Here is a 125,938-nt window from a genome sequence, read left to right as displayed (position 1 = left end):
TACTGCGTTAAAACATTAAAATTATATAATAAGTATACCTTATATATATAAAACAGTCATACAGTATGTAAAATATCAAAAGCCATTAGGTCTCGCACTCTACCTATGTAATATGGCTATATGAGAGGAAATTGTTTTACTTTTAACTATATATAATATTTTACTCTGAAATAACGAGCTTTCCCGTTCTCGGTATATACATTAGCAAAAAATCAGAAAAAAAAAACCGCTTAAAAGCGGGCTGTTTATAGTCATTATGAGTCAAGTCGTGAAAGTTAGGAGCGGAAATGGCGCGGGAGGGTATGTACAGGCAGCATTACTGTCGCACCTTTATTGCGTACTTCCATCTTGACGAGGGCTAAAAAATGTTTGGATTGACTACATATATTATAAGAATATCGCCATTGTAAATTTTAATTTTAAATTATAATTAATATTTATGACAATGCGTATTTTACCATTTAAATATATATTTTTGCGGTTACCTTTATGACGTTGTTCTGTTTTAATGAAAGCTCGAAAAGCACCAGGAGTACCACTGTAAATAAAAAGCACTTGAACTCCTGGCCGCGGCTCCATCATAAATGATGCTTTGTGCCATTCGACGCCTAAATCTGGATGTACAGCATCTACGACAGCTTGAAATCTTTTAAGTCTCTGTAAAAAAATATTTTATAAGTAATTTATTTTAAATATTTTTTAATAATATTGTAATAATTAATTAACCTTTTTCTCAACTAAAGAAAATATAATAGGTTTGACTTCTGTTGTATCAGACCAAAAATAAATAATTTTCCACATTGAGTCCACTATTCCCTGAGGGTTGAAGTAAGCGTCGCGTTCGAATTCCTCACAGGTAGTGGTAGTTTGCGAGCCTGTGCCCGTAGCTAGCGTAGACCCTGCCAGCGCGGTATATAAAACAATTACAAATGTCCAGAGCCGCGTAAACATGGTCTTCTTTGCGTTATTCATTTGTTCATTTCATTGATATGTTTGTAAATTGTTGATATATATAAAATTGCATAGCAAAGATTAAGTGTAGTGTAGATACTTCTTTTTTTTTATTTCATAAGCACTGCCATATCTTGCAGATAGTTCGTGTGCAGATTAAATTTAGGAGAACCATTCAATTTATACTATTTTTCGCTATTTTGTATCCCTAATGTGATTGTAGCACAATTGAGGAATATTTAATTGACGCGTTGTGGTAATGTGCCTAAACCCGTATAAGATGACTGACAAGATGCTAGAACGACAAATTAGTCGACACCTTACAGAAAATTACTTTAAATGGGTGTAAAATAGGGCGAGAATGGGAAGGTTCATTATGTCTAACCAGCAAAATAAAAAAAAAATACAGTCGAATTGATAACCTCCTTCTTTTTGAAGTCGGTTAAAAATATATAAGTAAAGGATAAAAATTTAAGTTATACTTAACTCATTAGTTAAGACTCAATATTTAACAGTATTTGGACTATTCTTTTTTAAATTTTAATTTTCTTTAATTAATTAATACCTTACAATTGTCACACTCTAATAAACAGATAATCATATTCAGAAATAATCATACTAAATACAAGATTAAATTAATAAATAAAATAGTTTGGTTGAGATACTTAAAAATATTAATTGCAAATGTTTTCAAAAGAATATTTTAATTACTTTCCAAAGAAAAAAAAGGTAATAAAATATTATAAAAGTACCTTTATAGCTTTGAAACATCTTACATTCTTGTTGACAAATACGTTAATAGTTTGTCATTATTTAACTTTATGGACACTGTGTTGTAAATTCTTCATAATATCAAACAAATATTTTATGACAAAATATTTTTAATAATATAAGTATCAGTATGTGTGCCGTCTTGTTCATTTTCGTGTCAATGATAGGAATTCAGATTGAATTTCGTCGATGTTCAGCTCCGTTGACTACATTGTCCATTGACTTATTAAAAGTGTCATACGAGCAGGTAAACGGACATTTCGGGCAGGCGAGTTAGTGTGCCAGCCATGGTTTGTGAGTTGGCAAGGTAGCTTCTAAGCTCAATTTTGTCCAATTCGCAATTCACATATGATGTGAAGACGTACCTATAATTAGTTTATTAAATAGTGGCTAGTTCGTAAAATATCAAATCAAAAATGAAAAAAGTTACTTTATTAGTACTTTAGTAAGACTCTACTAAAAATCTTAGAGCCATTGCGGACCATACGGACCATTGTCACTGACAATTATGCTTTATGAAAATAATTAAAAAAACATGAAAAATGTTGCAAAATACCTAATTTATATTTAGTTTCTTTTATAAACAGGTACAAAGGAATAGTTTACTTTTATAATTTAGCTTAAAGAAAAGTATGATTCTTTCAGTTGCAATTGCAGATTAGCACAAATAAACTTAGTCTTTTTTAAAAAGTTATTATACGAAATTATATGAAACACATAATATATGCCTATAAAATTGGAAGGCTCGATTTTCATCATCAGGTCCTAACTTGGTGGCAATGGGAAGTACGTACATTCAAATGAACGAAGAAAAATATTGGCTTACAATATCGAGGTAAATCTACATATAAAAAATGTAGTTGTTGAATATAATATAATCTTCTCTTTTTTGAAAAACGAAGTCGATTAAAATGTATTTTTATTTCGTCGATTTGGTTAACCATACACAGATTGATGGAGTACGTCTGAAATAGAAAGTCCATCATATACATATAGGTGAGTCAGAGTTAGAGAGAAAGTCATGAGAAGATTTATTTATTTAAAAAAAACGCATGGAATAAATACAATAATAAACGAGTAATATTTATAAATACTTCTAAAATTTGAAATAATGTTTATTTTAAATTGTTAAGGTAATATATTTTCAATATCCTCCTTATTATAATTATGTGGTTTTGATTTAAAGCGATCGCTGTGCAAAAATTCCTTTACGTAAGAAGTACGGTACGTACGGTAGTCGAAAAAATTTGTCCTTAAATAATAGCGCAGATAAACTGTGGAACTGAAACGTGTCGTCTAAAATGCACAAGCCGGCCGGAATAATAAAATGGATATCATAAGATTTCTCACTGTAATGTTTGATTTAGTATTAAATTTTTTTACTTAAATGTTGTAATTTTTAAGTAAAATATATATATTAAGTTAAATAATTAATTATGTGGATAATTATAATTGATTAATTGTCACAATTAGATTTTTTTAAAAAACATATCTCCTAATTAAAAAGCTTAAGAATACACTTTGGGAACTTTCATCTCTTAAGTTTATAATAATTTTAACATAACGACCTTTCCAAGACATAATAAAAAAATAGAGAACAATAATTATAAAAATATAAGAAATTTTATATGTTACTTCTATTTGAATAACAATAATTAAGCCGCCTATAATGTTAAACAATTTTGGCTTGTTTATTATTTGATTAGCTGGCCTTTTACGACGACATGAGGTGATAGTGTTCAAATATTTAATGGATAGATATAAATATATAGATATAGATAGTTATATAGCATTACAAAAGTCTGCAATAAAGCAAAGTACATTCTCAATAGATTATATTATCTCATAAACAAGAATAGTAAAATGTCACTTAGAAATAAGCTGACACTATACAAAGCTTGTATTGGACCTGTCCTTACTTACGCTTGCGTTGCGTTCGCGCACACCAAGCTTGCTCCCTTGCAAAAAGTGCAAAATAAATTCCTGCGCATCGCATCAGGTTCCCCCTGGTACGTGCGTAATGTCGACCTACATAGAGATTTTGAACTGGAATCGATTCACGAGCACTGCAAACGCTTAGCGAAGCGCTACTTTGAGCGCGCAGGCTCGCACGCGAACCCCCTCGTCGCTGAGGCGTGTAATTACACGCCTCACGCGATTCGTAGACGCCCGCGTAGCGTCCTCTTAGACCCCGATGACGCCATTACCGTAGCAAACGGCCCGTACGTAGGTAGGAAACACACTACACACGCACGACACACACACCGTCGTCGCCGGAATCGACGACGTAGTCTAGCTTATCTCACGGCCCGGCGGCGCCTCGGCGCCGTCGGGTCCAGCGGTTAGGGACCGTTAGCTCCCTTAGATTAGTCTAATTTTATCCCCCGGTCGCGGCTTCTGTGTCGCGGCCGGCTTTGCTTAGAATAGGGAAACTCCCAGCCCGCTCGACGACCGCAAGCCGAGGTTCGAGCCCCGCAGGGGGCGCCCTTGCGTCGTCGGCACTCCCCACAGGCAGCCACACAGTGCCTGCATATTTTCAGGGACAGAGTACCCTCTTCCCTACCCACCCGGTGTCGCTGTAAAGGCCAGTAAGGCTAACAGCATTAAAGTCAAGTCCGAAAAAAAAAAAAAAAAAAAAAAAAAAAAAAAAAAAAAAAAAAAAATAGTTATATAGATAGTTTTTTCAGCAACGGAAAATTAGAATAAAGAAACTGCCCTGAAATAGGAAAGAAACCATGAGAAAGAATGAATCAAGAAAATTAGAGAAAACATTTTATCCAAAATAATGTTTATTTTATAGATATTTTAATTCATTTGAATGAAACAACAACTATTAATGTAGGATTAGTCTTGTAAGCCAATGTGTATTGCATTCGGTTTGGTAGGTAACCTACCTACTTGGCAACGTAATTCTAACTTCGCTAGTAACAAAGGAAATTTTGCAGATAACAATAACTAACAGGTTTTGTATATAATTGGACGCCATATTTTTTTTACAATCATCCTTTGTTACCGAACATATGACGCGAGATATTTGCAAAAATTGATTTTGCGATCTTTAATCCTGAATTATATTAAATAGATTATGACTGTTTTTAACAAAAGTATTAAAACCATGAAGGTGTCAAAGAATGTTCAGGTAACTAGGGTTCTTTATGTAAATTGAGATGTAAAAATATCTAAAATTACTATCTATACAACACGAAAAGCAAAGTTTTAAAAAATACTAGTAAACAAAGATACACATAATAAGCTAAAAGAATATTTATATAATAATCAAAGAAATGTTCTTTGTTTGAATAAACAAAGTGTTACGAGAGATATATGTAGAAGATAGATATCACAATATATCCATGTTACTAGCGTATGCGATCTGCAGTGTACAGCGCACTGGGATTACATAACCTCAAATCATCATCGTAAATAGCATATATTATTCAATATCTCCGCTATAGAAAACACTAGATGCTCAGTTCGAGAAATGAATTTTTGCAGTGCTTTCTCGATATTCAATTTCGCTGTTTAAACAATGAAATTGAATATTGAAATGTGAATGCTAATAAGACGAGCTGGTGCAATCTATTTCTATCTATTTTAATATTAATATTTACACTATTATAATTATAAAGTTTATAATACTTTTCTTATATATGTTCATATTTGATATATTCAATTATAGAATTAATGATTAGCAGCATGTACTTAGAAATACGTTTAATCATGTTTATTGTAAATTTGAAACAGGCTATTGAGTTTTACTCGCTACAGTAGTAGATATAATCGTGTTAGACAGTTTCGTCCAAACTAACCCGCTCGTATCAAATTTATATTGTATCAGTGAGTGAATTCAAACACAAACTAGGCGGCTGATAGGCGTAATTGACTTGCATCAGACATGAGGCAGCTATTGTGATTTGTAATTTGTACTCAGAACAATTGTTGTAAAAAAATATTCTCAGTTATTTCATAATACAGTTGATGCTAGTGTTTAATATATTACTTTATTAACAATAATAATATATATTATATTTTGTGGAAAGACTATCTCGAATCGTCGTATAAAGTTAATAGCAATCTCATCAAAAACATAAATGTGAAATAAGAGTTCAAGACCAAGTTCAATATTAAATAATGCGTCTTTCATTCGTATATCACGTCTTCTTTTTCGTCATCTTTTTGGATTGCAAGTTCCATTTTCACTTGGGATGTAGTTCAAGCTCAAGATTTAACTTGATATTTTTTTTTCTAATTTAATAGTAACTAATTTTAAGTAGATTTACCATTTACCTCTTATTATTAGATTAAGTTATATATTATAAAAAAATACATCAATGTAAAAATATCTCAATTCTTTTGATCACAAAAGCTTATCATATTTTTTTAAAATTTGTCGGTATACTGGAAACGAATGATGAACTCTACATAAGTAACACTTTAAATATTATTTTTATATAAATGCCACACATTTATAGTTGCTATTTGCACGAAAAAATTTTATGATTGTGTAAATAATATTATTGGACTAAAAACTTTTGAAGAATTTATTATTAGCTGTGTTCATATTATTTGTAATGAACATTATGATGATAATATTTATACCTATGATATTATCATCTTGTTTTTACATACACATATATGCTCTAAGAGATAAATTTTATTTTAACTAAAGTTACCTTGGATTGAGTGCGATCACGCTAAACGTGCATGTGTTATTATTGAATGCGAGCCAAAAGTTGTTATTATAAACACGGCGTGCCTGTGCGTTGCTCTGTGCTAGTTTTTGTAAAACATGTGGATGGCGCGTAACGCCATGTGTGAATGACCGATAGCGGCTAAACTTAGATAGTGTATTTGGTCAGTCATGCAACAACATTTACTGTTGCCAATGCAATAGTAAAATCAATTATAAAACCACAGATTATACTAAATATTTTATAGTGCAATCACTAGATAGTTAATTTACGAGAGATTAATGATAATTTAATATTTTTATTATTTTGTGATTATCAATCTTCGATCTCAATTTGTGTTATTGGATTTAAATTTATATAAGGTTTACTAGATTTAGTAAATGGAATGAAAACTGTCAGTAAATATTTTATTGGTTGATTTTATTTATACTGCTAGCGTTCTGTATTTCGGTGACAGCTCCGAGTCCATTGCTCTAAACTGATAACTCTATTAATATCTATCTAGTCTCTTGAACCGCGAAGTTTTAACCAATCAGCGCCCGTTAACAAACGCACAGAGGCGCTGGCATAAATTATGGAAAAAAAAACTCTTGAAAAAAAAAAAACAGAGTTATGTTAAAACTTTTTAGTATTTATTGAGTTAAGTAACATATTTTATCTGTAAGTTAAGTAAAATATTTACATTTTTCCTTATTGTCATTAGCTGAGTGTTATAGGATGATAATATTGTTATTAAATGTAATTATAGAGCTATTGTCTGGTTCAAATATCTTATAATATGTATTTATATAAGTCGCGCTCTTTGTCACCTACAAATAAATGATTAGGTAACGGCATTAGCATAAAACATATATAACGACGGTCAAGTTTTGTCTGTAAAAACAACGATCGACTTCAGTGTTGATATCGTATAGTTGTAGACACAACGTGCGGTACGCGTGCTTTAGTGCTTGTTTGTGCGTCGATTTAGAATGAGATCTAAATTGGCTATATCATTTTAACGGAATTTAATAGTAAAAATAGTTATATTTAGCAATAATAAGTGAGTAATTCGATTTATTATTAATGAATAAGTTATATTATTTTTAATAAACATACAAACCTGTAGTGAACCATGAGTAACGTTTAGAAAATTAATTATGTATCTCCACGGCATGGCTCAAGGTTAGACGAAATGATTCCGTTACCTACGCTTACTTACACATGTATTATATTTACATGGTATAGTGTGTTTATATCTAATACCTGTTATCTTTTTAATATTTAATATCGTGTGAATCTCAATGTGCTCTATCTCTATGTTGTTTTATCGAGCCTGTTGTTGTTAACAGTAGTAAGTACCTTCTTAAATTAATGGGGATTACAAAATGATTTTCTGTGTTCAAATTACATTTAAAATATTATGTGATATATAATTAAGTTCTAAATCTATTTTGGCAAAATAGACTTCTCGCCGCCGACACTATAAATGAGCGAAAAGTAAGAAATGAGCCGATATAGAATTAGGTCACTAAAAATAAACTTACAATTAAAATTACAGAAATGTTTATTTCCATTAAATAAATTTGTATTTGTCTTATATTAGTGGGTTAGATACGTATAGAAGACGAATGAATTGTCTATCATCACACAATAACCATCAACGCTTTTACGAGCGATTACCCTTACTCATCTTAACAAAAGTGCTCAGGTGGGTGTCACGACACTTAAAATATTGTTGTCACCAAAAAGGATATTTTAGTCGGAGAATTTCCACCTTTTTATAGCGATATTTCGTGGGCTCTTCTCTTGCACTGATTTATGTTTCATTAAGACGTTCTTGTATTTTTTGTTAGGTACTCTAGAAATTCGTAAGAGTGAGGAATGAAAGAAATTAACACAAATTCTGGAATCATTTACAAAACTACGTGTCTTAAAGAAATTACTTCTAAGGGATAAAATATATTGAAAAAAGCCTTGACTCGTTATTTTGTTTGGCGGCGTGCTGAGAAAAATCACCATTTTGTCCCTGACAACGATGTATATTTAGATTGCGAATTAAAACACAAACAGCGTTATACGAATAGCGGATAAGTGTGATAAAAATATTTATATATTCTTTTAGAGCGATATAATTTATTATAGTTTTAAACTTACAACAATTTTAAAGTACTATTTCAGATCCCATATGGATTATAAAAAAAATACATTTTGTATATTAGGAGAGCAAGAACACTTTCATATTTTTATTATTATATCAGTTATAGATCACTATAGTTGGCGCAAAAATATAACATTTTCTATTTTTTCCATTCGTCACTTTCTGCCGAATTCTGGAGACATTGCGTATTGACTGGCGGAATTTAACGCCGCACTTTGCACTCGTTACACACGCTTGTACCTCTGAATCACGAATGGCCTCAAATAGTGTAATAATACTATATTATTCTAAAATTGTATACGCGTTACACCTAAGTAGGTACACATAACGATTTTCTTCAATAAAGCTCACCCTACGCCTTCAATTTCATTTCTGAACCCTTAATGATATTGATCGTATTACTCTGTGAGAAGAAACTCGGGAACATCTTAATATTTCACGCTCCTAATTAACAGTGTTTTAACTGAGAGATGCTGTCGAATTCTAATAGTACTATACTTCAAGTAGGTAGGTATAACACAATATAAGATTAAATTTCTCATTAAAATTATATACATTTCTATTCTTTTTTTAAATTAAAATTATATTTATTCCTCGTAGGTCTTCTTAAAATATAAATAAAACGTCTTACAAATATCAATACTTATTGAATTGTGGAAGATATACTATGAGAAAAAATGTTATACGTAGCATTTAATAGCGTAATAGAAAGAAAACAATTATTTTTATATTTTTTATCTGTTTGATTGTGCGTTTGTAAGCCGATTTATATGCAGTTTTCGTTCTTATATTTTGGCAAGCTTCCCTTAACATTTGCGTTTGTTCTATTTCAGTCGGTCTATAAATAAAAAAGTTATACTATTTTAAAGTTTGGACGAAAAAAATGCTATAAATAATTGTTTTATTAAATTGGTTAGAACTTTACCTTTCAATATAGGTATAGATATTGTCTTTAAAATGATTTTATTATTAGAAAGCGAAAATAATACAGATTAGTAAATTAGTAGATAAACAGGCAGTTCAAGCGGGCGAAGCCACGAGCAATATATAGTATATTAGTATACATGTATTATAGGTTTTAATTTTTAAGTAATACAACAATATATACTTTTACAAAAAGATGAGATGATTTTTCTTTTATTTGACCGTATAAAACCTGGCGAAAAAAATACTTTTATATATATATTACTAGCGGCCCGCCCGCGGCTTCGCTTGCGTGAACTACGTTATTATTAATTTCTGTCTCCATGAGTACCTACGTCCTATAAGTGACGTCGATGCAAAATTTGAAACTTCTAGCATTTGTAGTAACGAAGTTTCATATCAACCCCAAAAACAACCCCTTAAAAGTCGAATATTGCAAATTCCCGTCTTAGCGAGCACTTACGTTCTATAAATAACTCCTATGTAAAATTTGAGATTCCTAGCACTTGTAGTTTCTGAGATTTCGTGATGAGTGAGTGACCTTTCGATTTTATATATATAGATTTACAATCTACTTATTATTTACTTTCTTAACAATTTCAATTTTGTACATACATGTAACATATATGACATAAATTATTAGATAGATGTTTTTCCTTCGTTAGGTACATTTGTTATGTTTATAGATTGTAGAGACGTAGATAAGTGAATCAGCCGACAATGCACGCAGTGCAGCGCAGGGCAAACACGTGTTAGAGACGCACGCGTTTACAACGTATATAATAATTATATAAATTATATATAATTTTAATTATCGGATATTATATATTAAATTAAATATAAGATTATTTAAAAAAATAGCTATTATTGTTATTAGTATTTTTGTAAAATTGTTCATGTATTTTATAACGTGTGTTTTCGTAGATTTGAACCATGACTCCACCTAATGAAGAAGGCTTGGAACCACCTCATATTGTTGTTCTGGACGGTGGATTCTCGACGCAACTTTCTTGTCACGTAGGTCACGTCATTGACGGTGACCCTCTTTGGAGCGCCCGCTTCTTGCATACACACCCCAATGAGGTCGTGAATACTCATCTTGACTTCCTTAGAGGTAAAGTTTACATTTTTATGCATCCTGGTAAACAAGTATGAACTATCACGTTAATTAAAATAGCTTCATACTATATCCCGCATGCAGCCGTGTAGGCAGATGGAACCATGTGTTAAAACACTCCGTTCCCCGCTTTCCGCCGAATTCTGGAGGCATTGCGTGTTGAGTGGCAGAACTCGTTCCCAGGGCGAGAAAATGAAAATATTAAATATATCATAATCTCGAGTGGGAATCGAACCTGTGGTTTGCTTAGTGCCGCTGTCGCGTTTAAATTCCATACTTAGGGCACGACTATCCTCCACGCCACGAATTTTGTAAACAATTTAATACTTCTTAATGTGTATGTGTTATGTACACGTACACACATGGTGTTGGCTTACTGCAAATATTATATAGCCAAGAAATATTACGTACTATATATTAATTGATATAAGAAACGTAGATTATTTTATTACTTGAGCCAATATTGTTTTTCAAATATAAAGGCGTTAAATACAGTGCAAAAAAATCAGATTTTAGCTGTTAAAAACTACTTCAACGTTTCATATCTCTTAAATTATTAAGTAGGGTGGGTTTATTTTAGTATATATTTTTTACTTTTAGATATAGTAACAACTCGCAAATGATAGTACTTTATTAGTTATGAGATAAAGATATTAATAGAAGCTATATCTATTGTGTAGATAATAAAAATCGGAATTCTCATATACCATAACATATTAATTGCTAAATATTGCTTGAATGGTTCAATCAAATTTCAAAATTCAATATATCACTGGTGCCGTGAACGTCTTCTAATTTAGTTAGATACTGCTATTCGTTGAGATGTGAAGTACAAAGTAATTGCGTTGTTCCCAGTTACAAAGGCGCTGTGCGAATGAATATCTAGACACATTACTCGAGCTCGCTGCTGAATACTTACATATGTACGAACAAGTGCTCCGTCACTACGTACCAGGCGCACATACACATACACATACGGGCCGGGTGTTGACGTATTGCACGTTAGGTCGCATTTCGCTTGCCGTTTCCTTGAATCAGGGAGAGAGTGCGACCCCGTCTCGTGTCATCGTCCTATGAAAGCTCTTTTCTTCGCCACAAAACGGTCCGTTTCTTTTCATAAGGAAAAGCTGAAAAGTGTCTACAAGCAAATAACTCCCTGGAGGCAGAAAGCCTACTGCCTTGCTTTATCGCCCGTCTATGTAGAAGAAATGATACGAATAATATAAAAAATGACGCTATTCCTTGTCAGAATATTATTACACCGTATATAATTTTTAGGAATAATTGATGTCAACGATCGTAGAATGCGAAAACGTAGCATAAAAGTCGGTTAATGTAAACTTAAAAATGCAGGATAATTATACGGCAGGGAAGTATTAAACGTTGACGTTTAGTAGGTAGTAATGATGGCTGCTATGTAGGTTACCGAGGAAATATGCCTTCGCTTTGAGTTCGTAAATACCTACTAAATGTCTTACATTTGCATAGAAGAGAGACAATTCGCAATACAAACCGCGTTTTATACAAGGTTATAGTAGCTCGAGCCGAATACTTGACGCTAGCATCGTTAATCACGGAGTCTCTTTAATATGTTTCTATTCGAAGCCCGAGCTAGTGTTTGTTATATAATTAATTTCTTTAAAGTAACAAATATTCTATATTCCCCAAGCTGGTGCTTATCCAACTTGGGAATCCTGTTATAATACTAAGTTTTAATAATATTAAATGTGTACGTCTCCAAGTGCCACCCTTTTCACTGTTAATAATAGTAGCACGCCAGAACTTCGACAATATTTATGGAATTAGTTTTGTAACGACGACCACTGTGCGACTTGTTATTAAATTAATGTTAGATATTAAAATTACATAAAATATACTTACCTACTAAAAAATATTGGCTACTAAAAATATAAAAGTTGACAAATTTATAAAGTATACGCAAAAATGATTGAGAGCCTTTTTTAATTAATGATTTATTATTAATTATTTTAACTGTAATTATTTTTACATCTGGATTTGCAGCTGGTGCGGATTTAATAATTACAAATACCTATCAAGCTTCAGTCGATGGATTCGTTGAACATCTAGATGTCACACCTGAACAAGCCTTGCAACTCATAACCCGCGCCGTAGAACTTGCAAAGCAAGCACGTACCTTATACCTTGAAGAGTATCAAGATTATTTACAAAATGGTAAGTGACTGTATGATTACGAAATTTTATGAAGACTTTAAAATTTTAATTAACAAATAATACCTATATGATGATATTCTTACTATATAAAATATTATCAATAAACAAAATTATTATCATATTATGGCCAGCCGTGGCGCAGGGGCACGAGAGTGGGAGTGTTAACACGACAGGTTGTGGGTTCGATTCCCACTCGAGCAAATAAAATATTTAATATTTTCATTTTTTCATACTGGTGTCGAGACAATGAACTAGCGAGGCATTGTGAGTTTCGAAATTCAACTCACAATGCCTCCAGAATTCCGTGAAAAGTAAAGAGCAGAGTGTATTAACACTAGGTTCTCTCTGCCTACGCACGCGGAATATAGCGTGACACTAAAGAAAACAAATATTAAAAACGTCCGAGTGAATTACGGAGTTTGCATTCCGATGTCAACAAAACTGGAGTTTCTGACCCACAAGGGACGGGTGCACGCATTAATTACTCTTCATGAGAGCTTAATGTGGAATATGGAAACTATTATATAAGGTTTTTTTTTCCTTTTAAAATACAGATGACATCCCATTAGTGGTTGGATCAGTGGGACCATATGGTGCTCATTTGCACGACGGGTCGGAATATGACGGCAGTTACGCGGACACTACATCTGTTCAAGTACGTAGAGCAACAGCTCGAGTTAATCTGTCCTATTTATATAGATAAATATAAATTAAATAGAATTGTTGTTTGCATGTAATATATATTAAACTCATTAGGTACTAATTATCTTTATCTATTTTTATTTAAGTTTCTTAGGTCAACAAATCGAATAATAATTATTGATTTTAAGCAACACAATATTTTTTTTACACTCTTGCTTTATTCCGGGATACAGCATGACGCTAAAAATACTAAATACTAGGTTCCTACTCTACCTACTCTAGCGAGCAGAGGGAACCTTGTGTCAAGATCTAATTAAAAGTAAAATAATTTTAATTGTTTTAATTATTATTTTCGATTAAACGAAATATATACCTACTATTAAATTCCTAGACTAATAAATATAATTAATAAAGCTTAAGTTAATTATCTATTACTTTTATCAGCATCATTCTTATATAGCTATATCATAGGTACTTGTTACATATTAGCTGTAAATACCTAATGTATATGCTGCTTTTATTTTATCGTAATCGCAATGCTATACATATATTACTACATTACATACGAATATAAACATCATTATCATGTTAGGTATATTATTATTTTTATATTCAATAGAGTAAAAAAAAATATTTCAAAGAAATATTTATTATTATTCTGAACCCTCTGGCTAGATGAATTCCAATACAACGAAGTAAAGGTTAAAAGCGTCGGCTAAATCGTAAAGAGGGTCGTAAAGTTGCCGGCAAATTAAAATTTACATTGGCTACATGAAAACTCCCATTTCATTTCCATCGTCTTTTTTCTCAACCGATAAAATTTGACTAGGGATGCTTAATTAATAAAATCCAACACAAACGTAAATTATTTAGCATTAATATATTGGTAAGTATAACATCATTAGAACTGCTGTTTTAAAAAGATTATATCTTTTTTACAAAATGTTTTTACAAAAAGATAATTATATCCATATAGTTACTGATGCTTGAAGTACATTTTCTGAGAAAAAACTTGGAAGTTTTTCTTTTAGAAAAGCGTCTTGTGTGATAACTGTGTTTGAATTTTAATAATAGTAGATCTATTTAAAAACCACCAAGACAAAAGAGCGCACACAATGCGGAAACAAAGAAAACAGAATACAAGAAACTTAAATAATAAAAATGAAACCGCTGAATAGATTTCCATCAACTAGAACCAGGGGTGCTGTCGTATAATACTTGCAAAAACAAACCATTTATTTAATTTACAACATGTCACTACAACAAAAAAAAGGCCGTCGAGGCACAACGGCACAAAGGTGTGACTGAACGCGATGTTTGTGGGTTCGATCCCCACTCGAGGAAGTAAAATATTTATTTACGTTTATATTTATTCCATTTCTTCGCTCTGGTGTCGAGGCAAAGCGCGGCGTTGTGTTCTGCCACTCAACACGCAATGACTCCAGAACTCGGCAAAAATTGAGGAACTTAGTGTCTTAACACTAGGTTCCCTCTGTCTACCCTGCCGTGTGCGGGATATAGCGTGAAGCTGATTTTGATTTTTAATTTAAATCCCAAGGTGGGTAACGACATTACCGAAATTACAATGCTATAACGGCTTAAATTAATACGTATTTTAATCAACGAGGTGACATTGATTAAAGTTATGTAATCTGTAATCGGTGTTAATGTATTAACCGCGTTCGCTTTATATATGTCACCGCCGTAGCATCCACCGAAAAACACCAAAATCTCTAAATGTAAGATATTAAAATAATACAATAAAATATATATATTTTTATATTCTTTTATACATTTTATATAATTATTATGTTACAAAATTACTCGGCGTTTTCAATTTGTTAATCAAACACTGCAAATGGAGCGACTGGATAATGCTTTGACATGCCAGTGTTTATTACAAGAACTGGGTTAAAGCACTGTTATGCCTTATATGAGATTTTTATACGATTTTAAACTTGACTATCAGCCTATTCACGCAGCTCAGTTTTAACTCGAGTTTGAATTAAAATATAATTTATTAGATAGATATTAAAATTATATTTAGGTATAATTTTTTCTTTATGTTTACTTGTTATATCGTTTTATTTATCTACTTCTATTAAAGTTTAGATGCGATAAGGTTGCACGTAAGATCTTTTTTTTATTCTTAAGAAAGTGCTCATATCATTGACTACCTTTTGCGAAAGCGCTTTATTAATATCTCTTATCGATTACACAGACTTGCTAGGGCTTCATAGACCTTAGAAAATAATTAAAACCTATATGTAGGTATGTTGCAAATGACTAATAGATATACTATAACAAAAAAAATATCGTCATAACCAATCCAGTAGTTTTTGCATGAAACGTGAACAACTAACAGATACCAAAATCTTATAAAAAAAATATTTATGGCCTCTATTACTATTTGCACAAATACCCTTGAAAGTGCTTTTTTAGTTTATATTCAATGTAGAACATTAGCTTCACCTATAACTTTAATATTTATTTTAAAAGGCCAGTCGTGACGTAAGGACACAAGCATGTGACTGTAAACGTGACAAGTTGTGGGTTCGATTCCCACTCGAGAAAATTAAATATTTAATATTTTCATTTCTTCGTTCTGGCGTCCAAGTAAAGCGCGGCGTTAAGTTCCGCTAATCAACACGCTATGCTTCCGATATTCAGGGGAAACTGAGGAACGAAGTGTCTTAACACTATGTTTCCTCTCTCTACCATGCTGTTTGCGGGATAAAGCGTGAAGCTGATATGATTTTAATTTTGATCATATACTTTTATTATTTATAGACAATGAGGGAATGGCACAGACCCCGCATACAGGCGCTAGTGGAAGCAGGAGTGGATTTATTGGCATTGGAAACTATTCCATGTCAAGAAGAAGCCGAGATGTTGTGCGACCTGCTACGAGAATTTCCTAACATCAAAGCTTGGTTGGCCTTTAGCTGTAAGGTAAGATATATTTACTCATCTATTAAGGGTTTAAACAAGCTAATTTTTTCATTATTTAGATAGTTGCCACTGAAACTGCATAATGTTTTAAAGTCTATAAAATATTATAAAAATCTTATTAAAAACTTGGAAATATAAAAGGTTTTTGTACATCTTCCTTCTTTTTATTATTGAGGCTATGGTAGCGAATTGAATTAGGGGAACGGAATAAAATATATTTTTTATTTACACGATTTCTTAAGGCAAAGTGCTTTTGAGTCGCGCCACTCAACGCGCAACGTTGAGTTGCAGAGATTCCGACGGAATGTAGAGAACAGAGTGTCTTGACACTAGTTTTTACATATCTAAAATGAAATTAATAAACGTAATTAACTATGTTTTATATATAGGGGGTATTCGCAACTTGAGCCTGCATGTGATATGTAATATCATAAACATTTACCACTCGTTATAATCGGAAATTGGATTTACGCTTATTGCGCTGAACGGCTTTACTATTTTTTAAGGCCCTATTTTCATATTTCATAAAGTTTTCTTGATTTTTCCATTCAGTTCCATATTAGATATTACAGACTTTTATTTTGTTTTCATATAGAAACAATAAATTTTTTAAGGAGATATTATACCTTATATACTATAAAATTAAGTTTGCCCGTTTTCGTAATTAATTACTATATTTTATTACTCAAACAACAAATATTCTGTTTATATATAGTGTACGGTGTACTATATTCAAACGAAATTCAAATTGCTAGCAACGACTACAAGAAAAGTCATTTTGTCTGTATTATCACAAGCAGAACGCCTTATCTATTTTAAACATATTAATCAATTCTTTAATTATATGTACCAACGCAAGTAGTATAAACATATAATTTATAAGATATAACCATTATTTATTATATTATGACGTTGACCTTAGATAAAATACACCTAACATTTACAGTTACTGTAGTTGCATTTTTTTTAAATATCTATAAATCGATTATATAAATTAATATATTAATGAAAAATAGGGTATCTCTGTCTAAAAATATTTCTTCGGCAAATATTAGTTAAGCACTATTTTACAATGATTCTAACGAGATACCGTTTATCGTGAAATATGTACCCTTCTTCAAGTACTTGATTTGTGTAGAATCGATTTTGAGAGAGATGTTTAAATTAAAAATATCTTTCTGGTCTGGTTAGTCTTAAGTTCCTCGCCATAGAACCTAATTCCTAAATGATGTTACGTGCTTTAAATCGATATCTGAATGAAAAGTGATATTTGGCTTCTATCTATATTTATTTTCATTAAAAATATTTTCTTTGCAGGACAACCAAAGCATAGCGCATGGTGAAAGTTTTCAAAAAGTTGCAGAAAAATGTTGGGAGGCTAATCCGGATCAGCTCGTGGCTGTTGGAGTGAACTGTTGCGCGCCATCTTTTGTCTCTCCTCTATTGAAGGGCATTAATGATAATCGGCAGAGCTCGCCTATTCCTCTTATTGTATATCCCAACTCTGGAGAAACTTATAATCCGCAAATTGGGTGTGTTTTTAATATTACCTACTCTAAATATGATCACCTCCAAACTACATATATAACGTGACTGGTTGTAGGTTCGATCTCCACTTGAGACAATGAAATATTTATTTAAATTTATATTTTCATTTTTTCGCGTTGATGTGGAGACCGAGCGTTGAGTTACGGCGGAAAGTGGGGAACGGAGTGTCTTAACACTCTGCTCTTTGAGTGAAGCTGATTTTAATTCATACTGATCTATTTTAACGATTTGAAAGAATAATATAAAAATAATAGATAAATATAATAACTGTTTAATTTTTTAGTAATCATAGTACCTAATAACTTTTTACAGGTGGATAGATCGTGATAAATGTGAGCCCGTTGAAAAATTCATTCAAGAATGGCTGGAATTGGGTGTCCGGTACATCGGTGGTTGTTGCCGTACCTACGCCGCTGACGTCTCCCGTATACGCAATCAAGTCCACTGCTGGCGGGACCGTTGGAGATTTAACAAGCATCTCGAATCTACAAATAATGCCAAATGAACAATAAAGAGGCCTTCATGGATCTCATTATATGACTGAAGAAAATAATATGTTAAAACTATATATTTGTTTTAGAAACTATAAAATACTGTTACTATAATTGTTTCGTTTCAAAATGTATATTAATTCACTAAGAGCCTATTTTAAGAGACATTTATTTAAGAAAGAAATTATTATTCAATAACCTTTTATATTATTGTTTCAGTAAATGCAAGTAACAGATCTATTAATCATTATTTTATTATTGGACATTCGAAAAGGAAATGAAAGTTAATAAAAAAATCTTTCAAATACAATATATTCTTTCTTCCTTAAAAAAATTACATATATTGTTTGTAAATATGCGTAGAGTTAGAGATATATTTTCATAAATTTATTAAAGTTGTTATATACAACACCTGTTTGAAACATATATATTTATATTAATAAAAATAACTTTTTACACAATAATTATAAATGTTTATGAAGTCATTAATAAATATTTACAAATTCGGCTATGGTGTGTATTATTAACCAATTACACAAAGAAGGGCTTTGCATAGCATTCTTCCTTTATCTTAATTGTAGATACAATTACTTATGATAAATTAAATATTCACTAGACAGAATACAAAAAAATATATACATATGTGCTAGAATTAGTCTATTCTACACAAGGAAAAAGAAGCCACGTAAGACGAAGTACTGATGAACATAAAAAATCAGTGACGGTTGGAGATTGAATCCACTAAACCCTCTTTACTAACCAGAACCAGATCCACTGATCATTTAGCCGAAGATGGTCAAGGCATTAATGGAAAGAGTTTCATAATAGAAATTATTTTTTAAAAGGTTATGTTCAGAATAGGCTCGCGATAACATACACAAACGCAGGAGCTGGAGAGGCAGCGCGATGACGGTTGACATTCGGAAGCAGCCTGTTATGTATGTAGTTACTTGTATTTTGGAACTGAGCAAAGCGTAGCTTTTACTGGTCAAAATCAACAAACTATAATATGACTAATATAGAGAGTAGGGGCGCGGAAATTGATTTATACCTACATACGAATTATATATCGTATGTCCATTATAACCTGCAATATTAGATCGTTTTTTTTAAACTTACATTTTACTCCACTTAGCCGGGTTTTCAGAAAAAACGTTCTTGTTTTACGTCGTGTTGAATGGTGGATATTTGCATCACACTGGCCTCGGTGCACAATTGCGCGATCATTATAGTCATTTTCGAATTCTATTGATAGAAAAATAGCATATGATATTCAAAATATTTAAGACCCGTAAGATGTCAACACACACGTTATTGTATTAATGTAAACCGCGACGTTGAGTTACGCCACTTACTTCGCAATGCCTCGAGAGTTCAAAGAAAAGTGGGGAAAGCAAATGTCTAAATGGGAACAGAGTGGCCTAACACTAGGTTCCCAGGTTCCCACAGCCTATCCTACTACTGCGCGATACAGCGTGAAGCTAAAAAATATTTTGCAGTATATTTATTATCAAATGCGAGCAAAAATAAGTAAAATAATCTAATCTGATACACTTACAAAACGTATTGTAACGACAAGTTGACCATTTTATTTTCTTATTACATTATTATTATAATTAACTTTTAATGAAAAAAAAATACAGATCTAAGTAAAATAATCGTTTAAAATAATAGCATTAGCATTGGTGTCCTCGCCTCGATACACCTCGTCCTATCTAGCGAGCGGCGGACGCAACGATTGACCCAAATTTTCATCATTATTGAATCAATAAAACCATTTATCTATTTGGATGTTTTTCAGCAGCAGTTGAAAATGGAAGGCAAGTAATTGGATCGTATTATTTTATCTCGACAGGACAGCCTTATAAGGTAAAAGTGTAGGGCTATGAGAAAAGGTCTCTATTTTTTTAAGTATATAAGATATGTAGCAGAAAGGAGAGAATGCGTATGTTAAATTCTTACAAGAATATTTAATTAAAATCAAATCAAATCAGCTCCACACTGTATCCTGCATACAGCACGGAAGGCAGAGGGAATGTAGTGTTAAGACTCACCGTTCCGCACTTTCTGCCGAATTCTTTAGGCATTGCGTGTTTAGTGGTAGAGCTCAACACCGATTTTTGCCTCGACACCAGAGCGAAGAAATGGAAATATTCTCTGGCTACCCGTCTGTACCTATGCGGGATACAGTGTAAAGCTGATTTTTTTTTTATTAAATATATGTTAATTTTATTGTAAAGAATATTTATAATTTGATTAATTTTGAAAACATTACATTGGTACAACTTGTCTGTCGTTCGAGTTTCCCGAAGGAAATATAAACAGTATTTACTTGTTTTTATAAACTAAATCAAGAAGTAGTAAATTAAAAATGTAAGTCCACAGTTGGTCGTTTCGGCCGTACCTACCTCACAACTTAAATAAACGTTACAACTGCCCCCAGTAGGTTATCCTTTATGGGTGTCTCGGAAACTTAATTTTCTCTATCAATCCAAGGACAATCGCAATCTTTATAGGTTCGATCCCTAATCGGGGGAATAGACTATTTAATTACCCCTACAGTAACAAATAAATGTTCGATCGGTTCGGGACACCGGACTTGACGACAAATTCAATATTTTCACAGCATCAACCAGATGCGCTTTTCATTACAAGAAAATTTTCTAAAGTATCTTTTTTTACGTTAAAGATTATTAATTAGTAGTTTACAGTCTCCGTTTTAACCTTTGTAGTGTATACTTAAAATAGTTATTCTATTAATAATTATAGTATTTACTGTGCTTAGGGTTAATTTAGAAGAAATTACCTATTGTGATGCCGGATTTGGAATATAATAACTATATTTAAAAAAAAGCGCGAGTCCGACTCGCCTACCGAAGATTCTGTACAAAAATTGTAGATCTCGAGTTTTTTCTGATATTCAAGATTAGCTTAGTCAGAGCCCTTTCATCTGATACTTTACTTGAACTAACGGCTTTAATGCTTTCAGAAAACCATGGGACCGTAGATTTGAGTATGTGGTTTTGAATTTCAACTCGATATCTTCAAGCGTTCCTGAGATAAAGGCTATTGACAGACAGACATATGGATGGACAATAAAGTGATCTTATAAGGGTTCCTTTTTCCTTAAAAGGTACGATGAAACCCTAAGAATGTAGATATATACAAATGTATTCAAAATCTTTTTTTTTTCTTTCGTTTATTATTTGAGTAAGCATAATAACTGATATTTTATCAATAAAAAAGATATAGGTATACGAAGCCATTATATCTATATCATTTGTAAAGTTCGACATGTTCACACTGTTTATTTATTATTCACCTTCACCTGCAACAGCAGTCTCTAGCAGTGAACCAAAATGAAGTGTTTTATATCGCCCACAATACTCTGTTACCCTTCGCCTTACACCTACATGTAGTGCACTGGCTATTCGCCTGAATGAGCACCCAGTGAATCGGAGAAGCCGCCAGAACCTACCGTTGAGAGTTGAGACTGGTTCGTGATATATATATTACCAGTTACGATTTAACTTTATGAATGGCGGAAGACGGTGCAATTACATTATATGTGCACTCTGCATTCGGGTGCTGGTGCTACTGGGCAGGAATCGATTAATCTTAACACAATAAACCTTCGCCCAAGTTCTTACTTATATTATGTTCGTATTCATTAACATACAATTTCAAAAATTAGTTAGTCTTTATATGAATCTCAAGAAACAAATACACTTATATTTTATTTAATTTATGCTCGTGCTAGTGCTAAATTTAAAATTTCCAGCATAATTTACATTTTTAATTTACTCGTCTAGTTATTATTGCGTTACTGTATTACTATGAGAGATTAAAAAAAATAAAACGAATTAATGATATATCATTAAATTAATTTATTACAATTTATAAAATAATACTCGTGAATATAAAGTACTTAGTTAACATTTACTTTCTTTCGCATCTCTGAGAATATTGCGAGACTGTAAAGCTGCAATGGCAAGAGTCCGGTCCTGTCTTTCCTCGTTTAATTGGAACTGCAAATTTTTTACATCTAGTTTTAAAGTCTTTATTTCATTCTGCAACCTCATGACTATAGTCCATAAGCTCGGGGAGCCGTGATTGGATGTGGAGTGAATAGGTAGAGATGGCGATCTCACCAATGCTTCCATCGGCGAATCATCGTCGCACTCTGAAAATAAAATCGTGTTGAAAACGAAACAACATTTTAAGAGTTTAATAGTTTTTTGAATGAAATTACCAACCTTGTTGAAAAGTAAAACTTTTGGACGAGTGAGGTGTATAATGTTTAAAGTAGTCTGCAGAAAGTGTTTGTCGTGATGGTTAGTAGGTAGATATCGACGTGCTGTCATGTGTGAGTGGGTATATAAAAACTATTTACAATTCAGTAATGTTTATTTTAAATACATACATTATACAATATATTTCGTTAGAAAAATAAATATACGCAGCATTTTAACACACGTAATATTTAATATATTAATACTTATGTCACTATTTAAATTACTTAACTATAATAAAATAATTCCTCCTCCTTTTTTACGTTTGACTAAAATAAAAAGGCAATAGCCTACTCATATTTTTAATTGCGTATATTAAATAAAATGTGTTTTAATAACATACTTTGAAAGAGTATTCTTTTTGATATTTTTGCCGAATTAATTTAAAAACAAATTGTGACTAGACAAGAAATTTATAAATGTTGTTAGGAATTGTATTAACAAACAAAATAACATATTATAATATGACGTATCTACCGTTATATAATTACTTAAATAAATGTTAAACTCAAGACATTTTCATAAGCACCTTAATTTTACCAATTGGCATTAGAGCTAGCCAAGAATTTAGAATGGTTCTAAGGTTATTCAAATATTTTAGACAAAAAAAACTGTATTACATACGAGACGTACGTACGTATAAACTTTCAGGATTTTTGCGCACAGCCTGAAGTTTGGTAGAAGAAAATGTAAATATAAATACAAAATATTAACCAGAGGTATAGAATATTCAATATTGATAATATTAAATATATACAAGGCCCTATTTGTGGTACCAACAAAGCCGCGTTAGTTTATGCTTGCTTGCAAGTTTTAACCACACTCGAACTTGAAGACCAAATATGTCAAGAGCGTTATGTTAAACAGTTCAACGTAAATTTTGTAGAGTAAGAAAAGTTTAAAAACGAACTTACTGTATTATTTACCTTACAACGAAAATATAATTGAATAAATTATTGACGCATATTTTGAAACTTTAAAGTAAAAAAAATGAATAGTTAATAAGCCTTTTAAAATATACAAAAATAATATTTACCCAAAGATCATTGACAGGAAAGTGGGGCATCACTTGCGTTAAGTATTTTATATTCGAAGATTTTTAAGTATAAATGCTGTGGCTTTGCTACGTACATTAAAAGAGCTCTAGATTTATGAAGACCGTTTCGACACAACGCATTAAATAAGTAACCGAGTGTAAACGCTTGAAGCACAGACGGCTGTTTTTAATTTTTGTATATAAAAAAAATGTTAGTAGTTCACAAGACAAATATATAACATGTGCCTAAAAACAATTAAAATAATATGCACAACTACAAAATATTAACAATATATAATCTCAATTAAGCAATCCCAGAAAAGGCAAAGCAACTCGCACATGTTACTTCATTTAGAGAAGCAAATGGAAATCTTGATATCGAATATGGAAAACTAAGTTTTCTATATGGGACAAGTTATACAGTCTATATGAAAATAGCGTTCATTCAGTTTATGCTGGGTTTATATTTAATGAACCAACACTCAGTCTCAAAAAATATCATCAGGTGTCTTTGCCAAATGGTCTAAATGATATAATATAGGTGCGTCTTTTAACGCTATTTGCATATTAATTGACGGATTTTTAAGAAAAATATTACATAAGACCAAATAAAAGAAAGATTATAAATATGTACGAGAATATGGCAGAAGCTACTTATGCTAATTTTAATATATCCGAAACGTTTTTAATTTTAAAGAAGCAAAGATAAATCTATACAGTTTATTTATGTTTAAATATGGATTTAGGTATAAAGTGCTCCAGTTTTAGTGCACTATATTATTAAATATTTAACGTATGCAAGTAACTGTTCGCCGTCCGTTGTGATTACCTCGCGAGTCTACACAGTCAAATAACTGCCGCTCATTTCTATTAGTTCCAACTTTTGCTCCAACAATATAGGGGCTATAGTAAATTTTAATAATGCATAACAGTTTTGTGCCTGAACATAACAAAAGATATATAATTAACATAAACAAAATTATACGTAGCATTTGGTTTTTGTTAAATTTCGAGTAATGTTTTTTAATGCAATTCTTTATATCGTTTTATATATTTTGTTTTAAAATATAGTTTAAATTGGAAGCCAAAGCCATAATAAGCTACAATTTGAATGGTTTTGTCCGCAAGATCCAAAATATTTTAGTCAATCTTCAGCCAGACAATCGAGAAAGATATATTGTTGAAATGAGACCGGTCCAATCAAGAGCGGAGCGTCAAATTCAATGGAAGACTACTTTTGTACATTCTCTGATTTCTTTGCAGCGAGCGCTGACTTGAATGCACAATATTGTAAAAGTTAGTTACATGGGCGGGCTTCTTAACTAATTTAAGGGAACATTTTTTTAATGGATTTTATAAAGTGAATTCTTAACAAGGAGTTGGCACATCGCTGTCATAGTATCTAATAAACGGATACGGATTCTTCCGCATACCAGCGTGTAGTATCACTGAGTAGTATCTACCATACTACTCAGTGTCAAGACCCTCCACTCTTTCAAAAAAATCGAAACACTCTCTCATCAGAATTCTGTCTTTCGATCCGAATAAATGAAAATAAGCTAAACGCATTCTGTCGTAAATCGGGCAAAATTTAAAATCTTTATCTGAACTCAAGTAAATTTCACAGTAAATTTTGACAAAGCTATCAACTTTTAAAAATAAAATATTGTTTTTGAAATGTAATCACACAGCATTCAACCGCATTCGTGGCATTACCTACTTCAAATCGGTGGCTTTAAACGAAAACGTCAATCAATATTCACGGTTGCTGACAGTCTGTAGGTACATATATTCTTCATATAAGTTCTACAAACGTTACGTTATTTTATATTCTACTAGCGGCCCGCTCGCGGCTTCGCCTGCGTAAACTACGTTATTATTAATTTCTGTCTCTATGAGTACCTACGTCCTATAAGTGACGTCCATGCAAAATTTGAGACTCCTAGCATTTGTAGTAACGAAGTTTCATACAAACTTTCAACCCCAAAAACTGAATTAATACACCTTAGAAGTCGAATATTACAAATTCCCGTCTTAGCGAGCATCTACGTCCTATAAATAACTCCTATGCAAAATTTCCGATTCCTAGCACATGTAGTTTCTGAGATTTCGTGATGAGTGAGTGACCTTTCGATTTTATATATATAGATAGTACCAACTTTCTCATCTTTTTCAGAGTTTGGTTCCACCATCGAACTTAATACATCTCTCTCTCTCTTAGTATAATGTTGAAAACTGAGTGATATATTATTAACTTGTCCATATTTCAAAACGTAGACAGTAAAAATAATAAAGAGAGTAAATATTATGTTTGAATTTCTTTTACTACTCTTTTATTAGGATGACACCTTATATTTAAAAAAGTCCAAATGTAATTAGGAAAGATGGATATACACGGAACATACTAATTTTTAGCAACATATACTTTTGCTCAATTTAATTAATTAATAACATTGATAACATAAGACCTTTCCTATCGAGCTTAATCAAAATATTTATATCAAAGTCTTTCATACCTCTCATCGAGACGGTTAGGTAAAAATGATGAAACACAAAAACATAATTACTCACATTCCATTAAGTATCCTCAAACGTAAGGTTACATAGGGTCATCGCACACTGACCAGTAAAATGTTTAAACAATATCCATCGATAAATAATTAAAATACGGAATAAAAAACGGAGTGTCTTGACACTATGTTCCCTCTAGTGTGGGGGAACATAGCCACTTCTAAAAAGGAGTAGAACAGAGCGAGCAAGAGTTAATTCTCTGTAGCATATTATGTTCCGGTACGCTCCACAGGCTACAGAATACAATACACATGTGAAGCTATACATAGGTTTGCTTTGTAAGGTCGCCTAGTTTTAGCTGATTGTGAGTGAAAGAATATTTTCGAATGTATTTTTACCTAGTGTGCACCGACTTTAAAACAATTATTAACTGTAAATATTTTTAGAATATTGTACAATAACGATTATGTTGGGATTTTGTAACTCCCAATGTATATTTATTATAATGTTGCCTATAAACTGTATAACATCTCTTTTACTTAATTAATAAACCATCAAAGTTGTCTGCACTTTGTTCTCTGAACTTTGAAAGATCTCATATAACGATGTAGCTCAAGTTAAAGTATTGTAATACATATAAAGTAAATAAATCAGCTTCACGCTGTATCTCGCACACAGGAGGGTAGGCAGAGGGAACCTAATGTTAAGACACTCCGACCTAAACTTTCCGCCGAATTCAGGAGGCATTGCGTGTTGAGTGGCGGAACTCAACACCGCGATTTTATTATTTTTTTGTTATAAATGTGATAAGATAACTTTAAGTGTTTCTTACACAAAGATAAAATAAAACCTATTCTTGGCTAGCTCAACAAATTCACAGAAAAAATAATACAATAATATTCTACTTAACATCGTTTTCTATTATTATAAAACTGGATAATTTCTTCTCGTTATACAGATACACAACAATAAGTAAATAATAAAAGGTTAGATACATACATAACGTTTTTAAAACATGTAAGTTCATACATACATTTATATAACAGCGTCTTATACTTATAATATTAAGTGGCACTTATTGAGGAAGTATATAAAATATATTTTAATAAACAGCATGCATATTTATTTATATATACAATAATATAATGCACCATCTTTAAATCTATTAAAAAGCGATAATTTAAATAATATTTTTTTATAATACTGCACACATGCACTACATACACATTATATGTATACAAGAAACAATGTACCTTTATCACGGTTAAACAGTTAACAAGGCATACTAAAAGCCCAATTTCAACGGCACTAAATCAGCATTAGAGTCATGCGTCCCAACGCCACCTTACCTTATTTCAATTTTTACGGAAGTCAACTTGACATTTTGTACACCATTACTGTTGTTTACAGATTAAAAAATATATAAATGGAAAACGTAAACCATCGTGGGCAATCACGCACACCAAATAATGATTTGATAATATCATTGAACATTTAGAGGAGCGGGTAAAATGTTATTATGAGCGTTAAGCTTGTGGAGAAAGTAGGCAAATCAGACATCGACAGTGTGGTCATGGGCCATGACTAGCCTCTTATAGATAAACATCACTCACGTCTTCTTATGGATAAAAATTACGATAAATTCAAGGTAAATAAATAAATGTAAAAATAAAACGAAACTAGTCATGGCTATAGCTAGGCAGCTGCTGTTAGGAAATTTAGTGTCAGTCAAAATGGTGTGATTTAGTGAGCTGTTTGATAAACGTGCCACAGCACCACGTGGAGGAGCGCGCGGAGCGAGACGCGGGCGCGGGCGCGGGCGCCGGTGTCACGACGGCGCGCAGTGGTGTCAATAAGCTGGGGTGTGATCCGCTACGTCTCTCATTGCCACTCAGGATATTGACTCTCCGTCGATCCGAACAGTCCCACAAGTTCGGGTTGGAACGGTTCAGTTGAAACTTTCGCTCAGAAAGTAGTTTTCTACTTTCAGGACAGTACAAGTACGCGTCCGCCGCCGAAGAACTTTTGTTTCGCTTCACTTTGGTGGTCTTGCGCGAGAGCTCCGGTGTTTCGCTCCTTTGACTTAGTTTTGTGTAGTTAAAGTGAGGTATGTTAGTAGCGGGTGCGTGATATTGTACTTTACCGAGAGAATAGTGGCCGCAGTCCACTGCAGGTGCGATAAAAAGGCAGCCGCATGTAACAAAATAGAAACATTCAGACCACCGTTGTAGCGGAGCCGAGGAGGTATTAGTTGACCATAAATAAGATCGTAAAGTTAGTTGTTTGTGCTAACTTAACGGTGGAAAATAAGAGTATTAGTAGAATATTTTATGAACAAAGATCCTGTTATAGTGGTTGATATACTGACTATTTTTAAGAATAAAAACATGTTTAACTAAATTCTGCACGCAATACTCTATATACGAAAGATAAGTATAATATTAATAATATTTAGGCTGATAACCTCACATAACAACAATGACTAGCTACTTTGTACTAAGATATAAATTAAATAATCGTACTTTATGGTAATTATACGAACATATATCAAAAGAGAGCTACCAACAAATAGTGAGTATATAATGCTAATAGGATATACCAAGCATGCTACAACATGCACTTACACCACGTAGCTTCCACATATGTCTACACTTATGCAATATATTATTATACGAGTATGTATGAATATTATAATGAACATCGATTATAACAACATTTATAGTAGCAAGCGCTATTGAAGTGGTTAGTCATATATGTGTACGAACGTAGAACATATCTTTTATTCTAACAACCAACTGATTATACGATTCCTTGTTTTTGCGTGTCTCCTCCTTGTCGACTCGAATATCTCCAGTGGTATATTGGGTACTGTATAATAATTAAAGCTATGTTAGTAGTATAACCTTGGGGCATTTACACAACTACTGCACATTCCAACTACATAATGCAGATTTATATTTATTTGTATAATAATATGATAATAGATAATTAATTGTTTTATAACAGAGCTGATAAAGATTTGAATAATTTAATTTATTGTTGATCTAAAAGTAAAATAAAATGTATTTATTTATTATCGTGTTAGCTTTGGCACAGCACAAGGTACTGTTTGTTTGTTATTATGCTTTTAAAAGATATGGTCATGCGAAATTAAATTTGGTTCTATTTCAAGTTTATAATCTAATATCATTTAAACTCATAATTTTGATGACTCTTGCGTATTATTATTAGAAAATTACATTCTTTTAAGACTTTGAGTTTTTAGCTGATTTGAAACTAAAAAAAATAGTTTAACTCAATTCTCTAATCATAAAATCTAAAAATAACAATATTATCAAAAGCAATCTCAAATATACTAGTGTATGTTAAATTTGTTACGATTTATGATCAACATATTATGTTAAACCAACTTCAATATTTTTGGGCAATTGCGAAGGGATGACGCGGGCACAATGGTTTGGAACGTGTAAGTTACACCAGTGTATATTGCGCACGGTGCTTATAATTTCCGAGAAAAAAATGGTTAAAGTGAAAAAAATAGAATGGTGTATTTGTGCAAATACACTTTTTATATATATTTTTTAAGCTTTACTTTTGAAATGTAAAATGTCTATTATACCATTATGAAATATGAAAAGATCTATAAATTTAAAAAAAGATTCGAGATCTTCGATTATCTCGAGGTTTGAGATTAGTTTTCGTTTAATGTTTAAATTAACGTTATAGGTACATAATTTAGACAATATTTAAAGTAATATGAAAATATGAAAAGTTATTAATTTAATAATCTCTGGTATGATTGAAAAAATACGATTTTGTCATTAATCATTACAACACCATGGATGGCAAAATTTTTAAAATAAGCAATTTTTTTATTTAACTTTTTCTATTTAATTCGATTTGATTATTAAGAAACGCGTGCTATAGTGTCGTATAAAATTGTATTATTTTTCAATTCCGGGTTATTCAAATATGACATTAAGATTTTTCCATGGAATTTCACGTAACACACGACTGCATACGTATTGGTACATACACAATAAACATACATAAAACTTCACATATGATTTCATAGCATAAAAACAACATAAAACGAACACACATTGAGGCATATCAAGATAATATGTTACATTATTTTTAATAGATATAACCTACATACGTGTCTATAAATTATATTGAAATATTTTTTATTATATAATTTAGCCAATACCTACAATTTATAAATATAAAATCTTTTGTAATTAAGTGTAGCAGTAATTTGTTAGTAGTTCCGCTCAAATTAACTCTTAGACACTTACCGGAGCTCACGGCATTTCTACAGCGGGCCGAAGTGCAATAGGCTTCGATGACTTTCAGTATGAGTGCGTCTTCTTCGTACGAGTTTGATTTTCGTTGGTGCGGTGCGTAAGGGTGCGTGGGGCCGATGTTCTCGTCGGAACCCACGGTGAAGGACTGGGGGCGGAGGGGCGGCGCCGGTCGCAAGCATGTTATACTCCAACCTACATAATATAATAAAACAAATTAAATATCTGATGATCTGATCTATCAAAATACTATAATAAAAACTGATAAAGACTATATACTATATTTGGTAAATTTTTACAGAAAATATAGAAATCTTGTATAAATTAAAAATATATAGATATTATTTGGACTGCCAATACAGTGTTTTTGTTTCATCAAACAGTTCAGCCTTCAAACCAGGTCAAATATTTTAAAATATATTAAAAATTCATTCAATTGTTTTAAAATACATATTGGACTTGTAGAACAAAGTATTTTCCGTTTTCCATATTTTTCACGGAAAGAAAATTAGCGATTCATTACACGAGTTCGAGTTTCCGCTTATTTACGAATTAATACTAGTTTAGAGAGGGGATCCATGTGTGCCACACTTGCGACCACCCCAACAAACTGTCAAATTAACTATATCCCTGCATAATATTTATATATTCCATGGAGTATTAACCCATTATAGTGGTCATTATTTACAGCTGCAGAACATCAAACAATTTTTATTATATTATCTGAGTTCCAATTGGCCAGTACATAATAAAAATAATTATATTCCCAATTAAATTAATTTACGTCTTTTACCTAAGAGACAAACATTCCAATTTCCAGAAGTTTATGAATCATAGACATTTATTCGATTTATTTTGAGAGCTTGAACCAAACATCTGGCAAATACCTTGAACTGTCGCTTTTGCATCTATTTATAGACGGTGAGGCAACACATTAAATAAAATCGAATAATAAAGATTAAAATTACCTTTATTACTAAAAGATGAATCGGTCGTGTCGATGAAATCAACAGACGAGAATTTCTTTCCGATCGGGATTTTGGAAGACTTTGCGGGCGATTGATCAAGTGAGTCACACGAGTTTAAAAGCCAACGCGCCGATTGATTCTTTTGTTTGTTTTTGTGTGATTGCTGGGTGTGCTGAGTGTAGCTTTGATGGTTGTTGAATGAATGGGATCGTTTGTGATTACTGAGACCCGATGAAAGTTCGCTATTACTGTCGCTCATGGCCATCTGAAAATATTCAATCCCTTTACCATATTTTCAACATTTGTACACAATAAATATATTATATAAAGCAGTTTAGAAATAAAAATCGTACACCGGAAATAAATAATTGCTGCAATTTGTTTTGTTGTTAAATGTTTTCACACTTTGCCTTTTCATTCTACTCACTGAGGCGGAATCAAATTGGAACAACTAAAAGCCTACGTATTGCGGGCATTTTAGCCTTCCCATACAGTTGGGAGCTTTGATTTCGATGTATCAGCTTACATAACGTACATGGGGAAAAAAGCCTTTCCATGCACAACAATTTCTTAATTTGTTAGTGTGATATCTACTTGCGGTGATTGTTTTTCTGTTAGTAATATGAATAAACACAGGCAAGGATGATCAAGTAAAGCACTGTATTGGGGTAACTCTAATGACAATATTAATATAGTGGTTATAAACTTCAAGGCAATCTTCAAACCAGTGATACACAAACAGTTTTCTTTACAAAAAAATTATCCTTGCCTGAGTCGGTGACCACGGTAATGGGCAATTTTGCTTTCATCCACCAATGGGCATACAAGTCAGAACGGTAGACTACGAAACCCGTCTGAGCCTCCGTTAAGCCCTTTTGTAATTTGCCCATATCCTCGCTTCGTGACCGTATATTCTGGGCCAGGATAGATTTGCTGTCCCTTTGCTTATGTTCCTTATTATAAATATCACAGTTGCGACTTAAATCTTTCCGAGATGGTCTATTATTGTCTTCAGGTTTTTCCCTGTATATACGCATATGATAATGAAGACTGGGCTTCGTTCGCTCGGTAATATTCAGCGTACTCCACTGACAGGGCAGCGGTTGACGGACGTTTTTCGGAATCTCTATATGAGTACTAGGTTTGCGATAGATGCGCGGAGGTACTTCTGGTTTTAGTTTTATCTCTGGGACGTATCGGTCGATATTTCGACGAATTGAAGTACGTTTTATTTGCACCGAGGGGACTGGGGGGCTAGCAGCAAACGTGGACGTAACATTTGTATTTGACAAATCTTTGACATCAAAACTTGTCTCCGATGTGACGCTTGTGACGCTAGAAGTTCTAGCTGTTGAGCCAAACGGCGACGTACACCTGCATTGTTCTTCAAATCGCGCTGCTTCGATTTCAGACAAGGTCAATTTTCGATGTTCGAAAGTGTTTTGGGATAAATTATTAAGAGAGTCCTTCATATTATCGTCAGATGTTTTATCATGACTATCGGAATCGTTTCCGTGCATATTTAAGTCAGGCGATGCCAAGTTGCAGCTTCCAGCAACTCCAGAATCCGACGATCTGGGACTAGGACAAAGAGATCTATTGCAACATTCACATTTTCGACGTACTTTCGACGTTTCAGATTGAGAACTCATCCTTTCTAAATGTGCATTACTATTATTTTTATTGTCTGGTTCCACCATCGATTTAGACATCGATCTACGTATCCTCTTATCTGAATTTAGCGAATGTTTACGAAAAGGCACATTCGCGTTTAAATTTACGTTTAAAATCTTTAGATCTTCTTCCTCGTTACGAAACATGGGAGGCGGTTCAATTATTATGGAGTCAATACGAAAATCTCGACAATATTTTGGAGATGGGGGGTCGAGAACTTGCAACAAGTCTGAGATATTATTATTATATTCATCTTCACGAGAGTAATGTTCTTCAGTGGATTTCCATAATTTTGGAATAGTATCATTACGTGTACTATAATTTGGGAAACTTCTCCTTGTAGTTATAAAATTCGTATCCTCAGAAACCAATTGATTTATTTGCATATTTTGATCCATATTCACTAAGTCTTCGCAGCCCTTGTAATTTCTTACTTCGAAACTGGAATTCTCGGCACTATCGGAATGTTGAATATATGGACGTACATTTAAGTGAGTGTTTCGTGACGACCGTTGCAAATTGTAATCTAACATGTTTTCTTTGTCACTGTCTGACGGTATGGATGCAAACAAATGTTTCGTACAGTCACCCTTAATAGTATTAGACGGAACGTCAAATTGCATGTCGGTAGATGTATCGAAATACCGAACATAACCAAAGTTGCTTCCCCAACTGCTACAAGATGATGAAATTGTTCTCGGGCCAATACTATCTATGGCATTTTGTCTTGCAATTTTAGAAGAGCTAGCTTCAGCATCTGTGCCACTCGAATTTGAATAGCTTTCAGTTGTTTCTACCTCCCGGTCACTATCTGACCCTTCACTATCAGAACAATCTGTTTCGGTCGCAATTGTACCGTCATCTTCGACCTTTAGTTTAACAAGGTTTTTATGCCTCCGCCTAACGGGTAATCCAGTTAACTCTAACGCTTTAGCCCAAGTTTTTTCGTGTAAAAGTTTACGTAACATTTGTCTTGTAATAACTTTTTTTTTGACGAGCCTCGCAAAATATTTCGTTAGAGAATAATACGGCGAGGCGGACGGATAACTAGGCGGTGGTAGTGTCACATGATATAGACTTCGACGACTAGAATTGATACTAGATAGAGCGCCTTCTGAAGGAGATCGGGTCAACTAGATAACAAATAAATTCCATGAAATATCTAAATTTCTATGACAAAAAAACCGCACTCATAATATTTTTTTTCTATACATAATGAAAAAAAAAAATATGCTAAATTAAAAAAAAAGTAAGCAAATAGTTAAAAATAATTTTAAAAAACAACAATAAGTAGGTACTTACATGTGGTAGAGATTGTGGCTGAGCAGCTTCATGTGCTGGACTGCCGTTGTTTGAATGTTTTTGCAACAGACTGACCCAATTATCGGCTTCAGCTTTAGTTTGACAAACAGCCACTATTGTATCTATCATTGGACCACTAATTTCAAATGCGTTTTTTCTGGTGTCTGTATCATCTAATTTACATACTGTAATACCAGTTAGTGGAAGACATCCCTAAAAATTGAAATCTATTTAGTGGTTGATTTATTATTTTCTATAAATAATTTGTTAGCTTAGAACTTCACATTTATAACAAATATTCAAAAATATATATTAAACTCAATTAATTAACATTTTTTTTATTAAAGTAATGGTATATTCAAGGTAAAAATCCGTCATTTTTTTCTTTATTGTTCTTTTTTATCTTAATATATTTTTTTATTATTATTTGCCATACATTAACGATATATGTATAATATTGATCAAAATCGCAAAAACTATAAGTACCCTGCCAACCCTGTAATATGCAAGGGATGAAGCTAAAAATATATATATATCTACATACCTCATAAACAAATGCGGAAACACGTTTGCTAACTGATAGTAAAAGTAAAGCAGAAGGAAACAATACAAGATATCTATCTTGATGGGATGGTCCTACGGCTACACTGCCCATATGCAGTACATCTCCTAGCGAGGTTAGCTCACCGCCCGGCCAACCCCTAACCTCCCCTGTCACCACTTGAAGTTCCAACTCCTTTTGTCTTCTCAAAGCTGCACAACCACTCTATAAATAATGTGTAATTTTAGCGACATTTACACAAATAACTGTTTCTCAAATAAGTAATATCAATGGTTGTCAGTTTGATTCCCATTAAGAGAAATGAATTAATTTCCTCACTGTGGTAAGAAGACAAAGCGCGGCAATTGAGCGCCTTGAGAACAGAGTGTCTTAGAACTAGGTTACTTCTGTCTACCATGCTTTCGCATAGTTGCATCAGCTGATTGCTGCCTCGCATAGAATTTATCAATGTAATAGAAATCAAAAGAATGATTTTTTTTGCTTCCACATTAAAAATGCTTTAATTTCTTGTAATTTATTAAGTATGGCGCAGTGGCATAGCATCTGACTGTAAATATAACTGTTGTGAATAATTATCCCCATACCCAGAGAAATAAAGTATTTTAATTTTTCTTGTAACAAGACAAAGAGTGGCGCAACTCAATTATTGGGCGCCAGGTGGGGAACAAAGTGTCTTTAAACCAGGTTCCCTCTGCTTACCCGGCCATATGCAGGTAGTAGCGTGAAACTTAAAAAGTCCTGGCCAGGAGACCAGTGTTGGCACAGGGCCACAAGTGTGCGATTATAAGCACGACAGGTTGTGAAGATTCCTACTCCTTTCCAATTTCCAAATGCAAATCTTTCCAATCCAATCCCTTCATTTCCTTGCTTTGGTAATGAAGAGAAGCACGGCATTAAGTTACGTTACTCAATATGCTATGCCAGAATTCGGCGGGAAATGGGGAATGGTGTATCTTAATACTAGGTTCGCATACGGTAGGTCTCTCTGCAAACCCTACAGGTTACAGGATGAAACTAAAAAAATTGTAATAAATACTCACAGCTATATCTTTGTATACAACAGAAGCTCTATGTGTGTCACCCCTATCAGGATGGGCCTCATGTACATGTCTTGCAAGTTCTTGCAACATGGCTGGATACTTTCCGAGTCGACGGAACGGTTTTGATAAACCAGCTGTCAAGACTAAAACTCCAGGACATACTGCACCAGCACTTTCCATCCATGTGTTAAGTTCTTCTCTACAAAAAATTATTATAAACTTGTAACTTTTTTATAAATATATTATAATAATTTTTAAATATGAAAGTAAAAATTGTGAAATTTTACAAAATAGAAGCAGAACAAAAAGTATATAAAAGAGTAGAGGTCACTTGAACAATGTGGGTTTGATTCAAATTAGGGGGATGTTACTATTATTTTCGATTCTTTGCTCTGATAAGAGAATAAATTGCAGCAGATAGGAGGTAAGAAAATATAATCATTAAGTACTTACTTATATTTATCAAGGATACACACAGCTTTTGGATGGCCTGCACAGTAAGATTGATGCACAGCCTTAATTTTAGGTGCCCATTGCAAAAATAAGCCACCAATTCTTTGATCTGGGCCTGTTTTCATTGCACATTCTTCTAATAAAGCAAGGAACTGCTCATGGACTTGCAATACTTCGTTAATATTACCAGTTAACTGCCGGAACTCATCTTTTGTCAACCTGAAAATATTATCTTATTAATAATCTAAAAAAGTAATGCTTTTTATTACACTATTAACAACTAGCAGGCCAGACAGATATTGATCTAATGTTTATCACATGATCTTTTATTGTTTAGCTGGTCTACTACAGTACACATCAACAGCACACATCAACATCACAGCCTACTGGTTCCAATTACATTTAAACCATCCAAGAACCTATGGACAGAGAGGAGTATGATGAGAAATATATTTACAAAAGAGTTATTAATGTATATATAACTCAAGAATCTTGTAGAAAATGGGGAACAGTGTTTTAACATTAGGTTCCCTCTGCTTGCCGTGAGGAGGATACAGTATTAAGTTATATATGTATATATAAGATATTTAGTTTATTTTTGATACAATCATAGTTTCTTAACTTACATATCACTTTTCTCTAAAGGATGCAAGAAATTGCTTACAAGACCTTGCATTTCAGCAACATGAGCCTTTTCAGAGTCAATTATATCCTTCAAAACTACATTTCTAAATGCTTGTATTTCTGAAGCTGCTCTTATTGGAGATGTTGTTAAAGAACCTGATGTATCTGAAAGTAACACTTGTTTGAATATTTGTTTCTTGTCTTATAAAATATTTTACAGACATCATAGTTTAACATACTGAACCGAATGTAACCTTATATATTATTATTGCTTATTAAGCTTTGTGAACTAAATATGTTCATTCATGGATTTTTAATACAATAATGAATATTATATTAATTTATCTAATCATCTGATCTTTAATTAAGTCCAGACAATCTAGCAAAATGTAGATACATATTTTATTATAATTCAATTCACAATTATCTTATTCTTCAAATGTACAGAAATATAATGCTTTTATAAGCATTCAGAGCACTTATAATATTATTATACTCAAAATATTTTATTTTCAATTTACCTTTATAATCAGTAACATAATTACTCGGGAACCATCCTGTTGTTTCACCTAATGTACCCTCCCACCATCCACCTTCCTCTTTTTGAGTGACAGTGATAATGTCACCTTTCTTGAAGCAAAGCTCATCATTATTTTTTCCTTTAAAAGAATATATCGCCTTTACCAGACAATTTTCAGTAGACATCCTGATAGAAATTTGCTACCATGGTTCCTAGAATAACCCAAGGTATTAAAACGATAAGTGAGGTCGTTAAAAATATTCGTTCAGTAAATTGTTTTAAAACGCCCACACTCTAAATGTATGAATAAATGTTCCTTTTATAGCAATACTAAAGAATAACACAGCCCAAATAACACAGTATTAGTAACTATATTTAATTGATATGCAGTCACGGTGTTAAGACTAAAAAAGCAAACGAAAAAGATTAGTCAGAAAAAAGACAATACGACTAAGAGTAGGTCCCGATACTTTTGTACCCTTGTATACTTAAAATATAATTGTAAAACAAAATAAGTGTAAGCACAGTATATTGTAATAAAGAGTAAAGTAAGATTTTGCGTACAAAAAATATATAATTATATCCGCTTCACTCCACTCACGGTCTTCCAAAAATAAATATCACAGATTGACAATTTGACAATTTTCCCAGATAATAGATGAATTGTTGTCATTTTTTATAATGAAAAGTTTTGTATAAAAATGATTTAATAAAACATTTAATATATTATCTATGTTTTGATGCTATTATTGTTGAGTTATTTCATAGTTTACATTGATATTAATTTAAAAACTGCTTCTTGGCATTTCTGTAATATGTTTGAAAAATTTAATGTAGAGATACAACATACGGTATTACATGATGTACGGTACCGTAAGGTGCAAGTGTAGCAGGTTTCTGGACTTGTTGACATCTGTGAGCTGTCAAATTTTATATAATATTTCTATTTGTCAAACAAAATAAACATATTTGAATTATTCAAAAAAATATGAAAACTATATTTAATATATATTGAAATAAAATAAACATATATAAGATATACGTTAATGTCAAATAATAACTTATAATATATTGACTATTTTTGAGTTATTTCTTTTTTGTTATTAAGTATATAGTATGTTTGCACTATACTTATCATCGTAAAATGATAAAATATAACATTAACAACAATAATAAGTAATAACATTTTTAACATGTATCTATAGTAATAGACATTATGGATAAATTACTCGAAGATAGACTATATGAATGTATAGTCTTAGAAAATCACGAATCTATTTTGAGTTTAATTCAACAGGGTAATCAAAATATTTTTCTTTATTCTGAAGACAATATTTATTTCTAAATTACATATTACTGAAAATAATTTTGTATCAAAATTGATTTCAGGTGCTAATCCTAATAAAATAACTAGCCATGGCAAAACATGTTTGGGAGAAGCAGCATATCTAGGCAATATAAGTATTATACATCAATTAATTGATGCTTGTAAATCTAATTATCCACAGAACAGAAACTTTACCCAATCTTATTCAAAAAAACGACATGTTAAAACACATAAGAGAAAACTTAGAAGCTCCTCACAACATGATGATACAGTTATTAAATGCAAAAACCCACATGACAGGGCATTAAAATGTAATCCAGTAAGTGAAAGTACTTCAGTTCTGCAAGATAACCAAAAATGTGAAAAAAATCAAGGTTATTTTGTTTTTATACACAGTGAGGGTTCAAGTAGTGATGAAAGTAAAATGTGCAGCTTAAAATCTCCAGTGAGTCCATCTTCTCAAGTTTCTTCGCCCCAAGGTGAATTAGAGTGGGATGAGGAGACAGCTAATGTTGCCCCCACTACAAGTGAAGATGAAACTTGGTCATCTATGTATAAGTATGTAAATAATATAAAAATACAGTAAACTCTGTATAATATCACTGATTTCAAAGACTAATCTCCTAAAGTATTGAAATAACTTATTGTTGGGTAATTTAGTTTGTTTTCCATAAAATGTTATGTTTCACGTAGCATTACATCTATATTCCATAATAATAACAATAACATTACATTGTAATTAAGTTAAAAAGATGCCAATATTTGTAAGGACTGCACTGATGTTCATTCTTTTGTTTTGCTATTTTCTTATTTCTCATCTGGCCTTAACTGTGTTTTTGAATTTTATGAATGTCTTTTTTTCTCTAAATCAAAGTAGGCAGAGATAACAAAAAGATTAAGTTAAGAGTTGTTTTTAAGTCAGAAGAAAAATTAAATCAGCATCACACATCCCAGCAGGGCAGGCAGAGGGAACCTAGTGTAAGATACTGTTCCATCATAAAATATGCTTTCAAATAGTAAAATATGTTTCAGTGACGTTATACAGAATCAACAATAAAGGGTAGATTTAGGGTAATCATTATCTCGAATTTTATATGGTATTTTAGATGGTATGCTGCCATATTAGAATGCACAGGTGCTGCAATAGCTTCTGCCTCTGTAGTGACAAATGGAATTGATCAACAAGATGCTTTTATGAGAACCGCACTTCACTATGCAGTTGAACAAGGTCACACGCAAATTGTCAAATTGATTATTGATACAGGTAATTTTTTAAGTGTAACATTGTATCCCGTATATAGCAGGGTACTCAGAGGGAACCTAGTGCAGACAGCTTCAAATAGTTGTATTTTTATAAAACTCATCAATTAACAGCGCAAGTAGTTTATTATAATTAATTTTGAAGCTGTAGTGTTGCAGTAGCACATGACTGTAACTGCCATGATTCTGGTTTACATTATTTTCATTCACACACTCTGGTAGACAAAGCATGATTTTAATTCACTCAATACACAATGTGTTGAAATTTTGCAAAAAGTAGAGAATGGTATCTTAAAACTAGGTTCCCTTTATTTATGCATGATAAAGTCTGAAGCTGCGTTTAATATATTTGAAAATTGAATATGAAGTTAGCTCAAGTGAAAAAGTCCCATTATAGATCTTACATTAAGTTTGAATAAAACTGAAAATTCAATATGTGATCAAACTTAAGCAGTTGAGGGTCCAAGGAATGAATTATTTTATTCCCTTGCACAAAAGAAAGTTAAGTTTGAAGAAAAAAATCTTTAAAATTGGGCGAAAAATGGAAGAAGGACTGTAAATCTATGTGTAATACAAGTTTTTCTATCCTATATCCCAACCTTGCTAAATTACCCCTTTATTCTGCTAAATGCAAGATAAAACATGAAGTTAAAAAATTATATTTATTACATATACAAAAATACTATTTCAGGCTGTAAAGTGGACATTGCAGCAGGTGATGGGTTGACATCTTTACATATCGCTGTTATGAAAAATCATGCAGAGATTGTCAGACAACTCATATCAGCAGGAAGTCATGTAAACTATAAAACACATGAAAAGATGACTCCTTTGCATTTTGCTGCATCTAGAGGATTTTTAGAACTAGTAAGTTAATTTATAATTTTAATTAAGTATGTATTACAATTGAGGCCATTGGAGTACAATGATACTGCATTTGCATATAAATAAAAAGGTTGTGCTGGGTTTGATCATTCAACTAGAATGGAGTGTCTTCATATATTAGGCTGTCTCAGCCTATCCTAAAAATATACATTATACATACTTTATTGTACATTGTGTTAATTAGTAACAGAAGAATATACATACACAGGACATTGCATGTTATGTGGTAGTTGAAAATTAACTCTTCCATTGAGTGAGAATCGAACGGCTTATCATCAGACGCTGCACCGCTGTGCCACGACGACTATGACGGCTTCTTATTATACTCTTTTTTATTTATTTTCTAAATCCTTTTAGAAAAAAAAATTTGGAATAGAGAGCTCTCTTGTATGTATAATATTTATATCTTTTCATTTTCGGGTAATATTGTTAAAGGTTAAAATTTTGGTGAATAATGGAGCCTATTTAGAGGCAAGGGACACAAGTGAAAGAACAGCATTGTATCTGGCTGCTGGTAGGGGACACGTAGATGTTGTTAGTTACCTCATATCAGTTGGTGCAAATGTTAATGGAGAAGAAATTCATGGTAAGTTATTTTTTAAGCACCACATTTTAAAAGCAGTAAAAGATTTTGAAATCCACATAATAAATGTTCTTAAAAGTGAAAAATTATACCGTTATTTTGGCTAGATATAGGTAATCGATTTTTCTCACGATTCATACATTTTCACGATCACGATTCATTCATACGATATTTCCAGGATACACACCTTTGTGTGAAGCTGTTTGGCAGAGGTATACTAAAGTTGTTGAAATACTTTTGCTGTCAGGAGCAAGAATAACACATTCTCATAAACTTTTACATAATGCAATAATTCAGAGGCAGGTTAGTAATCACTTTATCCATATGTATGTATATAAATTGAGGCCGGGGCGCAGATAAACGCGTCAGTTTGTGCGCTCAAAAATTCGGCGGATAATAGAAAATGGAATGGACAGGGGCACAAAGTGTGCTGTAAATTTATATTTTTATATTTTCGCTCTGGTGTCGAGGCAAAGCGCGAATGAAAAAACAAACCTATTAGGGGAAAATCGAATCCACAATCGTCGTGTTTACAGTGTACACAATTGTACTTGTCACTGCGTCACAACGGTCTCAAATATAAATTAAGACTATTTATTTTATTTTAAGGAGGAAATTGTAAGGATGCTTGCAAATATGGGAGGTGGTATCAATTTGCACAATGATAACGGTGACACTCCGTTACTGTTGGCGGCACGCTTGTCGCAACCCACCATCGCACAAATACTTCTTCAAAAAGGTTAGAGTATGGAACTTTTTTCAAATACTGTAATCTGTTACTATAAAACATAACTAAAACTAAAATCATGCTGTTTTTGTGAGTCATTTGTGTAGTCATTAATTATTATAAACACAATTTGAGCCATAAACTTGATTCTTTATCACCTCACTCACCTCAAATCCGTTTATTTTTATCGAATGAATTAAATAGTTACAAGTAGTAGGTAATATTGAAAAAAAAAAAACAATGAAACACGTAGGTATACGTTTATTCCGAATTGCTAGGACAACGATTTAAACAAGTTCCCGTCTGACAAACACCTACAAGTCACTGCTACGATTGCCTTCTATCTGCCCTCTACGAGGGGAGAGGGGAAACAGTGCCAGGATTTTCAACCTTACCATGGGATTTTACATCAACATATGAATATGAATATTTAGTTTGGTTGTCCTCAAACTATGGTTGTCCTCAATTTGATCTAAATTGAGATGCTAAGATCATAGATACGAGACTGTTACTTATGGCCCAAGATTTTCAGATAAGTATATTAAACTGTTTCAGGTGGGAATATAAATTCTTGTAACAATATAACCGGCGCAAGTGCTCTTCATATAGCTGTAGAAAGTATAGACTGTCCGAAAGAATTTGAGGAGTTGCTCGTATGCTTCTTAAAATATAAAATAGATATGAATTCTACCGCATTGACTGGTGATACAGCCCTGAATAGAGCTCTGTTACTACAAAAGTAAGTTTTCATTTAGAAAATTCTTTAATTTTGGAGGGTGTTTGTAAAATATTGTAATCGCCATAAAAACAGGTGACATCTTGATGGAATGTAAATCCTTCTTCCTCTTCTGTGACCAAAACGCGCAATACTGCACAACGAAGGCCTGTCCTATCTCACTTATTAACTACTAGTGACCCCGCATGACCGCGACTGCTTGAAGTATACCAATATTTAAAAAAAAATTGTCATGTATACTGCTATTCACATACTAAATTTAAATCTTTCGGGATTTTATTTGATTTTGCTCGGAAAAGACGAATTTAATAGTAAAATATTGAGTTATATCATATTTATCTAGAGAGCCGGTAGGGACAAAAAATACGACCTATATATTGCATTAAACTGTTCCGAAGATTAGCCCGGACAAACAGAAAGGCACACAGACAGACAAAAATTTCATTTATTTTTTTGTCTTTTAGTATAATGTCAATAAATATATTCTTGAAATTACAGACAGACTGCATTTTTATTTATATGTATAGATTAAATCTAAATGATTTGTTTTCTGTTAATAATTTCAGAGATCATGCTGCGGTGCTCCTTCTCCGACATGGGGCTGACGTGAACGCTTGCGAGTTACACTCGTGTGGCTTAGATAATCTATCTATAGCAAGTAGACGGCGATCAACGCATTTAGCTAATTTATTATTAAAAGCAGGCCACCATAGACCTTTACCTGATTCTAATCCAACGTCGAAATGCAGTACTTTTCTCTGGATACAAGATGTATGTAAACAGCCCCAAACTTTGCTGGACATATGTAGAATACGTATTAGGAGTATTTGCAATAACAAACCTTTGTTTTGCTACATCAATGCACTGCCGCTACCAAAAAGTTTAAAAAGATTCCTCATGCTAGAAGATGAGGGCTATACGGATGTATGTATAAGCAATGAATAATATTTTAGTAGTATATATAGTAATAGCGTACATTTTTATTTTCTGACTAAAAACTATGTAAAATGCTGTTCTTAATGAACTTAACTAAACACATATACTTGATGACAGAACTAAACTACAACAAATAGTAATCACTTATAAATTTATGGATTTTTCTCTACTATATCCTACCATAATAATTCGGGCGTCCTTTAAGATAAAAAGAAGTGTCCCAGCTTCACATGGACAATTTTAAAAACTCTTTTTGGACGCCCTCTAAACAAGGACGAATACAAGACGGACGGCAGCCCTAATTAATGTTCTTTATAATTAGATTAACCTAGTCTTAAAAGTTTCATGTTTTTTTGTTCTAGTCCAATTATTAAAACTATAAATTAGATGATACTATAGTTACGTATATATTAGATTGATTGACACAGGGTTTTATTCATTGTTGCCATTAATTTTGTATTTTGTAGACCGTTGTATGACAAAATAAGAAAACGATAATTTGACTCTGATTTTTTTGTAAAATTCTTTCTTTTTAGGTTTTTTAGCTTCACGTTCTATCTCGCACGGGATAGAGTATATAGAGGGAACTTAGTTTAAAAACACTCTATTCCCTATTAAGACATTTCTGTTCCCCAATTACCGCCGTATTCTGAAGGCGTTACGTTTTGAGTGGCGGAATTCAAGGCCGCGCTTTGTTTCGTTGCTAAAGAAATATTAAATATTTCATTCGTCCGAGTGAGATCGAACCCACATTTGTAGCATTTACAGTCGCACGCTTGTGCCGCTGCGCCACCATGCAAAAATTATTTTCAATTGCATTTTTACGTTATTCTAGTCTATATTGTAAGTTGATATTATTATTTATATTTTTGTTAGTTGTGACTTCAAGCATAACATTATTATGTGTATTACCTACGTATTTATGAAATCCTATTTAAAATAGTAAAAAGTAATCACGTGATATTTGTAATTATTTTAGACGTTCATTAAAAAATAGAAATCTAGGCATTAGAAAATTAGAACTCTAAATTGGATCATGTTTTAGTTCAAACCGTAGTAGGTATATTTTACAAACTAATATACCTAGCTATATAATCATTTTTTAGATTGTTTTTATGTATAAAGAAAAATAGCAAGACTGTAATAATTAATACTTCTTAGGACGTAAAAACCAAGGTCATCTAGTCTACATAATATTTTTTTATGTTTAACCTCGCATAGCTATTTTTATCAATGAACAACGATTATTAAATTATATAACTATATAAATAAAACCAAATCAAATTCGTTAAATATTAACATTCCAAAATTACTTAAGTATACACTATATTAAAATCAGCTTCACATTGTATCCCTCCCACACTCCCGCAGAACTAGTAAAAATATTTTTTTTGTATTTTTTTTTAACAGATATTTAAATAAAAGACATTTAGTTATCCACCCAAATGTAAATATCACCCCAATAGAAAGTGGTCATAGTAATAAACTTTAGACAAACTAATTGTTTCTAAATGTCATTCTAAAGCAATGATTAATTAATAAATAATCAATTATTTTGCAATGTATGTAATGAATTTTCTTTATTTAAAATCTTGTTTTATTGATAAACACCTAATAGAAAGAATAGGTTAAAATGATACATGATATACAACGTTTAATATTTTTAATTAAAGATTATGTTTATAATAAAGGTGTACATTAGTGAAAAATATAAACATTTTCGTTCATGAAGACTAACTCTTCGTGTTATAAACTGTATGCTCTAAAAGACAAAACATTTAGATTAGTATAAATAAGTATTTATGTAATTGAACAATCTTCTACATCTTAGATATTGTGACTAATTTATCTAGAACTAGAATAAAAATATCAAGTAAGTTTAATTATTAATAGTTTAGACAAGGATCTTATAAGGTAGCTTATACAATAAATAATATATTCTTTATCATACTACATATTTATTAGAAAAAAAACCTTTCCTAATAAACATGTCTTAGAGAAAATATTTCATATAAATACAGGGTTGTTTGAATGCCTAAATATATAATAAAAAAATCCAAACATACATTACTATTGTTTCATTTGAAATTTAATAATAATAATAAGTTTAGTTATTACAATGTTATGTATATTAATTTATTACTTTTATAAATAAATATATTAAACAGACATTAAACAAATATTTTTTTGCTTATAAAGAGTATTCCAAAATCATCTTTATTATATATGCATTTATTTATTTTTTTGATAATTTCATACTAATGTAACATATAATACATTTTCAAAGACTTATATAACAGTGCTATAAATAAACGTTTAATACAAAAGTGAACATATGTAAAAATATAACATTAGCTTAGTGTTAAGCTGCTAAATCTGATTTTTGCCGTTATATATACGTACATTTTTATATCATTAGAAAGTGTAAAAAAACACAAAAATATAGTAGCCAATACAAAAAACAAAATTAATATATACTAGACAATTGCAAGGTGACCTTTATTATCTCTTATATTGTTTAATGTAGGACAAGCTTCAAGTAAAATTTTAATGATTGAATGTTTTTTGTTTTCTGCAGCTTTATGGAGTGGCGTTTTACCATCTGCATCTTGCAAATCAATCTTAGCTCCATGTTGTATTAACAATTTTACGACATCTTCTTTGCCTAGTACAATAATATAATTATATTAGATTTTATTATCTCTTATATAGCAGGGTAGACAGATAGAATCTTGTATTTGTGAATTACACTTCATTCTTCTCTTTCTACCTGAATTGGGTGGTAAGTAGTAGAACTCAATGCCACACTGTCTTACCAGAACAGGTTAATTGGTTATTATATTCTGTAATCATCCTTATCTTTAAAAATTGTTTTTAAAAACAACATTTGTGGCTTCAAATTAATATTTGAAACCACCACCACAAATGTTGTATTCAGCTACATATTAAGTGCAATTGCTTACAATGCTATGCTTCATTACTTCATTTGATCAAAATTTTAACATAAAATAAAATTTGGGTATTAATTATGGTTTTAACATATTTTGAATAAAATATATCTGAGCACATAAATATGCTGATAAATTTTCGAAATATCTATAACTGTAAGAAATGTGTGATAAGATATTTTATTATCATATATGTATTACTATTATCTAAAGGATTACTGATTCCGAAATAAAAAAATATATCTTTGCATGAGGGGAAGTTTATCAAACCATTTCTGTATTTTTACAGCTTGAAAACATTCAATAGAAGCAATAAAATGTTAAAGAAAAGTACAGTTACCTGCCACTGTTGCTTTGTATAAAGGTGTGGCTTTACCACTTCTTGTTTGACTATCGATATATGCGCCATAACTCAGAAGTATATTGCAAATGTTGATGTGCCCATTACGAGCGGCATAATGTAGTGCAGTGTATCCAGCATTGTCCAGACTATTCACCAGGTCTCTTGAATTCTTTGTTTTATCAATCAATTGATTTATGCGATCCAAATCTCCTGAGAAAGCTATTTTTAAATTTATTTACTTTCATGTCTCTTTTAATTTATAAATCTACAGTAGTGGCAATTATCTGAACTAATTAATGGAATTGGTATTTGGAAAACCATTATTTTGGAATAATGAAATATACAAATACAGATTTATTTAGTCATGTCTATTTTTTATACACAAGGCCATGGAAACCATATTTTATATATATAAATATATATTAAAGGCAAATAGGACTAACCATAAAGTGCTGTCTTGTAATAGAACATACTACAAGTGATGATTAAATAAATATAAACTTTTGTCTTTTAATCCATTACTATTCTAAGGGCAACTTATACAGCCTTATATTTAAGCAATTGATATTTTTATTTAGTGACAAAATTTGGTTTATTGCCTAGCATCTTATGTGAAGTATAATTCAGGGTAAGAAGTTAAAGGGAGTACAAATTGGACAGGCAGTTTTTAGAATATGAATGAAGACTCATTATGTTGATCAACATTTATATAATCAAATCTGTACTGTATTTTCTGCATACAGCAGGATAGGCAGAGGGAACCTATTGTTGAGATACCATCCCCACTGTCTTCTGCATTTTTCGAGGCGTTGCATGTTGAGTGGCAGAACTCAACACCGGGCTTTTGCCTTGGTGCTAGGGTGACAAAATATTAATTCATTACCCCAAATGGTGATGGAAACCACAACCACCTCATTACAGTCACACTCTTGTGCCTCTGAATCACAATGTCCTGTATTTGAACTCATAAATATACAATAAAATAATTTTACAATAAAGTATATAAAATAAAATACCTGCATTCCAAATGCCTCTCTCCCAATCCATTTCTGAAAGAGTCTGGCGTACTGACTCATTAGGACTAGTTACACAGTTAGCATTATCACAACAGTGGTTTTGGTGTTCCATTATTACTTTATAGACTATAAACAAAATATCAAAAATAAATAATTTTACTTAATGAATGATATTTGCCTTTTTTATTTAAAATATGTTTAGATATCTCTTTGTAATGTCCAAGTAATCTCAGCTTCCCCAGTAGTAGATATAACTTTATACCCAAGCTGGCTCAAAGCATTTATAGCTTGCAGAACATTTGTTTTAATAGTGACTCCATTCACAACATTAGAACCAGAACCAGGGAACTTTTTAACAATGGCTTTTATCTCTTCTTGGCCTAGACCAAACACTGAACAGTCATTTGCATGTAAAGAACCTTTTATAGCAATATAAACAAATCCATCTTCAGGTATTGTAATGGAGGCTAAGTTATTAGCTGAAACATTTTGGCTACCCTTTTCCATAGTAAAAAGTGTTGATGAATATTTTTATTAATATTTACAATTTGTAATACAGCTACACTTCTTCGTCTTTATTAGAATGATGGTAGTGCATAGCCTCTTTACTGAAGTTTGTAATATTATCTTGCTCAACAATTATTGATGGCTCAGGTTCAGAAAATTCTTTTCTCATAGTCCACATATATTCATTATAATCCTGTTTGACTGCTGTTGAACTGGAAGCCACCACTTTGTAACCCAGGACCTGTATACATTTTATTTGGATTTTTATGCATGTTTGAAGAAAAAAGTTTTATAAGAAATTTTTTAACACTTGCCTCTAATGCACTGAGAATTACGCAAGGATGTTGCAGATAAACAATTGTTGAATCATCACAATACCCTCCACAAGCAAATCTTTTTAGTTGCTCAATGTCACCAGCTACAGTAAACGTAATAATAGTTGTAGTCATACATACAGTTAAACAATAGAATCTATTGTCATATAGAGGTAACAATATTACTAAAGTAATAGGTGGACTTTCTAAATGTGCACAATTTTCAATTTAGGATAAATGCATTAAAGTGGTCATAATCTACCTTTCAAGCCGGACACCAAAACACGCCAAGGATTTTTGTGCCCGTACGATGCTAAATTACCTCTGATCAAAATGTAGGGCATTGATTACAGATATAGATATGCTTATTCGTTAAGTTAAAACAGTATTAGTATAGGTATTTAATTTACCTACGTACTACTTACAGCTTAATATTTTAAGTGTATATCTAGTTATACTTTTGTTTGCATCACGTCACACTAGCTACACTTCGTTAACATTGAAATAGACATGGGCGTTACGTAGCGTCACTAGTTTCAGAAACTGCTTACAAGCCAAATCACGGCATAACTAGTTTCGGGCTGTCATCGAAACTAGTTATGTCGTGAGTCGGAGCTACGCGGTTATTCGAAACTACGCACATGTTATGTTGTGGTCATGTGTCTGTACACATAACCATTATTTCACATACGTAGTTTCATGAGAGTAAGCAGTAAGCCCTAATCAAGTTACATCGACACTAGCACACTTGTATCTCGCTCTATTATAGTACGTGCCGCGAGAAAAAAAGAGACGAAAATAGGCGAATTTGATCGCATATTTTTTTATATCGATTACTGGAACCAAAACATTGTACTTTTTTGTATTATACACGCAATGAAACGAAAAAGCGATTCTAAAATTTAAATGCAGAAGTTAAACTATAAATAATATTTATGAAAATTTCAAGAAAAACCATATTATTTTTAATAGCTATATTGACACTTACTTAGTTCCATCTCGCTCTATTTTGGTACGTTCCGCAAGAAAAAAAGAGATAGCAGTAGTTTAATATGTATGCGTTTATGCAATTTGATCGAATATTATTTTATATTGATAATTAAAATAAAAACATGTTTTATTATCACACACGAAATGAAACGAAAAAGCGATTTAAAATGTAATCGCACAAGTTAAATTGTATAAAATTAAACTAAATTATGCATAATTTTTTTAAAAATTCGAAAAGAAACTATATTATTTTTAACAGTTACACCAACACTAGTATAGTTGCATCTCGCTCTATTTCAGTACATTCTGCAAGAAAAAAGAGGCGGCAATAGTTGAACTTGTATGCAATTTGATCGATATTATTTTTATATCGATAATTAAAACAAAAACATATTTTTATTACACGCCCATGGGACCAAAATTGTAAATGCTCACGTTAAATTTTACGGAATTAAACAAACCATAAATAAAATTTTTGAAAGTTAAAAAAGAGCCTTAAACGTATTAAGCGTTATTTTTTATTAGTAAGTAATTTAAATTAAACAATTATCCCTTTTTAAAGATCTAATAACTGAAAAAGTAAAATAAGTGAATAAAAATTTATTATATAAAACCTTCCAGAAATATTCCACAAATATTGTATATATCAGAAACTACTTAACCAACTTTTTAAATAAAAAACGATCACCTTGATATGACTTTAGTTTCCGAGAAATTTGTGGATAAACATATTTACACTTGCAAAATTTAGTCGTACCACGTATAGCGTTTAATCATTAAACAGAATTTTAATAAAGTAACTTGAAAAATAATGAAGTGTAATGTAAACTATGTCTATTGAATATTTAAATGTGTGAAATAAAAAAAATGCACGTCAAGGCACAAGCGTACAATTGTAAACGCGATTGGTTATGGGTTCGATTCCCACTCGAGGAAATTAAATATTTGATATTTTTCAAGTTCTGCATTCCTAGGTTCCCTCTACCCACCCTGATATGTGAGGGATACAGAGTGAAATTTTAAAAAAAAATGTAATAAATAAATCCCTAATGATTTTACTTTATTAACTACATCCCTATGAAGTGTAAATATCCCTTTGCCGTATTTTTAAATTTTAGTTTTAGAAATTTAGGCAGTTAATAAGTGCCAAGTGGCGATTAACGAAAGTCGTTGACTTGAATTGTGAACAAAGTGTTTTGGTGTAGTTATTATTACGTCTTTTATAAAGTATATAAAGTGTAAATGATTTTTTTTTATAAACTTAGTGAACTTAATGAAAAACAATTTAATAATAAGAAGATTTAGATTACGTTTATTTTTTTTATAACTATTTTTAAGTTTTAAAAGAAAAATGTCGCGCGCAAATTTAAGTGTTTTATGGGAATTTTTTACAAAAAATGACGTTTTAGAAAAAAAAGCCAAGTGTAATATTTGTGGAGAAATTTACAGTTATAAAAGCTCGACGGCTAATTTAAAAATACATTTGAAACGAAAACACTTAAGCGCTTATGAGCAAGTCTCTACGACTCAATTAAATTTACGTGCTCCTATTCAATTAAACCAGGTACCACATACAGTAAATATTGCAGCAGACCAATCTGTACAGCCTTGTACTTCATCGTCACTACCTGGTTCCTCTACCTTGTTATCCACGTCCCACCGTTCATCTCAACAGCGGATTGAAAGGTATGGCACGACGAAAAAAATTTTGCTAGATACAAAAAGAAAAATAGATAATGATTTAATAGAGTTATTTATTGATAGTTATCACCCATTTTCTTTGGTTGAAGAACGGGCATTTAAAAAGTTCGCTCGATGGATACCCGGCTATCAATTGCCATCAAGAAAAACGATATCTAATATTTTAATACCTAATTTGTATAATAAGACAACAGAAATAATAAAAAAAGAAATCTCAGACATAGAAAATGTATGTTTAACGACAGACCTCTGGACATCTAGAGTTAATGATGCATACCTTGCCATAACTGGACATTATATTGACAAAAAATTTCAGATGAAAATGGTACTTTTAAAATGTGCAGTACTAACAGGTCCACACAGTAGTGCAAATATTCAAAATTCCCTTCTGGAAACTACTGAAGAGTGGAATGTCACCAAGAACGTGAATTTTGTTGTAAGTGATAATGCTCCAAATATTAAAAAAGCCATAAAAGACTTGGGCTGGAAGCATTATGGGTGTTACGGACACACCCTTAATTTGATAGTTCAAGATAGCCTACAAATTGTACAAAACAGTCTAGATAAAGTAAAATGTATAGTCCGCCACTTCAAAACAAGTACCATTGCCTTAGAGAAGCTTTTGAAAACTCAAACACAAGACAAACCAGACCTAATACCAAAGCGCCTAATTCAAGATGTTCCAACCAGGTGGAATTCCACATACCATATGATTGAGAGGTTTGTGGAACTCGAAAGCTCCATTCGTGCCACAGTAGCCGTATTAAAAAAAGACTTGCCAATTATTTCAAATGAAGAGTGGACCGTGATCGCGGAACTTTGTAAAGTGCTGAAACCATTTGATGAAGCTACTAAGGCGATGAGCGGTGAAAATTATATCACTGCTAGTTCTATCATCGTTATGACTAGATGCCTTAAGGGATCGTGTGATCAACTTAAGATTGAAAATTTCACAGACATAACGAAATCGGTAATTTCAGTGCTTCATTCCGGATTGGAAACCCGCTTCGAAGGGGTGGAGAGGAGTGGAACGTTTTCCATTTGTACGTTCCTGGATCCCAGGTATAAAAATAATGTTTTTTCAGATCCTCAAGAAGCATCTAGAATAAAAAAAAAAGTTGAAGAAATGATAGCGGCAAATATTAATAGGCGAAGCTATTCTGACCAACCGTCGGTGGCTCCTACAGCAGATCCAGTCACCAAAGATAAATTTTCACCATGGGCAATACTTGATTCTCTTATAGGCAAACAGCAACAAACTGGCACTCCATTATCACGTGCCATAAGAGAAGTAGACTCTTACATTAATGACGAGTTTCTACCAGTCTTTGACGACAACGGGAAGTTTAATTCTCCGTTGGCTTGGTGGGGATCAAATAGTCATTTATACCCAAATCTAGCCGTTTTAGTAAAACAATATGGCAATATTGTTGCGACTTCCGTTCCTTGTGAGCGGATATTTAGTAAAGCTGGACTGATGATAAATGAGCGTCGCACCCGACTAAAAACAAATAGAGTGACTCAATTGACATATTTAAATTCTAATTTAGATCCAAATCGATTCAATTAATAAATAGTATATATATACATAAAAGTGTGAATAATAAAATACCCGCAAAGCCCGCACACAGCAGGGTAGGCAGATGGAACCTAGTGTTAAAACACTCCATTCACCACTTTCCGCCGAATTCTGGAGGCATTGTGTGTTGAAAGGCGGAAGTTAACGATGCTCTGCCTCGACACCAGAGCGATGAAATGAAAATATAAATGTAAATAAATATTTAATTTCCTCGAATGGGGATCGAACCCGCAACCGTCGCGTTACAGTCACGTCCGTGTGCCGTTGCGCCATGACTTCCTCTACAAGCTATATAATTAAAATAAATATGTAAAATTATAAAAATATTTATTAGAATCAAACTCGGAACTTCATTGTGCAGCACATATGAATTGTTAACCTGTTCCGAGTTTTTTTTTGCTATGCGTGACGTAGCTTTCTTAATGTTTATTATTTATTAAAAGAGTCGGTTACAATCGCTTGCGACGTTCACTTCACACTTGTATATCTTAAGCACGTTGGAATTTTTTATGCGATCTACTAAGACTTTTAAGAATTCCAGTTAAGATATTATTTTATTTAATTCATTAATTAAGAGTCAATTAGAGTATTGTTCAACTATATGGAATCCATATTATGAAACACATACAAACTGATTAGAACGAATTCAAAAAAAGTTTTTAAAAATGTTATCTTTCAGAGATCATGAAGTACGATGACTTATTAAAACATAATAATATGTTAAAATATCACATCGCAGAACGTTGATGATTCGTTACGTTTGTATAAAGCTCAACAGACAAAATATTTTATATAAGTAAGTACGTCATAAAGAATTCATAACTGAGCTTACAATTTTTATATTTTTTTAAGATCTTAAATTTAGGTTTTGTATTTTGTTATTCTTTTGTTTTATATTTAGATATATTCAGTAATAAAATTTAATTAAAATTAAAATATATTTACTTAGTTCATTTTTTTATAATTAAAGCTGTGTTTATGTTTTTTTTATTATTTATTTATTTCAACACTACAGACGCTTGGTCCGTACCCTTTTTTACTTTATTATTATATCTAATTTTCTTATTATATATATTAATTACATTATTGTTTTTATATTACTTTATATTGTTAACTTTATATTGTTTTATAAAATTTCATTTAGATCTAAGGTGTTAAGCGAGCTTTATTATAATATTATATTTAACATTTTTACACATTACTAGTTATACATTTATAGCTGTATTTATGTTATAAGTTTAAGTTTATGAGCCTCTTTTTGTAGTTATTGTAGTAACGTTGGCTTCCTGATAAATAAATAAATTGTGCTTCACGCTGTTTCCCACACATAGCAGGGTAGGCAGATGGAACCTAGTGTAAAACTCCGTTCCCCACTTTCTGCCGAATTCTGGAGGCATTGCGTGTTGAGTGGCAGAACTCAACGCTGCGTCTTGCCTCGATACCAGAGCGAAGAAATGGAAATATTAATTTAAATAAATATTTCATATCCTCGAGTGGGATCGAACCCATAACCAGCCGGTTTTACAGTCACACTTTGTGCCTCTGCGATATGACTGGCCTCAAGTTTCATTCAATTTTAAACCTTATTTTCTCCATTACGTGTCAGTTTTTGCAATTTTGTTAAATTTCTTTTTCCATTCTGTAAGTGTAAAATTATTCTCTCTTTTTTTGTATATATCTTGTGTGTTAAATAAATTTGATCAATTTTTCCACATAATTTGGAATTTTAATTTTACTCCGTAATTAAATACATCAAATATTATTAAATAGCGATCAGCGAAAAACGATATAAAATTCTGTATATTAAAAAATATATATAATAAAGTGTAAATAAAAAATGTATAAAAATTATTGTATATAAAATAAATTAATAAATAATTACATTTTAGTACCTAGATATTGTAATTTAACCTAAAACGTTTTCGTAATCATAACTATAAAAGTAATCGTATTAAACTTACAACTGCTTATGAAGCATTTGTAACTAGTTACAGAAATAACTAGTTTCTGAAACTAGCTACGCGTGTGTCCGAAACTAGTGATAACTGGTTATGCTTAAAAGACGTTACGGCCCATGTTTACATTGAAAGTTACTACTGACAGCTGTCATATTCGAACTTGGCGATTGTCACACTATACAGACTATCTATAAGTATTAGTGCTGAACTGGCACGCTCGGATCGCCATAATTAAAGAACAACAACAACAACAACTATCTATAAGTAATAAAACACAATCTATATAGTTATAATACATAATATAATAAAATTGTAACTCATCACTCTCTGAACATGTAAAAAGGAGAAAATATTTTGTCTGTACGTTTATGCATGCTAACCTCAGAAACTGCTTAACTGATGTAATATAATATACATTTATTATTAAAACAAATATATGCGTTGTGTATGTGACTTTAAATATTAAGCATCACAAAATAGGTCACAGAATAAATATTCTTCCTCCCTTACGTAAAACAATCTTTAGGGCAATTCTGCTATACCACGATTTTTTATTCTCTAGTTGCATACTAACTGAATAGCTTAAAACATTTTTTGTTATGTATCCGACATGTTAAGACAACCTCCAAAATGTTTAACATTTCGGCATTTTTAAAAAAATAATAATGTACCTTCCTTATGTGAAACTGCCGGAGAAACTAAATAAATATATTCATCAATATTTATCATAAATATTTGTGTAGGAAACGTGTAAACATTTGAACGTAGCTGGGTTTGAACCCGCGCTTCTTGGAAAGTTTTCTTATATTATTGTGTCTGTACTCTGTATGTATATTTGAGGACTGTACTGACTGACTATTTCGGTGATTGTAAACACGACTGGAAATCGAATCCACAAGATTCGATCCTCACTCGAGGAAATGAAATATTTCAACTTATTCGTTCTGGCGTCGAGGCAACGCGCGGCGTAGAGTTTCGCCCCTCAACACACAATGCCTCTAGAATTCGCACAAATTTGGGAACGGAGTATCTAAACACACGGTTTCACACGGGTTTCTACCCTACTGTGTATCGGATACAGCGTGAAGCTCATTTATTTATTTTATATTTATGTATATTTGAACGTAATATGAACGTAAAGACAATGTTATATTTGAAAACTTACACCGTCGTTACTTTTTAACCGACTTCGTAAGAAAAGGAGGTTATCAATTCGACTGTATTTTTTTTATTTTTTTTTATTTTTATACGTTACTATAGATATGAAATTCAAAATGTTTGTATAATTTTTTGTAAGCCTAAGTTTATCTATTAAAAAGAGTTAAAATTTTACAATGTATCAACTCTAGAAGCAGCAATGTAAAATATAATTTATGTTTACATTGGGACCTGTAAACTGAACCCAAAATATAAAGGAATTTTAGTTTTTTGTTTTCAGAATATTTAAGGGCTCTCTCTTGGGCGTCCATGGTATACTTTTGTACTTTTATGACTACTTTTTAGGGTTCCGGAAAAACTCGGAAGCCTTGTAGGTAACTTTGTTGTCCGTCTGTCAGTCGGCCGAGAGCATTTATCACGAGGTCGAGAGGTATCAAGCTAAAAAAATTATAAAATGCAAAAGGTTTATGGTTTCTTGGAGTGGTTCAGAAAAAGTTTGTGTGTGAGTAAAGTGGGTCCTCTGTAAGTTTTGAGGACTCAGGGAGTTTTTATCTGATGTTAATTTCAGCTGGATACCATCACGCTATTTCGAAATGAATGGTTTTGACAGTCACGTTTTTACCTTTTGATGAACGAAACCCTAAAAATACTAAGCGTGTTTGTTTAGAATAAAAGTCAAATAATGAACAATTTCGTTATTACTTTTATTGGTATGGTATTTAAAAATGGATTTGACAAATATACTTTTAATTACAGCTTATGACTTAATATGCAGGTTAACCTAGGTTCGTTATCAATAAAAATTGGTTCTATTGTAGCCAAGCTTAATTTGTGGTTTGTTGCAATTGAAATCAATTTGTTATTCATGAAATTCACCATTCACATTGTTATGCCAAAATATACTTACATGGCATAAAATTAGATTTTCTGTTGTACTTTATGTTTCACAAATCTCCCGCAAATGGTACAGAAAGGCAGATGGAAGTTACGACCCTAAGTAAGTAAGTTAAGACCCTAACATTTATATGAAATAGGTGCTTTTCTTTATTTAAGGGATATGTTTGAGTTCACGCTAGTTCATTCAGACTAGGTTCAAAATTAACAGATTGAGATGCTCCAAGAATCTAACTCAAAAAATTCCGACGCAATCAAGTAAATTTTATGAACTGTGCAAGCCACTAAATTGTGGAATTAATAGTAGTTCATAATTAATATTTGATATTAAGCCGTCGAAATCTTTAAACATAAAAAAAACAAGGTTAATATTTATTATTTAAAGGATAAGGTGAACCTTATGACGGCATCTATATGTGGGTCATAATCAGAAAAAGTGTACATTTTGTGTCTTTTCTTGTCCCGCTACTTTGAATGCGTTTTAAAAATACAATTTTAAAGATAATTTAAATATTTGGCCATTTACGATAAATTTACTTATTAACTTAAAGATTTTTGTAATATTTTAAATGTATTATGGCTATTAATAGTATTTTTTGTTAGTTGCAAAAAACTTTTCAAAATTCTTCCATACAATTTTTCGTGTCCCATTCACCACTTTACTTTTTAAAAATTAATTTGTTACGAATGTTTATGGTTTTATTTGATTTCAGATATGTTTATATTACTTTACTTTAGGCAAAATATTAAACAAAAGTACTTTTATTGATATATTATTTAATAAATAATATATATGAATTAAGTAAATTTGTCCCAAAATATTGTCTTTTTTGTTACTCAGGGCTAGTAACGTACAATTAAATTATGAATGCAATTATTTTGGATGGTGTTTAATATTAGTTTTTATTGTGGCACCATAATTCTAAAAGTCAATGCTGTCGTAGCTACAACAAGTAGTGTTCTCGCAGCAGTTGAGGGGTTCAAATGTTTTAGAGGGAATATGTAAAATTACATCTCAGGGTTATAAACGGCTTTTATTTTGGTAAGTATTCTATAATTTCGTTTTCTTGTTTATGTTATTTGCTTCTTTTTACAAAATCTCAAAAAAGAACTTCAGTGCTTACACATGCAACACGTGGCTTATGAGCAAATATTTAAAAAGGTTAGAATTTCTCAGACTTTATTCTCAATTGCGTTATATTTCGTTACGTAACGAAACTGAGAAAATATGAAGCCTAGTTCATAATTACGTTACCATCGGAAGATATGTATATAAAAAAAAATTGCTGGCATATGAAAAAAATAATTGGTGACTTTTGATAACGTAAAGTAACCAAAAATAATGATTTTTAAGTTTTTTGTCTGTTTGCTTGTTTGTCTAATGTGTTTGTGCACGCTTATCTCAGAAACGGCTTAACCGATTTAGTTAAAAACATTTTTTTATTCTTCCTGAAATTAGTTGTGATTTTGTAATTACTATTTTTTTCTCTGGAGATAGTGAATTAATAAATATGTAGTTCAAGTGGGTGAAGCTTTTATTTAAAAACAAGTACGTTCTGTACTAGCGTTGTTAAAGATCTAAACAATAAACATAAAATATTATTAAATATCTATTGATAAATATTTTTTTATTTTCAGTAAGCGTCATGGCTCCTATGTCAAATACTGAAACACATAAAAGATATAGAGAACGTCTTAAAAAGACCAATCCTATTAAATATGAAGATATGCGGAATAAACACTTACAAAGAATTAAACTTAATTCCCGTGATAACGACTCAAATTTTGATATATTTTAAAGTGGATTTAATTTTATCATTAACTTTGTGATCTCTAACTAGAAATATAAGTTTATTACGTTACGAACTAGCATTATTATATTGTTAATATTGTCACTTTGTTATGTTTTCTTACATTTATAATCTGTTAATTCAACGATTGAATCTTTAAAATTTTAATTTGTGTCTCATTAAATAAAAACAACAGTAGTTTTATTCGTATAATATCCTTACATTGTTGTGTATAATGCCTTATATCATCAGTTTCGTAACAAACATTATCAGTGTTGTTACTTATCAGTTACGTTACGAATTCGAAAATGTCCACTTTTCTGATTATGACCCATGTACTATTCCTTATTTTAAATGGCATTATCATATGTATTGGTATAGTATAATGCTATATATTTTTCAGATATGTGTATTATGTTTATGTACGATGAATGATATCTACATAAGCATATTAATACTATTCGCTCTTTATTGCCACATAAATTTGCTAACCCAAAGGTTGTCTGGAAGAAATTGCTGATTAGCGATAAGACTGACTTTTGTGCATCAATTGTCCAACTATCTCCCTTGTGTGTTTCTTTATTTAAATAATTGTATACAATAAAATGTAAATAAAAAACAAGTAAGACACTTTATTCTCCACTTTCTGGCCAATCTAAAGATATTTCTTAATATTCACAAAACCAATCTAATAACTAATTCCGAATCTGGTCGAATTAAAAATAAAAGTTCATGAAAAATAGTTACTTAATTGCACAAAAAATAGGAGACAAACAACGAAAAGAGGATGTGTAAGGACAAATATTCCTTATTTATTGTTATTACTTACGAAGATAATTAAATATACATGTTAATAAATACATATACAACGTAATAAATTTAATAAATAAATATCTTTAGCGATTCATAAAATAAATCTAATAAAAATATCCCTTGAGAATTACCTGTCCCATATGTTTTCAATGCTGCCATTTGTAGCATTCCATTTGGGACGCTACTATTGATGTGTTTCATTGATTTTAAATATAAATTACTTTTTAGTTTTATTTAAATGTTTTTAATTTATCTGATTTTAATACTGTAAAATGTTTTTGCAGAATAGAACGATGAGTAGGTAGGTAGTATGTTTATAATAACGTCTCACGTATTATAGGCACGAGTGGGCAGGTGGAAAAATATGCTTCCTGTCTAGAATTTAAAAAAAATCAATTCTTAATTCCTAATCATCACAAGCATGCTCTCGTCCTTTGCTAGACATAGGTCTCTTTAATGACTGCTCACCAACCCTGATAGCCCCCGATATAAATACTATAAGTATAAATACTATAAGTAAAAACATGTTTTTATAGTACAAGTATTCGAAAATTCTCCAAAATTTCTAACGAAAGAATATTTATGTTCTTAATTAACTGGAAATAGGAAAATCACCGGCACTGCTACGGCATTACAATTTGTGTACGTTGGTGTTTGTTTAAATGTAGGTATATTTTTAGGTGCAATGAGGCCAACGATTACAGTGAACAGATGCCATAAATTTTTCGCAATTGCAACCTATAACAGGCTTATAAGAAATGTTTGAGATTCAATAAGGTATTTGTTTAAACTATAAATACTGTGATGCTATCTTTAGATAATGTGTTAGTGAGTAAAAATAAAAATTTATACGTTATCGGCAAGTACTTAATATGTAAAATGTAAATAGATTTTGTATACCATTTAAAAACCTAAGTTATTATTAAGAGTATAGCAATGAAATGTTACTAGTGTATTAATAAATTTATAGAACAGTTAAAAAAATCTTTGTAATAGTTGTGGAATTACTAATATGACTATGATGTCGGACGTTTAGACCTAAAACAAGAGTACTATGTTCTTTTATATCTTAAAACTAACTTTCTTTAATTTATAATTGACATAAGCCGTCAAAGACAATTTTAATAATAAAAGAAAACTTTCTTATAAGTGTAGATCAATTATATAATTAACTAGTGGACCCGATCGCGGAAACGCCCGCTTGAACTATACGAATATTTATTAAATATATTTATGAAATTATTTTCAGTTTGCGTTAAGCAAGCTCATTTTGGGTGACGTTTTCTTAAAACAACAAACTATGCAAGCCGTCGCTTAGCAACGACGACGACGGTTGTTATTAACATGGCGGAATAAATTGCATGTCAAATTAATAAGTATTTTAATATATTAGTATATATCGACAATATTATAAGTATGAGAAAAAAAAGGATCCTACATTCATCCCGAGACCCTCAAGTATCTCTATATGTGTATTTTATCACAATAGAATTAGCGGTTTGGCCCTGATTGCGTAAAAGATAGACAGATAGACAGAGTTACTTTCGAATTTATAATATAGGTATGGATTATCATCATCAAAAAAATATACATATTTATTTTACAGACCAGCGGACACACATGGCTTTTCCCGCTTTAACTGTACGAATAATAAAGCGGCTTAATGGAACCAAAGCCGGCATTGGAGTATTTGTATTTGGTATATCGGAAGTCGAATAGGGAGTCGGAGTCAAAATCGGAATCGAAATCTATACATATCTACAAGTTTTTGTTTTGAAGTATGTTCTATTAAATGGTGCGTAGAGCTTTTTCTGAAATTTAAGCTTACAGACTGACAGACGGACGGACAATAAAGTGTTCCTTTTTTCCTAAGAAGGTACGGAACCCTAAAAATCAAATTAATTCTATTTTTTAACGTTCTTTTCGTCCCACAAGACTAACATTACTTGTTCACGCTGACCGCCGCCATCGCGCCATATCCAACTGTAACTTCCGTTTGAATATTTCAATCGGAAGTTCCGGTCTATTGAAACCAAAGCGGAAGTTCCGAAACATCCCTACGTTATAACATACACCGCACAGCAATAACGAGTCACGTCCTTCTATGTTGATTGAGGTCTAGTTAGATTAAAGCCCTCGCTTTATTTTTTGTTTTTAAGAGTCTTGATGTAAATATTGAATCAATTATAGTTAATGAGAAATTAATATAATTTGTCAAAATATGATCAGTTATAGCGCAGGGGGACGAATGTCTTTATATTAGGTTCCCTCTGCCTACTCTTCTGTGTGTGGGATTTGAAGCTGAAGAAGAAGTTGAAGTATTAAATTACTTTTCGTATCCGGCTTGCTAATGTGTTAGTTTCGTTAAACACGCTAATCTCTAATATATAAAATAATCCACCTACATTATAATTTACGGCCGTCTGTTTCAACGGAATGCTTTAGTAATTGTAGTATAAACATATTTTCAACAAATTCAGTGCCGTCATAAGTCAAACATAATTTTTAGGCTAATACATAAAACGAATCGCACCTGTGCTGGTACTTAGTTTGGATATATTACATGGCGGACAAAAAATAGTATTGTCGTAACTTTTAATCTTTTATATTAGTTTACCGAAAAACCTTTCTGTCACACATATAAAACCAGAGTAATTTCCAGTCTCTGTTTAATTAAACATTACCACAGTATTACATATAAAATAGATTTAATTGTTATTACGATTTAGGTAGTTGGACTTTAAATATTTAGATTTAAATATACATATGAAATAACGTGAGATTGTGTATAATAATGTGTAACAGATAATATTTTAAACAATTTTTTATAACTTTAGATTGTAAGCGTCTGGAAAGTAAAAATTTCTATTTCAAAAAAATAATAATCTACAGACCTTCGGTCAAGTTTGTAGCGAAAGATACACTTGTATATTTAACGATAACTTAAAGCGAAATAAAGCGTAACACTTGGCACTCTAAGCTGTTTGTTCGTTTTCCCGTAAGCTATAGCTTCAAGATGGTCTCCTTTACAAAATAACAAATATATTTAAAAACTTACTGCTACTACTTAAACTTCACTGTTAAATAATAATAATATAGATTATATTATTGTATATCTACTAAAAGTTCTTATTAAATTTCACTCAATTTGTTCTGGAAAATTTTAAACATATATTTTATAAGGAACGCAATTTATCAAGTGTTAGTCCCTTAGGTGTGTAAGTGAAAGGAATAGCTTCAAGCAGTATCAAACATATAGCAGAATAGGCAGTTAGGTAGGAAACATATAATTATACATTATAATTTTGTTATAATAATAATAATTATTTGATATATAAATATTCGGAATATCTTTTCGTTTTCCCGTAAAGTTATCAGAAAAACAGTTGACTCAGTATTTGAATTAATTAAATTCTTTGAAATAGGCTAAGACGACATTTAGATTCAATGTCACGAATATTGACGATGAAGGCCAACGAGGAAATCTGCCTTATTATGTTCATAATAATTATTAAACTATATAGAGCTATTAAACTAGAAGCCAGTAGTAACGCAGGTTTACAAGGGTGCGACTGTTGTAGGTTCGATTACTATTCGAGGGAATTAAATAATTAATATTTTCATTTTCTCGCTCAGGTAACGATGTGATGTGTTGAGTACACGCAGTGCCTGGAAAATGAGAAGTGAAAGAGTCTTAATAGGAAATGAGTGTACTATGAGCATTGCCAGTTGATTGGTGGAACTCAACACCGCGTCACAAAGAAATGAAAATATTATTAAATAATAATTCATTCCTCTGTGTGAGAGAATTGAACCTACAATCGCCGCGTTTATTCAAATTCAAAATATTCTTTATTCAAATACGCAACTCGCAATACGCACTTTTGAATCGTCGAATGAACATATGAACAAAAAGCTACCACCGGTTCGGAAGGCAGTTCTGCTGAGAAGAGCCGGCAAGAAACTCAACAGTTTAGTTATAGTAACACGCTTGTGCCACTGCACCACAATGGCTTATTTTTTACTGCATAAATAGTGTAAGGTATCTGTAGCTTTGTCCTCTACATCTCGAGCTGTTCTCTCTGGTTTCTCGCTACGAATAAAGCGTGAAGATAAAAAAAAAGTAGGAGTTGTTTGAGTAATTTACGTGACATTATTGAAATATTTCATGGTAGACTCGTAAATAATATTGGACATGTCGTCATCCCTTCTATTATGTACATCCGGGAAAATGCCACTAGCTGTAATATGTCAGAGTAAAAGCAATTTGTTGAACAGAGCCCACGTTCAGGCAATGTATAGGTGGTACATTTACCCTACATCTATTAGACCGAAGAACATTTCTTATAATCTTATTTGCTTTAAATATATGTACATATATCCAATATCCAATTAAAGTGTAATTATAGAGTGTAGTTTTTTTCAGCTTCGCGCGCGTAGTGGGAGCCTCGTGTTAAAACACTTCCCTCTCCAATTTCCGCCGAATTCTGGAGGCATTGTGTGCTATTGGAGGAACTCAACCTAACTTAAAAATACTAATAACATCTATTAATTTTATATTCGTATACCTCAAGCAGCCACTAGTTAATGACAAATATCATCCAGCTGCCTATTGGAAGACTTAAAATTGGAAAAAGGCGTAAAAAAATCCCTCAGTTCTTTTAGTTAACAATAAACATGTATGCGAAATTATACAAACATCAAAAATTAGATACGTTGTTTCTGTATAAACTTTTATCTTCCAAAACCTTTCAATATTAGGGTCAAATGTTGATTCGATTGTTTATATAATTCGCATACTGAGAAAAATTTCCCAAAATTCCACTTTTGCGTCACAGTAACAAACGCAAACAACAATTTATATGAAAACAAAAAATATATGTTGTTTTATGTGTTATTATTGCCTTGTCAAATCTTATTATAATAAATGTATCCTAGGGAAGGTCTACTGTGACTGATAACAAATTTGGTACAAATCCTTGTTTTCATATAAACAAGAATCCTTATCAGAGGCAGGCCGAGGGACACATATTTAATGCATATTTCGTCTTATATTTTTTTTCGTCTTCCTTTATATATAAATTTATAAATAAAATATTACTTAAAAAAAATAAGTTAACATGAAACACATGGACGTCAAATTCAGCTACAAATTACTTCCACAAGTTTAGCTTTGGTACTTACAATTAGTTACACATTTGAAAATGTTACAACAGGTTGAAGATACAGAAAAGTTGGACTTTAATTAAAAGCTCTACGTTTGTTCTTCTAACACTGAAAAATTAACCAATATAACAAGATTATAAGGTGTAGAAGTTTTTTAATTATAAAATTTCGTGGTATGATAATCTGGAGGTTCGTCGTACCATAGAAGCCTTGTCTGATGGTCTCCGTTGCTTCAGTATTTGTGCAGAGTAGCTTCGATACGGTCGTCGCCTACGGCCCGCGTCTCCTTGTGTCTCTGAGTGTATTGTTCGATAACTACAGTATTCGGTCGGTTAAGTGAAATAAGTTATTAAATTTGTTAGTGTTGTTTTTTCATTATTACAGATCTAACATTAGGAAAAATATATTAATGTAAGTATTTTTACTTTTACTTTTACCTTTAGTTTAAGACTATTAATTTGGACTAAAATAATTTGGAACTAATAATTTGTACTAAAATAAATATTTTATAATTAATTAAAAATTGTTACAATAAATGGTAATAATTTCGCTTTGGTTGAAACTGTATTATTAAGTTACTTCAGTAACATTATTTATATTGTTTAATAATGTTAATTAAAAGTAATAATAATAAAATAAAATTGACGTAATTTAAATAACTGATATTTATAATTATATCTTAAGATATATTTTTACATTGTGGAAGCTAATAGAAATTCTTAAACTTAAACAAAGATATATAATATACATAATTATTAACATAATCAAAGTAGATTAGACAATATACAACTGTAACTGTACAGAAAATTTAATTTTAGATTTAAAAGTTTCAAATTTCAGGAAGTATAAGTACTCTTCATTTGTAATACGACATTACCAGGGTTACTTTATTTACTGTAACCTTATAGAGACGAGCATCATTAGCAGGCGATGAGGTGTAGAAAACAATGTTTTATATTGTATTTGATTTTGTTTTCCTCAATTATCTATGGGGAAAATAATTACGCAGCACGTGTATTTCATCCCCGTGGACATGAAATATCGTCGTTTTCGAAAACATACTGTTGTTTTTGTAGTAAACAGTGATAAACGTTAATAATGAAAAAAATTATTGATTATTTTTTTAATAATTTAATAATTTGTTTTCGATTTCAATTAATTGAAGTCCGCAAAGACGGTGTTTGATTAGATAGTTTCTGTAGTCTGTAATATTCAAATGTAGATTCACAAATAAATGATTTCATTCGAGTTTCACTTCCCAAATTGAGCGAAATTAATGGCTTCTGTTATCTAATTTGGGGAACTCAGACAAGACATATGATTTTAATCCATGCGCGCTAAGTCTTGAGTAAAACTTTGTATTTAAGTGGTAGTGGTGGTGGCGGTGTTATATAAAAATATATAAGGCAATTTATGTACACAATATAATTTTTATTTTAATTATATATTTTAATCTTAAAAGTCTTTATTATCAAGTATAGCATATTAAAAATAACATAATATATTCAATCTCATTGTGCATCTAAACGAGAGTTAAGAACTATAGAAATATACTTGCTTGACTTAAATATTAATAACCTATTGTGTTTTTACAGCATTTTATTCATTTAAATAAAAAAGTAACATTTTAACGTTAAAAAATGGTTGTGTAATATTATAGAACATATTCATTCGTTACAAATTTTAGGATGCAGTTAGAATTTTATGATGAGGCATTTCGCGCCTTATAAAAAGCTTGTCTGAATATTTAAGCTTTAATATCTTTTAAAATTTGACTTGAAATGTTGTTATTAAACATTCTATATTTTAAGCTCTTTCCTCTATGAAACATGCTTATAACATTTTAAATTAAAATTTTTAATTAATGTTGCCTAAAATTGAAAATTTATTGAATATTGACGAAGTATTTCATTATCAAAGGTTTTCTATGCTAGGCGTATACTATTATATTTCTTGTGTAGGTTTTCGATGATTATAAATTAGTTTATCAGCTACTTTATTTTAACTCTATAATATTAATTATTAATTTATTTATAAAAATAGTACAAAAACAAAGTATTTATTAAAAACGATATGCTATATTTGTACATATATTAAGAAAATTAGTCGACAAAAGCATAAACGTTGTTTTGGCTACGAGTGGGGCAAAGTAGTCGTGTTTAACAGTTGTAAATAGAGCGATTTATCTGTATGTCTGTTCGTGAAACGTCAAATAATATACAAGAGGGACTGCTACGGAAAAGTTTGTTTTCTTAAGGTCATTTTTTCACTGACCACAGATATTTTGTGCTATAATCTATAATCTAACGATAAAGGAAGGTAGTTATTGCCACTTTAAGCACAATCATATGAATAAAGATTTTATAAGTTTCTTCTTCCTGAAATGTAGTATTCTAATTATTTATAGCATTATCATATTGTAAGTTTATAAATTTACTAGGACACCTACCTTAATATAAAATATTTTAGGTCACCCAATTTAAAGTTTTACGACCAAGTGTGGTCTGGTATAAAATATTGGTAGAGCTGGTATCTGAAATTTTATATATTCAACAAGATAAACGACAACTAATTTCTATTCCTTTTTTTATATTATAAAGTAATATAACGATGTTATTAATACGTATAAATTTTTAAGTGTTTTTAGTGTTTATTTAAATACATTTATTTTATTAAGGTCCTGTTTATTCTAAAAGAAACTATTCAGGACTGAGACGAAACTTGTGAAAATTAACAAAGCTTTGTTATTAAATATTAATTAGGTATATTATTAAGTGATTAGTGAGTCAAGAAATAATTCGATTGTTTCTAAGTTATTGTTTCACTTCGTATTACTTGCTAAACAATTATTTAAAAAAAATCGTGTAATAGGACGTTTCATTTCTTAGGATTCCGTACTTCAAAAAGTAAAAACGGAACCCTTAGTCATCCTATCACTTGTTGCCTGTCTGTCAGCCCTCTGTCAAGACCATTTATCTTGAGATCACGTGGAAGTATCAAGCTGAAATGCTAATAATAATAATGCTGCTATTTAACAGGATATACTCGTATGCAATACTAAATATATACGAATAATCCTGCTAAGTATGTAGTTTCATTTAAATTTGTCAACTTTTATAAGTTGTGCTCCTTGACCTATAATTCTGATTGGTACGGAAGCCTCCTGGGCTTTCCTGGGCGAGTCCGACTCGCACTTAACCGATTTCATGTAATGACACATGTTATTTCATCGACTTTTATGAGGTTTTATCGATAATTCAACAAATTATTTCATATGAAATTGCCCGCCTTTAGAAATATTGCTCTGACGTCTATTATAATATAAATAAGGTAATTGTTATTTTGATTGCTTGTCATTCACATTAACATGGCTATAGTAATTGTTGAGTAGATAGTGGAATCAATATTAGACTTTTACTATGTCTTGGTAATTTTAAGGGAAATAAAATTTAACTTTATGAATAAACTTATATTATATTTAGTTATTAGTTCTTTAAATTTTAAATTATATTGTATAATAAAAATCTTGGAAATAATCATAATTATATCCCTTGTCCAATGTTAATTCTGTGCAATTATCGTTGGGTAGCGGAAATCTATAAAAATTTTGCTTCACAACTTTCCACAATTCTGCGGAAAGGGCGGAACGAAGTGTCTTAGCACTACGATTTCAGATTCCCACAGGCTAAAAATTACAGCATGATCATAATATGCTTTATTAAATAAATAATCATCCTCAAGCGGGCGAAACCGCGGGTGGTTTGGTCGGTAGTCTTAAAATAGAGTATGTTAGAGTTAAGACAGTTGTATTGTCTTAGCACGAATGCTCTCCCCCAAATCTTTTCGCAAAGCCTGAGAGCTTTCCAATGCCTGTCTAAAGGTAAATAAAAGTGATAGAGAAAAGTCAGAGGTACATTTAAGGAAAAAACTTTATTTACTTTCTCTCTACTTTTGTGATAAGTATTTAGAAATACGGATATGTACAAGACATTCATTTTAAAATATTTCATGTTTATATATCATATTTAAAAAGAACAGCTACGAAAAACGTCTTTAAGAAAGTTTTCTTAATATAATGGCTACAAGCGTGAAAGTTTCTGTCAAAACTACTACCTCATTTGAGACACAATTCGCCCAAAGATTTTGCAAACAATCTCCCAGAGCTAAATAAGTTATGCGCAAGTCGTCGTAACTCATGAGGTTCACATGTCTGGAATCATAACATACATTTTCATTTTACAGAATTTCAAACAAGTAAACAAAATTTGAGTTTCTTCTTTGTTATTACCAAAATTTACGCAACTTTATTTTTATTAAGCTATAAAAATTAAGTTACAGTTTATACGTTGTTGTCTTTTCATTAAATAATTTATGTAAACAAGTAATTTTAATCGGTAGTCCAAATGTATTTTTTACAATTATACTCTAAAACTTAACTAAATTTACTAGAATTGACTAACATGTTGTATTATTACGTAATGTCAGGGTTCTAAGCCAAAATTTTCCTCCTAGAAATAACCTTCGAGGAGAAAGTAGATGTAAATAAAGCTCCATTGAATGTCATGGAAATCGCTTTATTCGCGTTATTAATCAATCCACCTAAAGCACTATTGTAGAAAGAAAACGGGCCTAGTCCATATCACTAAGAACCGTAGAAACATATAATCTTAAGCTCAAATCTGCCAAAATTTTGAAAATATCCAAATATCTTTCTGATTTGAGAAAAAAATCATTAATGTGTCTAGTTCATTTAAGACCCCTATTCAAGCAAAGACCTGACTTCCTTTCAACAATTACGATTTATAGGATTTAAACTTTTCCTTTTCTCGCTCCTGTTACCTCTCCTTGTTTCTACTGGTATTTGTTGTATTGAGTAGAGTATAATAAAGAACAAAATGTCTGAATTATGAATATTAAGAAAATTCTAAGACAAACTTATGAGAATAGATTACATTTATATTTATACATATATGTATATTAAAAGATACACAACTGTTTCATTATATTTTTTCAAACTTCTCGTATTGCAATAAGAGTTATTTTAAAAGCTTTTTTTACATTACCGTTTTCGCTTTTGTGGCGGTGTTGCTGGAAGCGAGAAATTAATTTATTCCCAATAGCTTCTTTGTAAAACAATTAAATCGGGTAAAGCTCAAAACAATATTCCATTGAAAACCTCAAGAGCTTAAAATAAAACCTTTATGTATTTAATATTACTTCTAATATTACAGAAGCCGCTTAATATTTTTAAGGGTTTTCAGAATTACATTGAATATACTATGTATAAGCAAGTTCATTGGTTAATATATTATCTAGGTACAAGCTTACTTCTTGTAAGAAAGATGGTTTAGAGAAGACTTAACAATGAGATTTTTTTTAACAGCATCACGCTGTATCCCGCACTCTGCAAGATAGGCCTGGCGAACACTTAAGTTATAACTTAGTTTTAAAATACTCCGTTCAACATTTTCCTTCGAATTTTGGAGGCATTGCGTGTCGAATGGTGAAGTTCAATGCAGAGCTTCGGCTCGACACCAGAGCGAAGAAATGAGAATATTACATATTTCATTTCCCCAAGCAAGAATCGAATCCACAACCTGTCGGGTTTACAGTCACACTTAGCGATCCAGCATTACGATTGGCATATTGAGAACTCTGAGATAATAAAATAAAACTCTTGAAGTAGCGTGGAAAGCGATGTGATGTTTATAGTGTTTAATCCCTTATTACTATATAAAAATGTTTCTTTTTTCTTATTTTTTTCTTTAAATCCTTAAGAGTCTAGCTGGTTAAGCTGTAATATTATAATCTTGTTTAGCTTATCTGCATACAAGTTTCTTTATTAAGACTAGACGATCTTAGCTGTGTTACATGGGCGTAAATCTGTAGATAAGAATAATTTAGGTTTATACATTATATAATCATGTTTTTATTAAAAAAAACTTTTTAAAGCCAATCGTGGTGCAAGGGCACAAGTGTGTTGTTGTAAACACGACGGTTGTGGGTGCGATTCCCACTTTGGGGAGTAAAATATTATTTTATTAATTTCCTCGCCTTGGTAGCGAGGCAAAGCGCGGCGTTGAGTTCCACCACTTAACAGGCAATGCCTCCAGAATTCGGCGGCAAATGGGTAACGGAAGTGTCTTAACACAAGGTTGCCAGATTACCTTGCTATGTGCAGGATACAGCGTGAAGCTATAGTAATAAAAAAGCTTTTGAAAAAACAAAACTTTTTTGTTTTATTTATTGTAGTAAGGCTTTGTAGCGAGCAAAAATAGAGATTGAGGGTTCGTGATACAGATTCTTAATTAAATACTGGTAAATATTTAAATGATTTTCTAATATCTAATATAATTTGTAATATAAAATATTCTTTTCTTATCGCCTAGTAAATATTTCCAGTAAAATGTTTAAATATAAAATGGAAATATAATCTGTAATCTAAGCATAATAAACAGATATGTATTCTGTATTGGATAGACATAAACAAGCGTTACGTATAAACGTACTCATACTCGTAATATGTAAAATAATCCCGTGTACATAATATCTGCTACTATTATTTAAGGATCACAAAAGACCACCACGTTAGACGTTGGTGCTTCAGTACTTGACAAGGGTTATGTTAATTTGGTATAAAATATCTGTACTGCTTTAATATACCATGCTATACATCTTAATTAAATTAAATTCTTCTGTACGTGTGTTTATCACCTTCCTGCTAAACGATTATGAGATTTGAATAGATTTTTTGTTTACATTTTATTGAGTCCTTGGATTACATTTTATTGCTTGGAAATATAGGTGGACCCGGGGTGTTAAGTAAAAGCTTTCTTATAATGTAAATAAGTAAGAGTAAATAAGTTTTAGCATAATGTTACTATTGAAAACGTTTATAAGTAATGTTATAAACAATTCCCGATTTTCTTTTAAGATATGCAGATTACCCTACGATAATTTTCTTTTAACATTGGGCTTTTGAAATAGTATAAATTAAGTGTTAAAATTATCAAGATTGCGAGCTACTGTTCTACTCATGGCGCTTTACTGTGCTCTATTTATGGTACAAGGTCTCTTTTTAGATGTTAATATAAGTAAATTAAATTTACAAGCGAACAAATTGAAATGTCTAGTATGGAAATTTAATAGTAGATTAAATATTGGAAAGATAAAAATGAGATTAACTATATTTTTTTAAGGTTTACCTACATATTTCTTTAAAAGTTTAATTAAATAACAATATTAATATTTAAACTTCAATAACACGAGCAATCAAGCCACTTTAAATCTTTGGATTCCGTCATTCCATCCGTCACAGTAGAGAAGTTTAGTCAGAATTAACCCCAGATTTTATTTGAATAATTTTCTATTTGCGGGAATTACGGAAAAAAAGCTTACAATGGCTTTCTTTTTTGTAATTGCCGTAAATGTACTAAAGTAAAATATTATATTAAAAACGCCATTATGGTGGCAATGTGACCTCTGATTTTAACGTAATGGTCCCATTTCCGATGATTTTGATTTCCTTGTTTCGGTAAATAAAATACGGCGTTAAGCTCCGTCACGCCAACTGAGTGACTCAACGATACTAAAATAATATTTATAAATATTCTGAAGGCATATTTATTTAGGGATTTATGTGTAAAGATATAGACGGAACTTTTGGAAACTTTGTCGAACTAAATAATCTTATTAATGTAACAAGATTATATTCTTCAGATATAACCTCTAATTATAGCTACCTTGTTGCTTTTTAGGGTATATATGAATATATATATTATTAAATATTTGTATAATATATGTATAATTTTGTTAGAATATTATTATTCTAATTTTTTTACTCTGCCGTTATAATTTTATTTATATTAACGGTTGCCATGAACACAAATATACGAAAAAAAAAAGTCTTTAAACCAGCATTTTACTGTAAAAGTGGATATTCAAATATAAATTAATTTGAAATTTTAACTCACTCATAAGTTCACAAATTAATATCGTACCATATGTGAATGAAGATTGAGAGATTTAAAATCGTAAATACTACTTACAAATCAGAAATATCAGAACATATTGTATTAGTGATATTTAAAGTTATTTGTAGTATAATTAAAGGACTTCAGAAAATTCATCATGAAAATACGTACGAAGCTAGTCGGCGTTCTTAGTAATTGTAGCAATGAAAGTCTCTTATTTGCGTCACAGATACGAATTAGCATTCTTTGACTAAAATTTCAAGTGATTATGGAAATTAAGAATTAAGTCTTTCAAATTTTCATACTTAAAATGTAATTTGATATTCGACATTTCTACATATATTCATCTTCACAACTAAATGTCAATGAACTATTAATGAACGTATTATATATTATTATATACTTTTTTGTCATCCCATTTATAATAGAATAGGCAGGGGGGGTCTAATGTTTAGGCACTCTTCACTTATCGCCGAATTCTGTAGGCCTTTGCCTTGAACACCAAACCGAAGAAAATGTAAATATTAAATATTTCATTTCCACGAGTGAGAAACGAACCCATTACCTGTAGTTAACTATTTTTACAGGCCTAAACGTATACTTGTTCAGATATTATAAAAAAAAACCGGTCAATTGCGAGTAGGACTCCTCCATCGAGGTAACAATTTTTAAAAAACTAAATGTGTCTAAATCGTACCACCGTTCGTAGCGGATATCCAAAATATTAAGACATATTCTTTTTCAAACAGAATATATGTTATTTTTAGTGTAAATATATTACAGCTGCTGTTAATTAAGATTTTATTGTATAATAAAATTATCTAAGATAAAATTTACGTTTCAAGGTGATACAGAGTGTAGCGTACACACATGCTATGTGAGCTTTATATAACTGAGTATTGCAAAACTTTCTATTGAGTTGAAGAGCTTACAAATTAATTCAAAAAGTTTTGTGACGTTTTTAATGTAAATAATATAATAGTTATATAATATTTAATTTTCTACTACTTTATAATTATTATGAAATACTCTAAGTAAATTAAATATTATGATATAATTATTATTATCAGAAAAGAAAATGTCCACAAAATAATACGACGACTACTCTATTATTATTTTGTGGACATTTTCTTTTCTGGAGTTTTATTTTGGTTGTTACCGTATTTGTACAACATAATATATTATTTTAAACAAACAACATAAACGTAATTTTATGTTATTATTATATAATTTATATACAATACATATTTTTAACTAAAATATGCAATGTCTTTATGACATACTCCACATCAAAGACTCTGTTAAGCAGAATAAATAATGATAGAGACTAACCCTTTTGGAGTCTTTTGGCTATGTTTGGCAACTTTGTAACCTTTACTTAATTCGGGATTATTTAAATATTTTCGAGGGTACACACGCGCACAACTTTTACGGAAAATAAGCACAAAAATAACTGGAGGAAGATTGGAAATAAAAATGATAAAAAAATAATTTTTAAATTAAATCTAATTCCTTTGTAGATAAATATTATAAGGATTTTTTGTATAAAACTTAAATCCAGTTCATTTAGTTATTAAATCAAAATTAAAAATGAGCTTCACGCTGAATCCCGCACACATCAGGTAGACAGAGAGAATCTAGTGTTAAGACACTTCGTTCTCCACTTTCTGCCGAATTCTGGAGGCATTGCGTGTTGAGTGACAGAACTCAACGCCACGACTCCACAGCGGAGAAATGGAAATATAAACGTAAAATAAATATTTCACTTCCTCGAGCGGGGATCGAACCCATAACCGTCGCGTTACTGTCACACCCTTGTGGCACTGCACCACGACGATCTTAATTTAATTATTAAAAAATGTAATTAGTATAGATAACAATATTTAAATGACTAAACTAGGTATATTCAAATGTTTTAGTTTTAGTCTTGAAGGTAGCATCTGTTATTTACTATATAATCTCTGTTAAGGAGCGAAGCGATGTCAGAAATCACAGAACAATATTTTCCATGTCACTGCAAGTTTACAGCTCGAAGTAATGGTCCGTTTATTACCGTCGAGCTATTTTTGTTTCCCATTAAAACGGTTTGTTTTTTCTAAAGTGGTGATCGCGTCAACAGATTTCATACGTTTACAGCTTTCAATTTGTTTTACATTGGCCAGGCAACATTACACTTTTGATTTTGCTACGAGAAATCTTATATTGTTGTCATTTACATACTAAATAAGTTTAAAATTTAATAAAAAATAGTTAAATAACTTTTCGTATAATTCATGTTACTCTAATATAAAACTACAAGAGAATTTTGGAAAGTACTTTAGGTATAGAATCTAATATGAGCATAATGATAAGTTTTATTTAACTTGTATCCAACCTTCCCAACTATATCTCAAGAAGACCGTACCAAGACGTTTGCGTTAAGGAATATACTTTCGACAGCCAATTTCAACGTAATATCCAGAGTTCTTAGAAATTCTATTACGTGCATAGATACATACCGCCCTGTGATAACTGTATTATTATGTGATGAAATTTTATATAGTTATATTTAGACGTTATTCGTGGAGCAATGAAAAGCGTACGACTGTAAACTCGGCAGGTTGTGGGTTCGAGTCCCATTTGAGGAAATGAAATATTTAATATTTTCATTTCCTCGCTCTGGTAACGACGCAAAGCCCGGCGTTCAGTTTCGCCATTCCACGATTCGTATTGTACCACAGAATACAACAGAAAATGAGAAACAGAAATGTCTCAATGAGAAATGTGTGACTTAACACTTACTTCGCAGGTTTTCTCTGCTATTACAGGAAATAACATGAAGCAATTAAAAAATATATTATATATAAAAATATATAAGAATAATATTTTTAAACAAAAATCTATTTAAATTTACATATTAGAAATTATAAAAATATAAATAATAATGATCATGTCATTATTACATAAATTGCTCTCATTAACTAGAGTGAAGTGTGATAACAAGCCTGCATATTTCACGAGCAGATATAAATTATTTTCAGAATGTACCTAAAATTTCTATAAAACAAGCAATTCCGGATGTTTACGTGTTATAATTCATTAATAAAAGTTATGTTCATTTTTCAACGCGATGCGTCACATTGGCAGTTGTTTAGGCCAGATAAAAATATGTAGCAAATAGTTTCCGTTCATCGCTTTCAATTATTAAGCATTGAATAAAAATCTGAGAATATTTTCACTAAAGCACTTAGCACTTGTAAATTTCGTATTCGTATAAAAAAAACGAATGAAAATTTAAAGGATTTTATTAAGAAGCTTAAGAACTACTTGAAATCTTTTATATTATGTGATATTTCATAAAATGTTATTAAAAATCAATAATATTAAAGTAGATACTTATGTTTCAATAAAAGCTTTGATCTTAGCCATCGTACTTAAGTATCATTGTTCATTTGAATACTAGTTGTAGCTCGCAACCCGATGACCCTATCTTATATTATTACAGTAAAATAAGTGAATTATAAGCAAAACAAAACACCGTACTACATAAGCTAAATTAATGTAACACTCAAGCCCTATCAAGAAAAATCCAACGACGTATCGCTAATTAAAATCTATTCACTGGTTTAACAGTTACAAGGGAACTAACATGCTTACATACATATATTTATATACGCGCTAAAAACAGAACCCACCTTTTGTCTTTCGCTGTAGTTGTATAAAATTCCATCACGCTGAACAAGTTTTCCTATTAGTTGTACTATTTATTAGTTATGCTATTTCTATTTCTATATATGTAAGTATGTAAAACTGCAGCTGATATATTAGTCCTGCAACAGATATTTCATATATTTAATTGTTAAGTCTATGAAAGTTACCAATCAAATAAATAAAAATTAACTTCACGCTGTATCACGCAAACAGCAGAGTAGGCAGAGGGAATCTAAGTAAGACAGTCTCCACTTTTCGCGGTCATTAGGTCAGGCGAGGCATTAGGTTTTGAGTGGCGAAACTAAACAGCACACTTTGCCTTGTTATTAAAACGAAAAACTTTACATTTAAATATTTTTCCCCCAAGTGGGAATCGTATCCACTAACGTTGCAATTAAAGTCGCATGCTTGTGTCCCTGCGCCACGACGGCCTTTATTATATACAGTAAAAATGAAAAATATAATTTTTAAATGCTAACCATTTAATCTTGTGTGAAGATCGTATTTTTCTAATGTTAGAAACTCGAAAACACTGTAAAGGAAGCTCAAGCTTTGACACCTTTATTTTCAATTTATTTCTTATTTACTCGATTGAAACTCTTGGTCGAGTCTGCTTTTAAAAAGAACATTCTATCAGGAAAAATAAGGTAGAAAATTGATCATATTGTGCGAAGTAATTAAATTGAAAATCAGTAAAGACAATGTTTTCCTTCTGATCCGGTGCTTAATGGAAGTTTACTGGTAAGATTAGATAGCGTTTTCAAAATCTCGTTAAAGATCTATAGAAACGCTTTTCTTCAACAAAGTACATACTTGCACAACGTTTTATATGAAAATTTTACTTTTGTTCATGAATTTACAACATAAAATTAACAAAATTCTAATATTAAAATAGAAGGTAGTGTTAGAAAAATAGAAGCTATTTGTTTCATTAAATAATGTAATAAAATACGAAATACGAGCCCCAACAAGCAGTTAAAAAAATTCAAAATATGTACTATCCGTATTTTAATATTATATATTGTAAAATACTTTAGATTTTTCAAATAATAATGGCAAGTATATTCACCAGAGCTGCCGTTTACATTATGTTTACGAGTCCACACATTTGTTATCTCGACGGCTGCAGGGACTCTATTATAACTGTAATATGAAGTCATATTATACTGTTATGTGGAAGTCCATCCAATACGTAGACCTGCGTAAGGAACCAAGATATACGTAAATCTACTTGTTTAATAAACATCAAATTAAAAGTAAATATAAAAGAAATATATCATTTTATTGTAAACATTTTGAATATAAATATTTAATAACCAGCTTTATATTTAAAATTCGTTGCGGAAGATTTTTCGCGGATTAGAGAATGATTGCGTTATTCTATTGTTAGAAAGTCTCTATATGATAATAGAATAGATGCTTTTTTAAAATATTTAATTATTTTCTTTTCCACAAATTTATATATCTCAGTGTTTAATTTATCTAAAGCTAAGTCTGTATCCGTAGTTTAATTTTCCGGGTCAAAGTGCCTTAGTCATCTCATCTCTTGACGGTGATCTGTAGTTTTCCCAAGTCCCATCTGATTGGTTACAATAAAACAAATTATGATCCCTTAGGGGCATCTACGTATTGGGTCTATATGCCATCTACGCACATCTACGGATTGGGTCCTTGTGCCATCTTTCAAACTTGGACTAGTAGCTCTGAACCCAAAAACATTAAGGATTTGCAGAATAGTAATAAAATTTGGTAGGTTCTTATGTAATAACGTCACCGCAGCAGCTAAAGATTTGACAGTTTTTAAGTGCATGTTAGGTTATATCTACCTCTATATATACAAAAAGAGAAGTTCCCATTGACTGAGGTAAGACGCGTGCACAGCCGTAACCGCTGTGCGTAGAAACGTGAAATTTGGACAGATGTTTATTTTTGTAATGTGGACCCACTAAGGAGGGCGAAGCCAGCCATGTCCGCTAGTTAATTTATAAATACCTAACTTTATCTAAAGAAAATAAAAAACAAATAAATTCTAAATAAGATTTTGCTACTTTGGGATTTTTTGTTGGCTTTTTGTTGACGCAATTTTTCAGTGCTACGAATCTACGCATTTTAATGTGTATATTATTTCCGGAGTGAAAGGTTTTTCCAAAAAACGATAATGTACAAATACCTATGAGGCACTTAAAACTCTTTTTAAGTGCAGGCTTTTTGTATAAAATGAAAACCTAACTTGTTCTTAACAATCGCCCAAACCCCAACCTAAAATTTAAATTTATTGGTACCTAAAATCTAAATTTAATGTATACAAAGACCTTCTAAGGTCTAATTTGATTATTGATGTCCAGCTAGACATCACATGTGGCAGTAATAAAGCTTCATTACTGTCATATGTGCTTAATTTTGGATAAGCATTCGACTACATAACAAGCTTGTTAGAAACACATATTGCCCATGCTACAACTTGCCCCGACCCTTTAACACTATAAGTTTTAGTTATTAATATTGTAAATTTTCTACTTCTACCTTATAAATGGTAGTGATGCCGATAATATTTTATTTAATATGTTAAAAAAGACGAAATAGGATACTATACAAACATTTTTTACGTTCTCTTTTTCTTCATAATAATAATAATCAGCTTCACGTTGCACCCACACAGCAGGGGGCTTAGTGTTAAGACGCTCCGTTCATCACTTTCTGTCGAATTCTGGAGGGATTGCGTGTTGAGTTGCAGAACTCAACTCCGCGCTTTCCCTCGTCACCAGGGCGAAGAAATGGAATTTCACTTCCTCGAGTGGGGATCGAACCCACAACCGTCGCGTTACAGTCACACCCTTGTGCCGCCACGACAGTCTCAGTTTCAGGCCTTTTTCTTCATAATATCATTATTTAGTTTTACAACAATATTGTAACCTTCTTAACATTGTCTTACTTTGGAACTTATATACATATATAGATTTATACAATTTTACATAAGAATATTCCACATACTGTTCAAAATATGTCAAACATATCCATGTTACCAATCATGACAAGGAAAAACGTGTAATGAATTGTTAGTACCCATATAATAAAAAAACAACAACAAGAATTGTTACTAAGAGAAAAATAAGAATTCGGAAAAGTTATTTTTTTATTATTTAAAGGCATTATCTTTATTTTTTACCAGAATGTTTCAGTTAATATATATTATTTTCTCAATAAAATATTGCTCTTTAAATTCTCTATTCCTTTCGCATTCACGCCGTACTAAGACTCCGGTGCTATCTTTGGCATTTTAAATAAAATATTTCTTCGTGCCTAGAATGGGCGTAGCTTTCTTTTTATTAGCTTTATAATGTTAAATCTTATATATACGTTATTATATTAGATTTATGTTATAAAACCTCCTTATGTCTTCAATATGTTATGAAGTGAAACAATTTCTTTTTTTTTCTCCTTTATTAAGCGACTATCAACAAACAATATTGAGTACAGTAGGTAATAATAATCTAGATTTAAAATAATTATGTATAATTGCACCTTGATTCATTGCATTCAAAGTAAATACCTACATACCTAAAAAGTGCACAGTATTATAGATTTATAATATATTAAATCAGTAACAGCAACGCTGTATCCCGCACGCAGCACTATGCTGCGCAGAGGGACCTTAGTGTTAGGACACTCCGTTCCTCACCTTACACCGATTTTTTTCAAGGCATAGCGTGATGAGTGGAGGAATTTAACACCGAGCTTTTGTCTTGGTGCCAGGTGCCAGAGCGAAGAAATGAAAATATTAATATTAATAAATAATATAATTCCCTCGAGTGGAGATTGAACCCACAACGTTACAGTCACACCCTTGTGCCGCTGGGTTACGATGGGTCTATGATTTATACTATATAAAACATATTAAAATTTATCAAAAATAAAAATATTACATTATTATATTATTATAAATATACCTCTTGGTAAAAATATAATCTTATTTAATCTACTGTGTTAATGTACATCGAAATATCAGGTTAATTCTAAGAGAACATTGAGTATTACTGTTAATAAAAATAAATACGCTTTCCACTTAGGGTTAACGATAATTAATTAGAAGTAGGAGCTAATAAATGTCTTCAATAATTTTCCCTTTAACTTTCACACTAAATAGCTAATTATATAATAGTATTTTTATACATGTTATATAGCACATAGCAAGGTAGGCAGAGGGAACCTAGTGTTAAGAAACTCCGTTTCCGCCGAGTTCTGGAAACGCCGTGTTTTGCCTCGATACCAGAAAGAAGAAATGAAAATATTAATTTATATAAATATTTAATTTAATTTAAAATTTTTAAAAAACTTACGATCATTGGTGCTTGTCGGTTACTGTTGCCATTACCTTATGTATGTGTGTGTGTTTAAGCTTGTCGAAATAAAATCAATAGTATTCAATAATCCTATATATTAAAATATATATTTTAAAATACTAAGCAAACAATTGTAAAAATGTTTATTTATAATCCCGGTATATTCCATAATTTATACGATCCGAACACGTGTGGAAAATTTTCAAGTAAATCGGGCGGTAATTTGCCGCCTGATTTACTTTAATATATAATAAACAAATAAATTCGGAGAGTGGAGAGTGAGTGTCTTAACACTAGGTCTCCTATCCTGCTATGCGGGAAAATTGTGAAGATGTTTTTATATTTGTTGTTGTTGTTATTATTATCTTTAACACATTTTTACTACTATTGGATTCTTTTATAGTTTATTAACTTTATGGGCACGAGTCTTATAGCATATAAGTACTAAATATGTATGTATCCAAAAATACTATTTTCCGGTCTGGTTGAGACTTCGGCTTTTGTTATCCACCACGCATTAATTATATAGTATACGAAAAACATAATTGTGTATGACCGCTTTCTCTCTCTCTCTGCTCTCTGATAAATTGAAGATATAAAAATAAGTATCATAACTCAACTTATATTTACAACTATTTCGTGTTACTTTCTTGCTCTCTAATGTTTTATAGTTTTAAACAATTTAAATTTTCAGCTTTTGCTTGATTTTTTATTTTAAAAATATAATTTAAAAGTGTATAATATAATAGAAAAATATGTAATTTAAAAATAATAACATATTTTTTTCTGTTAAATATATTATTATTTTTAAATTACATATTTTTTCTGTTATATTTACAGATATCATTTATTATTGAAAAATACATGAGTAAGTGAGTGAGTGTGTATGTATGTGTTTTTCGCAAGTGTACCATATAATGTTTCAGCCAAAGATAACAAGCTATCTATTTTAAATAAAGGTTTTACGCTTTTATTTAATGTGAAGAAAAAATATAATATGTAAATACATATGGTATTTGTCTCATATCTCAGAAAACTATTTGTTTCTTTGTAGGTAAAAAAATACCCTCCATTAGCATCAATACTTATCTATTTCTCTACCAATTCAATTCCATTCAGTAATTAGGTTTCATTTACTTTTTTGCGAACACTGCTTTGTCGCATCGACCCAAATATTTGAGGGCAAAATTCTACTTCAATCCTACTATTGCCAGAAGGCTGAAATACTTGATACAATTGGGATACTGTGAACTATAACGACGCCATTCTAGAATACTATGAATTCTTGCTTTAGTGACTGTTCTACAATTGTTATTTGTTACCACTGTTACAATTTCTAGACTTATCTAGGACGCCTATATCTACGGGTACTTTTGTAAGCTTTTTTTACTTGTCGTTTTAGTTAGGGTGTGTAATCTTGCAAGCTCAATTTGACTCACTTCCCACTGACCCATTGAGCTGAAAACAGATACGAGTTCAATTCTGGTGACAATGGAATTACATATAAACAATATTATTTAAAAAAGTAAATGAAATAATAATAATTAAAAAGTTATACTATGAAAATAATAATCTTATGAAAAGATTGTGCTGATATATATTATTTATAATTATATACTTATCTATAAAAGCTTGTAGCGCATATAAAAACGAAATAAAACTGTGTGAATTTCTTACAAGATACAAGATATTGCAATTATTATCTTTCTCGCATATCTATATAAATAATATCAATGACTACAATAATTTCATATAATTGACTGACTTTTTGAATAATTTTTTTTTTTAAAACAAAAATATTTATTTTTCATTAGTATGAGTAAAACAAATTTAACTTTACATCTCGAATAATCTTTTTCTGTACAACTTTTTGCAAATAAAAGTTTTCAATGTTTTAACTTAAGATAAACTTTCCGGCTTAGATGTAGTTTACCTGCTACCTAAATTGAATTTACGAGATAAGGTTTGGAATTAACGTTAAAAGTACATACTCGTATGTATATAGATAATTGGAAGGAACAGCCTTTATAGGCTATGTTCGCTTGATAGATTAAATTGTCTATTTCAAATATGTTCCACTAATAACTAACTAACTTTTAATTCTTCAAAAATAATAATACCCGTATATACTAACAAAGCACCTTAATAAAAGAAAACCACAGGACATTGCCAGTACTTACGAAAATCAAACATAAAATAACTAATTTTACGATTCTGTCCAGCCACGAGACTTTTTGTTGGTCTTTATGTTTTCAAATTAGTTAAGACTCATAACAAGGAGCAGTTGGTGAGACTGTAAATCTTGGTAAGTTCTAAACTGTATGCATGGACTGTCTCTTTACGGTTTAGCTTGTTCGAGTATGCCATAAATGGATCTCAGAGTAAACATGGGCCAGTACAAACAATGTAGACATTTAAGCACTTAACAGTATACAACCAGATGGACATGCGCTCTGCATCGTAATGTCTGATGCCATCGGTTTTGGCACTCTAACCTCTCAATCACTGATACCTACGATGTATCTAAATGTAGATATAGATATAATATGTGGTATACTTTGAAAAGCGTATGTTTTCGTACATTATTTTGTATGTTAAAAAAAGTAAATTAATTTTTTTTCTAGCTTAATGCTGTAACCTAACGTTAACATACTCCATTCCTCACCAAAACCTTTTTCCGCCAAACTCTGGAGGCATTGCTTGATGAGTGGCGGAATTCGACGCCGCGCTTTCCTTCCATACTAGACCGAATAAATATTTCATTACCTCGAATAGGAATCAAACCTACAACCTGTCGCGTTTACAGTTACAGTTACAGTTTACACGCTAGTGCCCAGGCGCCAGTTCTGGCTATGATATATTATGACACGGTGCTCTTAGAGTCGTGGACTTCCTCACAGGCAGCCACATAGTGCTTGCATTTCCTCAGAGACAGAGTACCCTGTTCCCTACCCAACCGGTGTCGCTGTAAAAGCCAATGGGGCTAACAGCATTAGCAACAGGCTCGAAAAAAAATGAAAAAGGACATTTATGAAAATTAAACATTGCATTTTTTCTTATTTGTATAAACATGAGCTTAACATACAAACAACTGTCCCATATATACAATACTTACACATATATGCCTATTTACATGAATGTGCGACTGACTGGTCTGCCGCAATATTATTAGCATTTTCCCTACGCTTGCAGGAAAATAAGCTCGCGAGTTTGATGTTTTTTATGCAATTTGTGAATATGATTTCGAATAACAATGTGTTTATTTATTTTTATTCTTTTTTTCAGCTTCACGCTGCATCCCGCATGTAGCAGGGTAGGCAGAGGGAGCCTAGCGTTCTCCTCTTCATTTCTCTTTTAAATTTAAATTGGGTTATATGCTGTACAGAATTTTTTTTAGCTTAAAAGAAGGTATATTATGATAAAATTCACAACAGCAATGTTTATGAATATTTTTATTTGTTTTAGTTATATCTTATTATATTTTAGTCATAATTTATTACTTTTATCATTTTTTTCAAAGAAAAATGTTAAATCAAAAGGAAAAGGCTACTTACCAAATCTATTAAACTCGATTTAGTTCCAAGCAATAAAATACACTCTTCAAATCGGAGGGATAATGGAGATGAATATTAAACGAGAATATGATTTAAGATTATACTAGCAGGTACTATAGTTTTGTCTGCATATCAACTTGATTTTTCATGTCCTTCGTTGATATTCTATTCAGTTTTAGTAATTTTTAGGGTTTCGTATCTTATAAGGAAAAAAAGAACCCTTATAGTACACTTTGTTGTCCATCCATCCGCCTGTTTGTTAAGAGCATTGATCTCAGGAACCCTTGGAGATATTGAGTTGAAATTCCAACCATATACTCGACTCGACGGCCTCAAAAGAGGAAAGGAAGTGTCTTAACGGGAACGGAAACCTAGACTTCCAGGGCCCCTCTACCTACCCTGCTAAGTTTTGTGTGTGTGTGTAAAAAAATATAACATTGTATTATTATCATTTTATACAATTATTATTAATATAATATAATTATTTTTACAATTATAATTAAATGCTTTTTAATTTACATACGACATAGCGTTTTATTTACAGTCTAAAATAATATTCAAAGTATGTCAAATTGATTGCAACAGCTGGTTAAACCCACCCAAAGAGCTTTACTAATAGTACGATACTAAAGTGATAATACCAGTACCCAACGCTGGAGCATTTGGGAAAGCTCTACGAAAATGCGAATTACGTTATCAGGAAATTTCGGATATATTAAAGTGCTACGCAGATTCAATTAGATTACATTAGTGATATTTATCTACGGTTAGATAAGCCTGTTTAAAATTATAGCTCTTTGGATTCTGATATCGATATACTCTTAATTATAGTTAAGCTAGTGGTTTGCCATGCCTTTAGTCAAATTTGTGGACGTTATTGAATGATAGCTAGCCTAGCTATTTATTTTGGACAAAATACCTAATCTAGCTATTTGTAATCGTTGTCATTGCGTGAGTCTATTACTCTAATTAATTATTTTTTTAACATATAATGTATACTAAATAAATCATATATATTTTAATAAAGTATACAACAGTATAATTTTTTATAACAGTATATTTATTATGACAAAAAATGTAGGTAAATATAGATCTTGGAAAATTATTTTATTATACATACGTCTTTTCACAAGGGAAACAAGCCCTATACTAAATTAAATATTAATACAGAACGTGCTTTGGATTAATAATATAGAAAAGCCAATATTCACAAATTTACTATAAATATAGAGGCCAATGCGTCACATCGTGACACCAGTAGCACCAGACAGTGGCACCAGTATGTGACAGTAAACGCGGCAGTTTTAGGTTCGATTCCGACTCGAAGAAATTAATTATTTTTATTAATATTATTAATTTCTCCGCTCTGGTAACCAAGGCAAAAGCGCGTCATTGACTTTACACAATACACAATGCTTCGAAAATTCGTCGGATACCTGCCTACCTAGCTATTTGTGGTACATACAGGTGAAGCTGATTATTAAATATATTTATAATGGTCTAGGATGGTATCTATTACAATTTTAACGTTTCTTTTTCCTGTTAAAGTTGTTTTTATAAGTTAGGAAACAAAAACTTTTATGTTTTTGTTCCATCGTTCACCAAATCTATAAAACTCATCCTATAAGAAAGAAATACTTATGACGTCATCGTGGCAAGCGTGGGTATTCAAATTATACATGAATTCTTGATAAAACACTTATATTTCTGAAAAAGATCCTTCCAAATAATTTCTGATGAATGTATCGTTGTGGCGTTATTGCATTTATTTTTTTTCCACCGTCGACTGCAATTTCAATGCGTGGACATTATACTATATTCTTGTCCCTTTTCGTATTTTGAGATGTTTTCCATTCTTGATTTTCTTGTTTTTAGAGAGGTAGTTAGTCAGAGAGAAAGGAGCGCCAAACACTACGGTTTCTACATACCTCTTTCGCCTCGTCCACTGTCATTAACCTCTTCATATATGCCCTACGGGGTCAGGATTCTCGTGCTTTTTACGTGAGCTTCCTCCAGTATCTTTGATACTGTGTTTTCGAAGGTCAACCGTCCCTATATTCCAATCATGCAAGAAACCCAGACTATTCCAAAAATGTAATCTCTTGAGTGAAAATATGAATAAAGATGTTATTTTTCCTTTTTGAAAAGCGAGTCGCTTTCTTACAAGACCATATTGTCAGGGATACAAAAGACCATAACAAGAAGCTTTTATTCATATTATTGTTGTGAATCACAAATTTATTAGGATATTTAAAAGTAACTCACTACAAGTAATTAACAACCAAGTTGAAAGTTCTAACGTAAATTACATTTCGTAACTGAACAGGATCAAAATTAATGGCGTAATGTAGTTTTTATTACTTTGAATTTATAATGTATAACGCATTTCTCCACAATACATTTAGCATTCCATGCATATTTTTGTATTTTTACATACCTAACGTAGTTCCCGGAACCGGAACTTATAAAATTATACCTTTTTAAGGTATATATTTATTAGTACTTTTTTTATGTAATCCTAAAAAAAAAGTACGAATAAATAATAATGAATTTGGAACACATTTAATAATAAGTGTTAAGTTAAGGTCCGCAACACAATGAGGCACTTTGTGACAAAAAAAATTGAAAATTGCAAGTTGATATTGCACCGTTTTTTATTCGACAAAGATATTGAAATTGAAACTTACGAGTAAAAGTTATTCCATCATCAAATGTTTTTTATGAAAATAAGGTTTGGCTTTTATAGCATGTAATTTTGGCGTATATATTTCGAGAAAATGTAAAATTAAACTAAACACAAGCTCTGTTTACGGCCGCAAGCCTAGGCTCTAGTCGTGCAGGCGGCGCCCTTGCCGCAGATGACATTCTCTCAGAGTAATGCTTACACTTACTCATAAATATGAAAAATAATAGAATGTATAAATTATATAGGTGGTATGCGGGCGAAGCCGCTAGTTTCATATAAAAAGAATGCAAATTTAAGTTTTGTCAATTTTTATAAGTTGTACTTCCCCTTGACCTATAAACTTGAAATTGGTACGGAAGCCCCGCTTGGCGAGTCCGACTCACACTTAACCGGCTTTTTTTATCGTTCCTCTCATATTTTTCTAAAACGTCTACTTAGTTTACATCACTGATTTTCTATTTACAATAGTTTGCAGCCAACAAACAGTTGAGGCTGAAATAACAAGTAAAAGTTATAAAAACTGTCATTTGGTTCCATCGTGTAGTTTGTACCAGAATTTGTACAAAAATATTTTCGTTTTGAACTCTTATTGCAGAATCTTAAAGTTATGTACGTATCTAAAAAAGTTAAATATCAATAGATTTTTGTAAACGGTAACATATTTTTTTATTGAATATTCCGAATTACGAACTGTGTCATTGGTAATAACAATAACAGTTTAATAAGATTAGCAACGCTATAAATTAGAATGGAATTGAGGCTGTATGGCGATACACTGCTTCGTATATATTTATGATGTACTTACATATATTAAACATGATTAAAAATATAAATAATGTCAATATTATAATCTTCACATACCTACTCAGTTATTTATTTCGTATTCTAGAGTAATATAAAAACTAAAAAACCGTTTAAAAAGCTCTAGTTAGCTCTAGTGGCCTTTAAATGAAAATGTTTGTCGAAATTTCCACTTACAAATAGATACATTAAAGTATCTATTCTCACGTTACTATAATATGATTGAAATGTGTATATCATATGAGTTTAAGTCTCAATCTACCAATTTTTTAGTTCAATTCATTAGTAATTGTCAGTATTGTCATATGCCACTACTTAACATTTTTTTGAATTTTAGTTCTTTATATAAAAATAGTTATTTAGATTAAATTTATGGTTACTTTTTTAATTAAGAGTGTGTTTTGTATAACTAACACGTATATACTTAATATACTAGTACTATAGTACTTATATAGTATTTAAAAAATATATATATTTAATACATATTTTATACAGTCTCTTCAAGAATGTGCTATGAAGTACAGTACGGTCGACGAGTCGAGGCCACCATGAAGACAGGCTTACCAAACTTTTACGCATTGGTCACTCGAGAATAAAATATTCAAATATAAGAAAATTTATAAAATCAAACCTCACTAGCAATATGCAGTTAATTTCAGGGTGGCCGCTCATTGACTGTACTTTAAGTAAGTAAAGTTTGATATTTCTATATAACTTGTGACTTTGTTTTGAAAATTTCATAAATATGGTTTCTGTTTATCAAGGAATAACACAGTTTATAACTGACACTTTTATTAGGGCTTTTATAATAGCTGATATAAAAGGAATGAGAAACGATAAATACGCAATATAAGTCTGCGAAATTTCGAAATCTATAAACAAGCCGCGCGATACTAAGACGTTAATGTGCTTTTAAAAATATCAGAGCTGTTTACGACTGTCATTAAAGTTCCAACTATTACAATATATTTGTGCCAAAAATTTGTTGATTTTGTACAGAGATATCTAAAATCCTAGTAAAAGAAGGAACCCAGTGTTAAGATACTCATTCCCCATTTTCCGCCGAAATCTGGCCGCTTTATCTCAACACATGTAAATTACACATGTAAATTTATAAAAATATTTCATTTCCCAGAGTGGGAATCGAACCCACACAATTTTATAGTCACACACTACGTCACGACTGGCCTCATCAGATATCTGATAAATCAATTAAAAATTAGAACTAAAAATATATACATGTTTTGTTTATACAAATGGTTATTAATGCACAAAATATTGGCCTAGTAATTATTAAGGGAAAAGCTGCGAGGGATTTGTCAAATGGTAAATTAAGCATGAGAAATAAGATACCATTGAGAACAACGACGTATCAAACGAACCAATGGGATTTGATTTCTACAACCGTGTAATTTTTTATTAATAGAATAATATAAATATATCAGCTTCACGCTGTATCTCGCACACAGCAGGGTAGGCAGAGAGAACCTAGTGTTAAGACACTCCGTTTCCCACTTTCTGCCGAATTCTGGAGGCATTGCGTGTGGAGTGGCAGAACTTAACGCCGCGCTTTGCCCTACATCAGAGCGAAGAAATGGAAGTATAAACGTAAATAAATATTTTACTTCCTCGAGTGGGGATCGAACCCACAACCATCGCGTTACAGTCACGCCCTTGTGCCGCTGTGCTACGACGGCTTCTATTTGTTAATATAATTATTTATAGCTTCTATATCTCAGTAAATTGTCTTTAATAATATTACAAAGCTCAAGAGTGTTTTGATCTCAGGAATTATTAGTTCGAAATAAAAAATCCTTTTTACGTCGAAAAATCAATAAAATTCTGCGAAAAGAGGCTTTATATAGACTATATATAGTTTTGATATAATCTACTGTAACTATAGTGGTTGTTCAGAGTTACCTTGGACCCTTAAAACGTAAACCTATTTAATAAATAACCCCTCCTCCACCTTATACTCGAATTTTGTCAAGGGGGCGATAGGAAAAATTGGTAAATAATAAATATCAACTCTTGTAAGCCATATAATTTAATTCTAGATACAAATTCTTGGGTTACTTCTTACTTATGAGAGAAAATAACTAACATTAATCTTCGTTCACAAAATGACACGGTAAAATATGAAAACCGGTCAAGCGCGAATTGGATTCGCACATGAAGGGTTTCGTAGCAGCAAACAAAAACATGTATTAGCACCATCACCACCGTTATATTATTCTTGAATTGCTTATATATGCCGATTTATGTTGTAATTTCGTGCAAGATATAGATAGATGCAAGATATAGATAGATAATAGAAAGTGAAGAATGAAAGTGTCTTAATGGAAAACGGAATATCTTAATGGGAGCCTAGGTTCCCAGGTACAATCGGTGTCACATTGCTACAATGCTCTTGGATTTATTTTCATAGGTAGGTACATAAATACGTGAAATGTTCGTAATAACAGGAAAATATTACAAGAGCTTATATAGCAGTCAATAAAATAATTGCTTTCACATTCTGAAAGACGCCTGTCAGCGCGCTCGTATAAGGCGTCGTCCATATATTTAAAAAATAAGATGAATATATAAGAAAGGTTTCCTTTGCGGAACTTGTATTATATATTGCTTTTTTATAAACAAACAAAAACTTGATTAAAACGGATATTATCTACTATACTCGTAGTAATCACAATTATGTGTGAAATATTTATTACAATTTATAATTCCCCGTTCCCCACTTGCCACCAAATTTTTCGAGGCATTGCGTGTTGAGTGGCGGAACTCAACACCGGCTTTTTGCCTTGGTTCCAGAACGAAGAAATGGAAATATTATTAAATAATGTATTCTTGTACCGGCGACAAGATGGCCTCACTTTTAATAAAGGATATAATCCATTTCCAATTTACATGTTATTGTGAACATTTCTTGATTTATTTAAGAAGAGCTATAATTTAATAGATACTATTCTTTGCAATATTATATATTAACACTTATTTATTTGTATTAAATATATAGATTGAAATATAATTATCATAATAATTGTATTTAAACCTGACGCCGGAGGTTCTAATTAGTAATAGCGATGATTAATAGCTAATTAAATGTATTTCAGGAAACTTTCATTGTTTTGTTCACTTGATTTATTACTTAATAAATATATAAAATTACAGATATGTCAATAGTTTTAAAAAAAAAATACTTAAAAAATAAAACCAAATAATGTGTATTATATTCTTGCATTTGTAATTAAGGAATAATATATCACAACCTCAGCTTCTGTGTCCATTGACGAAAAAATAATATTTTAAATATAGGTAGAGAGATGGAGAGAGAAAGAGATGAGAAAAATAGTTTTATATTTTTCATTTATCTTACAACTAGAAGAATTGTGCGTAGACGTGATATATAAATAGGTTGGCTATTTATATAGGCGTTCCTCCAACATGGAAAATCTCAATTAATTTTAATCACGTAAACACTTAGGTATAAGCAAAATGGCGAAGCGAGGAGCCTTAGATTTACACTACTGCTAAAAGGTTCTTGTTAAAATTACTATTTTCACAAAAAAGTGTAGATATTTGTTTAGGTTCAACGTAGTCACAATTTAAAATTTTCTTTATAACTTTTATCTGACGATTCTTCAAAAAATGTATTTTTTCTTTAGTTTTTATATTACATCTTCTAATTTTTTTTATCTATACACTGAATTTTAGCGTATATCAGGGTAGGCAGAGGGAACCTAGTGTTAAGATACCCCGCCCATCACTTTTCGCCGAAAGGCATTGTGTATTGCGGAACTCTTCGCCGCGTTTTGCCTCGACACTAGGGCAAAGAAATGAAAATCAAAAATATTTCATTACCTCGAGTGGGAATCGAGGTAACAAAATATTTTACGTTGAAAAACAAAACTTTATTCTATTTGTGGATATCAGAAAGCGTGCGTGCCTGCGCATTTATATGTATGTGCTCATACATATGTATGTGTTCCTAATTTAAGCATAACGTGGCTATTAAAAACATATGATTAGAACGTATGAATGTGTGTAAAATAATTCTTTTAATCGTTTTGTTAAGGAAGTAACAACGTAGATAATAAAATATATTTTTAATAAGATTTTCAGAATGATACTTATTTAGTAAACTTATGTAGTGTTAAAATTATAAATATTAAATAATAAAAAAATAAATATTATTAAATAACGAGATACGAGTACATCTCAACTTTACCTTGTTTAAAATATATAGGTAAGAGTATAATGACAAAAAATGTTATTACAAGGACATTCTGAAAACATTTTTTAGTAGGGGAGAGCGGGGCTAAAAGTTACCGAGGTAAGTTGTTCCGATGGAAATAATTTCGCGGAGAAAAGTGATAGGAATATTTAGTAAACATATAGTGAAATGCAATGTGATAGCGCACCCATGGCCAGCATATTGAACAATCCAGTGGCATCCGAAACCAATGGAATAGCACATGGGTGTCGTAGGTGCACGATTGTAAATATTTTTGCATTTCATATTTTTGGTCTATCTCACAAATTTTAACGAGTAGCCTCGAGTATGTTAGTGTTTTTTTTACATTCTATTACCTTCTATTTCGGAATACTATTTGTAAACTATTTATGTTTTCTATATCTTATTTATATTTATTTTTTTTTCAACACGTGTTTTTGGGGCTAGATGTTCCCTTTTTTTGAGGCATGTTGTGACCTGTTGTTGTGACGAAAAACTTTCGCCAATTCAGTTGTACCAATAATGGGATGTAAATATTGTAATTTTTCATACTAAAAAATATTGTAATTTAGTAACATGCGGACTTATGCTCGGAAATCAACTCGAGGTTATGTGTCATATGAGTTGATGCAAAAAGCAGCGGATGTAGTTTTCAAAGATTGCAGGAATAAGATAAAAACTGTTACCAAAGAATTACATATACATATTAAGTGCGAAAATCTAAAAGTATAAATTTTTGTTTATTTATTTAACAAAATCAAAATAAGTTTTATTTTATGTAAAATTATCTTTTACTTTTTAGTTCCGTTGTTTTTCGGTTCGGTTTTTTTTATTCAAAATTAATTCTTTTTACGATTTTAAGTGATAAGTAACCTTAAAAGGATACTTCTTAAATGAGTGTTGGTTGTGGTGGTAGTGGTTGGTAACGAGTGGCATTGGCGTGATATTGAGTTATTCGTCATTTTGTCGCAAACGTACCAATACAAATTTAATACTTATGTGATTTTCTCATAGATACCATTGTCAAAAATAGACCAAATAAAAATTAGTTCCCACATGGGAAGCACTAACCTTTCAAATAAAAAAAAATCATCAAAATCGGTTCACCTAATCAAAAGTTATGAAGTAACATACATAAAAAAAAGAAACAGTCGAATTGATAATCTCCTTTTCTTACAGAAGTCGGTTAAAAAAGATTTGCTTTTGCGCCTCTTAGTTATAATGATACTATTGATTATTCCTTAAATAAACAGGCTTTGTTCGATTATTTATTGTTTTTTATTTTGCAAATAATAGCTTTAAAAATATGGTAACAATTTACCCCGGTCTGTTAACAACTTGCCCCAAGTCGGGGTAAGTTGTTACTTTCCGACTTCAGTCATAAAAAAAATCATAATAAAAAAGTCTTACAAAGAATACCCCAAATTACTGTTTTAATTGCAAGTCTAGATATGTAAGTTGAAATTGATTATATTGTATAAATACTAAAATCAAGTATTCGTAGCAATATTTGAGGTTAAAAAAAAATCGGAACTTTTGGCCCCGCTCTCCCCTAGTGATGTCTTTTTAATCATTATTTTAATGAAAAAAATTGAACTACTTAATATAGAAAAACGAACGTGCTCGCCAGTCAGGTTTAATTGGGCCTTGGAGCCTCACTAGGATAAAAAGTCTGCCAGCATTCCTTTTGCAGTTAATGGTGAAAACGAGCATGCAGTTCATAACATTTTAAAAATTCTCTTCCGCACTCTTTATTGTCTATATTTAAATATATAATATATATTCTATATAACAAGTATTTACAATATGTTGTAATTCAAGTTATATAATATTTAGTCCGATCTTATAAGTACATTATCTTAAAGTGAAAGAAGTTTGAAGATTGATAGGGATGATAGAGGAGGTCATGTCCAATTATTTTTACCCCATATGCTACGCCCTTAAATTTTATGTCACCTCTCGGAAAAAAGAACAAATTATAGACATTTTATTAAATGCAAAATTCAGTCTACATAGTCACGGTTACTCAAATTCAAATATGAATCTGATTGTGCATCCAAAATTAACTTAAATTGATTAAATAAAATATAATTTTCATGGAATCGTGGAAGGGGTACATGCATGTGACTATGGACGCGACAGGTTGTGGGTTCCAGAAAATGAAATATTTCATATTTTCATTTCTTCGTTCTGGTGTTTAGGTAAAGTTCGGCGGAAAGTGGGGAGCGGAGTGTCTAACACTAGATTACCCACGTTCAGTTTACCCAAGTGGAGTTTCTGGAGTTGAAAAAAGAATAATATATTGTACCTGCACAATACAAAACTTTTTTTTAGTTGTAAAAATTGTTTTTAGGCTGTTTTGGCTTCCTGTCCGAAAGAGTTCCGTTGAATGATAATTTATTTGGCAATTCTCTTACCATGATCTATGGCTTCACAAATGTGGTCTATAACTTTGCATATCAAAACTATAAACTACACTTCGCTAGTCATCTCACCAACTCGTCGCGTCGTTCAAATTCAGGAATATATTAGTTTAGCATAGTAAAGTTTACATTCCTTTTGATAAAATAATTTGCTAGGAGTTTTGATAAATATGTAAGCCTTATTTGCTTATAGAAGAAATTACCTATAGTATAATTATTTTTCTAATAGCACCATTATTTTTCCCAAATACAAAAATAGACAAAGAGAACCTGATGTTGAGACAATCCGTTAACCACTTTATATCCAATTTTCAAGAAGAAAATGCTTTTAGAGAAAGACAAATATTTGGTCCGGATGATGAAGTACTCTATAAATAATTTCTACGATTTTGTATAAAACTATTGAAATATTCTGTTCTGTTCTTTCTAATATGGCGTTCCGAGCGTGCCAGTTGAGCACAAAATCACTTCGCCAGTGTCACGTTGAATGGAATGGAATTGAAATATTTTTACATTTTCTTTTGTGTTATGACAGAATACTCGCACTTTTTGACAATGATTGATGACGGGTAGCACATGTTTGACCTATAGAAAATTAATTCAAATTCTGCCATTTTCCCATTATACTGACATAATATTAAAAAAGCATATTAAACATTCCTAATAAACATCTTATGATAAATATTTCTTGTTATAGATGGGGAAGTCAATATTCAAAATGCTATTGAAGATATAAGAAAAGTGACGAAATTATGTACCGTGTGGACTTGTCCGTTGAATCAAATTATGAGTATGTTCTGCACACCGCAGCGGTGGCTGGCAACGATACCGACGGGAGCCATGTCGATAACACCACATACATATCAAGGAGAAATGAAAGCGAATACTCTATGGAAGACGAGGAGTTTATATTCGACAGAACAGATGTGAGAGCTATATTTATCACGCTTTACACGATTGTGTTCTGTTGCTGTTTTTTCGGTAAGTTGGCCAACACTTTACCTTGTTTATAATATTTGACGTAATCTTTCTTACCGAGAATAGATTATTATTAATAATCTATTTTTATAATTTTCTCAGATTTTCTTTATCCTTAAATTATGTAACTAATAATCGTTATAATCTGTAGATATTAATTATTATTATATAAAAAGTATTTCAGATTTTTCATAAGAGCCTATTCCACCTATTGCTGTTTTGTTATTGTTAATAAATAATACAGCACCGTAGTAGTACCGATTACATTTTAAAAATTCAAACTATTTCCAAAAAAGGATTGTGTAATACAAATATATATAGGTCCTTGTTGAACGTCAGTATGGACTTTTCAATTATCTGTACTTTTTTTATTCAAGTGCAAAAAGTTTTAATTAAATAAAATAAAATTATTAATTGAAGAATAACAAAGAACCTTTAATATTAAAATCACTAATAACTTTCCTTTCCTACCATTTCACCACATATTGAAAATCCTCCTTTACCAATATATACTATGATGCAATTCTAAACTCATGTTGCATAGTTTTCTTAGGGATTATAAAATTAAATATATCTACTTTGACTCTAGTAAAACAGTAATATCCACAGGTTTAAATAATTTCATTTTCAACTCTTAACAAAATTCTCACTCTTCTTGTAAATAATTCTATCGAGAGGTCGTTGAGACGATATTTTTGGGACTACAGCATAATAAGTTTGTTCAGTGGCGGAACTCAACGCCGCGCCTCAACACCAGAGCAAAGAAATAAAAATATTAAAATCAAATATTTCATTTCCTCAAGTGAGAATCGTAATGTAGCTGTTATGTCAAACAGCTTATTTGGTTATTCTAAATTCTGAAATAAAATGCTTTCAGTGAGCTATGAACATTTATCTGAAGTGACATATATGATAAATCAGCTTACCGAATTCGAATGTCATTACCACTGCACTAGGTATGCGAAACAAATTATGTCGTTCACAATTTATTGTGCATTGTGTATCTGCCAATATTTCGGGGAAATTGAGCAATTGACGGCTTAAAGACAAAAGTTGGCATTTATTAAGCTTAATTACAATCTTATCATTAAATCACGATTATTTTTATGATCTATTGGGATATATTAATTTAAGTATTATTAAATTATATTAAAGGCTTATACAGAAGTAAAAAATTCATGAAAATTTTAAGTTTCGAACACAACTTAAACCAATTTTATAAAACTACAACGATCGTTAATGCCACAGATAACAAACAACTTATCATATCCTATCACTTCAGCGAAAGCCCAGGCTTTATTAGCGAAACGGTATTACCTAAAGCCAATACACGATACAAAATTAATTCACGGAATTTAATAAAGATAAAAATAGATAAAATTAATACGAATGGGATGACGCAATGCAAATATCATTAGTGCGATGATGAACGCTAAACGATGTCTGATCTTGTCACGAGTCAGTTGTTTACATGAATTTCAATGTTGGGTCGAGTCGTGTTGATATCGATATTTTAAGACATATCGATATTTTAAGACATTTAACGGCGTTCGAGTTCCCATGACAAAAGATATCAATAATTTCTCTAGCGAACGTTTCTAGCTCTACATAATTTACCAGGTTATGTATTTGAACTACTAAAATATGTGTTGGCAAAAATTCTCGCACGAAATATGAAATCTTTACATACCAGGTTTAGCTTTATTCTCTTAATCAATATGAATTTTAATTATATATTTTTTTCTTAAGAGTCATTTACTAATTATGTTATTTACTATTAACCAAAACTAAATAAATTTCGGATAATGTCTCTAAAGGAAGACGTAGCAGTAGACTGGCAGGACTATCGAATTTGCCATGATCGTTTTAGGGCTCAAGATAATGTATACTTACTATCATTGCTACTTATAGTAAAACCTATATATATGGCTTTGTATGTAGGCTTTACTTACTATCTTTCGAGATATTTAAGTATTCGTATTTATTTAGTTTCACACTCAAACAACTAGTTTTTTTTAAAGAATACGTTTATCTTATACTAAAAAAAGTATTTTTATTTTAATTATCGCTGGATAGATTTTGCAGTCTGTTCATCTCGTTCAACGCATCATTGTTGCAAGTTTGTTTGTCGGCAAATTTCAATTTAATTCTTTAATAAGGATATCTAATAATGATTTTACCATACATAAGGGAGTGTAAGCGTGGTCAGAGAAAGTTTCAAGCCTAAATATACATCGTCCTGGTCGATAATACTACTCTGCATTTTGTTTACTATGCAATCCCAACATAGTATAATTGATGGCGTTCTTCGTTCTGCATATACGAGCTGAATTTGAGCTCGTATTATGCTGTATTGCACAGTCTTGGGGTGACACATATCCCGCTTAATTATACAAGTCAAAGTTAATCAACTAACGCTACAGACTCGAACAATTCGACCTCAATAGTATGTTATAATATGTTATTGATGACTTTAATCACTTCAGTAGATATAAAACCATATATTTGAAGCAACAGAGTTTAACTCGCATTCGTATTCCCTAGCCCTTTCGTTTAATACTCATATTAGTAGGAAAACAAAATGAGAAAGTCAGCCATATTGTATATAGAATTTTATTTGGGTTACTTCAGCAAGTCCTTTCATTTGACATATTGTCGGAATTCATAAAAAAAAAAAAAAATAAATAAATAAAATTAAACACTATTATTCACAAAATATTTTTTTAACACTGATATTATACGTTGAAATTACATATTGTATAATTTATTTGTTTGGGATTGACAAAAACAGTGGGATTGAGAGATATAATATTTATAATACTCACAGTATTATGACCTCCAATAACCATCTAATGGAGCCACCGTCAACTAGTCCCGTAAACCGTAAACCCAAATTTATTAGGTTAACAAGTGACGATTGATCGTTAATTGATATTAGGTCACCACATCGTACCGATTAATGAAGGAGAAGGTCATCTTCTCATAGGTACACTCAACTATAAAGGAGTTACAATATAGCCACCATATATTATAGTAATTTCAACAACTAAAATAATACTATTTTTCTCATCATTTTAAATTTTATCTTTAAAACACTAATAAATCATTAAATATAAATCTAGTATTTTTTGTATAATCTTTCTTTAGAATAATATATCAACTTATTTTCAGGAAATCTCCTTGTGATCCTTGTGGTAACATTGTCAAGACGACTTCGTTCTATAACCAATTTCTTCTTGGCAAACTTGGCTGTGGCCGATCTTTGCGTTGGAGTTTTTTGCGTTTTTCAAAATTTGACGATATATCTCATACCAAGGTAAGTTGATAACATTTTAGTGAGCTAATATTATCAAATATCATTTTAAAAAAATATTTTAATTTCATTTACTTCTACAGCGATTATAAATTAATATTTAGTCCCTAAAGTTTACTTCATTAGTTTCAGACAAAAAAATATGTACTTGCATGTTGGAGCTTAAGTAAGTCTTGCAAGAAAATATTGCGTAAATAATAAATATGTAGGGTGCGCTCGATAAAAAAATACAAGCAATTTTATATTATTTTGTAAAGTGTGGGGAAATCTATATTATAAGATTAGATTAACCAATTTTCAACTCGATTACCCTATTAAATTCTGACTGACTGAACTTTAGTAGGTATAAACAAAGAACCATACCGATGTGAAATTAAATCATAGTTCAAAGTTATTCACATTTAATTACATAGCACTTCGTAGTTAGAATAGAATTTGTAATTAGTTTCATTAATTATTTTAGCGGTATATGTAGATATATCTTGCATCGACATATCGTAATTATGTCTTCAGTCCCAATATTAAATTAATGTTAATAAACATGATGACGGGCTCAAATCCCACCTGAGTTTTAATTTTTTTTTTAATACCTTTATTTTCTGAATTTATTTGGAAAAAGTACAATCATAAATTGCTTAGGCTAAGGTGGTATACTTATTGATGTGTTCTCTCCGTATTCAAGGAAAATGTAGGTAACTACGTGAAATTTAAAAATTGTAGATAGATTAAAGGTACTTATAGTTCAACGATAAAAAATATATAAATACGCTTTTGAAACGTGTTTGTACCATCGTAATTCAATAGAACGAATTCTTCGTACCGAATATTATATATTCGTAGCTTAACTTAGATAATACTGCTACAGTAGTAGTTATAATTCAAAACATTGGATGCACTATCCAGGAATTAGGAAATTTAATTATAAACATGTGAAATACCTTCAGCAATATAGTCACTCGGTAAAACATGACTAATTTGGCATATTTCCACTTTAACTTTATATTTCTTGGTCGGTCAAATTTAATTATACTGAATATGTATGAACCAGCTAACGAAAAGCTGCGAGGAGTTTACAAAATACATTATTTACGTATTTCTGGTAGCCCTTTATTTACACTGAGTACATAGGAATGTAATTTAAGTTACTGAGTATACAATATTAATTTTGAATACTATTAATTCCATATTATTATCGTATTCTTGGGTCTCTAGTTAAAGTATCGAAAGAGAAAGATTGAAGTATTTTTATAGTATTGACGTTTTTATATACACAAATACATATAATTTAGCAACGGCCGGCTCTTTCATAATATGTTTTTGATTATCCCCAAATTACCATAACGAATATATATAAAAAAGTAGTAGAATAGTTAGTTTGCCGCAGCAAAATGTCACGAGTCACGACTTACCAAAATAATACTGCAGAGTTAAAATTTATTTTATAGGCACCTCAAACCGCCATTTAAAACTAGCGAATGTGTTCTAGCGGCTTCAAATGTAATTGTGCATAGAAACTAGGCGGGAAATGGGCCAAATACACTGAGAGATAATCAAGATGAATATAAAAACCTTAAGCTTTATAATAAAAAAATGCTTAATATTAGAAAAAAGTTATATAATAAATCATTGACATTTAAATCAATAATTTAATAAGTAATTACATAAAAGAAACATATTCTTAAGCTAAAGTATTATACAATTTTTGCAATAGCTATACACCTGTAAATAAATACCTACTATATCAATACAACCAAATATCCACAACTTCGTTATCGTGGTTTTATAGTATTTAGTATGCTATTTTCATTTGCAAGCTATTATGGTAACATTTCACTAATTTTAAGATATAAGCATGTGAAAAGTTCTTAGCTCCAAAGAATGAGAGGCTGTCTCCAAAGAATGAGGCTGGAGGCAGCGGCACAACCATGTGACTATAAACGCGACAGTTGTGGTCCCCACTTGGGGAAAAAAATCTTATTAATATTTCTTTGCTCTTGGACCAAGGCAAAGCGTGGCTTTTAGTTCTACCACTCAACATGCAATGCCTTAAAAATTCAGCAAAAGGCTATATGCAGGATGCTGAAAAAAAGTTTTCATAACGATTCTTCTGTTTCAGTTGGGTATTCGGAGATTTTCTTTGCAAGATGTACCAATTTGTGCACTCACTAAGTTACACCGCATCCATATTTATCCTCGTTGTTATATGTACGGAGAGGTACTTCGCCATCATACACCCTATTACTTGCAAACAGATTCTCACTTCAACTAGGTTGAGGGTAAGTTCTATTTCTATTAAAAAAAAGCAATACGCTCGTAGATTGTAGATAAAATAATTTGGACTGGTGCCATAGAGTCTGTTTTGCTAATTAGGTACATCATGTTTTGTGTGCTTTAAATCATTATTTGTGAAGAAAATATCGTAAGTTAATAAATATAAGAAAAATGAATCCCTTTTTGTTACATTAGAAAAGAAAGATTGTTAAAAGAATAATCTTGGAGAATGCTGAAGTTAATTTCGATTTTAACATTTTTTCCACGCTGAGCTTTTTTAACAGGAAGCAAGCATATTTGATTAAAAAAAATAATATGAAAAAACATTAAATAGGCCAGGTGTGGCGCAGGGGAAAAAGCGTGCTATTGTAAACGCGACAGGTTGTGGGTTCGATTCCCACTCGAGGAAATTAAACGTTTTATAGTTTAATTGCCTCGCTCTGGTCGTTACTAGAACTCAACATACAATGCCTCCAGAACTTGGCGTAAAGTCATTATCATTCCCATTAAGACAATGAGAGTGAAGTGTCTTAACACTAGGTTCCCAGGTTCCCTCTGCCTACTTTGGTATGTGTAGGACTCAACGTGAAGCTAAAACAATAATAATAATATTTGGGAAAGAATGTATTCTAAAAAGCTTTTTGTAAAAGTAAACGCCGTTACGGTACAACGCGGGCTTTATTTAGCTATATTTAGCGGTTTTGAATTTAATTTTAATGAGGAGTGGCATAACCGTACTGTTAACCATACAAGTTGTGGGTTCGATTCCCACTCAAAGAAACGAAGTATTTAATATCTTCATTTCTTCGCTCTAGTGTTGAGGCAAAGCGCGGCGTTGAGTTCTTTCACTCAAAACTTAATGCTTCAGGGTTGAAAATGAGGGTCTTAACACTAGGCTCCTGCCTGCCTTGCTGTGCTATGTAAAGTAGAAAAAAAATGAGACTCGCGTCGGTACTGACTTTCTCTTTAACATTATATTACAAAGTTTCTATGAATCTTTAATTTTGAAACAGATGTCGCGAGTAAGGAAACGATTTTACTGTTTTTAAGTAATTTTCTTTGCAGCACTTTTTAATTGTATCAAGCAGAAGATGCGCAAGTTAAATTCAGTCTCGATATCCATATTTTTATATTTGATATTAAAAGCCGAGTTTCTTTGAGGAGCAGAAGCTTTTGTTCCATTTACAAGACGTTCACAAATTAGTTTCTGACTAGCAGATCTAAAGGCAAATGAAAATGTTGGGCTAATTTTGCCGATTGTTAATATAATATAATCCATTTTATATTATATTTATTAAATTATATTGTGTATCTTTATAAAGAAGATAATAAGTATATATTATAAGAAAAGTTTATTTATATTTCACATCTTTTAAACTTTTAATATTAAGGCCAGTCGTGGCGCAGTGGACGAAACGTGTGACTGTGAACACGACAGTTTGTGGGTTCGATTCCCACTCGAGAAAAATAACATTTAATATTTTCGTTTGTTCGTTTTGGTGTCGAAACCAATCGTAGCGTTGAGTTCCACCACTCAACACGCAATTCTTTTAGAATGTTGGGACCGGAGTGTCTTAACTCTAGGTTCCCTCTGCCTACCCTGCTATATGCAGGACCTGTATCCCGTAAAGCTAATTTTATATTTCATATATTTAAATATTAATTCTTACATTAAATCGTTTTATACAGTTGGTAATACTCGGTGTGTGGATCACGAGCGCAGCGTACAGCGCCCCCAAGTTTATATGGGTGGAGACCATCACCAACGACCTCGGTGACGGCCACATGGAGACAATATGCATACAGCACCGCATGAAATACAACTCGGAAATATTTGACATGGTCAACTTTGGACTGCTGTACGTGACTCCTCTCTGCGTAATGACGGTAATTTTTTTTTTATAATTTTCTACCTGGAGATGAAGGCGTTCGTAGCGTAAGGGTGTTATTGAAGAGATTGTTGTGAGTTCAATTCTCACTCGGGAGAAAGAATTATTATTTATTATTTTTTTAATTTCAGTCACTCAACACGCAATGAATTGAAAATTTGGCGGAAAGTGCGGAATGGAGTGTCTTAACACTTGTTTACTGTCTATATCTGGGTCTTAACAAATATCCTTAAGTCAGCGTATTCCTAAGTATGCTCCTAGAAGTTAGCGTTCACAAATTATTATAGCTTTATAAATAAATAATTTGTAGTACAAAGGACTAAAAATTTATATACTACAAAGGACTATAAATCAGGTAAACTAAGAAGACACACAATAAATTTAAACCAAGTAATTACACCGATGGCGCCGTCAATAGAAAGTACCTATCAGGTTGGCCGCTTTGTATTATACCGGTATTAGGTATTTGATATTTTTAATTTCCATTTCTACGCTTTGGTGTCGAGGCAAGGCGCGGCGTTGAGTTCTGTCACTCAACACGCCATACCTCCAGAATTCGGCAGAAAGTGGGGAACGGAGTGTCTTAACGCTAGGTTCCCTCTGCCTATCCTGCTGCGTGGGGGATACAGCGTGAAGCTGACGAAAACAGAGAACGGTAAAGAGTATGTGACAATTCTTTATATTCATATTGAGAAAATTCTAAATCGATATTAATCTTGTTATCTATATTGAAAAAATATTTTTTTTGTATGTTAGCTAATCCGTAGTATATTAAGTAGTAAATTTTTAAATTATTCTAAATTTAAAATATCGACATTTTAAAATGTAGCGAATGATCCTATTAAAGACGGTTTATATCCAATTGCTGCCACGAGCATTCGTTGTCAGATGCTATAAAATCTTATCTAGAACTGTACTATATTTTTAACAGTTACAGCAGTTACAGTATAATTTTAAATTTAATAACTACTAATTACACCTAATTATAGATATCATTATAGATAGAATTTTCTATGAAATAATTAAAGGTAACGTAAGCATATTATTCATTATTATAAGTTATTCGTTCATTAGCATACCGATACCATAACTTCTATGTGAGTTTACAGGATAATATATTCAGTAAAATGGCTATAGTACAAACAATGTACATACGGCGTTGTACTGTCTATTACGAACAGGTGCTACGTTTATTTAATAGCATACTTTTACAGAGAACGACTAAAATATAGTGTCCCAGTTATGTTTTTTAATCTTATGTAAATAATACGCTAAAATTTCCAAGTCGTAAGCATATATTTCATAAGAACGAAGAGACCAGATGTTAAATAAAAACTATTTTATCGGATTTATTGCATATATATTTAATATTAAATTACTTTTTTGGTAACCCAATCGACGGACGTTTCGAACACTTTGTCTACACTTCTAAGACTCAGATGGCACTTATCTGTTAGTTGACATAATTATTATATCAAACTACTGCCAACGGGAACTGGCAGCTTGTTTTGATGAAGGATATTCTTCACTTGTCGAAGCTCATCCTCTAGGGGTTCAGCGTCACAGAGTAGGTAGGGTCTCTGAAACAAAGATTAGCCAACGGTAGATAACTGTGTAGAGTGGTGGTGAGACCCCAAGAATAGAGTTTAATGGTGAAAGTGGACTATTGAGGTCCTTTCTCGTTATCTAAAAACTTAGGGGCTTACTGTGCCAATACGATTTTATGACTAAACAAGGAAAGCTGGTATTTCTATTGTGAACTAAATAGTATTATTAATAAAATTGAGGTGGTTCAGAAAGGAACAGCATATTATACTGGGCATAGGAATCAATACTTATTATGTGGGAAATAATAGAAAGGAAGAATTAAACTATGAAATAAAAAAAATGCCCAAATAGATCTTTTAGTTACGAAATATAAAAATCAATTCAACTTGTAACACTGTGATATGTGTTATATAAAATGCAATCAACGTGAGTGTCTACAACGTAAGATATATGGAATGTGACAGATGGCAACTGGCTGGCTGCCTGGAGTCGCTTATAATAAATTTATGAACTTCCAACTCTTCTACGGTACCCGAAAATTTGCTATTATAGTACTAGATTATTACTGTAATTAGAATTTTAATCTTAAAATAGCAACGCAAAAATAGTTACGTTATATATTTATACATATAAATTTAAAAATATAATAGAACAACGAAGACATCGATTTCGACTTTTATAATAGCTTTGTCCTACTTTTCTAAATTCTCTACGATCCAACCCTTAGACTTTTAAAGTTATATAATTTTATAACAACTTTTTTAATAAAATAGTTGCTACTGAAATAGTGTGCAGATAGGAAAAGTTAAGGTTGAGCTTTAGTCATTATTGGTGTAGTTTCTAGGTTCAAATCTTTGTCTGGGCTAGTCTTATGGTACGAATAGACTAGAACACTTAAATCTAGTACAATCTATATAGGTGTAGTTCACATCTTATGTCTATGTATGAATACAAGCGTCTGGGATCTGGGAACTGTTTAATGTAGTTAAAAAGTTTCCGAACATCTTTGACGCTTTCAATACACCGCTCGTGCACAATGAACGCATTATATTATCACCAGTTTGCGTATGGACAGCTCAGACACGATTTCTGTTCACTTATAAAAAGACACTATTCAGACATAAAAAATCCATATGAGTGTATATTAATATCTGACATTTATATCTCAACAGAAAGTGGGGAACGGAGTGTATTAACACGAGGTTCCCCCTGCCTAGCCTGATGTATGCGGGATACAGCGTGAAGCTGATTTAATTAAATTTATATCACAATTTCTCTCGTATTCTATTTGTACCATTAATCCTGCCTGACCTATTTTTGGGAGTTTTAAGTGAGAGTTAAGGAAGTGGTAGTGATAAACTTATTTCCTTTAATGTTGTTGAGTTTTCATGCTCTCGTATTGGTTTTTATAGATCCTCGTGATATTTTTATGACTTCTTTAAAGACTAAAGAGAGTTTTTTCATTGTAGATAAAATAAAATTCTGTAAATTCTGTAATTTAAAGCAATAATTTCTTATACGAAGTATGTTTATACAGTCTCTAGATGTACTATTTACTCAATAACATTCAATAGACATTAAAAAATAAATATCTCTGTTGCTTTATATAAAATCTAGTAGTGTTTTTATTGTACAATATATTAGGTTGAATATTTGTGTAAAAAAATATAGTATCATGTTTTTAATATTGTTTCTAAGACATACATTCACTTTTCGTAATAAGTTTCCATAATTTCTCTGTAGTTTTTAATACGATTTCTCATTTTGTGGGGGATCTTTATTATGATGGATGTGTGTGTGAATTCTGGAAGCATTGCGTGTTGAAGGGTGGAAGTCAACACCGTGCTTTATCTCGACACCAGAGCAACAAAATGAAAATATTAAATATTTCAATTCCTGAAATGGGAATCGAATCCACAACCTGTTGCTTTTACAGTCACACTTTGTGCCCCGCATCACGACTGGCTTTAAACAAATGATGTGACGAGAGCATATTCATAAGCAACGCATTCAACGCAAACAAGCATTGAAATAGTTTTGGAACTTATTAGGCTATTTATTTAGGATGCCATTTACGGGCTTTAGGTTCTTTTGTCAAAAACTTTCTTAATCCTCTATTCTGTGCCTGAAGATAATAATGTGTAGATAATAATGTGAATACCTTTAAGAAGTATCATATAGATTCTTATAATTAATCTCTACACATAATTATATTAGGACAGTCGTGGCGCAGGGGCACAATGTGGGCTGCAAAATCGACTGGTTGTGGGTTCGATCTTTACTCGAGGAAATAAAATATTTAGTTAAATTTATATTTTCATTTCTTCGCTCTGGTGTCGAGGGACGCGCAGCGTTTAGTTCCGTCACTCAACACGCAATGCGTCCACAAGTTGGCGGAGAGTTGGGGAACAGAGTGTCTTAACACTAGGTTACCTCTGCCTTCTTCTGTGTGCGGAATACAGCCTAAAGCTGATTATTTTTACATTATTATCGACTGGCATCTTCAGAATCAGTAAAGTAGGTAGAAAGGATATATGTTATTTTTTAGGCTCAGTGCCTTTATTAATTTTAATATCTCTATGTCGTATATAAATATATCAGTATAAAAAGACACATTTCATATATGAAAGCATCATTTTGTTATTATAAGAACATTGGATTCCCAAAGTTTGTGAACAGTCAACAAAAGTGAGAGTGAACTGCTAAACCCGCAGATTTACCTTACCAAAGAAAATCACCTAATAATTACGGTTAGCTTGGTATCTAACGACTTGGGGTATGACTTGCTATATTATATAACTAGCGGACGCGCGCAGCTTCGCATGCGTATTTAAGGGTGAATTCTAATAACCCATAAAACATTTGTTCAATGAAATATTTTTAAGAGTCTAAATTTCAAATTTTATAAAAATCGGTGGCGATTTAAAGATTTTTTCATACAAACTTTCAACCCCTTATTTGTACCCTTAGGGTGTGAATTCTAGAAAACCATGAAACATGTGTTTAATTATATACGTTTAAGAGTCTGAATCAAATTTTATAAAAATTGGTGACGATTTAAAAAAAACCTATACAAACTTTCAACCCCTTATTTGCACCCTTAGGGGGAGAATTCTAGAAAACGATGAAACACGTGTTCAATTAAATGCTTTTAAAAATCTAAATTTCAAATTTTATAAAAATCGGTGCCGATTAAAATTTTTTTCCATACAAACTTTGAACCCCTATTTCACCTATAGGGTTAAAATTTTTCAAAATCCCTTCTTAGTGGATGTCCAGATTACGAAAGTAAACTTATGTTCAAATTTAACGTTTCTACCATCAGCGGTTACGGCTGTGCGTGCATCTTACCTCAGTCAGTGAGGACAAGTCCTTTTATATATATAGATAATATATTTTACAAGGACGGAATTTGTTAACTAGAATTTATTTTTGCTTAAAATGCATTTATTTCTTATTTTTGTTTAGTTTGGATGATTTAAAAACACATAATAAAAAAAAACACGTAAATTCATTGTAACGTATGTATAATTACTTTATCTGAAACACGTACGAGATCTAGTAAAGTTTATCTTAATGCATCGTATTTTACAAGCTATCAGCAGTTCCTTTGATAGTTAATGACTGGCCTTTTTACTTTTAGAACCCAATATCAGACTCGATTAAGCTTCCGACCCGAACTTACAAATAAACTTTGTGAATTAGATCTATTTTAGTTTTCCTAAAGTTAAGTAGTAAACATGGCACCTTTAAAACATATTTATTAATGATAATGAATCTAAGATATTTATTAAATATATTAAAATCCCAACAAATATAACTCCAAATACCTATTATAATGTTAGATATTTTATAAAATTTTAATTGAATTGTTTTTTTTTTATTATAGTAACAATATTGGTAGTAAAAACAGCATGGTGGATGCATTTTTCACTTTATGCTATTCTGGAATGGCAAACCATACATCCTCTTCAAATATCGAATAGCTACGACCTACACTACTGCGTCATTGCACCTCACATTTATCATCGTAAAAGTGACATGGACTCTGTGCCTCTATAGGAACAATCTGTACGCGGCAACGCTAAATATCGGAAATATGAGCGCCACACCTTATGAAAAACTTACCTATTTGACTATTAATATATTATAGTTAGGAAAAGTAAGGACTAGGAGTAAAAGTAGACCGGCTACACGTTAAAAAGACGATTTGACGAAAAGCTAGACCAAAATGGACCATATCCGTGTTGTAAAGGATAAGATAAAATGAAAAGTTTTAGAGGAAGCCTTTGTTGAAGGACAAGCTAAAAAAATAAACCACTTTAGATTTAGAATAATATAAAATTTAATTTTAGGAATAAAAGTTTACTATAATTATATTATAGCTCTACTTTAGAAGGCCAAAATTAAGAAACAGTGTCTATTTCTATAAATTTGTTTGTGTGTATGTACCGCACTGTAGAAATGTACATATATAATGTAAATACTAACATAGCTCATATAAAACTGCAGTTTCTTGTTTTTAATATAATATTATTGCTATACGATGCACCTAAATTTACAATCAAACAAGTAAAATACAAGTATTACGCGTTCAATTTAACCATCGTCATTATAATATAGATACGAGTATACCAGAGTACAATCTTCTCGTTATATTACAAGTAAGATGAGATATCTTTCTGCTTAATCTTGACGTAAACGATGAGATTAGACGTTTCAATAATTACGAATATTACTTCCTTTGAGTGATAGAACGATAATTAACAAGTTATGAGGACAAATAAATAAGTAATGTATGTAATATTACTTAAATATACTTAAACTTTCTGTTATATTATATCGTTCGTATATTAATAATGTTAGTTATTACTGATTTGCTGGTAATCCAGACGGGAAAGAGAGAGTCGCATCTCATATATACTCATTTATTTTTAATTCCAGCTTGTAGTATACTTAATTTCCTATATAATTTTATAATAGACAAAACGACGCATAAAACACGATAGCATACCTTTTGCTATTAATTTATTTTTGTCATATATTTGGCTACTTCATACAAAATACGAGTACATGCCCTTCGGGGTATCCACAAGCTCTGCACGTGACCATTATGTGGATTTCGATATTGAAAAATCGATCAACTAAACTTACTCCTCATATCTTATGAAGTGAACGCATTCCTGTTTCTATATTTCTATGTCACTTTTTTAATTATTTAAAAAATGCCTCATTGTGACTTATTTATAAAAGATAGATTATTGTGTTGCGGATTTAGAACTAGTTAAATAGAATATTTAGCTATTTTTGCAGCGCACGCGCTTAAAGCAAGGAAATGGCGTTCATTATTATTGTTATTTCGTTATTTCTAAAAATTTCACAGCAATGTTATATAGTCTATAGCACTCCAGAGGAATGTAGCTTTCATACAACACAAAAAAAAGTAAATCGGTACAGTAGATCCAGAGATCTTAGCGTTTAAACAAACGAACAAACTCTTGAGCTTTATTATAGTTCAATCTCATTCAGATATATGTCTATGTATATATATACTTGCTTTCGGAATTCAGATTAAATGCGCCAACTTTTAAAGTTACTTGCAAAAACAGTGTAGTACATTTTTTTTATAGTACAGTCGGTTAAAGTTGGATGTAGTAAATATTTTGAATTTAATGTTTGGCAAAAACACCACATTTTATTGAAAACTGATGCAGGTATGTTTCAATCTTAAACTGTAATTCACAGAAGGCTTACTCATGATTACATTACAGAAAAAAAAATGAAGAAAGAGTAATATTTGTAGTCCTGGGACTTGAAAAACCATCACAGGGTGTCGGTTTTTCCGATATTTTTTAAAATCAATATAATATGAAAAATACATGACAAAGATTTTTTTTTATATTTTTCTCATAACTGTCACGACTTGGTCTATCACCTGGTTTCGTTTTATCGTTGACCCTGGGACACCCTGTATATATGAATATAAATATATACTCTCTCTCTCTCTCTCTCAAAAGGGATTGTAAACGCAACAGATTCGATTCCCACTCGATAAAATGAAATATTTACATTTCTTCGCTCTGATGTCGAGTGAAAGTGGGCCGTTGATTTCCGCGATTCAATATGTACAATCTCTCCAGAATTCGGCGGAAAATGGAGAACGGAGTTTCTTAATCTCTGCTTACCCTGCAGATTCAGTATACAACTGAATCTTAACATTCAGATTTTACAGTAGATACATAAAAGTGTATATTATAAGTTATTTATAAATTTCAGTTCATTGTCTTCTAAGGGAACTTTAATACATCTGTCGTATTATTACGCTCCGTTGGAAATACGAGTATAACCTTGTTATAATTTGGCCTTGCGAATCATCACCACAACAAAGTTAGCGGACCCGTGGCTCCTCTACGTTAGCAGACGTGGGCAGAAAATATTATTATTAATTCATAAGAGGTCTTATAGGAATTAAACATATTTAACTTTTGTTTCAATTGTGTTTCCAATTTACAGTATTCATGTTTATTATTATTGTAGGTTGCTCATTTTCTGTTAAATAAAATTATAATTGTAACATTTTATTTATGAAGAAATTTCATGGTATTATTAGCTAAATACGTATAATAGCTTCACGCTGCATCTCCCATAGAGATTCCCCACTTTTCTGATTTTCGTGATATTAAATATTCATTGCCCCCGAATACGTTTATTAATTATTTAAATCTAATAAATATATATAACAGAATATTGATAGGATGATAGCGTACTAAGTAAGTATAAATAGTCTTACTTTATGTTAAATATAGATCCATAAAATCTCTATACGTAATATGTTTATTATTATTCTAAATATAGAACTTCCACTTACTGAGTGATTGACAGACAACACGTAGCCCGGAGCGCGAACCACCCAGCATATAACATTAAAATTTGACAAACATAGATATATCTAAAATACCTCTATCTAGATATATTAGATAAATATAGATATTATATTTAGACAGTGAAGGAAAGAATTAAATAAAATTTTCCCGAAATTCCTACGTGAATTAATAAAAAATCTCTTTGTTTATTTTTCCTTCTTTTCTTGTTTCTATATTCCAAAAGATAATTAGTATTAAGTGGGTGTAGAAATGTTTAAAGAACGTTAATGCAAATTTTTACCGGAAAACAATAGGACTCCCTTGGGATTGAGAAAGGACGTTGTATTAAAATGTATTTTGAGTAAATTAACAAAGTTAATTATTATTCTTATCAAAGATATTATTTATATCAATAAAACGACCTTTATAACATTCGACTCATAATATGTAGCTACGTATGTATAAAAGTAGTGATAAGGTATAAAAATTGAAAGTCTCTGTTTTATTAAAAACAAATAAAATAATAAAAAATAACAATTACAATTAAAAACACGTTAACTAATATTTAAGATTACAAACATTGTATTATTTTAGTGATCTCAAATAATAATTTATATTTTAATTAATATCCGCGAGACAATAGTACCTACTAGGATAATATTTTCTAAAATGATTGTAAGAATGGGAATCTCTCTGTATCTATGTCTGGTTATTACATTTTTTTCAGCTTCATGCTGTAACCGACATATAGCAAGGTAAACAAAATCTAGTGTTAAGAAACTCTGTTTTCTACTTTCTGTTGAATTTCTGAAGCATTGCGTGTTGAATGGCAGAGCTCAACGCCGCGTTTTGCCTTGGTACCAGATCGTTACCCCCAATCGATCAAGGCTACAACCGTCGCGTCTACAGTCACAATCTTGTTACACCATTATGAGAAAATATTAAATAATTACTACCTTTTAACGAGAATTAGTAACTATATATAAGCAGCAAAGGAGTTATGTAACAAAGATTAAAGTTAATAATTTAGTAATTTAAGCGTGGTCAAAATTTCAAACATTTCGGTAGCTACTTTGTATAAAATGATAATAATTATCTAATGCCTTGAGGCGGCTCTACATAAAAGCTGTGCGAAAAGTTCAAAATATTGTTTACATTAATTTTAACTTTCCTATATTATGATAATATGTGAAATATAGATAAATAATTAATTATTTAGTGTCAAATGAGCGTGTAATCATGGCTTTAGTTGATTATAATTAATACGTAATGTGCTTAATATTTTCACTAGTAGTAGTATGTATAAATTAAATGATTTTTTTATATCTATCCGCGTATAATTTTATCGGGAATATAATAAGTATGCTGCATGCAACAATGCTGCATTTCGCATAGGTCAGTGTAGGCAAAGGGAATCTTTGTGTATTGGGTGGCGTAACTCAACGCCGCGCTTTGCCTCGATACCAGAGAGAAGATATTAAAATATTTAATTTTCTTGAGTGGGAATCGAATCCACAACCCGTCGCGTTGACAGTCACACGCTGTACCCTCTCTCCATGATTAGCCTCAAATTAACTATAACTTATGAGATAAATTCAGCTAAATGAAACAATAAAATACGTCTTAATTTTACATTGGGAAGGAATACTAATAATAGATACATTTCATTAAATATTCCTTAAAATGTTCTCAATAGGTCCTGTATACACGGATAGCAGTTGGACTTTGGCAGAGCTCACATGGACTTGGCCAGCTTGGACAGGGCCAGTGCTGCGCTACGCAATGCCCAAGAGTTGAAAAATCCATCGTTAGAACTGATTCCCAAAGGACTATTGTAACCGCATCTGAAACAAAGGTAGTATATAACTAAACGTTTTTTTTTTCGGTTTTTTAGCACGCTATATCTGACACACAGCAAGGTAGGCAAGAGAAACCTAGTGTTAAAACACTCTGTTCCCCATTTTCCACCGAATCTGGAGGCATTCCCTAAAAACCAGGGCGAAGAAAGAAAATGAAAATATTAACTACTTCACTATGACTTTCTATGAAATAAATTAGAACTATATATTTAATATATTCCTGAGTCGGTGTTAGATAAGCATCAATAGGTATCAAGCAGTATTAATAGAAAAAAAAATAATATAACAAATAAAAGCTGAATAAAATATTTTTTATAAAAAAATACTATACTAGATTGTCGTCCACCTCAAAAATAACGTTTTTAAAGTAATAAATACTAAATACATTTAAATTAATGAATAATTTCGTTAGTTGCTCTCTGTAGTTATCTTTTCTTTGAAGTAGTTAAAATATTATTTTCTCAAATTTGTTTTTTCTTTTAGTTTGTGTATAAAGACATAACTTTGAAGTATGTTTTTTTTAAATAAGTTTAAATATTTCTTAACAGATTTAGGCAACAAGCACTATTAAATATTATATTCCCTTTTACGTAAAACAACTTTAATTCCATTCTAAATTCATTAAACTCTCTAAATATTTTGTATATCTTTTTATTGCTGAAGTAAATACTCCTATTTCCAAAGAATAGAGTATTGGAAGTGTGTTTATTGAGGTAAAATAACGCTTTTATTACATCCGTACAAAATCTTAGAGAATTTTCCCGTGTGAGAAATTTTCAATCTATGTAACACGAGAATCTGTTCTGCAAGGTTTGCCATTTCATGCAACCAACAAAGAGTTCACGGACTTGACTGCAATTTTTAACTAACAAATATTACTTATGTTATTAGAGAATTTATGGCTATTTAATACACGCATAAAGCTTTTAGAGTGCTATAGGCTTCAAGTTTTGAACTAACGAATAACAGTACAAAATAATGATAATTTATTTTATATATTTACTAATCTGAATTACTTTAGTGTTCTAATAATATTATTATTTTAAATACAATGTTCATACATTGAAAACTAAAGTTTTACTCAATGCAATAAGACAATTATACATTACTAGCAGCCCGCCCGCGGCTTCGCCTGCGTGAACTACATTATTATTAATTTCTGTCTCCATGAGTACCTACGTCATATAAGTGACGTCCATGCAAAATTTGGGGCTCCTAGCATTTGTAGTAACAAAGTTTCATATAAACTTTCAACCCCAAAAACAATCCCTTGGAAATCGAATATTGCAAATTCCCGTCTTAGCGAGCACCTACGTCCTATAAGTAACTCCTATGCAAAATTTGAGATTCCTAACACTTGTAGTTTCTGAGATTTCGTGATGAGTGAGTGACCTTTCGACTTTATATATATAGATAGATACTGATATAACTTTTTTATTTATCAACTGATTTAAATAAAACAATTATTTAAAGAAAATTACATTTAAATCGGTTAAGCCGTTTCTAGAATTAGACATACATTTTTTAAATAATTCTTTTGAATAATTTATAATAGAAATTACATTGATTGAATTGTACCAAATAATAATTCTCATATCTCTTGCGTATACAAAGAGCGATTACTTACAATTTTGTTAGGTATATGTATACAAGTAAATTGTATTCACATGTTCGTCCATATGTACCTGTGCAGCTATAGTGACAACTTTATTATTATCTTATATTCGATGACAAATAAAAATACGTGTTTTGTAAGAAAATATTAATTATTTGGTTTACTTTACTATATCAATATACAAACATACATATATACAGCGGCAGGTAAAGTGCATTAGTATGAAGTGCAATTCATTACGTCGCATGAGAGAGGATTAACTGTCTGCAAGTAGGTTAGTCATAAATTATTCAATAGCGCCAGCTTCTATTTAAATATTGTCCCAGAAATATTTTTCTTTTCCTTGAGTAGATAGATATATCTGTAGAAACAATACGATGTCATAATCAATTATCAGCTTTAATAAATTTAGTTTTTTTCAGAATTCGGCAGAAAGTGGGGAACGGAGTGTCTTAACACTAGGTTTCCTCTGCCTACCCTGCTGTATGCGGGATTCAGCGTGAAGCTGATTTTTTTTTTATTTCCACGACATTTTAAACCATATTTCGAGCTCCAATCACCATGGTTATGAAATTATAATGAAATGAAATTAAACAAAAACAATAATAAAAAATAATATTTTTTTATCACAATGGACCAAATAGGTGACAATAAAGTAATTTCTAATTATAACATAGAGTCATTGTTATGTTGATTTAGTCGGATTCATTGCATATAAATTGCAATTAGGTAATTAATTTTTAAGCTCCGACGTTCAAGCACTTTACAGTAGTCTAAAGCCAAGATAGATACAGAGAGACAGTCTACCTGTGGCCACAGATTTTAAAAAAGAAATACTTTATTGTCAATTATTATTAAAATATCTTAATTGTCCAATCCAATATCAATATATATATATTTCATTAAAAAACAAGATTTTAACAAGATTTGTTATACTAGGAATATTATTACATAACTGTTGAAAAATCATATTCTACTTCATTTATATAAGGATTAAAAACTTAAATTTAAGCCAATTTCATAAATGCTACTAAATATTGTTTGAAAAGTACTTAGGTCTTTAGATATTACACGATTTCTACGACCAGAGCTTTACGTTTTAATCGACTAACATTTCGATAACGACAGCGTGGTATACGCGATAGCGTATAAAAGTGATAACTTTTATACGGCACACGATCTTGAAGTCGTCTCATAAGATGAAGCTGTAAGACGCGATAACCTTTCATGAACTTAAAAATGAAGTCGACTTACATAAATTCCAAATATAAGGAAACGTTAGAAGAACAACGGGTATTCGTGCATAATTATTCTAACACGCGGTAGTCACGATTCCTTATAATATATTAATATTGTTGTTTGTAATACTGGAAACGTTCGGTTTGTATTTTCGCGAACGAGTTTTGTGAAAACTGTACTTACATATAAATTTATTTGATGGAATAACAAAGTGTTTATTATGCTGCATCAGATAAATATTAATAATGCTCTACAATTGGCCGATATTATACGCAATATAATTGTTAATTTACAATAATTGTAACTCATCAAAAATAATTGTAACGAAATACATAATTTTAATTTAACGCATACATATATTTGATAAAAAGTATTACTTTTGAAACTTTTTTTATTCTAATTCGACTTCTATAAAAGGAGGAAGTTATATATTTTTTAGAAGTTTTGTGACTGGGTGAACCGATTTTGATAATTATTTTTATGGTTTCCGGTTCTTGGGGTACCTTTCAAGGAAAAAAGGAATTCTTATGAGATCGCTTTGTCATTCGTCTGTCTGTCTGTCAAGAGCCTTTATCTCAGCTACGCTTGGTGATACCGAGTGAAATTCAACCCATATATTTAGATCTACGTTCCCATGATTTCCTGAAAAAATGGCGTGTCTTCACACCTACTTAAAAAAAAGATACTGCTGTTTATACAGCAAAAAACGCATATTTTTACAGTGTATTCTCAGTTAGTGAGAACATGTTCTTTTATATATATAGATATTATTTAATTTTAACAAATACTAAATGCTAAAGTCTAATTTATCATTTATTGATTAAACATATGTATTGGTTACAATAAGAGAATGTTGGGATACTGCTAAATATTTTTACAATGTACGCATATTCTAATATTGTAAATTATACATATAATACTATTACTAACAGGATATGGTCCACAATTCAGTATTATTAAAATAAGAGGTAAGTCGTGACAAATATTATGAACATTTGTTTGAAAACATTTACATTCTACATACTTAAGTAATACCCAAGCTCCATGGTGCGTAATAAGTAGGCAGACTGAGACTGTCAATATGTAACAAAACATCTCACAAACGTTCATTATTAATGTTAATGAGGCGAAATCATCTACGTTGTTAAATATTAGCGTAAAAATTAATATGTGAATAATATTTTATATTATTATCAAATTTCAAATTGATGTAATATAAAACTCGAGTACCTATAGGCGTAGGCCGTAGTGGCGTAGGGGGCTGTGAGTTCGATTTCCATTCTGGAGAATGAAACATTTAATCATATTACTATAAATATATACAAATTTTATTTCTTCGCTCTAGTGACAAAGCGCGGCGTTGAGTTTCGCCTCTCAATAAGCAATACCTCGTGAATTCGATTGTATTAATACTAAGTTCTTAAATTAATTTATTTACATATGCACTCCCAAAAAACTAATTCTAAATAGGTACATAATTATCTTAGCAATGTAACGGTGTATTTCCTGAAAAATCTATCACACTGTTATATAAATAAATAAAAAATAATTATAAAATATATATAATAATATTTTTTGTTATGTTACAACATACGCACATTTAGGCTTTAGGCGTACAATTTCAAGTGGTATATGAGTGTGATACCATTTTCCTCTCATGCCAAATAAAAGGAACAAAATTACAAGTTAAGAAACATTATCTTAATAGACTACCTAACGTTTATATTATGAATATTCATCCAAGAAAAATTTGGACACATAATCGGACAGACTGTTCTCAGACTTTCTAATCAGGCCACGATGGCGGCAGACAACAATATCTATAAATAAATAACAGATTTGTATCTGTTATATACATAATGCAAAAATAATTGAAAAGTAAAAATATATTTCTTTAAATTTTAATTAACAATAATTTAAAAAAGGGTGGAGTGTGTAGTGTCCCAACATTTACTTACCAATATATAAATAGTACTTGCACAAATTAAATACTTAAGTTATAATTTATTAATACATCAAATATTCATCAACATTAACCTTGATCGAAATATACCGTAGAATTAGATTAAAAATATTGTTTAACTTCGAATATTTGCGGTATACAAAACAAATAAATGTACTTTTAGAGTCAGTTTAGTTTCAAAGATTAGCCTGAACAAACAGACAACAGTTGAAAAATCACAATTTTTTTGAAATCACGGACAGATTTTAATTATATTTATATATATTACTATAAGCAGACGCACTTCAAAATATAATAGTATATAAGAGTTTCGGTTTCTAGTTATTTAATTGTAAAGATGTAGCGTGTGTAGACGACGCTTCCCAATGGAAGCGTCTCAGAAACTCTTTTCTTTGTTTCATTATGCTAAAGGAAACTTCTGTCTGCCTGTTATTCTATGCAGCATTACACATATTTCATTTGTACAAATTTAATTCAACATTTTATTTTATTTAATGATACTCTTTCTATCCAGGTGAAGACCCATACACCGTCGAAATCGTCAAAGTCGTGTTCAAATCACGAAACCAGAAGTTGCCATCATTTGAGTCACCTGTCTCGTAACGTGTTGCGCGCCCGACGCGGTGTCGTCCGTATGCTGATAGTAGTAGTGCTCACATTCGCCGTATGTAACTTACCCTTCCATGCACGCAAGATGTGGCAGTACTGGTCAAGTGGATACCAAGGTACTAGTGACTTCAGCGCCCTCCTGACGCCCCTAACGTTTCTTATCACGTACTTCAACTCTGGAATCAATCCTTTGCTATATGCATTCTTGTCTAAGAACTTTAGAAAAGGTATGCGGGAATTGCTGTTCTGTAATTTCTCAGGCAAGAGGAAGAGCGACAATCTGATACTTTTGAACCGCGTTGGAGGCGCGGGCCTTAGGAGGAGTTCGACTCGGTCAACTCGCGCCAACTGCAGCACCGTCACAATGGCCCCCAATGGCGAGTCATGAGGGTTGCATCGCCGCAGGTTCCTGTACAAAATAGAAAACACGGACATTTCCTGATTAACGGAGAGTACCGACGAGGTAACTGACAGTAGCGGAGTTTACACAGTTTCCACAGTATCAAGACGAGATTTATATGATTAAAACTACGTTATAAGTCATCCGTTTGTCGCATTACTCCAAAAATGAATGGACATTTTTAAATAGTGATCTCATGAGCTTAAAGTAGTGTAAACGTTAATAGTGATTTAGGCGGTTTTTATGGTGTAGCCTAATTGTTTAAAATACTGTATATACGTAGCTTTACCATATAACGTAATATATGCAAAATGTTATATTTATACTACCTAGTATATAGTAGGTATACGATACTATAACATTATAAAATCATATAAAAAACCATTCAACCTACTATTAAGCAGAAAAAATATTTGTATACCGACGCTTGAATATAACGAAGATCTTTAAGATAAATAAAACTTGTAAATATATTTATTATTAGATACATTTTCTAACATTTTGTACATAACTTTTTAATAAATTAGCCTATAAAAGAACTTAGAGTAGAAAAGCCGATTGGTACAAATTTTACGAACGAAATTGCTTTAAAAAAGGTTAGCTTTGAAATCTTAATGAAATATCATATCTTTCTTATCAACATCATAAAAAAAATATATAATTAAAAATATCTAAAGTATTCTGTTTTTAATATGTTAATATTTAACGATTATTATAATTTTTTTAAGTTATTTTATGTAAAGAGTTCACAGATCCGATATGACTAGCGCAAAGGCTAGTAGAAGACGTTATGAAGTTCATGTTTTAATACGAGTGCTACATTGTTTGAATATAAATGCCAAAGATAAAGCTATATGTTAATTAATTTATTTATTTTCTACCATTAAATAAATGAACATTTAGTTTCATAATTAAAACATATAAGTATAAAATGGATTATAATATCCCTTTATAATAATCCATTTTATATATCTTCCGTATTGAAAATATTGGTAAAGAGCATTTTAAAAACCCATTAGTGTTTAGAGTTGACTGAAGTCTTGACTGTGAAAAGATAAGCTTTATATTCTTCAGAGTTATTTAAACTCGCACTACTAAGGCTTTTGTGCAAGAAAATTGAATAATTTACGAGATCGCACGTTTTACTTTATTTTTGTTGTTCAAGAAGTTAGTTGGCTTTCCTTGATATCACACCCGAGCACTGGCAGTTTACATTTGAACAAAATTAAATTTGCTTCTTTATAGCGACACCGGTGAATAGATTCTTGTAACCTTTTGTAATAACGTCGAAGTACATTTTTCTTAGAATTTTAACATTTCTTTTAAACGTTTAAATAAAAAAACCTTATATATTATAGTAAAGTAAGTAAATAATAAAGATAACGAAGAGAATGCTATTTATGAAATATTTTTTAACATTATTGTTATTCTACACTAATGATAATTCTAATCTTTGGGTAGCGGACCGAAATAAGTTGTTACATGGTGGGATTTCGATGTCTCTTGATGGGATTGTATGACTTAGTGGTCAGTGCGCTTGGACGAGTTCCAAGAGTTCAAGGTTCTAGGACTTTCAAGATTTAAATCCCGCTACATTCAACTTTTTACACGTTTTGTAAATAAATATTTGTTTGGCTTATTACTAGTTTATTATTTGTTCTTTTTCTTTATTTTAGTTGTACATATGTAACAGGGTACAGAGGGAACCCGAGATCTTATTATTAAGACACTTCCGTTCCCCACTTCCCGCCGAATTCTGCAGGCATTGCGTGTTGACTGGTGAAATTCAACGCCGCGTTCTCGTTACCAGACCGAAGAAATGAAGACATTATATATTTAATCTCTTCGCTTACAGTCGCACGCTAGAGCCCTTCGAGGCGCCCCAATAGAGAATTTTTACTTCATCTCTACTTGTTGCATGGTTTATTTAGATGTAATTACTATGTGAAATTTAATTCGCAACAGTGTCAAAAATATTTTTACTACGAGCAACACGAAATGTAAAGTGAGAATCAAAATAAGGAACAGGTAGAAAGTGTTCTTTCAGAATAAGTGCCAAAGGTTTTCCAGCAACATACCGGTTTTCTCAAGCGTACGCTTTCACTGAAGTAATACACTGTAAAATACCGACGTTCAGTATTCTCAATTCCGTTTCACAGAAAGGGTCAAAGGAAGGTGCCTACGTGAATAACTACAAACTATCCAAATATGTAGTTGTGCAATTTGAATGTATAATGACTTCGTAAAATGTTTTAATTATCTATAATAAATATAATTTATAAATATATAACTAAATTTAAAATCATTCGTTGTTTCTATCCATAATTGCGTGTAAATTCATGTACATAATGACAATATAATACTGTTTATATTAATAAAAATCAAAATAATGTTTAACCTTTATAGCAATGGTTGAAAGGAGTTGTTAAAAAATTTATTGGGACAACGTAACATGTTACTTTTGCTAATGCTACTTAATTACTCATAGCCTTCGTTTCTCGTTTACCTTTTGAAATAATATATTTCATGCTTAATTTTCAAGGAGTCCTATTATATACGAGTCGTACAGTCGTACTCGTACAGTCATATTATGTCAATGCAAGTTACTACAGCTATTTATTTCATTCTATTTTATTGTATTTTATATGTACCTAGACACTTTGAAAATATATTTTATCAAAAAAAACCCTTTATACATATATATTTTAATAATTACGTAAACTGTTGCTGAATCACTAACAAATTTCTGAAAATTAAAATTTCATATTTCTGAAAATTCTTACGGGAATGAAAAAAATTAACACCACATTCAATAAGTGTAAAATGTATGAGCTAATATTATTATTATTATAACAATAAGAAATATTCAATATGTTATTAAATAATTTTTTTGTAAACTTTTTTTGTAATTTATTGCAAGTTTAGTAATGAAATCAGCATAGCGTGCTCTGCAATCCACTAACTGGCGCAACGTTGCAGTCTGTCTCAATTTAAATTAACTTTGTTCTCCAATATAGATTATAATTATGGCTTAATATATGTTAAATATAATGTTTCTCTGTAATTTTCGTTTACTAAGGAAATTACTATTAATAATTTATTTTCTTAATAGTATAAATATTGTTATTAGTATTGTAAATAGTATAGTATTTTTAACTTTTACTTTTCTTATTAATTTATGCTTCAAAATGTGAATAGAAATAAATTTGTACAATATCAATACTAAAAAATATCTACATCAAGAACACATCAATAATGATGTGATTGCTTTATATGTTTTTGTAAAAGAATAATAAATATATTTTAATAAAATTCTTAATAATAAATACATGTACTTATAAATAAGAATAAATGGAATGTGTTGACCACTACAAGAGAGAAATCCTGTTACGTTTTTTTTTCTATTTGCTAAGTTATGTTTAAAAAATATGTTTTACTATATTTTGGTAATCAATTACCAAAATTATCGTGTAAATCATATCATTTTTTTTATAAATATATATCTATTACTGTAAATATTAATTGAATAATCAAATAAATAAATTTTACTTCTTCAAACCGTTTTTCCTTTCATCCCAGCCTTTAAGGTATTTCCGCCCTGTAAAGAACAAAGCAGTCGTTACTCCATAAGGGTCTATGTTATACATTTGCAGGTAGGTGGGAGGCGAAACCAGCCAGACTTTCGTTATGTTATAAAACTTGAAAGTTTTTTAAAATTATACGGAATCCTAAAAATGGTAAATAATATATATTTTTTGTTCTCCTTTTTTACTAAAAACGTTGAAATAACTAATAACCCGCTGTTCATGAAAAGAAACTCTAATAACGATGGCGTCGGCTATAACCATACACTATCTAAAAATAAATAAGTATCAAACAATTTTCTTACTTCATCGTGGTACATTGTCATAAGTAAGTGAGATTTTGTGTTCTCTAATAAAATGTGAACGACAATCGACCGATTTGCAGCTCCATTCTCAGAGGGGCTACAAACATCATATTTTTATTAAGCAACGAAAATAGTTTTCAAGAAAAATCCTTTTTAGATACTCTCTTATTCTTTCTCTGATTCTCTCTGTAACCCTTATTGTGGAATAGATAATAAAAGACAAAGATAATATTTTGGTAAGATATTCGATTTTTTAATAATGTGGAACCCAGGAATCATTTTATCATAACCAGTCACGCCAGAAAAAAACAATTGATAGAAATAACAATATTTCTTTGAACTCTCAGATACTTTCTAACTAGGTAAACCTCATAAAATGCACCAGATAATGAAAATAGAATTTGAGCCTTTAGTAAAGTAACTTGTTTTTTATAAGCTTTAATTCAGTTATCTTCGGGAAGTTTAAGATTTTATAAATATTTGAAATTGTTTCAATGCCTTATAACGAAATATTTGCTCTGGAAACATCGCATAAAATGGCTTATACATTTATTTTAAATTATTATAAAAACTTATTACAGGCATTATTAAGAAAGTTAACTTGATGCATTAAGAAAAAAACTTGAATAAGAGACCTCATGAGAACAGGCGACGGTAAAAAATAACGACGTGAATTTCATAATCATGACATATTTTTTTATGTGTACTGCCCTATTTTTTATAAGCAACAGAAAACGGACTTATTTTTTAGGGATCCGTAACTCAAAAGGAAAAAAAAGAACCCTTATAGGATCACATTGTTGTCCGTCTTTTGAGTCGTCTCACAAGAGATCGCGTGCGGTCTCGAAATAAATGAACAAAGTATCAAGCTGAAATTTATATCAAATATTCAGGTGTAAACTTCTTTAGAGCACCGAAACAACAAGTCAACGTAATCAAAAGATACGAGTATTTAGGCATCGTTTTTGCTGTTTTTTGTGTAAAATTCGCCGCGTAATCTCAAGTCTTGACAGACGTACAGACAGACAATAAATTAATCCTATAAGATTTCCGTTATTAACTTTTGAGGTACCCTAAATATTGAAAACTTATAATTGCAGTTAATTTTATACAAAATGAGTGCATACGGTACACTTATACTTTCGTTGACCCAACTATATACCCTACTACTGGTACAGAACCCTCAATGGGCGTATCTGACTTGCACTTGACCGGCTTTTTATGTTTATTAACTTAACTGAAGCCACACATTAAGCTCTTAACATATTGCTGATTTAACAAAAGGTAAAAAGATATTATTTTTTAAGTTTTTTTTTTATTTCTTGTACAAAATGAGTGGGCCTATAGTAAATAAAATTGTAGTATGTAAAACGCACTCATTTATTATCCCTACTCTTATAATTAATTTATAATAAAATATACAAAGTTATCTATGTGACACAAGGTTTTTTTTATAATAGATACCTAATCATAAAACACATGATAAGGATTAAATTTTTTTTAAAACTTCACGCTGTATCCTGTACACAGCAGGGTAGGCAGAGGGAACCTCGTGTTAAGACACTTTATACCCCACTTTCCCCCGAATTCTGGAGGCATTGCGTGTTGAGTGGCGGAACTTTTTACATTCAACAATGAAGCTAAAAATATAAAATGTTGATATCACAGAAATCTAACATACCTAAGTCGTTATTAGAGGTAATATTAAAGCGGCACCTTTAATGCCGTCGAGTCGAGTGCCATAATTACCTATAACTAATATAACTTGACATTTTTATTATAGTTATTATTACTTATGAACAAGAATATCATCATACTTATCAAATTCTAGTGTTTTCTACTAGCTTTGAGAGATTTTCGTCCATATAAATCTCAAAATCATTATTTCGCTTTAATTACAACAAATCGATTTACCAATTGTTGAGTGAAATCTAATATTATTATATAATATAATATTACATAATAGATTATGTTTTCTAAGACATCTATACACAACGTTATTAACGATTGTGATATACGATATATTCCTAATACATGAACGACAATTCTTTTCAGTATACGTAGGTTTCCATATCATAATATTTTTTTATTATTTACTATATTTCTCCAAATTTCTTTGCTCTAAGTATATTGAAAATTTATAAAATTTTGTAAAGGAATAACACGCGTAAAAGCAAATCCTATCGAATTTCCGGCTTCAGTATAAATACCGAAAGGATTACCGAATAACTGTCGTGATATTTGGGCGAGTTCTGTTGAATTTAATCTGGGTTTTACTTCTTGCGCACAGCTCAAACATTTTCAGTAATTTACGTTACAACAATTCGAATTTAATTGGACTTCTTAAATTATTCGGGTCCCAAAATTAATGTTTTCTATTTCAATATGCTTATATACTTCGATTTATATATTTCTAAATTTAATATAAATCGATGTTTATTAAAATTGTAAGAGATCATCAACT

At 31.2% G+C, this 125,938-nt stretch overlaps 9 protein-coding genes across 18 annotated transcripts in view; 4 read left to right on the top strand and 5 right to left on the bottom strand.

The window, feature by feature from the left end:
• The window catches only part of LOC146541433 (uncharacterized), a 2,234-nt gene extending 1,283 nt beyond the window's left edge, over positions 1-951 (bottom strand). Inside the window, exons 1-3 of the mRNA XM_085195243.1 lie at positions 727-951; positions 486-657; positions 1-2 (exon numbers count right to left, since the gene is read on the bottom strand). The exon at positions 1-2 is cut by the window's left edge and continues 1,283 nt beyond it. Coding sequence (XP_085051369.1) covers positions 1-2; positions 486-657; positions 727-951 — 399 coding nt within the window. The remainder of the gene's footprint in view (positions 3-485; positions 658-726) is intronic.
• Positions 952-7,296: 6,345 nt separating this feature from the next.
• Positions 7,297-18,929, top strand: LOC146541432 (betaine-homocysteine S-methyltransferase-like). Of its 3 annotated transcripts, none has more exons than XM_085185710.1 (7): positions 7,297-7,455; positions 10,402-10,591; positions 12,617-12,787; positions 13,342-13,442; positions 16,220-16,381; positions 17,699-17,913; positions 18,242-18,929. In XM_085185710.1, the coding sequence occupies exons 2-7, from the start codon at positions 10,411-10,413 to the stop codon at positions 18,432-18,434; spliced, it is 1,023 nt and encodes a 340-aa protein (XP_085041836.1). In that variant the 5' UTR covers positions 7,297-7,455; positions 10,402-10,410; the 3' UTR covers positions 18,435-18,929. The 3 variants fall into 3 exon arrangements, with proteins under 3 accessions (XP_085041836.1, XP_085041855.1, XP_085041845.1); XM_085185729.1 differs by lacking the exon at positions 7,297-7,455 and adding an exon at positions 7,631-7,746; XM_085185719.1 differs by lacking the exon at positions 7,297-7,455 and adding an exon at positions 10,162-10,252.
• Positions 18,930-22,287: 3,358 nt separating this feature from the next.
• Positions 22,288-38,473, bottom strand: RtGEF (Rho-type guanine nucleotide exchange factor). Of its 6 annotated transcripts, none has more exons than XM_085185631.1 (10): positions 38,271-38,430; positions 37,708-37,918; positions 37,189-37,351; positions 36,563-36,781; positions 36,110-36,308; positions 35,052-35,273; positions 34,508-34,720; positions 31,532-31,796; positions 30,558-30,758; positions 22,288-22,603 (listed from the first exon to the last, which is right to left on the bottom strand). In XM_085185631.1, exons 2-10 carry the CDS (start codon positions 37,889-37,891, stop codon positions 22,353-22,355), a joined length of 1,917 nt encoding a protein of 638 aa, XP_085041757.1. In that variant the 5' UTR covers positions 37,892-37,918; positions 38,271-38,430; the 3' UTR covers positions 22,288-22,352. The 6 variants fall into 6 exon arrangements, with proteins under 6 accessions (XP_085041757.1, XP_085041764.1, XP_085041749.1 ...); XM_085185638.1 differs by lacking the exon at positions 22,288-22,603 and adding an exon at positions 27,360-29,127; XM_085185623.1 differs by lacking the exon at positions 22,288-22,603 and adding an exon at positions 27,360-28,426.
• Positions 38,474-38,599: 126 nt separating this feature from the next.
• On the top strand, positions 38,600-46,225 carry LOC146541430 (uncharacterized). Of its 2 annotated transcripts, XM_085185656.1 has the most exons (10): positions 38,604-39,004; positions 39,096-39,352; positions 39,430-39,591; positions 40,140-40,297; positions 40,985-41,160; positions 41,614-41,764; positions 41,940-42,064; positions 42,371-42,500; positions 43,044-43,227; positions 43,791-46,225. In XM_085185656.1, the coding sequence occupies exons 3-10, from the start codon at positions 39,458-39,460 to the stop codon at positions 44,167-44,169; spliced, it is 1,437 nt and encodes a 478-aa protein (XP_085041782.1). In that variant the 5' UTR covers positions 38,604-39,004; positions 39,096-39,352; positions 39,430-39,457; the 3' UTR covers positions 44,170-46,225. The 2 variants fall into 2 exon arrangements, with proteins under 2 accessions (XP_085041776.1, XP_085041782.1); XM_085185650.1 differs by having other exon boundaries at positions 38,600-39,004; positions 39,096-39,591.
• On the bottom strand, positions 45,807-48,587 carry LOC146541429 (ankyrin repeat domain-containing protein 39). Of its 2 annotated transcripts, none has more exons than XM_085185666.1 (3): positions 48,468-48,587; positions 47,449-47,670; positions 45,807-46,825 (listed from the first exon to the last, which is right to left on the bottom strand). In XM_085185666.1, exons 1-3 carry the CDS (start codon positions 48,577-48,579, stop codon positions 46,638-46,640), a joined length of 522 nt encoding a protein of 173 aa, XP_085041792.1. In that variant the 5' UTR covers positions 48,580-48,587; the 3' UTR covers positions 45,807-46,637. The 2 variants fall into 2 exon arrangements, with proteins under 2 accessions (XP_085041792.1, XP_085041800.1); XM_085185674.1 differs by having other exon boundaries at positions 47,449-47,661.
• Positions 45,807-49,018, bottom strand: LOC146541428 (uncharacterized). The gene is made up of 3 exons (XM_085185698.1): positions 48,468-49,018; positions 47,449-47,670; positions 45,807-46,825 (listed from the first exon to the last, which is right to left on the bottom strand). The coding sequence occupies exon 1, from the start codon at positions 48,972-48,974 to the stop codon at positions 48,666-48,668; it is 309 nt and encodes a 102-aa protein (XP_085041824.1). The 5' UTR covers positions 48,975-49,018; the 3' UTR covers positions 45,807-46,825; positions 47,449-47,670; positions 48,468-48,665.
• LOC146541427 (uncharacterized) lies at positions 45,807-49,799 on the bottom strand. Its single transcript, XM_085185685.1, has 6 exons — positions 49,551-49,799; positions 49,289-49,392; positions 49,013-49,215; positions 48,468-48,593; positions 47,449-47,670; positions 45,807-46,825 (listed from the first exon to the last, which is right to left on the bottom strand). The coding sequence occupies exons 1-3, from the start codon at positions 49,630-49,632 to the stop codon at positions 49,027-49,029; spliced, it is 375 nt and encodes a 124-aa protein (XP_085041811.1). The 5' UTR covers positions 49,633-49,799; the 3' UTR covers positions 45,807-46,825; positions 47,449-47,670; positions 48,468-48,593; positions 49,013-49,026.
• A 2,502-nt stretch (positions 49,800-52,301) lies between these two features.
• On the top strand, positions 52,302-53,549 carry LOC146541426 (zinc finger BED domain-containing protein 4-like). The gene has a single exon (XM_085195224.1). It carries the CDS (start codon positions 52,302-52,304, stop codon positions 53,547-53,549), a length of 1,248 nt encoding a protein of 415 aa, XP_085051350.1.
• Positions 53,550-65,591: 12,042 nt separating this feature from the next.
• On the top strand, positions 65,592-121,970 carry TrissinR (Trissin receptor). The gene is made up of 7 exons (XM_085194645.1): positions 65,592-65,748; positions 95,736-96,019; positions 99,188-99,332; positions 101,446-101,605; positions 103,290-103,487; positions 113,597-113,755; positions 119,091-121,970. Exons 2-7 carry the CDS (start codon positions 95,791-95,793, stop codon positions 119,571-119,573), a joined length of 1,374 nt encoding a protein of 457 aa, XP_085050771.1. The 5' UTR covers positions 65,592-65,748; positions 95,736-95,790; the 3' UTR covers positions 119,574-121,970.
• The last annotated feature ends 3,968 nt before the right edge of the window (positions 121,971-125,938 follow it).

The sequence above is a fragment of the Heliconius melpomene genome, chromosome 1, assembly GCF_056956725.1.
Source record: "Heliconius melpomene rosina isolate 202511_hmr_F chromosome 1, ASM5695672v1, whole genome shotgun sequence".
Lineage (NCBI taxonomy): Eukaryota > Metazoa > Arthropoda > Insecta > Lepidoptera > Nymphalidae > Heliconius > Heliconius melpomene.
This window is presented reverse-complemented; position numbering and strand designations above follow the sequence as displayed.

Coding starts and splice junctions, on each gene's coding strand:
- LOC146541432 (XM_085185710.1), top strand. CDS start 10,411: ATGACTCCACCTAATGAAGAAGGCTTGGAACCACCTCATATTGTTGTT. Junction 12,788..13,341: donor TCAAGATTATTTACAAAATG/GTAAGTGACTGT, acceptor TTTAAAATACAG/ATGACATCCCATTAGTGGTT. Junction 13,443..16,219: donor CGGACACTACATCTGTTCAA/GTACGTAGAGCA, acceptor TATTATTTATAG/ACAATGAGGGAATGGCACAG.
- RtGEF (XM_085185596.1), bottom strand. CDS start 37,891: ATGTCTACTGAAAATTGTCTGGTAAAGGCGATATATTCTTTTAAAGGA. Junction 36,309..36,562: donor TGTATCCTTGATAAATATAA/GTAAGTACTTAA, acceptor AATTTTTTGTAG/AGAAGAACTTAACACATGGA. Junction 34,339..34,507: donor AGCCACAATCTCTACCACAT/GTAAGTACCTAC, acceptor TTTGTTATCTAG/TTGACCCGATCTCCTTCAGA.
- LOC146541430 (XM_085185650.1), top strand. CDS start 38,923: ATGGATAAATTACTCGAAGATAGACTATATGAATGTATAGTCTTAGAA. Junction 40,298..40,984: donor CAAATTGATTATTGATACAG/GTAATTTTTTAA, acceptor ATACTATTTCAG/GCTGTAAAGTGGACATTGCA. Junction 41,765..41,939: donor TAATGGAGAAGAAATTCATG/GTAAGTTATTTT, acceptor CGATATTTCCAG/GATACACACCTTTGTGTGAA.
- LOC146541429 (XM_085185666.1), bottom strand. CDS start 48,579: ATGGAACACCAAAACCACTGTTGTGATAATGCTAACTGTGTAACTAGT. Junction 47,671..48,467: donor GAGAGGCATTTGGAATGCAG/GTATTTTATTTT, acceptor ATTTAAAAATAG/CTTTCTCAGGAGATTTGGAT. Junction 46,826..47,448: donor ATACAAAGCAACAGTGGCAG/GTAACTGTACTT, acceptor TTATTGTACTAG/GCAAAGAAGATGTCGTAAAA.
- LOC146541428 (XM_085185698.1), bottom strand. CDS start 48,974: ATGGAAAAGGGTAGCCAAAATGTTTCAGCTAATAACTTAGCCTCCATT.
- LOC146541427 (XM_085185685.1), bottom strand. CDS start 49,632: ATGCCCTACATTTTGATCAGAGGTAATTTAGCATCGTACGGGCACAAA. Junction 49,393..49,550: donor TTTGGTGTCCGGCTTGAAAG/GTAGATTATGAC, acceptor CGTTTACTGTAG/CTGGTGACATTGAGCAACTA. Junction 49,216..49,288: donor TAATTCTCAGTGCATTAGAG/GCAAGTGTTAAA, acceptor AAATGTATACAG/GTCCTGGGTTACAAAGTGGT.
- LOC146541426 (XM_085195224.1), top strand. CDS start 52,302: ATGGTACTTTTAAAATGTGCAGTACTAACAGGTCCACACAGTAGTGCA.
- TrissinR (XM_085194645.1), top strand. CDS start 95,791: ATGTACCGTGTGGACTTGTCCGTTGAATCAAATTATGAGTATGTTCTG. Junction 101,606..103,289: donor TCACTTCAACTAGGTTGAGG/GTAAGTTCTATT, acceptor CGTTTTATACAG/TTGGTAATACTCGGTGTGTG. Junction 113,756..119,090: donor TAACCGCATCTGAAACAAAG/GTAGTATATAAC, acceptor CTTTCTATCCAG/GTGAAGACCCATACACCGTC.